Source organism: Pyrus communis, chromosome 11 (genome assembly GCF_963583255.1).
Source record: "Pyrus communis chromosome 11, drPyrComm1.1, whole genome shotgun sequence".
In the NCBI taxonomy this organism is placed as follows: domain Eukaryota; kingdom Viridiplantae; phylum Streptophyta; class Magnoliopsida; order Rosales; family Rosaceae; genus Pyrus; species Pyrus communis.
The window spans coordinates 10,741,727-10,885,905 of record NC_084813.1 but is presented as its reverse complement, the minus strand read 5'-3'; the positions used below and the strand labels follow the sequence as shown (position 1 = coordinate 10,885,905).

General features: G+C 37.6%; 8 protein-coding genes and 1 pseudogene across 9 annotated transcripts; 5 read left to right on the top strand and 4 right to left on the bottom strand.

The window, feature by feature from the left end:
* Positions 1-296: 296 nt before the first annotated feature.
* On the bottom strand, positions 297-3,382 carry LOC137709416 (UDP-arabinopyranose mutase 1-like). Its single transcript, XM_068448507.1, has 4 exons — positions 2,996-3,382; positions 2,563-2,709; positions 1,749-1,900; positions 297-959 (listed from the first exon to the last, which is right to left on the bottom strand). The coding sequence occupies exons 2-4, from the start codon at positions 2,633-2,635 to the stop codon at positions 936-938; spliced, it is 249 nt and encodes an 82-aa protein (XP_068304608.1). The 5' UTR covers positions 2,636-2,709; positions 2,996-3,382; the 3' UTR covers positions 297-935.
* A 24,563-nt stretch (positions 3,383-27,945) lies between these two features.
* LOC137708302 (serine/threonine protein phosphatase 2A 55 kDa regulatory subunit B beta isoform-like) lies at positions 27,946-35,342 on the top strand. Of its 2 annotated transcripts, none has more exons than XM_068447349.1 (14): positions 27,946-28,298; positions 29,834-29,937; positions 30,045-30,143; positions 30,383-30,502; positions 31,056-31,262; positions 31,619-31,710; positions 32,088-32,206; positions 32,576-32,699; positions 32,998-33,121; positions 33,917-33,985; positions 34,078-34,169; positions 34,256-34,333; positions 34,428-34,498; positions 34,631-35,342. In XM_068447349.1, the coding sequence occupies exons 1-14, from the start codon at positions 28,184-28,186 to the stop codon at positions 34,765-34,767; spliced, it is 1,551 nt and encodes a 516-aa protein (XP_068303450.1). In that variant the 5' UTR covers positions 27,946-28,183; the 3' UTR covers positions 34,768-35,342. The 2 variants fall into 2 exon arrangements, with proteins under 2 accessions (XP_068303450.1, XP_068303449.1); XM_068447348.1 differs by having other exon boundaries at positions 31,056-31,265.
* Positions 35,343-58,066: 22,724 nt separating this feature from the next.
* On the top strand, positions 58,067-60,239 carry LOC137707998 (dof zinc finger protein DOF3.1-like). The gene has a single exon (XM_068446958.1). The coding sequence runs from the start codon at positions 58,956-58,958 to the stop codon at positions 59,631-59,633; it is 678 nt and encodes a 225-aa protein (XP_068303059.1). The 5' UTR covers positions 58,067-58,955; the 3' UTR covers positions 59,634-60,239.
* Positions 60,240-86,549: 26,310 nt separating this feature from the next.
* LOC137749335 (senescence-specific cysteine protease SAG39-like) lies at positions 86,550-87,688 on the top strand. Its single transcript, XM_068489433.1, has 2 exons — positions 86,550-86,991; positions 87,096-87,688. The coding sequence occupies exons 1-2, from the start codon at positions 86,550-86,552 to the stop codon at positions 87,686-87,688; spliced, it is 1,035 nt and encodes a 344-aa protein (XP_068345534.1).
* Positions 87,689-99,618: 11,930 nt separating this feature from the next.
* Positions 99,619-100,508, bottom strand: LOC137708999 (uncharacterized). Its single transcript, XM_068448146.1, has 2 exons — positions 100,013-100,508; positions 99,619-99,863 (listed from the first exon to the last, which is right to left on the bottom strand). The coding sequence occupies exons 1-2, from the start codon at positions 100,506-100,508 to the stop codon at positions 99,619-99,621; spliced, it is 741 nt and encodes a 246-aa protein (XP_068304247.1).
* A 2,625-nt stretch (positions 100,509-103,133) lies between these two features.
* Positions 103,134-109,929, top strand: LOC137708998 ((-)-alpha-pinene synthase-like; annotated as a pseudogene).
* Positions 109,930-120,921: 10,992 nt separating this feature from the next.
* On the bottom strand, positions 120,922-127,097 carry LOC137749517 (ubiquitin carboxyl-terminal hydrolase 6-like). Its single transcript, XM_068489620.1, has 18 exons — positions 126,944-127,097; positions 125,726-125,871; positions 125,582-125,617; positions 125,324-125,431; positions 124,602-124,702; positions 124,383-124,509; positions 124,123-124,182; positions 123,959-124,026; positions 123,727-123,777; positions 123,298-123,406; positions 123,094-123,182; positions 122,429-122,498; positions 122,133-122,213; positions 121,929-122,024; positions 121,785-121,833; positions 121,588-121,686; positions 121,428-121,502; positions 120,922-121,185 (listed from the first exon to the last, which is right to left on the bottom strand). Exons 1-18 carry the CDS (start codon positions 127,074-127,076, stop codon positions 121,130-121,132), a joined length of 1,554 nt encoding a protein of 517 aa, XP_068345721.1. The 5' UTR covers positions 127,077-127,097; the 3' UTR covers positions 120,922-121,129.
* Positions 127,098-131,741: 4,644 nt separating this feature from the next.
* LOC137708997 (uncharacterized) lies at positions 131,742-134,456 on the top strand. The gene is made up of 6 exons (XM_068448145.1): positions 131,742-131,773; positions 131,892-132,068; positions 132,149-132,358; positions 132,807-132,881; positions 134,040-134,073; positions 134,156-134,456. Exons 1-6 carry the CDS (start codon positions 131,742-131,744, stop codon positions 134,255-134,257), a joined length of 630 nt encoding a protein of 209 aa, XP_068304246.1. The 3' UTR covers positions 134,258-134,456.
* Positions 134,457-141,532: 7,076 nt separating this feature from the next.
* Positions 141,533-142,114, bottom strand: LOC137708996 (uncharacterized). The gene has a single exon (XM_068448144.1). The coding sequence runs from the start codon at positions 142,112-142,114 to the stop codon at positions 141,533-141,535; it is 582 nt and encodes a 193-aa protein (XP_068304245.1).
* Positions 142,115-144,179: the final 2,065 nt, after the last annotated feature.

Below are 144,179 nucleotides of genomic sequence, written 5' to 3'. Positions count from 1 at the left end.
GGTTGTGCTCTTGTAGCAACTTGTGGTTGGAGGTGGCATCTGTGGAGGAGTCGTTACTGGACGGAGGAGGGGAATCGAGCGATTGACCTATTTCAGAGGGTGGAGAAGGCTGTGGAAGTTTTTGGCGGAAGCTTTGTAGTTTATGGGTTTTTCTGTTGTTGGGCCTTTTTTTTTGTTTACCTTTAGTTTTAGGCCATTTTTTGTTGTATTTAAAGTGTGTGTTAAAACTGCCAAACCACTTCCAAAGCTACAAATAAAAATAAATAAAAAAATAATTCTTTGGTGGACCAGTCGTTTATTCCAACCAAATCACACCAAACTTCGGGCGATTGCCTCTGAAATTATTGAAACAATCTAATGATGAAGGCGAATGAATTGAGACTTAAGATTAAACGCAAGCAATTCAACCGAAACCAACTTTGACCTCTCTCGACGAAAAACTCCCTCTCTTTTTTCACAGGCTGAGTTAATGAATTACTAGAGGATTTTTCAGACGACAACGGACTTCAAAAGCTAACGAACCAAAATTGAAAACATGAAAAAGTAATCCAGGTCAACATATTGACAACAAGAGATTCAACAATTAGAAAAATCAAATCCAAAATTATAGTAATAATTCTCTTCCAGATTGAGAGGAATCACTTTGAATTAAAAAAGAGAGAAGACGGAGATGGTTGCAGTGGCTTACAAGAACTCTGATTGTGCTCCAGAATCTGCTTACAAGACTTCCGATTGTGATCCAAAATCTCTGATTAAACTCCAAATCTTCGATTTAATCTCTGATTAGGGCGTGCAGAGCTCCGAATTTCTTTATTCAGTCGAAAGAATTCAACATGGAAACATTTGAGGGAGAAAACTGAGTGCGTGCTGGGGAAAAATTGACACGCTCTGGAACCCCAGAAAGTCTTCAGAGAGTAGGGTTGAGAGATAGTCACTCATTCTTCAGTGATTTTAGATATCTGGATTGAAAAGGTATCATCTTATGAAGAAGGCAATACACTCCACACTTCCAGCGGACAATATTATCAAGATCTGTCGAGACTAATTGTTACATCGTCTTTTTGGCTTTGCTACTAGTGTATTAATTTCAAACTACTTGTTTGCTTCTTTTTCAAATGTCTCACTACAGCTATCCAATGTGTGCTAAATCATCACTTTACTATTTGACCTATAGGGAAAGAACACTAATCCTCAATTATATTAACAACACTAATTTCCAAAGGGCAATAATTTCCCACTAACCTTGGTGAAAAGTGAGGACATATAAGGTAGCTAGCATCCAGGGCTCGAAATTGAAATCAGAATCCATAGGAAGCCTACCCTAGGACATTGTCTCACATCAATCTAAATCCAAACATATGCAACCAACCTTCAACACTTCTTCAGAGATGAAGGTGACATCGAAAATAATGTGATGTTTATAAGCACATTGAAGACAATAAATTCAACCCAGTGTACATCTAGAAAGCTTGGAGGTAATGATCACAAGCTAGAAATCTCTTAAGTCCGTAAGTTATTCAAAGGACGTTTGGCTTTCATACCAAGTTATCTTAATTCATTCCTGACAACATACAAACTCCACCGTCAATCATTTTCTTAATAATCCAAACCACAAGTTAGTTTAATCTTATGAACAGTAATCCAATCAATATTACAGTTGAAGTGCTAAATCCACCTTAAAAAATCTAAAAGTGCGAAAAAAAAAAGGTGAATGATTGATAGATAACTAAAGAAACAATTGAAATTACCTTCATGCACCAGCCAACCCACATATCATCACATCTTCCAATTGGCTGACCATCACCCATGAGTCCAAAGTACATTGCTGGTCCAATCAGTTCACGGCATAATGCCAAGTTCACGCACATAGGAAATAGAGTCCCCTTAGGTATTGTCAGAACTGCATTAACAAACCTGAAAACATTTTACTAAGAAAAAAAGGGCTTTCCAATAATAATTAGGCCAATTTTTGTGTTATTTAAGATCATTCACTGTACCTAATAATCCTTTCTAAAGGCTTGGCAAGAAGAAATTTAGGAACATCAGTTCAATCAATTCAAGTCACAGAAACACTAATAAACAGCAATTGATCTCTGAATAGAGTGAAGGGATAATAAGACAGTATATAGATAGAGAGAGTACTTACATCAGTGGTGCTCCAAAATACATATGGTAATTTACATACAAAGAAACATAATACAGAAGCTGCTCTAAATCATCACATTCAAACCATTATAATAGTTTTAGCATTGGGATAATTGCTAATTAAAATGCAGTTTAAATCATGAAAACCGAATACATGAACTTAATTGAAGGAAATCGGAATTACTAGCAAACTAGTCCAACATAGACCAAGGATTGCATATCAAGGAACCCTTGAACAAGAACATCTTGTGGCAGCTGAGTTAAACCCGAAACTACAGGGAGAGGAGGCAAACCAATTAACAAGGACATTATTCGATTAACATATTAAAGCAAGCAACTTCATGATCTCCAACTGATAAGCTTCAAAAACATCGAACATATTCAGATATTAGCAAACACAAAGTAAAATCATGTTACCCTTTTCTTCTTGGCGTGCTTTAGTGCGCCTCTTATGAGCAACCATTGCATTCTTGTATTTTGCGACAGCCATATTCTTCTTTTGCTTCGGCCTCAAGGCTCTATAGGAGGAGATGGCCTACCAAAATAGCATTGCGAATCTGCATTCTTGCTTCCCAGAAGAGCAAACGACTTAACACAATGTAACCAAAATTTGAGAATAAATAAATTCTAAAATTAACAAAATTTTTAGCTCAATCCCAAATTACCCTCATTAATAATTTGCATTACAAAAGAAGAATAACAAACAAAATCTCAAATTTTCATGCCAAATTGTTGTGAAGTTTCAATTTTGGATACAATTATATCTCAAAATTCGAAGAACAGAGACAAATATCACAAGAAGAACAAACAGATATTACAATTTTGAGAAATGGAAAGGAAAATAACTTACTCAAGAAGGAGGCAAAAGGTCGTGAAAGTGTCTTGGAAGACAAGAGATAGGAATTTCTTGTAAGCGCACCTGAGGATTAAGCTGAGCTCTTTGCGGGCAAATGGGTACCTGTGGATTTTGGGCAATGATTCTTTGAGGACGAGTTTGTGGTATCTCTCTAATGGCTTTGACATGCTTCTCTGAGATTCTATGGAGAAAAAGGGAGGAGGAGGTGAAGAGGGGAAACAGTTAATACGGATTGCATTATATGGGTCTTTAGCACCCGTTCTACTGATAAGCTCGACTTGCTCACGGTTGTTTGATTTCAGTCTGCACCGATGGTCCGGTTGTAGGATAGACACGCCCATAACATCAAAACACAAAAATACATCCAACCCTAAGTGGAGCTTTTACATGATGAACCCAAATAGATGTTTGTGGTGTGATCCTTGTAGAAATAGACTTTAGTTTCTACTTCTCTTGTGACATGAGGGCAAAAAAAAAAAAACTTGTTCTTGATATACTTAGGTCTGGTTTGATACTGAGGTGATTCTGAAAAAAAGTTGGTATCAAAATATGCTGGGAGCTGTTTTTGTGTTTGGTAAACATTCAGCTTCAGCTTTTTTTCACAGTTTTGGGTGAAAAAAAGCCAAAAACAAGAAGCTGCAAAACTCAGCTTTGAAAAACCGGCTTTTTTTTCATATCTGTTTTACATAAAAGTTTACCAAACACTATAATACTGCTTTTTTTTTTTCAAAAGCACTTTTACAAAAAAATTTACCAAACACTCTGCTGCTTTATTTCACAGTTGCTTATTCTCACAGCACAGCATAAGCAACTTTTTTTCAAAGCACAGCAATACCAAACCAACCCTTAGGCTATCTCCAACCAAAATGGGTAAATATAGTCCTGTCCAGAATTATAGTCTTGCGAAAAATTATTTTTAAATGAACAGTATTAGGCTATGTGAAGGAAATTTTTTGGATAACTGTGACAGCTCGTCCCGGATTTTTCGTACCGTAGGGGTAAAGTGACGGTTTTGCCCCTAGTGGTTTTGTTTCGTTGTATGGTTATTTTGGGGTTTTGGTTGGTTGCTTTTAGACCACACACACACATCCACACTCATTCTCATCATTTCCCTATCCCATATCCCTGTCTCTCTCTCCCTTTCCTTCCTTCCTTGTAAGGACAAGGTCAAACCTTTCGAAAACGTGGTAGATCGTGGTGGAGACTTATACCTTTGTGTTCGTGAGCTTCGTATGAGTTCAACCACACCCATTTCAGGCTTGTAAGAAGCTTGGTGAGGTCCTTAGGAAGCTTGGTGTGGTTCGTTTGAAGGTTTTGGACGTCGGGATCATGAGTTGCAGGTTTGGCCGGATTTGGTGGAGTTTTTCCGACGAGATTCCGTTGGTTTTAGTGCTTGAAAGTGGTGAGACCTATTCCGAGGACGAGCGCAGTCACTCGAGGCAAGGGGTTTACAACCCTTCTACATACCAGTGAGTGGGCTTTTGGTTTTCCGTATATACCTATATACTTGTGATTTTTCCGAGAAAATGAAATTAAGCGTTTATATGTTTTAAATGTCATGCTTTGCGTTTGCCTATTTAATTATGCATTAGTAGTTGCATATATATATATATATATATATATATATATATATATGTTTGGTGCTGCAAACGCACAAGTAAGTGCCAGGTAAGTTATAATTTATGTTTGTGTTTAGTAGTGAATTGAGATGCATAAAGAGCTCATAACCTGCACCCCCGGTGTTAGTGCTCCCGCCCAAAGTAGGGCACAGTCCTTCACGTGATGTTCACCTCCCGCACCACACGTTCATCTTGGATCCAAGTTAGGTGCACAGCCCTGTCGTACAGACCAATATAGGTGGTTCCGACTCGTAGGTGACCCACGATTATTCGCCCAGTCTTCACGTGATCGTAGCACTTGAGCGTATTTATTTACACCCAGTCCTGTCGTACAAACCACTTTAGGTGGTTCCGACTCGTGTGCAGGTATAGTTAGTGAATTGTGGATTTGAGCTCTAGATTCAGTCATATAGGTCACGTTAGGTGACTCCGGCTGACAGATTACATGGCATTGATTGACATTACCTAAGTACTTGCATTTTATTTAGAGGCATTCGACATGGCATATTTCTGAGCATGTTTTATATATATGTGCATATTCTATTTCCTGGGAAACTATACAGGTTTTACGGCGAGGGGTTAGAACTTTTGTTATTGAAATGATTTTGAAAAGCTTTGTTTTTGCCCACTTACGCTTTCTGTTTTGCGCCCCTCCAGGTTCTAGTTTGGATAGCTTTTTTGGTGGCTCTCGAGGGATTCACGACATATCTGACAGATTATCACCAGTGTAGGACCACCTCTGGGTGTGTTTATTTAGTGTTTATTTTTCCCGGACTGCACTAGGTCTTCCGTGCTCTGAATATTGTTTTTCACACTCACGATTGCACTTGTATGTTATCTACGTAGTGTATAGCTCGGTTTTTATTTATTCGTACTTTTATTATTATTCTTAGCTTCCGCACTGTGCACATGGTTACATCACCTTCACGTGACGGTCAGCATGCCCTGATCTCGATCGGGGTGTGTCAATAACTAAGTTCATTAAATAACATTATGCATGCATTTAACAATTAACTGGCGGAAGCATGCTTGTATGTACTTTAAAACAAAACTTAAACCATGAAATTCAAAGCCTAATAGTTATGGTGAACCAAGACATAACTCAAATCTTAAATAAAGGAGTTGATATTTCTTTATACCTTCAAATTCCTCTTGGCATGAGTAAAGGCTAATCACCCATGAGACAGGCTTCATTTATCTCCTTAAGTTGAACTTCATGGCCTCCATCTTCATCTTGTAGCCTCCTTGGATTCTTAGATTTGGATGCTTGAATGATTCTCTAAAAGCCTCCAAAGTTGGAGACCTCTAAGCTTCGACACCAAGGATGGTAAAGGAAGAAGATGAGTGACCATGGATAAAGAAAATGCTAGCATTCTTCACCCATAGTGGTTGGCCTCCAAAAGAAAGAGAGCAAAATGTTCTCTCATATTTCCTCAAAGAAACTCTACTAAGGGATGGAGCTATAAAGTTACTTTTATGTCATTCCAAATGAGTGGCAAACTTGTAATAAGTCCACCAACACCATCCATTTCTCTATGCCTAGCCTTGGGTGTTTAGTTAGGGTAATTTGCCCTTTTTTTTAGTTGTTACACAACTTAAACCTTATGTGCCTTGTGGACCAAAACCAATTTAGGTCTCGAAATCTGAAACTAACTTAGGGCCTAAAGCGAACTTTTTGTCTTTGGTTAATTAACTTTAAATTAATCTTTTCCATATACAATTAAACTATTTAATTGTCCTTACTCATCTTCATTATTTTCTTCAATCCTTACCTTACATGGTGTGCGATCCATTAGTTTCTTTTAGCGAGGCAGTGGGCAATTAAAAACTCTTTCTAATCGATTGTGAATTGAAACTCTTTCAATTCTCCCTTTAGTGATTATACATCTTCAAGGCTTCCACAAAACATGAGTGACACCTAGCAGTATGTCATGGCTACCCAAGCTAATCAGAAAAGGTTGGAGAACCGATTCAATTTGGGATACAAATGCAATACGATATTTCTCTAGTACAATACTTTTGATCACATTGTTTGGTTTGATAGTTTGTTCATGTCCACCATCCAATGTGATTCTCTTACTTATATGATTACATTAAATGTGATTTGGAACAACTTCCTAAATCTCATACATACTCTGGCCAGAGATTCTTAATCATATCATATAATATTCTCCCTCAACAGTTTGAAGGTCAGAGATCTCTTGTTGCGCATTCACCTTTCTCCATGGCTAAGTGGTTTAACCCAATGCCATGGACACCCTATGATGGAGTGCATTTGATGTAGTCAAAGATCAAGGACCTAATCATAAGACAACTATGATGTCTTAGGTCAAAGGACTACTTTGAATTATCTTAACCATGAGTTTTCATGTGACATGAGTATGAGAACTCCTTGTTGATCGCGTTCAGTGGACTCACCCTCTATTGAGCACATACGTACTTGTCTTAGGATCAATCATAAGGACTCGAGACCAGTCACTCTCCCAGAAAGAAGACAGAGCATGTACTGATCTTAACGGATTGTCAATGCCCAATTGGCAATCCTATGATCAGGAACGTTTGTGATATGTGTAAGAAAGAGAATGATCTCATGAATCTAACTTCTTTTTTTTTTATCACATTCTCCAAATTACATATTTCTTGGGCTTATTGTTTAAGTGTATAACATTCATATGAGACGACTTAAACAACAATTTTGCCCTTATATTAAACTAGCTTAATTTAACATGTGAAATGTTCGTAAAGTATCATCATATGAGTGGGTTTAGAGCACATTTCCAACACCATGCTCATATACTGTCTCCAACTGAATGGGCTAAACATAGCCCCCTGATGCGAGAATTATACGCGCATAAATTAAACCCTCGTTTGACAATTGTAGTAGAATGGATAAGTGAGGGATCGTTCTAGACCGGGGATTAGGAGGGCTTGCTAAAACCTTCTAAATTGACTTAAAAACATAAAAACTAAATTAAAATACTCTTAACAAGACTACTATGACTCAGAAAGGCTTTGAAAAACTCAAATTGTCTAAAACAATCAAATTGACTCAAATAGAAGCTAGAACTTGATTTAGACGAATTTGCAATTGTTTATGACTCCAAAAGCTTAAAGATACAAAAATAAAACAAATACGAATGATTAAGACTTAACAAAATAGGGGGGGGAATTGTGGTTGGACGATATTAAATTAAAAAGACAGAATATAATTAAAGGCAAAATGTAAATATGAATGTGATAAAAATATGGATGATGGAATAGCCAAGGGGTTCTTCTCCACACATGTTACACTTGCAAAACAAAATTGATTCTCAGTTGGTCTTTCGATAAGTTGTGAAACTCAATGCTCCAAGTTAATTAGATCCGCTTAGATTAACTTTCAGATTTCCCTAAATTCGTTGGATTGAATGGAATACGCATTACAACCAAATTATTCTTAATCAAAGTCCCTAACTATGGAATACGCATGATAGAGACATTCAACAAAGATCATTAAGTTCAACGGAAATCATAAACATCGACGAGGCAATCGTTACTATGGAATACGCATGAAACTTATGCCAAGAATTCGTTTAACGCGATTGTTTATAAGCAACCTCCACTACTTGTGAATATAAGTTCATAGCGATTAGGTGAAATTCACTTATATTTTAGCGTCATATTTATGCATGAAAATTAAGCTTGCAATCTCAATGAACATACATAAATAAGTTATCAATCAAACAGTTAAACGAATTGAATCCACAACTTATGAAATTCCAACCAAACGTAATCAATTCAAATTGCAAATATAAACATAGTTTCGAATCACCCCCTAGCTAAAGGGGGTTTAGTTCCTCATAACTTTGAAATCAAAGAAACACCTAAACATTCCAACAACTCAAACGTGAATTGTATGAACGTTTAGGCACTCTTCTCTTCCCTTCTCATACGTACAAAACAAAGAGAATTAAATTTAAACTTTGAAATCAAAGAAACACCTAAACATTCCAACAACTCAAACTTGAATTGTATGAACGTTTAAGCACTCTTTTCTTCCTCGTTGTTGTAGCACAAGGTCTAAGGTGAGCTTAAGGGCTTTAGGTGTATGTGGAATGGAGTAGGGAGTGGTTGGAGATGGAAGAATGAAGAGAAAATATGCAGAAAATGAAGTGGGACTCACGGCAATGCAATGGGTTTGTTGCTTGGTGTTTGTAACTGAAAATGTGTATGGAAGAGTAAGTGAATTTTGAGGAGTGTTGGATGCTTATTTATAGGTGAAATGGGGGAACAAAAGAGGGAATATTGCAGCTAGGAGGGGATGAATGATTATGGGTGCATGTGTTTGGAATAATGAAGGGGTAATGTATGTAATAAAACAACTAGGAAAAGTTATGAAAAGCTGGAAATGGGAGTGGGAACTCACGGCAAAGTGTTTTGGGGATGGTTCTTTGTGGTTGTGATGCATGTGATTACATGTGTTGATTGCTAAGGTGTGTGATGATGAGTGTAAGTGGAATAAAGAATGAATGAAGGCATGTGAATTAGGTGGGAAAGAGGTGGAAATGGAATGTTATGCAATGATAATGTCTTGTAAAGATACTAATAAATAATGCATGTAGGGTTAGGAAATAAAATCATAACTTAAAGGGGGAAGATTAAAGGGTGTTGAAAGGTTTTGCATGGCTTTGAAGTGATTGTGGATTGGGCTAGAGTTTAAATACATGAAATGGACCCAAATTGCTCCCCCTTGCATGGCAAGGAATGGTGTTTGTGTTAAGCCCAAGGCAAGGGGAATGTAATTGGGTTAGGGCCATTGTTTTGTGTCTTCAAGTGCATACAAGGCCTTCAAATTCGTCCATCCTCTTGGCTCCATGGATAAGCTATCCAATCCATGCCCAAAAATGCTCCAAATGGCCTCAAAATGCACTTTCTTGCTCCCTAGGCCCTTAGAACCTAAAAACACACAAAAGAAGCATAAATGACTAAAATAACGAGAGAAACATAACGTAAATGCACGAGAACAAGCCATTTAAGTCGCATGAATATGCTCCTATCAAATACCCCCACACTTAGCTTTTGCTAGTCCTCGAGCAAAACAGAATAAAAACAAATAAACAAAACGACACTAAACACGTAAAACACAACCTAAACCTTCCAACAACCGTCTTAGGGATTTCCAATGCACATGACAAGTTAAAAATCATCATTCTCACAGATTTTAGTCATCTTCACACTTAAGTACATTCTTAATCATAGTCACCATATACTAGTTCACAATTAAGCATTTAAAACCATGTTTTGAATGTAGTAACATGCCTTAGAGAATTTGCTCAATTCCTTACAAGATATGAACTCGATTCTCACTCAGATTTTCTGACTACACACCCTAAACTAGTTATATGTGAGAAGATTGATGTAAACATAAAAACGAACACTCACATATATGTATTTCAAAGGAAGCAATTTCTGGAGTTAATAAGCATGTTTAGATATGATCTCATGAATGGAATGCTACTACTTAGATGCGAGAACCAGTGACACCATAAGCTCATACCAAGTTCAAACTCCACAAATTGAAATACACAACACTCAAGATAGAAGTCAAGGGTTGTAACGGGGCTTGGGGTATGTGGATAACAAAGAAGGGATATGGAAAACAAAGATTCTTAAAGAAATAGTGAGCAAAGCATTTGAATCAACTTAGAATTCACTTTTGAATGAAAACTCAACTTTTGAACAAAAAAAGGGAGAATTTAGACAATTTACGCCCAGAATTGGTGTTTTGGAACCTTTCTTCAATCACTTATTCTTTTTCTTTTTTTTTTTTTTTTTTTTTTCTTTTTTTTTTTTTCTTTTTTTTTTTTTTTTGAATCTCAAAACATAAACACTTAAACATTCTCTCCCCCACACTTATTTTCTTTCATAATGTAACTCAAAAGGAATTCAATTAAGTCATGCTCACTATCTTTTAAGAACAAGGATGGGGATTGTCCTAAACTAGGCTAGGTGAGGAAAAAGTGGGTTAACAAAGAACATGGGCTAACACGGCTCAACGGGGGTACAACTTACAACATATACGAAATATGGGAAGTGAGGCTATTTGGCTATGGTGGCAACTACACAACTTCATCTTGAATATGTGTTATGCAAATCAATAACATGCTTTGAATGAAATGGGCATGAGTTCTAGCATTTGGAACTATATGATGAAACGCCTTCTAAGTAGTAACCAAGCAAAGAATAATGAGATCATGCAACGACTTTAGAAAACAAGAAATCACAGATTATACTCTCCAAAGAACGTTATAGGCTCAAGTCTCTCAGGGTTGTAGCATTTGTTTGAGTTCTTTCCTTCAGGCATGTTACAAAAACTAAATTTTCTTTTATGATTGCATGTGAAGTCATACATTATAACCATAACCAAGCATATACCAAGAGTAAATCAAACTTTTCTCTATGTTAATAACTCTTTTTAACAGTCATGCAATTACAAACCAAATCCTTATTATTGTGTTGGAAGGTATCCTAAGACACAAACACACACACAAAAACAACTTTAAAACAACTCTTTTTGGGTTTTTCAAAACAATTTTTCAAATTTTTATGGGATTTTCGAATTTTTAAGACAAAACACACTAAAACAGTTTTAAAACAGTGAGAAACAACATGTGAAGTGATAGGTGAATAAATCCCACGAATTTGCATCAAATATACTTAGTTACCCCCCCCCCCCCCCCCCACACTTAAATCAAACATTGTCTTCAATGTTTTAAGCATAGATTCACACAAAGCATAAGTAAATACACAAAAAGCACTTAAACATACTAAACATGGCATAATGTAATTAACAAAGAGAAGAGTTTAGAGACGCAAATCTGGTTATAGAGTGTAAATTCCATCTTTTCCTTGGTAATTGCATTGAGGCTTTTGATCTTTGTGATTCCACAGGCTTACTCTTGAACTGGTTTCTGCCCATCGTTGATTTTCCTTTGTGCTACTTCTTGAACTGGGCAGCAGGATGGTTCTTTTGGTCTCCCCCGAAGGTCTGAGCTTACCCCTTTGGTCTGTTTCTTTGTTCAATCTTTCCAATTCGTATTGAAAAGGGTTGGAGGATAACTCAGCCTATGTTTGTCTCCACATGCTTCAATGTATCATTTTCACTTGCCTTACTCGCTCCCCTTTGCAGAAGTGGTCCCTTCTCCGGAAGTGTATCAACCGTTGAAGATGACTACTCGAGAGCAACGCTAGGTAAGCAATCAGGAATAGATTCCAGGCAGTTGGCTCCAGATCGGAAGACTGACTCCAAGTGCCGGCTGATTGCTTCGTTTACTTTGCCATGCGAGTAAGAACAAGGACAAAGAAAAAGACAGGGAAAGAGCATGATATGAGATACTTTTGCTTTTGACCTTGATGATATGAGATACCTTTGCTTTTGAAGAAGCGGTGAATGAATCAGCACATGTTTCAATCCGCCGTTTCCTCCTGGGTCATATGTACTCCAGGCATCTGGTATCATCTTTGGGGAAGAAGAAAGAATTGAGTATTTCAAAAGGCTTTGCTGGGAGTGCGCCCTCAGAGGTGAGGGAGAGTTGGGCATTTTCTTCAGGTTTGCCCTGCCATAAAAGACGAAGGTCGACATATATAGAGATAATATCAAGTGGTGGTATTTTTTTACCTTTGTCGACAAACGTTTTGATCCCGCAAATCCGGCTTTTTGAAATAATGGCGCCTCTTCGATCTCTGAACACGCCTCTTCGATTTCTGAGCAGGCGCCCCTTCGATTTCTGAACGACGCCCCTTCGCTTTCTGAACGACACGTGGTAGTGCAGATGCGGCTCCTTTTGACAAAGCTGCACGCGTCTTCTGAAAAGCCGAGAAAGCGTCGCCGAACTTTGCGCTTGTCGGCTAAAGATGTGTAGTTGTGATGATGGTCTCCACGTGTTGTCTGAAAAGAAGAAATCTTTTGACAAAGTTGACGCGTCTTCTGAAAAGTCGAGAACGCGTCGCCTAAATTACGCCGGAAAATCTGGCTTTTTGAATTGGTGGACGCGTCGCCTTGGCTTTTTTATTGAGCTATCGATCACCACAACAAACACACTCTGAAGATTTCCCATTCTTGAAAATCGACTCCGGCCCTTTGAAATTTAACTCCATCCCTTCTCTTTGAACACTTTTGAAAAATGGCAAACTCATCGAACCTTAGCTTGGAATTGAGCCTTAGCAGTGATGCGGCCGCGCCGCGTCAAGGTAACGTATGGCGCCCTTCTTTCTTTTCTTCTAACGGTCCTCTCACAGGTGAAGACTCCGTGATGCAGGACGCCACAACAGCTACAATAGTAGCTAGGAACCTCCTCACTCCGAAAGATAGTAGGCTGCTGTCAGGACGGTCCGATGAGTTGGCCGTTCAAGAGTCCCTCGCACTTAGTGTTCAGTGTGCGAGTTCTGTGTCCAACATGGGCCAACGCCTGCTTGCCCGCTCCCGTCAGGTGGAATCATTGATGGCAGAGGTGGAAAGTCTCAAGCAGGAGATCCAGCAGCTGAAGTATGAGAATAGAAGTTTGCATGTGCTTGCAAACAACTATTCGACGGGCATGAAGAGGAAGCTTGATGAGCTGCAAGAGTCTGAAGGTCGGATTCACAGTGACCGTCAAAGGTTTTCGTCTTTCCTCCAGAGGCACCTTTTTCCTGGCTCATCCAGCGCTTGGCCAAGTATTGAGGCCTGGAATGCTCTATCTTCGATGCCTCCCGCTCCGATGCCTTCTGTTCCTACGCCTTCTGCTCCGATGCCTTCTGTTCCTACGCCTTCCGCTCCTACGCCTTCCGCTCCAAGAGTAAAGCCACGTAGTGGGGCCTCAAGCAAACAACCTTTATGAAGCACCATCTTTCTTTGTTTAACAGTGCCTATCAATAAATCAAACATTTTCTCAATGTTACAATCATAGACTCACACAATTAATAAACAAACAAACAATAACAACTAAACAACCTAATCAAGGCAGAAACGAAATAGCAACAAAGAAAAGAAATTTTTTTTTTTTTTTTTTTTTTTTTATCAAATTTTCGGAGTTTTATACCAAGACACTATAAAACACACTAAAACACTCTAAAAACGCTTAAAACATCAAGAAACAACATTCTAAGTGATAGGTGAATAAATCCCACGAAATTCATGCAAATACAAATTGTTTACCCCCCCCACACTTAAATCAAACTTTGTCCTCAATGTTTTAAGCAAAAAAGTCACAACAGAGCAAGCAAATAAACAAATACGAGAAAGAAAGCAAAGTAAAGGCAGTAAAGAAAAAGAAAGGAATAAAAATAAGTCTCTTAAAGGGTTTTCCAAGTTCTTCTCTATTCGGATGCATGGGTTGCCTCCCACGAAGCACTTTCTTTTACGTCTTGCAGCCGGACGGTACCTCCGTTTAAGCTTGACTAGGTTCCACGGCATGGAGGGGTACCTCCTCCACGACATGCTCCTCAAACATCTCGTAATAGGGCTTCAATCGATGCCCATTCACTTTGAATTCTTGCTGCGTCCTTGAACTTTTGATTTGCACTGCACCATGAGGGAAAACATTAGTAACAACAAACGGGCCAATCCATTTAGAACGCAACTTACCAGGAAACAAACGTAGGCGAGAGTTAAAAAGTAACACTTTCTGCCCAACTGTGAAGGTCTTGGTTCGAATCATTTTATCATGGAATGCTTTGGTCTTGGCTTTGTACATCCGGGCATTCTCATAGGCTTCATTCCGAATCTCCTCAAGTTCATTCAATTGGAGCTTCCTATGAACTCCCGCTGCATCTATGTCCATGTTGAAAATCTTCACGGCCCAATGTGCCTTGTGCTCTAACTCTACGGGCAAATGACATGGCTTACCATAGACAAGCCGAAAAGGTGACATCCCAATGGGTGTTTTGTATGCCGTACGATATGCCCACAGTGCATCATCTAAACGTAAGCTCCAATCCCTCCTTGTTGGTCCAACGGTCTTCTCCAAAATTTGTTTGATTTCTCGGTTAGACACCTCGGCTTGGCCATTTGTTTGAGGATGGTAAGGTGTGGAGACCTTATGGTTGACATGGTACTTTCTTAGCAACGCCTCAATGGTCCGATTGCAAAAGTGAGACCCTCCATCACTTATGATTACTCTCGGCATTCCAAACCTAGCAAAAATGTTAGTTTTCACGAAATCTGCAACCACCTTAGAATCGTTAGTACGGGTGGCTTTTGCTTCCACCCATTTAGAAACATAATCAACGGCTAGCAAGATATAAGTGAAACCATAAGATGGAGGGAAAGGGCCCATAAAATCAATGCCCCAAACATCAAAAATTTCAACATTAAAGACAGGGATTTGCGGCATTTGGTCCTTGGTACCTATGTTACCCATTCGTTGGCAACGATCACAAGACATACAAAAGGTTCTAGCATCCCTAAATATAGTCGGCCAATAAAAACCACACTCTAGAACCTTGAGGGCAGTGCGTTGTGTGCCAAAATGACCACCACATGCATATGTGTGACAAAAGCTTAGAATTGAGTGAAATTCAGAATCATGCACACATCTACGTACAATTTGATCTGAGCAATACTTCCACAAATAAGGGTCATCCCAAACATAGAAACGTGCATCATTTTTAAGCTTATCACGTTGGTGCTTGTTTAGTTCATTTGGAATTTGTTTAGCCACCAAGTAATTCACTAAATCTGCATACCATGGTTCACTTACCTCAATGGATAGCAGCTGCTCATCGGGAAAAGTTTCAAGGATAGGTACGGCATGTTCATGCTCCTCGTGGATCATTCGGCTTAAATGGTCAGCCACTACATTCTCGCTTCCTTTCTTATCCCGGATTTCAATATCAAATTCTTGAAGAAGAAGAATCCAACGGATAAGCCTCGGCTTTGCTTCCTTTTTCGTGAGCAAGTACCTCAAAGCTGCATGATCAGAATAAACGATTACTTTAGTACCAATTAAATATGAACGGAATTTATCTAAAGCAAAAACCACAGCTAGAAGTTCTTTTTCCGTCGTGGAGTAGTTCAATTGGGCATCATTGAGAGTCCGAGAGGCATAGTATATGACATGCGGCCGCTTGTCTCTTCTTTGTCCTAGAACAGCTCCTAATGCATAGTCGGATGCATCGCACATGAGCTCGAACGGAAGGCTCCAATCTGGAGGTACAATAATGGGGGCCGAGACTAGCTTCTCCTTGAGTTGGTTAAATGCCGAATTACACTCTTCATCAAACTTGAATGGCACATCTTTTTGAAGCAATCGGCAAAGAGGGTTGGACATCTTGGAGAAGTCCTTGATAAAACGCCTATAGAACCCTGCATGGCCAAGAAACGAACGTACCTCTCTAACCGAAGTAGGAGAGGGTAAGTGACGTACAAGGTCTATTTTCGATTTATCTACTGCAATTCCTTTTTCTGAAACAATATGTCCTAAAACTATACCTTGTTTCACCATAAAGTGACATTTCTCCCAATTCAAGACAAGGTTAGTTTCAACACATCGTTTCAAAATTAAGGTCAGATTATCCAAGCAATTATCAAATGAACTCCCAAATACACTGAAATCATCCATGAAAACCTCAATGATCTTTTCAACAAAATCGGAAAATATATTTACCATACACCTTTGGAAAGTGGCCGGTGCGTTGCATAAGCCAAATGGCATGCGACGATAAGCAAATGTTCCAAAGGGACATGTGAATGTGGTCTTCTCTTGATCATCCGGGGCTATCACAATTTGGTTATATCCAGAGTATCCATCAAGAAAACAGTAAAAAGCATGACCGGCTAACCTTTCGAGCATCTGGTCGATGAATGGCAAAGGAAAGTGATCTTTCCTAGTCATGGCATTTAGCTTCCGGTAATCGATACATACTCGCCATCCAGTCTGAATGCGTGTAGGCACGAGCTCATTCTCATCATTCTTGATAACAGTTACTCCGGACTTCTTGGGAACGACTTGAACTGGAGAGACCCAACGGCTATCGGAGATAGGGTAGATCACTCCGCAATCCAAAAGCTTGATTATTTCTTTCTTCACCACTTCCATCATCGGAGGGTTGAGACGGCGTTGAGCCTCTCGAGTTGGTTTAGCCCCCTCCTCAAGAAGTATACGGTGCATGCATGTGGTAGGGCTAATTCCTTTAATGTCGGCCAAAGTCCACCCTATGGCCGTTTTGTGCTCTCGCAGCACCCTCACAAGCTTCTCCTCCTCCATTGCCGTGAGACTTGATGAAATGATGACGGGCAATGTTTCGCTTTCTCCCAAAAACACATACTTCAAATGGTCCGGCAACGGCTTAAGTTCAAGCGATGGTGCCTGAACAACAGAAGGTAGCATCTTAGTGGAAACTGAATTGGAAAGTGAGAGTGGAACCTTACCATATTGTTGTGGCAATGACTCAAGGGCTGCCACAACCTCAATTATTTCTTCACTAGAACCCATTGCAAAGAATTCCTCCTCCTTGCCGTGGCCTTGCATTGGCCCAAATCCTTCATTTTTGCGCTCTATGGCCTTAGTGATGGTTGTTTCCAGGGCGTCCTCGTTCAATTCTTCAAGGTATACCTGCGCCAAAGAATCGATAACATCAATGGAAAAACAAGAATGGTCATCAACGGGATATCTCATAGTTTCAGAAATATTAAAATCAATCACTTCCCCATCGAATTCCATTGTCAAGGTGCCTTTGTATACATCAATCTTTGTTCGGGCCGTCTTCATGAATGGCCTACCAAGGAGAATCGGCAAAGATGTAGAATGGGCTGAATCCTCCATGTCTAGGACGTAGAAATCAGCTGGAAAAATTAAATGGTTCACCTGCACAAGCACATCTTCCAAAACTCCTTTTGGATACGCGTTAAAACGATCGGCCAATTGTATAATTACACCATCTTGTTTTAATTCACCCAAATTCATAGATGCATAAATAGAATAAGGCATGACATTTATGGATGCACCTAAATCAAGCATGGCATGTTCAAAACGATTATGTCCAATCACACAAGGAATCGTGAAACTACCGGGGTCTTTGCACTTGGTAGGCAGTTTACGTTGCAAAACAGCGGACACATTCTCGCTTACCTTCACTACCTCTTTGTTTGTCCTCCTTCTCTTTGTATTGCATAGGTCCTTGAGGAATTTAGCATACTTTGGAACCTGTTTGATTGCATCGAGAAGCGGTATGTTCACTTGCACCTTCCGGAACGTTTCAAGAATGTCCTTCTCGCTTTCTTCCTTTTTTTCTTGCATGAACCTGCGAGGAAAAGGTACATTGGGCAGATTAGGACGTGAAGTACATGAATTTGAACTTAAATTACCTGATTTGGCCGAGTTAGGGTGATCTGCCTCAGGTTGTGTCTTCTCTTCATCTACTTTCTGGGCAGATTTGGGATTGTTTGGCTCGGTCCCAACTTCTTTTCCACCACTTAGGGTGATGGCCTTGGCGGATTCGAATCCTCCCTTTGGATTGACTGTGGTTGAGCTAGGAAGCTTTCCTTGCTCTCTAATCTGTCCAAGGAACTCAGAAATCTGCCCTATTTGTTTCTTCATATCCATCATCTCCTTCTCGTTATTTTCTATCCGGTTGTTTTGATTTTGCAACCCCTGCGAAATAGAGGTTAGTAATTGCATAGCTTGATTACTTTCCAAAGACGTACCTGAATGAGATGATGCCGAAGGTTGTTGGGATTGTTGGGGTGCATACGGCTTGGAATAAAAACCAGGGGGGTTTGGCCTAAATCCTCCTTGTTGGGCAGCTTGTTGTGGCTCCCTCCATTTGAAGTTTGGATGGTCCCTCCATCCGGCATTGTAAGTGTTCGAGTATGGGTTGTTTTGATTTTGTCCTTGGAAACCAATTGCATTGGCAGATTCCCAACCACCATTCTCGATTAGGTGAGGGCACTTGTCGGATGGATGCCCTTGAATTGAGCACACGCCACAAACTTGGTGTTCTTGTGCTTTTGGACCAATCACAACCTGAGAAACAAGAGAATTAAGATTAGCAAGTTGTGATTGAATTTCAGAAATAGCACTCACCTCATTTATACTTTGTTGCCGTGGGGCTTCCCTTTGGCCCACTCCTTCATATTGTTGAGCGTTGAGCGCTCGGTTGGCTATGAGAATCTTGGCATCCCTTGGTGTTTTGTCCACCAATGCTCCTCCCGCTGATGCATCAAGCATTTGACGTTCGATAGGAAGGAGGCCCTCATAGAAATATTGAAGGAGAAGTTCCTCCTTCATTTGATGTTGAGGACATGAAGCTACAAGGCCCTTGAAGCGCTCATAATAAGCCGGGAATGTCTCACCATGATTCTGTTGAATACCACTAATTTTCTTCCGTAGGAGAATCACTCTCGAAGTAGGGAAGAATTTCTCCAAGAAAGCACGCTTCATACTCTCCCACGAAGTCACAGTTCCCGGGGCTAGTTCGTAGAGCCAATCTTTGGCCTTGTCCATAAGTGAAAATGGAAAGGCCTTCATCTTCAATATACTCCCATCCACATTGACGGGGGTCATGCTCGAACAAACCACCTCGAACTCCTTCAAGTGTTTGTTGGGGTCTTCCATAGACAAGCCATGGAACTTCGGAATATGGTGTAACAAACTGGATTTGAGTTCAAATTCCTCAGTCTTCCCCTCTGCAGCCGTGGGGTATTGGATACAAAGAGGCAATGCATTATCCAAACCCGAGGCCGAAAGCTCCTTGATGGTTCTATTATCTGCTGCCATGGCTTGTTCTTCTTCAAAAATCTGATCCGTGGGCTTTTCTTCTACACCTACTTCGTCTTCTTCAAGCCCAGGTTGTGGTGGAGGTTGTGGTGGAGGTTGTGGTGGCTCTTGTTGACTCCTCGTTCTCCTCAAAGTGCGTTCAAAATCACCGTCAAAGTCGGAGATGTTCTCTATAATAGGCCGAGAGCTACGAGTCATACACAGTACCTAAAAAAACAAGGAAACAAACAAACTAAGAATCTGAAATAAGAATGCACGAAAAACAAAATATAAAAATAAAGACAAAGGATTAGCAAAGTTGCTAATCCCCGGCAACGGCGCCAAAATTTGATGCGAGAATTATACGCGCATAAATTAAACCCTCGTTTGACAATTGTAGTAGAATGGATAAGTGAGGGATCGTTCTAGACCGGGGATTAGGAGGGCTTGCTAAAACCTTCTAAATTGACTTAAAAACATAAAAACTAAATTAAAATACTCTTAACAAGACTACTATGACTCAGAAAGGCTTTGAAAAACTCAAATTGTCTAAAACAATCAAATTGACTCAAATAGAAGCTAGAACTTGATTTAGACGAATTTGCAATTGTTTATGACTCCAAAAGCTTAAAGATACAAAAATAAAACAAATACGAATGATTAAGACTTAACAAAATAGGGGGGGAATTGTGGTTGGACGATATTAAATTAAAAAGACAGAATATAATTAAAGGCAAAATGTAAATATGAATGTGATAAAAATATGGATGATGGAATAGCCAAGGGGTTCTTCTCCACACATGTTACACTTGCAAAACAAAATTGATTCTCAGTTGGTCTTTCGATAAGTTGTGAAACTCAATGCTCCAAGTTAATTAGATCCGCTTAGATTAACTTTCAGATTTCCCTAAATTCGTTGGATTGAATGGAATACGCATTACAACCAAATTATTCTTAATCAAAGTCCCTAACTATGGAATACGCATGATAGAGACATTCAACAAAGATCATTAAGTTCAACGGAAATCATAAACATCGACGAGGCAATCGTTACTATGGAATACGCATGAAACTTATGCCAAGAATTCGTTTAACGCGATTGTTTATAAGCAACCTCCACTACTTGTGAATATAAGTTCATAGCGATTAGGTGAAATTCACTTATATTTTAGCGTCATATTTATGCATGAAAATTAAGCTTGCAATCTCAATGAACATACATAAATAAGTTATCAATCAAACAGTTAAACGAATTGAATCCACAACTTATGAAATTCCAACCAAACGTAATCAATTCAAATTGCAAATATAAACATAGTTTCGAATCACCCCCTAGCTAAAGGGGGTTTAGTTCCTCATAACTTTGAAATCAAAGAAACACCTAAACATTCCAACAACTCAAACGTGAATTGTATGAACGTTTAGGCACTCTTCTCTTCCCTTCTCATACGTACAAAACAAAGAGAATTAAATTTAAACTTTGAAATCAAAGAAACACCTAAACATTCCAACAACTCAAACTTGAATTGTATGAACGTTTAAGCACTCTTTTCTTCCTCGTTGTTGTAGCACAAGGTCTAAGGTGAGCTTAAGGGCTTTAGGTGTATGTGGAATGGAGTAGGGAGTGGTTGGAGATGGAAGAATGAAGAGAAAATATGCAGAAAATGAAGTGGGACTCACGGCAATGCAATGGGTTTGTTGCTTGGTGTTTGTAACTGAAAATGTGTATGGAAGAGTAAGTGAATTTTGAGGAGTGTTGGATGCTTATTTATAGGTGAAATGGGGGAACAAAAGAGGGAATATTACAGCTAGGAGGGGATGAATGATTATGGGTGCATGTGTTTGGAATAATGAAGGGGGAATGTATGTAATAAAACAACTAGGAAAAGTTATGAAAAGCTGGAAATGGGAGTGGGAACTCACGGCAAAGTGTTTTGGGGATGGTTCTTTGTGGTTGTGATGCATGTGATTACATGTGTTGATTGCTAAGGTGTGTGATGATGAGTGTAAGTGGAATAAAGAATGAATGAAGACATGTGAATTAGGTGGGAAAGAGGTGGAAATGGAATGTTATGCAATGATAATGTCTTGTAAAGATACTAATAAATAATGCATGTAGGGTTAGGAAATAAAATCATAACTTAAAGGGGGAAGATTAAAGGGTGTTGAAAGGTTTTGCATGGCTTTGAAGTGATTGTGGATTGGGCTAGAGTTTAAATACATGAAATGGACCCAAATTGCTCCCCCTTGCATGGCAAGGAATGGTGTTTGTGTTAAGCCCAAGGCAAGGGGAATGTAATTGGGTTAGGGCCATTGTTTTGTGTCTTCAAGTGCATACAAGGCCTTCAAATTCGTCCATCCTCTTGGCTCCATGGATAAGCTATCCAATCCATGCCCAAAAATGCTCCAAATGGCCTCAAAATGCACTTTCTTGCTCCCTAGGCCCTTAGAACCTAAAAACACACAAAAGAAGCATAAAGGACTAAAATAACGAGAGAAACATAACGTAAATGCACGAGAACAAGCCATTTAAGTCGCATGAATATGCTCCTATCACCCCCTCAATAATTTATTAGTTTTAAGTCTATATTTTAAATTTATTGGTTAATTTAATTAAACTACTGTTGGATGTTTTCAAATCTAACCATTGAATTTGAATTAGTTATTGCAATTAAGGAGCTATGCCCCAAAAAAAAGTGGCTAAGATAGGGATTGCATTTGGCCAGCCTAATGCCCATTTGGGCAAAAAACGTCATGTTGGGCTCCATAAAATTATAGCCTAGCAATCGGTTAAAGATGAGTTTTTAGGCAAATCAGGCGATTTTTTGGCTTTCAGATTTTTAGTCATCTTCATTGGAGATGGCCTTACAGCATCTCCAACAGGCTAGAAATTAAGTTCAATTGTCATCTGCTCTACATGTTGCTCCACCGGTAAGAAAAATGGGAGGCAATTGGGTTGAACGCAGTTGGTCCTTCAATAATTGCAAGGGCTTGTGCCCCAAGTGAAAGCCCAACAAACAAGGGGTGGGACACTCCCCACCCCTGGCAAAGCCCAATAGACCTTTTTTTAGAGCAATTCAATGCCTATGATTAATCCAACTCTAAAAAAATAAAAAAAATAAAAAAACTTACAAACTTCACACTTTAAAAATCTTACAAAGTTCAACACACTTACAAATTTAAACTTAAGATTACTCAAAAATCTACGTGATAATGATATGTGACATAAAGATGAAGACAATATTAAAAAAAATAAAAATTGTATTTGTGAATAGTAATTGCCCTTATCATTCCTCTTTCCAAACAGGTGGACCTGCACAAAGGTAGTTATTGTATAGAGTTAGGGCTAGTTTGGTATTGCTGTGCTTTTTAAAAAAAAAAAAAAAAAAATTGTTTCTGTTGTGCTGTGAGAATAGACAATAGTAAAATAAAGTTATTGAGCGTTTGGTAAACTTTTTTTGTAAAGTGATTTTAACAAAAAAAAAAAAAACGGTAAATATCAATTTACTACCATCAAGTTTCGTGGTTTTCAACATTTAGTACATCAAGTTTTTTTCGTCACAGAGTTATACCTAAAGTGTTAATTTTGGGACAGTCTCATGCATCCGTTAGTCAAACTGTTAAGTTTACCGTTAACTGATGACGTGGCGCCCATGTGGACAATGAATGGGCGCCACGTGTCATTAAAAAAATTAAAAAACTAATTAAATAAAAGTACTTAAAAAAAACGTAAAAAAACCAGAACCCCTTTTTTCCTTCCCCATTTGTCTTCCTTACTGGAAAAGGGGTTGAATTCCTCGCCCTCGATTGGTGCGATGGTAAGCCCCTTGCCTCCCTCACCCATGCCAGCTTCCATCTCCATTGTTAAACCCCACCCCCATTTTATTTAAAAATGGTTTTTTAGTTCTTAATTGGTGAGCCCAAGGGGCCCACCCCTTTATTTGTGTCCCCCACCTCGTGACCCTCTTCTTTCTCTCCTTCCTTCTTTCTTCTCTTAACTCTCTATGCACTGTCTCCTTCTACCCGAGCACCATACACACGTATGCAAACCACCCACCCTTTTGTAGCCTCGATGAACCCATCACCCTCGAGACTCCCTCGTCAGGATCTTCAACACGTCTAAGTCTCTCTTTTCCTTCTGCCACGGTAAGCACCGAAAGGGTGCAATGGTGCACTCCGTCGAACTCCACCATTTGCGAGTAGGTGAGGCTCAGAATCATCTTACCTTATCTTAATTTGGATGTTGGTACGAATTTCTGAGTATGTATGCCTGTTTTGGTGAAGGTTGGACTTGAAATCAGTTCGGGTGTGTTAAACCAAGATTCTGGCAGGTACCCATGGCTTCCATGCCATTTTTCAGCCAATTCCGACCACGATGACGGGAACCAAGGTATATTTCAATTCTTTACCTTCGGGGCTTCAATTTGGTATATTGAATGACATGTTTTGGTTGAGTTTTGAGCTCTATCGGAGCTTGGGAATTCTCGGCTGAAATCCGACGACCCACCAAACCCAAGGCCTTTGGGCCTTTCCAATCCAAGTCCCATAACCCTATTCAAATTTGTCTAACCCATTCATTTAAGTTAAGCCCAATAACCTTTTGAAAACCTAACCTATACTCTGGGTCCTATTAAACTTGGGCCCGAGCCCTTTTATTTTTAGTTAGGCCTGCGGGCCGAGTGTGTGTGTGTGTGTGTGTGTATGTATGTATGTCTGTGTGAGTGTGTGCACGTGTGTGTGTGTTGTGTCATGTGTGTGTATGTTTGTGTGGGTTTGGGTTTATGCCCAAACCACCACTTTTCACCCTAACCCTTTTTAACCAAAAACCTTAGGACCCGAAAACCCAAAATCTCTCCAAGGCCAATTTCGATGTTCCGAATCCATTTTTGGCGTCCATTTCCTGGAATTCTATCATTTAGGCATAGTTTGATAAATTGTACATTTTTGTGCTTAGGTGAACTTGTTAGTGGGCATTTCCTTAATCCTTTTCTGCACAACTCTGTTGCTACGGAGTATCTGTGAGTGGATCCCTTCTAAAATTACATGATTTCATAGTTTAATTACATAAATGAATAACATGCCTTATGAGTTTATGAATTGATTTTATGTTAAGCATGTTTATCGTCTCGTTATTTTGTAAGGAATTAATTGTTGGCCTATATTGAGCTATATTTTAATATATCATATTTTCTATAAAAACCATGAACTGGTAGACTATCTGATGGATGACGATAGGATGCTAGAACATGTTTTAGAAACCTCTCTTTATAGTATAGACGATGGATGACTTTATACTATGAAGTGGTTATTTATGAAAGGCGTAACTTTTTGTGCGTACCTAGTGTACACTATGCTGCCTAGGGCGAGGATCTGGTGTTGGCAGATAGGCCGAGAAAAATAATCCCTAGCTACGGGCTGAGGGACACGGAGCAGGCATTGGGCTGGGAATTGGTAATCTCTGGCTACGGGCACAGAGACCACGGTGTTGGCATAAGGCCGGGAGTTATATTTATTCAGTGATCATAGCAGCACACCGCGCTTACGAGATGATCTGTGAGACGATTGATATTTTGATTTTCACGATATGTTTTTTTAGATGTTTTTGGCAGGCTAGGGTTTTCAGTAAACCTATCACTTATTATGCTAGTAGTTTTCTTTATATAAACTGTGGGGGTTAGTATCTTGATAATTGTTTTATTATTATTGTATATATGAACCTGGTCCACTCATCTTTGTTTTGCGCCCCCATTCAGGTCTTAGAATCGAGGCACTTCAACATCGACATCTTCGAGCCCTCTCGGTGTAGGACCCACTCCTTTATTCATTCAATTTTATATTATTTCTTTTAGTGTTCTAATTAGCTGTATGCTCTAAGCACGTTCCTATGTTGTTAATTCATTGTATTTCAATTCATAACCCTTATTTATTTCTCATTCTTAGCTTTTGTATCAATTAATGGCTTTCGTCACCCTCGGGTGTCGGCCATCACATATCTATCCTGGTATTCGAGTAATATCAGGGTCGGGGCATATCATCCACCGCTTGCTCCCCTCTCTCCTCTCTCTTCTCTTCTTTCCTCTTTCCTCTCTCTATCTCATAAGTTTCTCTCTCTCTCGCTCTCTCTCTCTCTTTCTCTCTCTCAGGTTTCTCTTTCCTCTTTCTCTCAGAGTCATAGATGGCGATTGCGAGGTCAAATAAGGAGGTCGTCACGACGTGGTAGGCCTGCTGGTCCCACAACACCGAGCAGTACAACGACGTTGAGGGATTCTGCATTGGCTCCAACGAAATCATGCAGATGAACACTGAAGGAATCTCAATGGACTTTACACCCAGTGCTCCCCTTCCCTCTTCGACTCTGCACATCCACCCTCTTCCTCCTCCTTCATCCACACCCAGTGCTTCCCTTCCCTCTTTGACTCCTACACTTCCACTCTCTTATCACCATCACAAAACTATAAAATAAAAATAAAATAAAAAAAAACCACAACCCAAACCATAAAAAATTAGAAACCCATGAAATTGAACATCATCAAATTCAAAAATTGAAAACCGATGGTGAAAAATCCGGTGCGGGTCAACCCAGATCTAGGTTTGGTGTTGGATCACAATGGGTTCACTCCCCTGCATCTGGGTGTGATCAAGGAATGAGCTGCGGCTGGCGACTCGGATTTTGACTTAGGGATGTGAGGGTGGGTTGCACTTATGTGTGAAACATCACAGGCTGAAGGTGTTGAAGGTTTTGGTGGAATTTACAGGTAAAGGGAATTGAAGGTAGGTGTGCAGAATGGATGTGTAGAGGAGAGAAAGGGATGAAGGGGATCGGGGGTTGAGGTAGGAGTGGTGCGAGAGAATGAGTGTTAGGGTGGGAGAAGGGGTGGGTGATGGAAGGGTGGGCACGTGTAGAATTTGGGGAAGACGAGGGGGTGGGTGATGGAAGGGTGGGCACGGGTGGGATTTAGGGAAGAAAGGGTTTTATTTTATTTTATTTTAATTAATTATTTAATTAATTTTATTTTATAAATAATTTTATTTTAATTATTTTAATCAGTTAACGGTAGACTTAACAGTTTGACAAACTGAGACTATTCCAAAATTAACATTTTAGGTATGACTCTGGGACAAAAAAAAAAAAAAACTTAATGTACTAAATCTTGAAAACCACAAAACTTGAGGGTAGTAGACTGAGATTTACCCAAAAAAAAAAAAATTATCTGAGTGTTTGGTAAACTTTTATATAAATTACTGTGAATATGTTAAACGACTACAAGGATAGGGAATTGTTATTAGTACTCCAAAAGTCTCATTTGGTACTCCAAACTTTCTATAATTAGAAAGAAAAATACACTTGTGAGGAGTGTAGAATGAGATTTTTGGAGTACTAATAACAGCTCCCAACGAATATAATATTTAATGTGACATAATAATTGTCAAAGACAATAATGTAGAGACGATGATTGTAATTTTATAAACCATTACATGGTGAATTCATACCCCCATCTTCTCATTTTGCTCATTTCCTAACTATCATGGAGCTATGCTCTGGCTCTTCATAGAACAAACAACATATAAATTTTGGTGTTTTGGCAAATAAAATTCATAACAACGAATGACATAAACATAAATTTGATTTAGATTTACATTCTAGTTTTAATTGAGCTAGAGCAAGGTCCTTCATATGAAATGATTTCCTTCAAGTGGACATATAGGCAGAACTTGCAAAAGTATGTAGAAACAAAGTCCTTAGATTGGATGGTCAAAATCAATCTATCACTCACTGTGGGAAGATTAAGATCATGTTAACGGGACTTTATACATCTAGATGCATATTTGCATAATGTTTTCCCTGTAGCGTCTCGTAAGCACCTTCGTGCTGAGCCCCTTTCTACATTCCATAATAAAGATCTCATGCATTCAATGACAAATCTCCACCAAATAACCGAAAAAATATTTGTTTTTGTTAGAAAATTATGACATGAAAATAACAATAACATAAAATTCCAAATGATGAGAAGGTCCTTGCACGTCATTTGAGGAAATCTCATCTTTTTCTCTTCCCACAATCACCTTTTCTCCCTTTTCCCCCAAAGCCCTTATTTACTTTTAAACTCACCTGCTTACAACACTGCACCTCGTCACCAACCAATTAAATCACACCACTCTCACTACCCTTTTGCTCCCAAGGTCCCACAACCCAACCAAAGTCTCTCAGCCGTCCATCTGTCACTTCACAAGGTGATCTTATCACAAGCCTCCCAAAACAAGAAAAAATGAAAAAGAAAAAGGAAACTAGAGAAGGCCATAATCGAGAGAACCTACGCACAGAGAGAAGTGTGTTTTTTGGTCTCAGAAGCCAAAAGAAGGATTTGCTCTGTCGTTTTAAATATCTTCCAAATAAATTAAAGGAAATTAATGAAAAAAATTTGAAACTTTGAGTTTTAAAGATAAAGATAAAATCAAAAATAAAATGAATAGTCTTAGGATTGATTTTTTAATGTAAAAATGTGATTTTTTGTTAAAATAAACAGTACCGTAATTTTTTTCGTTCCAACTCTCGTAAATTAATCTGAAAATCCCAATTTTCTCCTTCTAGAGAGAGAGAGAGAGAGAGAGAGAGAGAGAGGAGAGAGAAAGAGCGAGGCCTTTTGTTGTTTTTGTATTGAAATGGTTGAATTGGAAAATACCCAGAAACCATCGTGATTGTTTATTTCGTTTTTCGGATATGGGTTTTCCACTACTGTATCTGATCTTGTAAACCCAGAAAGCGATCTTCGATAAGCTGATTGGATTGGTGGAAAATTTGGTGTTTGGGTAATCTGGGCCGTTGTTAATTCGATTCTGCTTGTGTCCGAGAAATGAACGGGGGTGATGAGGTCGTCGCAGCAGCTCCGGGGGTTCCTCCACCGCCTCTGGAATGGAAATTCTCTCAGGTCTTCGGCGAGCGTACGGCCGGTGAAGAAGTTCAGGAAGGTATTTGTTCAAAACTTTCACGACCCTTTTGGATCCAATCGATATTTTTGTTCAAGTGTTGCATTTATGGTTAGTTTTTTAGCTTTCGATCTGTTATGGATCATGGTCGTTGAGTAATTAGTGTTTCGGCATCTAGGTCGTGGAGTGATTAGTGTTTGATTGTGGGGGTTTTGTTCTGATTTGGGGACAGTAGCGGACTTGAAGTCTGAAATTGGTGGAGAGATGTGCATATGAGTATAGGTTGCATTTTTTATGTTTTGGATTTATGAACAAACAGTGTGGAACTGAGCTTGCTTGAGTGAGAGGTGGTTTCTGTTTGCGATTTTAGTTAATGTTTCACTTGTTTGGTCGTATAAATGGTTCTTTTAAGTTGTTAACACGCCTATTTTTGCGATATAGTTTTGTATCATTATTGTTTCCTTTCCTTGTTTTGATATTGGACTGTTCTGTGCCTGCTGGAAGTAGTAGGACTTCAATCAAAATGCCACTGTTTAGCTGTCTTTCCTCTATCGGTTAAATAGTTGTATATATCTGTCATGAATCTATATGTTACTAAGGAGAAAAATGTAACTACATTATAGTAATTTGTGTGTTTACTGATTAGCACTTTAGATTTTCGCGTAGTTACTTACACATTGGTTACTTATGTCATAAGAAAGTCAGTTACTTAGGTTGGGTTGCCACTAATTGGCCGGGATAGGTATTGGAAGAATTTGATTAGTGATGCAGTTGGAAATGAACAATTTGGGAGTATTTTCAGAACCAACAGTAATTCTCATTTGATCATTAGAAGAATTTTGCATAGGCATTGGTTTATTGGCATGTTATAATAGTATTGCCATGTCCCCACTCTAATTGTTGCAGTCAATACATTTTCCCCGCACAATTTACGTTGCTAAAGATGAGCCAATCAAATTCTGGATCGTTGTATGTTAGAACCGTGGAAAAACTTAATATGTTTACTAACTATGAACTAGAGTTTGAAGAAGGGTTCTGCTATGACATATGAGACTCTCAGTGCTTGTAAATGAGGATAGTTTTTCAACAGATGAATAGATGCATCATGAATATTGTAGCTGCAGTGGGATGAAAATAAAAAATGGAAAACAGACCCTAAGGGTTTATTTTTAATTGAGCTGAAGGATCAATGACAAAAGAGTTAGATGGGAAGACTAATACGGACGGTTAACAAGTAATGAATTTGTACGCAGGCAATACAAAACAGATGGTAAGGGTAAGTTTAGATTCATATAGCAGAGCCTAGCTAGTTGAGGTTCATGGCTGGCACACAGCATTGACATGGTAGGAATGAATTCTTGTGTCTATTTAGAAGGATAATTAGCCTGTAAAAGTTTATAGGTGGGAGGAATTATGATAAGTGAAATTCTAGTGTTTGACGTGTTCCCAGTTACATATTTTTTAGTGTAGCATTTTAGACAAATCTGGTAAGTTTATCTTATTAATTTCTTCTTTCTAATAATATGAGGACAACATTAAGATTTCTCACTTATCATCTGATTTTTATTGTTTTGCAGTTGACATTATTTCTGCTATTGAATTTGATAAAACTGGCGACCATCTTGCTACTGGTGACCGTGGGGGCCGGGTTGTTCTCTTTGAGAGAACAGATTTGAAAGATGTGTGTTTTTCTTCACTTGCAAGCCTTTTCTGTTATTTCAAGGTTTATATGCCATATTTTTTTGTTTTCTGCAATTTTAACTTGTATTTGAATGCTGTAATGTATAGCATGGTGGCTCCAGAAGGGATTTTGAGAGGATGGATTATTCAGTTAGTAGGCATCCCGAGTTCCGTTACAAAACAGAGTTTCAGAGCCATGAACCTGAGGTATTCTTTTCTTTGCGGTTACTAATGCATTACCACACCATCATATCTAATTGGGTGGTGCTATCCACTCACCCTTTTTTACCTTCAACACAACCCTTGTTAATTTCTATCCTTTGATCCGATGGCCGGAAATTGAGCTGTGTGTAGAAGGTCAAAAGGGGTGGGTGGATAGCACCTCCCTATTTATTTACCGTTGGTCTATGTATTGAAATTGGTCACTGTGCATATTCTTTTGTCAGTTTGACTATCTGAAGAGTTTGGAAATAGAGGAGAAAATCAACAAAATCAGATGGTGCCAAACAGCTAATGGTGCCCTGTTTCTCCTATCTACTAATGATAAAACAATTAAGTTTTGGAAGGTATGAAAGCAACACTCCTGTAGCAGTTTAAATTTTTTTAGAATTGTGGGCGACAGCATGAGAGAAACGGTGCCCAATTTTTTTGAACTGCCTAGCCTGCGTGTCTGCTTACATGTTTATGGTATAATATGTCATAATCAGTAAGAGAATATGCAGCTCTTTTACTTGGGGTCTGTTTTGAGGACCTTGAATATTTGGATTACCAGCTTATAGCTCTATGTATTGTAGATGCAATTGTCTGAACTTTGAATAGATGCGGTGCTAGATAGCTGTATGCACTATAGGTGTAGGTTTCTAACTCTTTGACTTCCTGAGGAAGATTGAAACATTCGATTACTGAACAGCCTGTGCTTGTAAGAGGAGGTCGTATTCACCTTGGCTGTAGAGATAGTCACTATGTGATGTAATGCAGTATACATAAATTTATTGATGTACTTCATTTAACTGTTTGGTACGTTTATATTCTTTTTTCCGGAGATTAAAAATAAATGATGACAAATAAGACATTTTAGCGACAAATCTTTTCTACATTATTTGATTGAGTGTTGAACAGGTCCAAGAAAAGAAGGTCAAGAAAATTTCTGAAATGAATGTGGATCCTTCAAAAGCTGTAGGAAATGGCAGTCTTGCTAGTTCAAGTAATTTGAGTAGCCCTAAAACGTATCTTGCAAATGGAGGAGGCCCAGACAAATCATTCAGTTGTATGAGTAATGACAATTCATTTCCACCAGGAGGCATTCCCTCGTTACGATTGCCGCAGGTGGTAGTACTCAACCCAATTTTCATTTTCTCGTTGTGTCTTATGTTAGCAATTTAGCACATTGTGTTATGCTGTTTCATCATTTGGTGTTACTGTCTGATATATAACCATACATATGTGTGTGCGTATGGGTGAGTGTTGATTTATCAAATGAGGTTATTTTAGAAGACTCAAATTATTCACATTAGGCTTATTATCCTTATACTCAGCTAGTTGGGATCCTTAAAACCTTCTCCTTGTGGTACTTCAATGCCTGATGTGTCTTTTTACCCCTTTCTCCCCTTCTTTGGATTCTTTAACATGTGGTAGTTTTCTGAATTTCATTGTGAACTAACTTTCAAAACTTGATTTTGTAGGTAACTAGCCATGAGACTAGCCTAGCTGCTAGATGTCGAAGAGTGTATGCCCATGCTCATGATTATCATATCAATTCAATTTCAAACAACAGGTGGCTCTATTTTTTACTGAAATTGTGTTTTCAGTTTTCGTCTGGGACATCATTAGTAGTACATATAGCTTTATATTTGACTTTGGGGTTTGTCCAACATCCTTATGACTCTATTAAACATTATAATCCTTATGCTTCTTTTAATCTTGCTAAAATGTATAACCAATTCCTATTTTTCAATTAACCATGCACAACATCATTCAATTTCGGCAGCTGCATTTCTTGTTTGTAATGGTTAATAGTTGTTCATTGAACTGTATAACTGGATAAGAACCATAATCATTGGCTTTTCGCATATCTTAATTATGATACTTTGTTTGCCTACTTTTGGCATCCTGCTACGAATGTTTGCCAATTCTCTTTTACATTTTTCCTAGTGATGGTGAAACTTTTATATCGGCTGATGATCTGCGAATAAATCTTTGGAACTTGGAAATTAGCAATCAAAGTTTCAATATTGTTGATGTGAAGCCTGCAAACATGGAAGATTTAACCGGTAAGCTTCATTAATATATTCATATTCCCAGTTCTGTTTTACATTTTAAGTTATTAAAAGTTTCAGTGGAACTTGTTTAAAAAGTACTTTAATGGTGCTTGGAGTTGGGTTGAAGTCCATAGTTTTCAAAATGTGTGCGGGGACACATCCGCGCATCTTCGTGCATCTAGCTGAGGGCTCTTTGAGATTCAAAATTTCAAGTAGCCAGGAATAATTGCAATTTGGACTCTGTTTAAAAAGATCAAAATATAAAAGTTTTAATTTCTTCTGGTACTACATCTTCCGGTGCTACTGTTGCGGCCCTGAAGATTGGCTAGATGTTCAAAAATACTAGCATGCCTGTTGAATTCCCATTTTGTATTATTGCAGAGGTGATAACATCAGCAGAGTTCCACCCTACCCATTGCAATACGTTAGCCTACAGCAGTTCCAAAGGCTCCATTCGACTCATTGATTTGCGGCAGTCCGCTTTGTGTGATTCTCATGCTAAATTGTAAGCATTTGTCTTTCTGTTTAATTGTTGTCATCTTGTAGTCCACCTACCACAACAACTAAAGGGGGGACAAGAGAGTAAGGGTGTTTAGTGCAAACTGGAGAGATGAATGACATGTTTTGATTACCTTTTTCTTGCCGTTTATTAAACGGGGGGAAAAGAGATGGAAATGCTATTCTCTTCAATAATTAGTTGGTTGTCAACATGTTGGTTAAAATAGCATCAGTTATGATACATAATGTTTTGTTGTTTCTCTTTGTAGACTACATGATTTGTTATTAAATTATCTTGTGTGCAGATTTGAGGAACCGGAGGCGCCTGGTGCTAGATCATTTTTCACAGAGATTATTGCTTCAATCTCGGATATTAAGTTCGGAAAGGAAGGAAGATATATACTTAGCCGAGATTACATGACTCTTAAGGTTTGTTTATTTTTTTTATTGGTTTTCACTTGCTTTATCTTATCATAAAAACTGTGTAATGCTATTATGTTCGGACATTATACGTCCTGAATACGACATATAGTGTGGCAAAATGATGTTATTATATATATACATAAGTGTCTGGAAAGCTACATATATGGTCTAAGCCTTCAAACCATTTCCTTCACAAGTGTACGGAAATCTGAATGAATTATTTCCCTGTAGATGCTATTGGGTGTTGAAATAATGGTAGCAGAGGCACATGCATACGTGCCCTGCAGATACACACACAATGATTAGCTCTTTTTCTGAGTTCTACTTAGTTTTGAGTCTATTGTATGTTTCTGGGTGTACTTGTGCTAGTGCAATAACACTCATGAACCCAGACCATTTCAAAGGACCATTGAGGATTATTAATGTGATTAACTAGTAACTACAACCTCACCCAAGACTGCACCCTTCCTAACATTTCCATTACCCATAAAACTGAAATCTTGGCCATGATGGTGTGGCAAATTTTTTTATTTGTTTTCCCACTTTCTCTCCCCAAAACAAATGATTTTAAAGGGAAATTAGACGTCCAAAGCATGTCCTAAATTGGGGTTCCTTAATTATTTGAGGAGTGCCTTTAGATAGTTTTAATAACTACTTCAGCATGATATCTGATGGCATAGTGTGATTTTTCTGTCAAATTGTAGCTGTTTAAATTATAAAGTCTTGCTCTCCCATAATGTGATGTGTGTGGGATCTTTATCTCCCTGCTATCTTATCTGAACTGGTTCACATGGTTGTCAGTTATGGGACATCAACATGGATTCAGGTCCAGTCCAAACCTTCCAGGTTCATGAATATTTAAGACCTAAGGTGAGATTCTTGTCATCAAACGAACGGTGAACATGTAATTTGTGCCTACTATAATGGGCTTAAGCCTGATTATCTTGTTTAAATGTATCCAGCTGTGTGATTTATATGAGAATGACTCTATCTTCGATAAATTTGAGTGTTGTCTGAGTGGTGATGGGTCGCGAGTGGCAACAGGCTCGTACAGGTGTGTTTTGGTGCCTTGTATCTGTTTCCTATCATTTTGATAAAAGTCATTTGGGGTTGTGTTAATATGTATTAATGTGATCTCAGCAATCTATTCCGTGTATTTGGTTCTGCCACTGGTAGTACTGAGGCAACAACCTTAGAAGCCAGCAAAAATCCAATGAGGTAAGTTTAACTCAAAAAACATCAGGAAGCTTGACTGGGAGTTTAGTTTATGGATAATTTTGACGATTATATAATGTATTCTCTGCTGTTTTAGGCGACAAGTTCAGACTCCTTCTCGGCCTTCTAGGTCCCTAAGCAGTAGCATAACACGAGTTGTCAGACGTGGTAAGTGCTTTCTCTTTTCCATTTACCATTGACTTGATAACACTGAACGTTCTTTGGTTTGTTGGCCTTTCTCTTTTGGGTATATTTACTTAAAAGAATATTATTTGTCTACCCCGGCAAAATCGATCACAGGAGCAGAAAGCCCCGGGGTTGATGCAAACGGAAATTGTTATGATTTCACAACAAAGTTGCTGCACTTGGCATGGCATCCTACCGAGAACTCAATAGCCTGTGCTGCTGCTAACAGCTTGTACATGTACTACGCATAAAGACAGTCCAACAAGAAACGTGTTTTCTTGGTTAGCTTTTTAGGTTGCTGCTGGAGAAGGTTTCTATTGCTTTCCCACCAACCAGTCAATTGGAGGCCACATTAGTTCTGACATTTCAAGACACCCCCTTGAACCTGTTGCATACGGTTTCATTCTCAAGGGCCAGAAGTGGCTGTCACAGAATTCACAAGGAAGAAGCAACTTCATTTTGTCCTTCCAGTGGGTAGCGTCGCCATTTTCTTCCCCCTCCCAACCCCGTTTCCATTTTTCTTTCGTTATCTTTTTCGCCTGCACCTTCATCTTCTTTAAAAGAGAAGATGTTTGGGGTGTTGTCTTGCAATTTGTGTTGGGTTGAAGTGGAGAAGAAAATGTGATTGTAGCTCTCCTACAACAAATACTAAATTGGATGTTCAATATTTGCCATTAGGTTTTAAGTTAAAATCTAGTTTTTTCTTTTCTTTTCCTTACTGAAAAAATCCTGGTGGGATTAGAGCTGTTGAAACTTGCAGTTCATTTTTTTATTGATTCTTTGTCATGCTTGAAATTTCATTAAGGATGTTTATTATTTATTGTAGCTTCGACATTCTGTACACTAAAGCAAAGCAAATATTTGCTTTAGGCTTCTCTTTGAAAATACATCGGTTTTCTGTCGGACTCCGGTTCTGATGTTGAAATTCACGAGCCTCGTTTCCCTTTTTCCGTTGGCGTTATTCAGCTCTGAACTTTTGCTCCGTTAGATTTAGCTGGAAGTTATTCTTTCGGACGCATCCCTTTAATTCGATCAGAGACAAGGCCTCAAATTCTTCAGTTTTCAGTTTCGGAGATGATGAAATCGGCGGAAGGAGGCGTGGAGAGATGGTGCGAGAGAAGAGAAGCCCGACTGACATTGTAACCCACCTCGCGAGAGGCTATGAATGCCATCGTGTTTCGGATTCACATCCTGGACCCAGAGCCAGTCCATCTTGCATGAATTAGGTTACATTAGCCCAAACTCTCTTCATTCTGCAACGTGTTCATTAGCCCAAACTCCCAATGGTAAAGAAAATAATATCGAATTACATTTACAGTATAAATTTCGAAATAGTAGCCAAGTGATCAGCTTCTTCATCGGGCGTTTAGGGTTCTGTTTCCACGTTGAGTGTTGAATGAGTTGGGAATAATGCGGGTTGTGTTGTTTTGTTCTTGTGTAAAAGTCTGGGCTCAGCTCAGTTGTTGTGCTTTAGCAGTATACATATATATATATATATATTAAGCATAGGATCGTTTTTTAATTTCAGCTGAGCTCTGAGCCTCTGACTGCTGAACTGGGGTTTTACTCACTCTTCTTATGGCGTTATTCACTAATTTTCTTATATTGGATTATGTTCAAATCAGCAATGCTGGTGATCATTCAATCATGTACCGTTTTCCTTTAAAATTTTAACAAATAAAATAACCATAATCATCGATCCTACAATTTGATTTTAAACTTGGAGTTCAAGGTTGAGTACTTGTACAAAAGTCGCAAGTTTTTCTTGAAGAAGATTGTCTGATTGATTCAGAAACTGTCCAGAGTTTATTTCGTTCTGTTACAATGGATTGCGCGCATTGTCCTCAACGATTTGATGGTCACAGGCATGAACACCACAAGTATTTGATTGTCGTTGTTCAAGTATTTTTATTCGGCGTGGGAGATCATGATCAAAGGATTTGGATATTGTTGGGAGTACAATATTGATCGAAATTTCTCCTTTTGTCTTGCATCGCCACGATGTTGTTGAGTATACTTGCAGTTGTTTGATTTAATGCGCCATTTTTACTTTTAGGTTCGTATCCATGGCATCAAAGTTTCCACCGAAGTTGGTTCAGGCGTCAAACATTTTATTCAAGGATGGAAGTACATATTACAAGCAGATGGTAGAGCAGAACAAGCACCATGTCCAGGAGCCCCCCACCATTGAGAAATGTCCAGCATTTGCTCCTTTTCTTTATTTATGAACCTCTTGCAACTACTTAATCAGTGCAAATTTCTTGTTCCGACAATTCAGCTGTCGGCAGTACTAGTACCACCTTCTTTGTGATCTTGGATAGGATTCAGGAACGCACGCTGAATTGAATCTTGCACCAACTTTTCTAAGATTTGCACGTTATGATTTGAGTCTTCATTAACTTTTGTTAAGAATGAGTCCCACATTGATGGGAGAAGGGACCTTGCATGGGCTTATAAGAGGTTGAGCTACTTCCTATATTGCCAGTTGGTTTTATGGTGGAACCTTAACTTTCTTCAACTTTTACTACTACAAACTACGAAGGTTGTACCATTATGTACAAAATGTGGCTAGCTAAGAAACATTTGGCTAAAACAGGCATCCTCGAACTGATAAACGATTAACTGTAGGATAATGACTGTGTGTTTGTTACGAAGCATTCGGGAAGGAAGTTGGCCATTTCAAGAATGCAATAAAAAGCAAGGAGGAGCTGAATGTGGAGAATGCTGGCGTTGAATGCTTCGCCTGGTTCTGCGGTGGAGAGATCATAGAAAGGGGATTTACATTTACCGGCTACTACGTTTGAGCGATGCCACTTCAGGAGTAAATCTTTTAGTTATTTTTTGGAGATTACATGCAAGTGCCCCTGAGTCGCGATTTTTACTCTGCATGGTAAGTTTTGCTTTCTGAGATGTATAAGTTATAAGCTGGAAAGCCAGCAAAAATACATATCTTACAAAACAATGCAATATATGGAATCAGATCTATATTTTGATATCTGGTTGTGGATTTTCCTTCAAATCATTCAGTGTACAAAATCGGTTTAGATTTTGTTTTGCTAATGCATTATAATCTGTCATTGACCAAGTTGGATGAACTCAAGGAATCGATCGAATCGAGACGATGCATACTTGAGAATATATACTTGGAGAGGAAAAAGAACCTCCAACGGACGGCGTTTGGTGGTCCATTTTGTCCCACTCCAAATTCGATTCTTCGATACTTACTAATTAGTCCACATCCCACAGATTAATCCTTAACTTAAGAAAAGGGAGAGGGACCTGGTCAAGTTGACAGACTGCCCTTACTGCTCAAATCTTAATACAACTTTGTGTCTCAAATATAATAAACAAAACTACGCCAACCCAAATTTGTTTACAATTTCACAAAAGACTTGTAGAGAAATAATTTTTGCGCTTTTTTTTTTTTTTTTTTTTTTTTTTCCTTCTGGACACTTATATTTATTTATGATTATTTAATTGAATAAATTACAAACAATTTAGGTATAAAAATAAACATAAGTATATACATAAAGAAAAAAATCTGCAAACCTCAACTACTTTTTATAAGAACATATGATCGTTAAACAGGCAAATAAAATATCTTTAGTCATTGATGGACGTGGAAAGATGACCGATGGTGGCACATTTCTTTTTCAATAATTAAGAGCCTTGCATGAATAGTACATATATAATTTACCATTATATTTGACAAGAGATAGTGAGGTCTGGTTTCATAAACAAGCCACAGAATCAAATTAAATCAATACAGCACTAAAATATGGATGATTTTTTTTTCTTTCTTTTTTTTTCAAAAAAGAGAACTGACACACCCCAATCCGAAATGTCAATTAGGACTTCGAATCGAGCTGTGTTGGCCGACACCTAGAAGGTGACGAAGCCATAAAGTGTAGTGATGTGGAAAATGTGAATAAATTTAAACCTCGAAGTGTCTAAATATAAGAATGCGTTGTGAGCAGGAATGAATCCATTTCACACGTAATGTAAGAGTATAAGTACCTTACAGTAAAATCAGGTGAGAATTATACCCTCGAAGGTAATCGTCTACACTAAGATTTGTCAAGAATCCTTGTTGACACGTAAGCTCAGCAATAAAACCTGGAGGGGCGAAAAATAAGGGTGAGGGGGCCTGAAAATAAAGTTTTATAAAAACCTTTCTGAAAACATTGTAATCCCTCACCGTAAAACAAGTATAGTTTCTAGAAAATCATACTACGTATAAGTATGAAATCAAATGTAAAACAACAATAAATCCAAAAATACGCCAAATCACAATATCACAACAGTAGCATAATAAAATCAGGTGCTCATCGATCTATGCTAGCACATAAGTCGGAGTCGCCTAATGCAACATGTACGACTGGACTAATGCTCATCAATCCATGCTAACACACAAGTTAGAGTTGCCTAATGCAACGTGTACGACAGGATTGTGTGTAATCATAAAATACGTTCTAGTTCTACAATCACATGAAGACTGGCGATATTCACGGTCACATACGAGACAAAGTTGCCTATTGCAACCTGTACGACATGACTGGCACCTACTTGGATCCAAGGCAAGTATGCGATGCAGATATGAACATACACATGAAAGACTGGCCTTGGCCCTGGGCGAGCACTAACACTGGGTGCAGCATTGATGAGCAAATAACATCAATATAGTCATACCACAACCATTCATCAATTCTAATCAATCATACTATTCATGACCATAAATATAATCAAGGCATCTCCTTATAGTAAGCTTACATGTGCATCCCGTAAGATTGTTTCATCATTTCCCAACAATAAGGTATTTTTATAAACATTAATTTAATCATGGCAATCACATAAAGAATTTATTAATGCTTGTATAAATGGAAACTAACCTATATATATATATATATATAAAGAAAAGACCCACTCACCTGAAGTTCGCGCTACAACTCTCTAGCACAATATCGAGGCGTCACGAACGATCGTCGTCTAGAACATATATCAAATCACGTCTCAGAATTCTTATTGATAGAACATGTAACTTACATAAAACACATCCCCAAGGACATTCTAGAATGATTTGAAACCCATTGACCAAAAGTCAACCATCAGTCAAAGGTCGATGGTAGGGTCCATAACCCTACGTAACTTGATCTGGAAGATCGACACCTTGGATTTTTGATCCATAACTTCCAAAGATCCACATTATTCTTCTAAAACAACATACTAAAATCTTATCGAGATCCAATGGTCGGATCTGTGCCAATCATGAAATCAAGTGGTGGCTGACGTTTAGATTTGCAAACTTAGAAAACCCATCTGGAAAGATCCGCACGTCGGATTGTCGATCCGTTAGCTCCTAATATCCAAAAATATTATGTACTATCATATATTAAGGTTTGGTGCCGATTCAACGATCAAATCATCCATTTATATAATAACCAAGTGGCATCCCACTAGGCGACCCATTACAAAACTATATTAAAATATCAGGATTTCACTAAACGGATGTCAATTATGGAATCGGGGCTTAAAATTACTATAGGATGGTCAGGTGGGGTCTCGACCCACACACTGCTGCACGCGGCGGCCGGGAGCCCCAAATCGTCGGAAAATTCAATTATTTCCAAAAATTCTCAAATTTTACAGAAATGAAGATCTCAATGAGTAGAGCAAGTTTTATACCTGTGACCAAGTCCAATTTGGCCGGGAAACGCCTCAAGTCACCCTCAATACCACCGGAACCTTAGAAATGGGTGTCCTTTGATTCGTCCTCAATTTGAACTCCAATGCCCCCAATCTTGCTTGGGCCTTGTTCCTGAGGTTGAGAGAAGTTGAATAAGGGTGGTGGTTGTCGGTGTTGCTTGCCGGAACGGCGAATCGCCACCTTGCACTCACAAAGCCACGACTTCAATTTTTCACGACACAATAACCAAAATGGCTCGATTTCATAAGGAATTGGAAGGTGGGACGATGATGAGTCATTTCCAGGTGAGATTTCGACGTGATTAACCAAGAAAACTGATCGAGAGGCTGTCAAAAAATATGGAAGGTAACCAAGTTGGGTCATGCGGGTTAAAGGGGGTTTGGGTTAGCAGGGGTTCTCCCCCCTCATTTCCCTCATTTTTCATCCCTGATCGGCCCCTCCTCCTCCTCTTTCCTTTCCCAATTTGCCCATCTCCCTCCTTTTCTCTCATGTTCCCTCTTCTTCCTCCCTTTTTTTTTTAAAATTTTTTTTTTCCATTCCGCCACCTCCTCTCTTCCGTCCATTATTCTCTCATTTCCTTCCTTTTTCTCATCTTCTTTCCATCTCCGCCACACTCGTGGCACAAGATGATGCTCCAACAAAAATCAATGCCTTTGCCTCAAGGGCATTTTTGTAAATTCACTCAATTAAAATCAATAAATATCATAAAATTAGGGACGGGTTGTCACAATCTACCCATCTTAAAAAATTTTCGTCCCCGAAATTTGAAATCATTTGCTATACATAATATACTCCAAAAGATAGGAAGAAAGTATATATAAGGAAATCAAGCTAGAGTGGTTGCATAAAAGAGAATGTCATTCCGTCGCGATCGGATTGCATTGATCCCTTTTTCATGCCTTCAAACTTAAACTTTCATTCTCCTTCAATACAATACTATAGTATAAAATCCTTTAAAATAGATATATAGCAACATATAGTCAAAATACATATATAATATAACTTACAATTTAAAATAGTTGTATTGAAATCAAAACTGAACATAGAAAAATTGCACCTATGCACCTGTTGCATCACGTACTCCGACAATAAATAAATAACTAAACGTATAAATACATAAAAATACTAATATAGACGGACCTAAATGTCCACTTGCTTAATGAGTTCAACAATTAAGTTCTCAATATTACGGTCTGCGGCCTGCAATACCAACAACTCACTGTTGTTAAGATAAGCAAGCAAATAATTCTCGAGGGTGCAATTTTACCATCATGCCCCTCATTGGGAAATACACATAAATCATCCAATTAGCACCTCAATCGCGCTGACGTACTGCCCTCTCGGGCGACAACGCAAATAGCACACAATTTGCTACATTGTAATCTCGATCATTCAACTACCTGTTCACAATACTCTTCTGTCAATCATGTGCTATGCATAAAATTTCCATACTACGTCTCAATAGTGCTATACCCAAAACCAAAAATTGTTACCATAGTTACTAGCAACTAAAATAAAGATAACTATGTGTTATAACCATGCTAATTGTAGAATGGACAAAATGCAACATGTCCACTAAGGTTTGAGTAGCCCGTTTCAGACTAATCATTAGTCTGAGGGTGAAATATGGTACGTGACAAAGCTTAATACACATGGCCTTCAAGAAGGCTTCCCAAGACTTGGAAATGAAACATGTGTCACGATGAGATATAGTAGTGACACACACACACCATATAACCAAACAATGCAGTTTATAATGCCATAGTGAGCAAGTTCATATTAACTTAATGCATGACATCTCGCTACAATGGTAGCTTCTGGAACATTCAATCACCAACGGTAAGGATTCACTTATCAGAGTATTTGTTGGGTGATTGAGGAATTAATAGTCACAACTAAAATCTAAATGTTCGGATGATTCACCTAAACGATCTGTTTGCTTCAAAATTAGTACGAAATGCAATAGGTGACTGGAATGCCTTCTTGTTTGATGCATGACATCTCGCTACAAGGGTGACTGGAATGCCTTCCAGCACAAAAGGTGAAAATGAAATCACAATCAAAGTAGATGTTGATCTAAACGCCAGAAAAATCTGATAATTTCAAGACTGAGTAATTTTACCAAGTGGTCTAAAAAGTAGTCCCTCTGGACCAACGGAAAGTAAGCTAACTTGTCAAGTTGGTCGATAATCACCGAAACATCATCATAATATCCACACATACAAGATACCTCGTACCAAGAGCTTATGGTGATATTTTCCATCTTCATTTAGATACACAAAGTGAGTACAACCACTCGAACAATTTCTTGATAATTTGTAAACGTTAACCCAATGCTCGTGAGTTCTAACTAAAATGAAATAAGATAGGCCGAAAGCATTTCGGGAGTAGATAATGTCTTTTGTTGCGGTAAACAGTATTTACGTTTACACAACAGGGATGATACACTATTGTGTAATCGTAGATGTTGATTTGGTTCCTCTATCGCCATTTTCAGAAATCTAATTCTTTTCAAATGGATATGTACTTGCAAGGTCTAAGATTGATAGAGATTTTGGACACGTTTCTCTACAGAGAAGTGTCATCCGATTTTCAAGTAAAGATGGTAACTGTTGACTCTAAGTCATGAATGAGATGGTTTATTCCGAATGGCTCTAACCGTTGGAAAATATACGCAATACTCTGTCATGCCATTTACACAACTAAATCATCCAGAGAAAACGACATCAAGGATTTTGAAATGATTAATGTCATCGAAAGGTGTAAAGCAAAAGTGAGGTAAGACAATAGTTTGGTTGTCAAAAACTTTACTCATATCCAACATCCCAAACCAAACTAACTTTCCTCGGTCAATAAGTGAGGAAAAACACTATAACTGAAAAATTGCTAACCAATTGTCGATAAAATCGACAAGACCAAAAATATCTCGAATTTCACAACACTTTGTGAGATTTTCAACTTTCTTCCGCTACAACCTTTTGGGAAAAAGAAAAGAATGTCGTTCGCTGAGAGCACGACTCCCAAGAAACGTACATGTTCTAAACAAGTTTAACATTCGAAGAATTTGATACAAAGTTGACTATTGATGTATAGAGAATTTAATCTTGTTGCTGGGATAGGTAGGAAAGTCATCAGTAAGACCACTACAAATTCGTTAGGTTATGGAAGAAAACTCAGGTTACAAAAGTTGGTCAGGTAGACCATCAATTCAAAGTATGGGTTAACGGTTTTAATCGTCACCCAATTGAGTCGCTAAAATCTAGGTACAATCCTAAGTTTCGGCCTTTCACCTTTGCAGGTAGGTTTGAGACTTCTAGATAAGGTGTTTGGTTGGATAAATTCCTAATTGGTAAGTTTTGCAACTAAGTTTCCTCAGTGTCGAAGGAGTTGTTCGAAAATGCACAAGGAAAAACTGGTGTAGTACGAGAAAGTGGATCGATGATGTACTTCACTTCACCATTTGGTGATATCCGAGGTAAAATTTGAAGAATGACGCCAAAGATATATGTCCTCGAAACGTACCATACTATTTCCTTTCAATACACCACGAATAAAAGGTCTTCATAGCTTTCTTGATACTTGATTTGCTCATACAATGGGAAAATAACTCGTACTTTGATTCTACTGTCTACCTATGGAAGTGATCGAAAGGTGGCTAGTTGAAGAGGTTTTGTTTACCTAGATGGGTGATAAGGTTAAACAACTATGACTTTACTATTCTCTAACAAGACTTGCTCCTAAGTTTCCCATGATTTAGTTTATTCGGCTCAAGTAGTCACTGTTAAGCAGTCTACCAGTCACGTCGCTAATTAATGCATTTAAAATATTTTGATATTGTTCGCTACCCTAAAACTGTGAACCGGCTTTCTGGTATAAAGGTATTACTCCCAGATACTAGCACTCATGTCTAGTGTCAAAAATCATACCGCCTAAATACCAGTCGACAACTTCTAGATATCGGACAGTATCGTCAATTAGTAGCGCCATCATAGGCAGATTACAGGTTAGATCTCACTCGGGTAGATGGTTTTAGATGAAAGGTTATGAATTGGTCCTATAAGGTGGTTTTCATTAATTCTAGGGAAAATACTTACTACTTCGGGGATTTCTACTGACGGTAGGTATAACACCTCGTGCTCTCATGCCTATACTCATTGAAATGACGAGTACATTACCAAAATAAATTTGGGAACTAGTATTGTTTGGAATGTTCTAAAGTCGGAAAAAGGAATTTGCGGGGACCAAAAATGGTTGTCCCCCAGATGTTCTTATGTCAAGTGCTACCCTTTTAGCACCATATCGTCATTCGGGACATTTTTGAAAATTTCGATGAAAACTAAAACTTCGTCGGAATTCTAATCAATGGTGTGCTATCGAATGTTGACAAGGAATCAAAACTAATTGTGGTTTCCTATCTCGCAAGATTTGGTAATGATGGCGGGAGAGTAATGATGGGATTAACTTGTAAATCTCTGGTGATGCGTGACTCCCAATACATTAGCCCTACGTTAGGGCAATCAACTTAATCCAAAACAAGATTTTTCCTTGGCAGCGAGGTTCTTTGTTAAAATTTTGAGACGTCCGCCAAAACGACGTTCTAAAATGACGATAAGTGGTCTAATCCACCCAAAACTTAGAAAAACCTAACACATTCTTCGTAGTCGACGAGGTGGCAAAATTCGACATTTAGGCTCAAGAATCGAGAATGCTTACATCGCCCGTGTGATGAATGTAATATTGCCCAAACTTATGCTCTGATACCAAACTGACACATCCCGACTTGAAATGTCCATTAAGACTCCGAATCGAGTTGTGCTAGCCGACACCTGGAAGGTGACGAAGCCATAAAGTGTAGTGATGTGGAAAATGTGAACAAATTTAAACCTAAAAGTGCCTAAGTATAAGAGTGCGCTGTGAGCGAGCCCATTTCATAAGTGATGTCATATCATAAGTACAGTACAGTAAAATCACGTGAAAATTATACCCTCGAAGGTAATCGTCTACACTAAAATTTGCCAAGAATCCTTGTCGACACGTAAGCTGAGCAATAAAACCTGGAAGAGCGAAAAACAAAGGTGAGTGGGCCTGAAAATAAAGTTTTATAAAAACCTTTCTGAAAACATTGTAACCCCTGGCCGTAAAACAAGTATAGTTTTCAGAAAATAATACTACGTATAAGTATGAAATCAAATGTAAAACAACAATAAATCCATAAATACGCCAAATCACAATATCACAACAGTAGCATAATAAAATCAGGTGCTCATTGATTTATGCTAGCACACAAGTCGGAGTCGCCTAATGCAACTTGTACGACTGGACTGATGCTCACCAATATATGCTAACACACAAGTCGGAGTTGCCTAATGCGACCTATACGATAGGACTGGGTGTAATCATAATATATGCTCTAGTGCTACAATCATGTGAAAACTGGCACTATTCGCGATCACATACGAGTTGGAGTTGCCTATTAGAACCTGTACGACATGATTGGCACCTACTAGGATCTAAGGCGAGCATGCGGTGCGGATGTGAACATACATGTGAAATACTGGCCCTGGCCCTGGGCGAACACTAACACCGGGTGTAGCAATGATGAGCAGATAAAATTAATATAGTCATACCACAGCCATTCAACAATTCTAATCAACATCGTACTATTCATGACCATAAATATAATCAAGGCATCTCTTTATAGTAAGTTTACCTGTGCATCCCATAGGATTGTTTCATCATTTCTCAACAATAAGGTATTTCATATAAACATTAATTTAATCATGGCAATCGCATAAAGAATTTATTAATGCTTGTATGTATCGAGGCGTCACAAACGATCGTCGCCTAGAACAAATATAAAATCACGTCTCATAATTCTTATTGATAGAACATGTAACTTACATAAAACACATCCCCAAGGACGTTCTAGAATGATTTGAAACCCATTGGCCAAAAGTCAACTGTCGGTCAAAGGTCGACGGTAGGGTCTACAACCCTACGTAACTCGATCTGAAAGATCCGCACCTCGGAATTCTGATCCGTAACCTCCAAAGATCCACATTATGCTTCTAAAACAACATAATAAAATCTCATTGAGATCCAACGATCGGATCTCCGACAATCATGAAATTAAGTGGCGGCCGACGTTTAGATTTACAAACTTAGAAAACCCATCTGGGAAAATCCATACGTCAGATTCCCGTCAGAAAATTCAACTATTTCCAAAAATTCTCAAATTTTACAGGAATGAAGATCTCAACGAGTAGAGCAAGTTTTATACCTATGGCCAAGTCCAATTTGGTCGGGAAACGCCTCAAATCACCCTCAATATCACCAGAAACCTAGAAATGGGCGTCCCTTGATTCATCCTCAATTTGAACTCCAACGCCCCCAATCTTGCTTGGGCCTTGTTCATGAGATTGAGAGAAGTTGAATGACGATGGTGGTTGTCGGTGTCGCTTGTCGGAACGACGAATCATCGCCTTACACTCATGAAGCCACGACTTTGATTTTTCATAACACAAGAACCAAAATGGCTCGATTTCGTAAGGAATTGGAAGGTGGGACGATGATGAGTTGTTTCCAGGTGAGATTTCGACGTGATTAACCACAAAAATCGATCGAGAGGCTGTCGGAAAATATGGAAGGTAACCGGGTCGGGTCACACGGGTTAAAAGGGGTTCGGGTTAGCCGGGGTTCTCCCCCCTTATTTCCCTCCTTTTTCATCCCTGATTGGCCCCTCCTCCTCCTTTCTTCTCTCCCAATTCGCCCATCTCCCTCCTTTTCTCTCATGTTCTCTCTTCTTCTTCCTTTTCTTTTTTAATCCATTCCACCACCTCCTTTCTTCCATCCATTATTCTCTCATTTCCCTCCTTTTTCTCATCTTTTTTCCATCTCGGCCACACACGTGGCACAAAATGATGCTCCAACAAAAATCAACACCTTTGCCTCAAGGGCATTTTCATAATTTCACTCAATTAAAATCAATAAATATCGTAGAATTAGGGACGGGTTGTCACAAGAATAGTTGGTGGCTTCTCCATGGCAGTCCACACTTTCGGGAGTCGAGAAGACTTATAGAGGCATTTGAATCTTCCTCTAGCCACCATCGTGCAACTTGGATGGGTTTTGTTTAGGTTAAGTAACAAGTAACTATTTTATAGTGAATCTCTCAACTGTTTTAACAATGCTACAACTCACTTAGTGGTTCAAAATTTTTGTAAGATCTAATCGTTGTAAGATTCATTAAATCTCCTTATGCAATATCTAGCCATTGATTTTTTGGAACTTCTGAAAGAAAATTTGCTCAATTTGAGAGATTTATGAACAGTGAATAGGGGGCTGAATAATGAGTAGAGTAGGGTTTACATTGGTGGATTCATGATTCAAGGGTTTAAGGGAGGCAGAGACTAAAGGTGAACGCCATCCCAGCCGTGTCCCGCTCTGGAAGGGCAAAGAAAGGATATGTCCACGGATGTCACTCTCCCACCACCATCGCCACTTCCCCCACCATCAAATCCCATCAATACTTTTTGGCTTCAATCGCTTGCTTGTTGTTTGCAGCTGCAAGTCCCTACCGACCTCACTCATCACTCGTGCATGGTTTTCTTCTGCGGGACCCACGCTCTACCATTTCCCTCCATTCATCGCAACCCCATTGAAGAGAATAGATAGCCCATCATGCACTCCCGTGCTCTTGCTTTTGTGCACTAATTAGTAACCCTTGATATATCATTATTATTATTTTTTTTTTAACAAATGATATTATTTATACTAATGTGGTTTAAATTTTATTTTGACGATAATTGAATTTAAGATTTCTTACTTATAAGTGAAGAGAAGTAGTACATTGACTGTAACCCTTGATATATTATATATTGCATTTTTCTCTGTGTTTGTTTCTCTTGCTACATTTGACCTTAAGCTAGAGGTCATGAGGTTTTACGCACAAACTTAAGGAATGAGCGAACTAGAGCTAATTTTAAAGTGTATATGTGTGCATTTGACAAATTAATAATAGTGATACTATATTATTTGTATCATCTTAGCTGACATTTAAGGATGTAATCCTTCTTGATTCTATTTATATAAAAAGGATGATACACTACACGGTTATTAGTTAAGTTACGTACCCACATGGGCAGATACATGATATGGCAATGCTGGTGGCGCGGGGCTGCGATAGGCAACATCGGCATACTCGAATGCAAGGAAAAAGAAGGAAAATCCATATTTCACTCAAATTTGATTGGAGATTAGGGATTAATAGTTGGTGATGAGATTTGATTGTGCTCCCAGAGTTTTTGTGATGTTATTACTGTAGTCGATAAGCGTCCATTAAATTCTCTTGTTTTGGCTTGATTATAGAGATTTGCTTGTAAGAACTTGACAATGTGAATGTGAGCTATGACATGTCTAAAAATTAAAAAAAAAAAAAAAAAAATCTAGCGGATAGTTTGGCAAGTTATAGTATTTCTTTATATCTACGCATACCATTTTTATTTTAGTAGCATGTTATGAAGAATTTGAACTAAACCACAAAATAAACTCACCATGATAATTTTATATCAAACTCGTTATTTATGTGAGTTGAATTTAAAATATTTTACCAACAAATGAAAATGAATACCACTTAGTTATAACATTAATGAATATCACTTATCCAAAGTGGTAAATTGGCTATCCACTTGAAGACCTTCCCTTAATTTAGGGACCCAATTAACTGAATCTGGATCCTCTTCAAATCCTTTTTGTGAGGATCCTGGGGATTTGTGAATCGTATATGTTTATCATACATCGTATGATCAGAATCATTTTAATTTTTTTTATTTAAAATTAAACACAAACAGTATCTGACGAAAACTGACTGCACGATGTACGATAAACAGACACGATTTACAGATCCTTGAGATCCTCACAAAGAAGATCTGAAGAGGATCCTATTGGCAATTAACCATGCTACCCTAACAAGAACGAAATGAGCATTGCCCATGTGTGATGCAGGACATGAAATAAGATCATCGGAAGATTCAATACATTTGGCTTTTGAAATTCAACCAATATACATGGAATACAAGGGTTCTAAAGTAATGAATTTTATGTAATAATTCAATCTTTATTTAATGTAATAAATATATGTTAGTGGGGTAGATTAAGTGGGGTTAATATTAATGAGTTCATTAACTCTAGTAATGATGCATGAACTATGATGCAAGTATCAGTAATTATTAAGAGGGGGTTTAAGCATCTATAAATTCATGTATTTGTAAAGAAAAGGAGAGAAGTTGTTTGAATTATCATATTGATATTTGAGTTGTAAACTCGTTTTTATGTGTCTTTCTCTTTGTAAGAGTCTGTTGCTTTGTTCTTTCTAGTGTCTACGTTGTAGACTGGTACTAGAATCAAAGTTAATAGGGTTTTCAGGTCTCTTCTCGCACTAGGAGATAGTGGACCCTACCTATCCATTCTATCTGTAATTTTAATTCGTTTCTATCCACTGCGCCCTGCATCAATGTGTCCACGATCTAATCATATCCCTCAATAGTAATTGATGCTTAGACAAACGGATTGAATAGGGAATTTGGTGTTGAACTTGGTTGACAACGAGTAATTTACGGTCATAACATTTCGCAATGTTTTCATTTCACTTATAATATAACTTATATATTTACTTATTTATATATCAATATTTTCGTTTACTTAATATAACATCTGTATTTTATCAAGATCACGGAATTGTGTGGCGGCAACCTTATTCAAAAGCTTTTGGTAGACAACAAGCAACAAATGGCAAATGCGGGCTTCAGACCAATGATCGGCCATAATGTCATTCCACTTTCACAGTCAAACTATGAGAGCCGTCGCTTTCTAGTTGCGCTTGTGGGACCAGATACTTAAACGACCCACAATGGTCGGCCAAAACGCGCAGCAAAGCCACAATTGAATTCGACATATACAAGTTGTTTTGTGTACCGTTTTCCTTGGTGAGCGGAAGCTTTCACAACTTCAACTTGTCTACTTACTATGTGGGATTTGAATTGGAGGAACTCTGATCAAATCCGAATGTAATCTAAATTTTTGAGATAATTATGAGTTTAAGCAAATACAGATATACTTTCTTAATATGAATTAAACGTTAAGCAATGCTAGATGGAAGTGAAGTTGTTATATATGCAATGCAAAAGGGATTTGTCATGGAATGTTGATAGATTTGGCTCATGTCATTTTAACTAACAAGGACTAGTCAACTGTAACTCGACTTGTTTTATTAATCCCGCAAATTACTTGTCATTGTCGGAATCGTTGATTACCTTTTCTGATCCACATATGAGCTATAAACAAAATCTTGATTAGGATCTCATTTAAAATTCAACATATTAGTGTTGACTCTAAAAATTACAAAGATCTACGTGGCACACATGTCAAGTAATTACAAGTTAATTATGTCCTTTTTGTGAATGCGAGTGTGCTAACTTGGAACCGAGCTCGGTCGGTCGAGTAGAATAGATTTGGTGGGGGTGTCAAATGCATTGCTGACTTCTGCACTTGATCGACTACAACTTAGGAAGGACCATCTCTTGCCTTAGAGTTCTAGAACCTAAAGACAAGACTGCCTAATTCATTGCGAAGTTCAGGATTTCCCTCACTAGATTTGGCTTCCTCGACTATATTCATGAGAATATAAGTGCACTGCATCGGTATCAGGCGGTAAGGGTAGGTGCTCAAAGGAGATGAGCGTTTTTATGGAGAACGTGATTCGTCCGTCTGAATGTCGAACTGCAAACTGTACCTGAGAGTAACCAATCATAGAACACTTCACTTCCCTGGGAAACTAATGAATTGACCTCTTTGGATGAAAGAATTAAAAATTCTTCGCCGGCCGAGACTTGGATAGATAACCAACCAACTAGAAGCAATGTTGTTAATCCAAACTAAAAATGTTTCTAAATTGCTTGGTTCTATGGCTCCAGTGATGTTAATCAAACTGAAGATGTCACAAATTGTCAACAAAGTGTTGTTAATCCAAACTGAACGTGTGTTGACGAGGGGGTTATGATAGTATTTTTCTCAGGTAAGAAGGGTTTTACATACAACGAGGATTTTCGCATAAGTTTGAGTTGTTTGTTGAGTTAAATAGGGCTTTTCATGTCGCATAACCTCTTTGATTTATAGCGATAGCCTTCATGATAAACAAGTCTATCAAGATAGAATCCTGATGAGACTATGTTTTCTCGACATTTACTTGAATATGTCATTTATAGCCAAAACTTCATATTCATCTATTCTCGGCTTCTTTGATTCTTTTGAAATCCTCAGCCATGAACACTTGGCTTGAGAGTTTTGAAGAAATGAATATGCTTCAAAATCGCCCATTATCTTGCATTTAATGCCTCGATTCCAATTTACACGTCTGCCTCAACTGACACACTCCTTCTTTCTCCTGGATTTGGATCCTCTCCTGAGCTAATGGAGAGAATCCTCATGACCAATCATCGTGGGCCGTTGGATTTTTCTCCAACGGCTACAAACAGAGGGGTCCCTTTAAAGTTATAATAATTGTAGTCGTTGGATAAAAATCCAATGACCCATAATGATTGGTCAAAAGGATCCTCTCCATTAGCTCAGGAGAGGATCCAAATCCCTTGCTCCTATCACATGTTGTACTCTCAGGTATCGTTTGGTATACAGACGGGACGGGACGGAACGGAATGGGACGAGACAGGACGTAACGGAACAGAGCGGGAGCAAATATGCCCCCGGATGGAAACAAGGAGGAAGAAGAAGGAGACGGAGAGGTTATAATTTTGTGTTCCACGAATGTGGAACGAGTCGTTCCAGGGGGGTGAGGTGGAACGAAAATTCACCCAAAACTCGTCCTGTGGAACAGCTCGTTCCACCCGTTTTAGGTGTACCAAATGTGGGACGGAATGCCTTATCCCACTCTGTTCCGTCCCGTCCCACGTACCAAATGGTACCTCATGGAACCTTTCCATAATCAATCATCTCATGCACCACACTCCCCCAGAAAATTGAGCCATTGAAGATTCCCGTCTTGAAGCACTTACTCCAGAACCAACCGTCAACTTTCAAATGGGATTGAAAATTGTAAAAATTGGCCCTGCTCACTCCATCAAGGATATTTTCATAATACTAAGCTCATATTCTATGTGGCACGCTCTAATTGAATGTGGTTACTTTATGTCCACAAACACGTTTTTAAATATTATAATTTTTTTATACATATTACTGACATTTCCTTAATTGGGTATTATTCGTGTTAAGATTAGGAGTGGGCGCGATTCGGTTTGGTGCGGTTTTGAGTAAAACCAAAACCAAAACCGCAAGTTTTTGTGGTTTGGTTCGGTGCGGTTTTGAGGTTAAAACCGAAATGAAACCAAACCATTTGATTCGGTTCGGTTTGGTTTTAAACAGTTTTGGTTTGGTTTCATTGTTTGAAAAAGCTATTATGGTTACCTACTTATATATCATTTCATCCAAGTCAATAAAAATGTTTTGGTGTTTGAAAAAACTATTATGGTTACTTAATGCCTTATGACATTACGAAAAATAAATTGTTCATCCAATTCAATAAAAAAAAGTTTCGATGGTTCAACTTACTTTGCGACTTATAAAAAATACTGGCACCAAAAATACTAAGTGAAAGTAATTGTAATTTACCACTAACCTCATTGTCCGGTTGAAAAGCAGCTCGCTGATGAACTGGTAGACCGATCCAAATTGAAGTATAGTCATGAGATTTATGATATCAAAGAATTGAATCCACAGGCTTTGAACCTTCCAATTTTAAAACTATGAAAATTTTGGAACTGGAGGTCCGAATAAAACTCAGGGATTTAATTTGTTACAGATGATTGGAAAGCAAATAAAAAAGGAACACAATCAATTTACACAATGCAACAGAAAACTACTGCTAAAAATGGGAAGGGCAGAAGTCTTACTTTTTGGTTACTCGTAACGAAGCTCCTTGCTTGAAGTATGAGGAAGATGGATGCTGGTCTTACACTGTAACCAATGCCCTGGATTTTATTCAGATGATGCCATGAACTAAACTCAATGAAATAACAAATTAGAATTTAACATTTAATAAAGTTATGCGGTTTCGGTTTCAGTGCGGTTTTCAAAAGCTAAAACCGAAACCAAACCGTTTTCTACGTTGCGGTTCGGTTTCAAAACTGAAACTGTTTCAAAACCGCAAAACCAAACCGTTTGGTGTGTTTTGATTTGGTTCATATTTCGGTTTCAGTTTTAAGTTCCAAGTGCCCACCCCTAGTTAAGATTAACATAAACTTCTATAACTTTAAATGTAACTAGCATTTGCCTACACATTTTGTGTGTATGAACACATTTTTTTTTTTTTAGAAAAATGGGAAGGAGAGAAGGAGAGAGAATGTTGGGGGGGGGGGGGGGGAGTGGGAGGTTTTTGTTTTTGGTTTTTGAGAGAGAATGTTGGGGGGGGGGGGGGGAAGTGGGAGGTTTTTGTTTTTGGTTTTTGGTTTTTGGTTTTTATTTTTTAATTTTTTTAATTTTTTTAATTTTAAGAGTTAATCTCAGTTTACTACCCTCAAGTTTCGTGGTTTTCAACATTTAGTTAATGAAGTTTTTTTTGTCCTAGAGTCATACCTAAAGTGTTAATTTTGGGACAGTCTTATACATCTGTTAGTCTGATTGTTAAGTCTCCCGTTAACTGGTAATGTGACACCCACGTGGACATTGACTGGGCACCACGTGTCAATATGGGTCCCATGTGCATATTAAAAATTAAAAAAATTAAACATTAAACAATTAAAAACAACAATAAATTAAAAAAGAAAACAAAAAATGTGGGCGTCTTCTTCCTCAAGGCCCCCAACCCTCCCTCCCTTATCTCCTCTGCACCTATCTAACCCCCATCTTTTCTTCGACTTCCCGCACCGGTTCACGAGTAACGGACACCACCGCCGCTGGTGACAGTGTCAGAATCTTTCAAAGAGGGGAAAAGCTCATCCTGGCAGAGGAGAGGATTTAGGAGGCTAAGTATGGACTGTGACAGCTCATAAACCTCTTGCATGGCTCGGATCTGGGTAAGTTCGAGCTCAATAGGCTCGAGAATGAAGTCGTAGATGCGAATGCGGCTTAATCCGTTGCTTTTCTCCAGATTTGCAGTCAGTTTTCTCGAGATTTGCTGTCAAATCTGGTAAGTGGGGCACGCTCCTTCGAGCTCAAGGGGTCGTCGAAGAGGATGAGGGTTGGGTGGGTAGAGTCGAAGAGGGAGGGGGAAAGATGGATGTGCAGAGGTTGGGTGGGTGCAGAAGAGAAAAGGGAGGGAGAAGGGTGGGAGGGTCGGGGGCTTTGACGAAGAAGACGCCCACCTTTTTCTTTTATTATTATTATTATTATTTTTTTTTTATTAATTTATTAATATTTTTAATTTTTTAAAGTTTATTTATAAAAATAATGTCTACGTGGACCTTTTAATGATACGTGACGCCCAGTCATTGTCCACATGAGTGCCACATCATCAGTTAACTAGAGACTTAACAACCAGACTAACAGATGTATGAGACTGTCCCAAAATTAACATTTTAGGTATGATTATGGGACAAAAAGAAAAACTTCATATACTAAATGTTGAAAACCATGAAACTTGGTGGTAGTAAACTAAGATTTACCCTAATTTTAAATATTGGAGATATTTTAACATCACATATAGATGAGACTTCAATAAAAAACAGTAAAATTTGGACCTATTAAATTACATAATTACGTATCTTTTTTTTTTTTTTTATGTAATAAAAGACTAAATAGTCTTTTCACCTTATTTTTATTGACAAAAAATATTTTATTAATATGATTTGAGATACGTGATTAACTTGAAATTTTACCATAATATCATTTCACTTCATATGTAAGTATGTTCTTTACCTCTACTATTTTTACGGTTCATATATTCTAATTTCTAAGTTTCTAATTATTTGATTTTTATATCTGAGTTTTAATTAAAGGGGTGTGATATCAACACATCTTATTTTACTTCTTATACATTCTTCTAATTTCGGCTGTTGGATCAGATGAATTGAAGATGATCAATAGACATAAATATCAAGAAATGTGTGAGAAGTAAAATAAGATGTGTGGATATCAGACACCTAATTAAATTTCTTTCCTAAAAACGGGAGCGAGTCGCCTACTCTAGGGCTAGGGCAAAGATATCTCACTAGGATTTGATCCCATCGACAGTCAACACATGGACCGTCACGATGCTGCCACTACAAGAATTGGCGGCAAAGATTTGATGATAAACTGGCAATGATCCCCTCTCACCACTGCTTCCTCGCTTTGTTTGCACGCAAGCTTTTTTCAAGGCTTGGCGGCTTAGCCTCATCAACTCGGCTTGGCCTAATGCTCTAATTACAAGCATAACTATATAACTAATCTCTTGTTCTCAAGCTATGTTGGCAATGGCATGGTTATTCGTTCTGGATTGTGTTATCCACACACTATTTTTTACCTCTCATACAGTTCTTTTAGTTTTCGATTGTCAGATCGAATGAGTTGAAAAAAAATAATGAACAAAAATTAACGGACAAAAATTAATAAGAGTTTGTGGGAGGTGGAATGAACGTGTGGATAACACCACCCATTTGTTCTACATTTTACACTAGTGATATTATTGAACAAAATTTTTTTAAAGCTAATGCTAAAAAGATCAAATTTCTAATCAAATTTTGTAAACTAAATATTGTGGATGTTAATAATTGGATTATTACTTAAGTTTTGATTAACGTACTTATTTTCTATTTGTGACATATCATTTGATTTAAAAATTTAACCTCCCTAGCATTTTCCAAAAATTAAACTGCAAACACTTTCAATTATGACATTATCTCACATAAATAAGTAATTATTTGAATTATGACATGAATTTAATCACGAGAATAGTAAGGAGACTTTCAAAGTGGGACTCTCCACTATCTTATGTTTTTTACACAATTTTATATAATGTTGGCATCAGATTTGTGGAAAAAAACATAAAATGGTGAAGAATCCGTGAACAGTCTTATTTTTAAGAAAGCTTCCTTAACATTTACCTTTTAGGCTTTTTAGTTAAAATGGTCCATGAGATTTGCATAATACATAACTTTGGTCGCTGAGATTTAAAATCAATAGAAGTGGTCCCTAAGATTGTCTATCATCCATTATTTTGGTCATTTCGTTAAAAAAACACCGTTAAGTTGAGAGTATAACACATAACTTTGGTCCCTAAAATTTACATAACACTTAACTTTGGTCCTTAAGATTGTCCACCATCCATCATTTTGGTACTTCCATTAAAAAGCTCAGGGAGCACTTAACGGATTTTTTTAATAGAATGACCAAAATAATGAATGATGGACAATCTCAAGGACCATTATGGCCAAAAAAACCTACCTTTTATCATACGTGACAAACACAAACATCGTGGTCCTCACATGCCACAAATATAATAGGTTTATACAATTGATCAAGATATTAATTTACAATAACATAAAGTCTATGGCATATGATATGTTGTCAAACTCTATTCCACAAAACAACAAGACCCTTAAACTACATATTGGGATTTAATAACTTAATAAGGTATTAAATTAAATTTTTTACTAGATCATCCGTACATATTTTTGTGCTCTTAGGCAGTTGAACTTGTCCTATCCCCATACTCCCATGGACGATAATAATAACAATTAGAAAATAAAAGAAAGTGAATTTTTTGAAATGTCACATGAATTTATATATCTATTCTAATTTGTCATATGAATTAGATTTTTAAGCAATTTGTCATACTAACTTTTCGAAATCATTAATTGTCATCATACCCTAATTTTGTTAAGTTTTTTTAGCTAAAATAAATTGCACATGACTTGTGTTCATGTGTGACATCCCACATCACCCAGGGGAGTGATCCTTATATGTATATTCCCATCCCTACCTAACACGAGGCCTTTTGGGAGTTCACTGGCTTCGGGTTCCGTAGGAACTCCGAAGTTAACGAGAAGGGGGCTAGAGCAATCCCATAATGGGTGACCCACTGGGAAGTTGCTGGTGAGTTCCCAAAAACAAAACCGTGAGGGAATGGTAAACCCAAAGCGGACAATATCGTGGCTACGGTGGTGAAGCGGGCCCGGGAAGTGATCTGCCCCAGGCCGGGATGTGACATCATGGTTATTTCAATCATTTCAACACTTTACTCCTCTAATAAGTTGTCTTCGACAAAAATTCTAGGGATCCTCAATCAATACAAATGGAATGGTTGATCTGGTATACGATGATCTAATGGTTTGCCTTTCAGAAAAAGGAAACGACCTGCACTTACTTCCTTGTTTTCGAAGTGAAGATGAATCAAAATATAGTTGTTGGGAACTCTCTAGTTTATGGTAAAATAATATGATATTCTTTATGTTTTTGCAAGCGACATAACTTATTTTTTGGATGGAAACTTAAACAGAGCTAGGCTGGGATGATAAATTAATAATTTCAAAAAATTAGTATGACAAATCGTTTAACTTTGTTTTCATATGACAAATTGAAAAATGAGTATAAGTTCGTAAGACGTTTCAAAATTTCTGTCGTTAGAGAATATTAAGACTTTTGGGAATTTCATTTCAACTATAAATTTTTCTTTTTTCTTTTGAAACCTAAATATTATTTTTTATGGTTAATCATTCCAGCTGATTAATATATTCACATGTTTAAGGTTAATGAGAGCATTTTAATCATGGAGGTTGACTTTGGTTAACAAATATTTGCAATAAAGTATCTCCCTAAAATCATTGACAAAACAGAGTGTTGGGCTTATGCTCCCAAAGAATGAGAATAATTATTGACACCCTTATTCTATTAGAAAAATAATTACTTTTTAATTAACTAAGTGATTGGTGGAAGATGTGGGGCTGTCCAGAAGGAAGAAGATTAGCTAAATCCAATCCAGTCTATGCCCACTGTGTGTGAGAGGAGAGAGGGAGCAGTGTCTCTGTCTCTCCTATTTGAGCTGCTCGTCACTCCAACGCGGACACACAGACAGATAATCTCCATAAAAATATAAACAAAATGACCCAAAATTTCTCTCCCCTTCCTCCTTCTACTCCTCCATCTTTCACTCTTTGATTCAGACCCCATGAAAACATTTCCCAGCTGAAAGTTTTGAGCTTTTTCTGGATTCTGTGTAACAATTTCAAACATCCAATCTTGTAATTTAGTTTTTCTGGGTTTTCTGCTTTGGCTTTTGGGATGGTTTTTCTCACTCTCTTCTCTACATAGCATGAAAGTTCAAAGTTTTAGTAATTTTTGGATGATTTGAATGGAAGCTCATATCTAAGTCTAAAAACAATTCCACCTTTTTGTCTTCTTTTCAGATTTTTGCAGATTTCTCTGCCTTTTATTTTTCCTCTCTTAAAACGCCATTTCAGATCCTCAATAACCTTTTGGTTTTTCAGTTCCCACGATCCAATTTGGACTCAAAATCTCAACAAAACCCTCCAAATTCCACAAACTTTGGTTTTATATTTCGCCTCTTCTATTTCACACTTTCATCACAGAAAAGTGTTAAAATTTCAGTCTCTTTTGGTCTCAAATCAGACTTCACGAATCTATTTCTGACCCAAGAACTCTGAATTCGTTTCTGAAAAACAAAACCCAGATCACCAAATCTTCCATATTTCCCGAACTTTGGTCAAAAATAGAAACTTGGGGTCTCACAAAATGCAGGACCCTGCAACTTTCCAACCCATGAAGCCCCAGTTTCCAGAGCAAGAGCAGCTGAAATGTCCGCGCTGCGAGTCCTCCAACACCAAGTTTTGCTACTACAACAACTACAACCTCTCGCAGCCGCGCCACTTCTGCAAGAACTGCAAGCGGTACTGGACCAAAGGCGGCGCTTTGAGAAATATCCCCGTCGGCGGCGGAAGCAGGAAAAACACGAAGAAGTCGTCGTCGTCAGCTTCGAAACGTTCCTCATCGACTTCCTCATCGTCACTGTCGAGCTCTTCAGCAGCAGCAGCTCAGAACCCGGATCCGCAGCCCGACCGGACCCGGGCCTACGGCTCAAAAGTCGATCAAGACCGCGGAGTGATGGACTTCTCAGGGAGCTTCAGCTCCCTCCTGACTTCAAATGGGCAATTCGGGTCCCTTCTGGAGGGTCTGAATCCAAATGGGTCGGGTCTGAAACTGATGCAAATGGGTGATTTTGGGGAGAATTTGGATGCTGCAGGTAATATGATGAATTCGGATCCGGGTCCGGGTTTGGAGGGCCAGAGCCATGGGAATCCAGAGAGCTATATGGGGTTGCAAAATGGTGATTCTTCAACGTCAAGCTGTTGGAATGGGGCCAATGGGTGGCCTGACCTTGCCATTTATACACCAGGTTCAAGTTTTCAGTAGATATATTAAATAGATGGTTATGCTTTTAATCTACTTTTCTTAATCATAAATTTGGTAATTGTGATGAAAAATGGAGCTGAATTATGACTCTAAACAAGCTTATTCGATAAGCTAAAAGCAGCTTCCAAAAGCTTATTATTTTCTGATGTTATAGAGGGTTTGAGAAAAAACACCACAGGGCCATCATGCCTTCAGCATTCTAATATGTAATGGTTTCTATTTTCTCTCTTTTTGTGTGTGTTTTCTGTCTGTATGTGGTCTTATAGCCTCTAAAATTATTGATTTTGTGGATTTTTCCGCTAGAGAGATCCTAGGAGGCTCCTCTTATTAAAGGATGCATGACTTTCTTTTTAACTGTTACTCTCATAATATTATGGTTGTATTTTTACAAAATCATACCATGTGCTAGTTGTAATGATTGTTCTTATAGTTTGGTGCCTTCTTTGATCCGGTATGCATGTTCTGTGATGGTGTGACATTTATGTACTGTGTTTCTAAGTATGTGTGGCTTTTTCTAGATTGTGTTGAATGTTGGATTTAGACATTTTTGTTGCTTATGGATGTATAAGATAATTTGATATATCCACAAGGGATTTTGTTTGGATATATACATAGCAATATTTTCTTATACAAGCGACTTGGGGGAAGCAAGACATTAGGATTACTCGTTAATGATCAAGTTTGATGGATTTGTCCTCTGAAACAAGAAATTTTGTTCTTGGAAGGATAATATCAACCACTTGATGTCCATCCGATGTATCCATTAGGGTTATTTCGTAACCCCCACCTTCTTTCCTGTCGTATTATTTTACATACTATGATCATTATCAAAGAATGATTCTGGTTATCAAATGAATGAACAACTAGGAAGCTTAACACAAGATCTCTTGTATTCTCAACCACTTGAGCTAGAAGTTTGTTGTTGCACGCAAATTTTCATTGTATCACAAATGGATCATGAAAAATACCTTTTTTGGTGAACATTTATTTGAAGCAAAATTAAAAGCATGATGACTTTTGGAGTTGGAGAATATATGGGGAACCATAACTTCATTATGTAAATTGTATAATTTGTAATTTGTCTTTCATGGACTAGACAAAGTTCAACCTCCAACCTAGTGGGATATTATTTCAACCTCCGAAGTCTCTGTCTCAGTCTCATTTCTTCACCACTTGGCAAGGACCACTTGTATTTATTTGTTTTCTTCTTATCCACAATTAAATTGAGCATATATTTGCCATTCAGTACTATGGTTTAATAGTTTTTATTTTTACTTGTAAATGAAAGGTCATAGGTTTGAATTTTGTGCATGACGAATTAGATACCAAATTAGATTATTCATTGTGTGCCTTAACCGAAGTTCCTTTCATTTTAATAAGAAATATATCATTGTCCTAAAAAAAAAATAGAGCATATATTTATGAATTATTAGGTTCTAATTAGGTCAACACTATTAACTCCCACCATTTGGGCACTTTTCCTTTTTATTTAGTTAATCCATCAAGAGAGTATTTTTATAGAGAATTGTTATTAGCATTCCAAAAATCTTATTCTACATTCCAACCTTTCTATATTGAGAAAGAAAAATACACTTGTGAGGAATGAAAAATGGGATTTTTGGAGTGCCAATAACACTTTCCTTTTTATATTTTCCAAACCAATTACTACATATTCCATAACTACAAAACACTTTAGTGGTAGAGTGATGAAACAAAATGAAGTATTAATAAGAAACATGTTACATGTGATCCAACTTTAGGTGTTGAACGAATCTCAACAATAATTAGTTCAATACTAATTTATTTCCTCGTCTTTTAGTGTAAATATATCGTCGTTGTAAAAACAAGATATGTGATATTATTGTCGTTGGCACTTAAATGACATTGGTGCAAATCAATCATTCCAACTAGGTTCAATTTTCATCAGTTCTCCTTCCTCTAATAACCTTGCACTAATAATTAATTATTTAATTTAATAAAGCTATTGCTCAATTAGAAAAAATAATATTATTAAGAGGAGTGGCTTGTCAGCCTCTTTTTATGAGAGTACCATTTATTTCCCCATTTTCATTTGTTACTTTATAGTAAAACAAAATATACAAATAAAAGATTACGAACGGAGAGTCAAATGGAAATTTGAGAGTGAATAAAGTGGAGGTATAAGTTTAGGGATTACTATGAAGGGTGAAGCTATCCATACACTCATTTTTACTTCATACACATCTTTTCAAATTTCGACCGTTGAATTGATAAATGGTTTGAAGACAACCAAGATAAGAACGAGCATGGCTAAGGCACTTTTGGCTTGCCATGTCATACATTTCAGTTTAATTTTCAAACCTTATTAATGCTTGAACTCTCTTACTTACAAATAAAAATGAATATCATTGTATTGTAGTGCTAAGGTGTTTTAGGCTTGCAATGCCATGCAATGTGGATTAATTTTCAAACCTTATTAATGCTATATGCTAGATCAAATAATTCAAGCATTAAATGGCACGGTTAGCCGAATTCCATTTGAATTGGTAAGTTGTGGGATTCAATTCAATCCTTGCGTGTTTAACAATTTTCCCTTATATTACCAGACAGAGGGTCTGGTGTACCTAACTCAAATGAAGGAACGCGTTTTCTAAGGTGCGGATCGCTGTTTGCAGACCATATGTGAGAATCAAATATAAGGCGTTGGATTTCATCTGAACGGCTGACAAATTAGACAAAACGAACTTGGAGTGAAACCGTTCACAATAAAACTGAGCTCATTAGTGGAACCGGGCCCTATTTTTTCTCGCAATGGATTTGGAATTTGATTTTTCCTGCAAGAAGTAGGATTATGTCGCCTCTTGTTCCCATCCCTTTCTTTCACCGTCTCTCACACATTATTCCTTGTCTTATTGCTTCTAAAAAAATTAATATAAAAACCGGAACTGTTCAAGTAGAAGGAAAGAGAATAAGAAAGAGATTAGGAAAGAAAATCCTCCTTCCACCCCGTCAAATTTTCTTGTCAAATTCTTCGATCGTCACTTTTTCCCAGACCCAACCTGTCAAAATTTTCGTCTTTTCCCCAGCATACCCACCCCATCGAGTCTTGCATGCATCGTCGCATACGACCACCACCGTCCGCATCGGCAAGCCGGTGCAACGTCCCCCTTCATCATGCCCTCGAGATTGTCTGACACAGTGAAACTGTTGACGTGGCCCACTTATTAAACGGATGGTCAAATTTTCACCCAATAATAAAGTTTTAATGTTCAAAACCCAACCCAACCGGGCTCACTAAAATGCCCAACCCAAAGATTGAGGGAGGCGGATTGTCTGCCTTTATGTTTGGATGCCTTTCTCATTTCTTTTTTATTTGTGCGGTTACGGTTAAATCACGTCAATATTTTATATTCTTATTGTTTTTTGTCTTATTATCTCTATAAAAAATTAATATTAAATGTTAACGTGATTTAATTGTGACCGCACAAAATAAGAAGAAACGAAAAGAGCACCAAACAGGAAGGCAAACAATCTGCCTCCAATAAGTCTACATTTTACGATTTCTTTGCCGAGTGCCAACGAACGAAGGTGGGAATAAAAGTAGGAAACGAAGACTTTGCTTCCTTTTCCTTTGAATGTAGTCAATGTCAAGGAAGTTGCATGTGCTACAATATACATACATACATACATACATACATACATACATACATACATACATATATATATATTGCATTAGCATCTATCTAATCTGTTCATTACTATTCACATACTTGTATCTTATCAGCATTTCTTAATCGTCGGTCCTCAGTTCTTCTTTCTTCCAGCCAAACAGTAAGACGTGGTCCAAACATTAAGTCCCAGGAGAGGCATTAGTGGAGCGCATGAGCGGGGGAAGAGTCTAGACATACGAGGAAGGTGAATCTTTTAAGTCTTGCATATAGTATACTTGTTTTGTGCATATCATGAGTAGATTATTTAGATCTAGTTCAATGGCCAGCACTAGCTCTAGATCCACCTTAGGAACTATACCTGACATTGTCAATGAAGAACAAAAACTGGATTTTCAAATAGACGAAAGTATTGATTTTTCCGACTGGAACATTCCAAAAGTTTCAACCCAAAATATTTACAAGAAAAAATGGTCTTTGACCTCTTTTAAATCCGAACATCACGTCAAAACAGTTGAGAAGGCTTATGCTCTTAGCAAAGAACATGAGACTTGTCAATTATTTTCTCAAGAACAAATCAAAGCGCATCGTAAAAATGGTCATAACTATCTTCATATTGGTTTAGTTCAAATCGCAGTTAAACTGTTAACACGAAAAGGTCTTAACACTTCCATCCTTTTATGTTTACGCGACGCTCGATTTACTGATTTCAACAATAGTATACTAGGAATGATCGAATCTAGTCTTTACAACGGACCTATCCATTTTGATTGCTTTCCCGATCTCACAATAAGTCTTTCAGATCCACATGTTTTAAAAGCTCTTACTCTTAATATCAAAACCTCCGGGTACCAAGTCCTGGAAGGAACACAACCTTTGGCACTTATTTTTAGAATTTATTACAAAGTCACTGGCACAAACATGAATTTTCAAGCTTTAAACAAAAGTCCTCGCGACCACACTCTTTTAATCCAAACAACCCAAGAAAGCGCAAACATAAGAGTTCCAAGAACCATTAGGTGGTCAGACATTAGTCTCCCTTCGGATTGGTGTTTAATTAATGAAAGTAAGCCGGTTTCCGTCCAAAACAGCCTCGTTAATCTCGACAACATTGAACAATATTTTGACGGCACAGTTAAAATCAATTTTGATCGTCCAGCAAGAAAATCTTGTGAATCAGTTTTGTCACACAAATCTTTTGCTCCTAGCAGACAATCTTTTTCTGGATCCACGTCAACCGATAGACTGGGTCGAGATCAAGATTTGATCAAATCGTTAGTAAACAAAAAGTTAAAAGAGCAGGAAGCTGCACAACAAGATTTAATCAATGATTTACTCAAATTAAAGTCTGTCGACACTTCTTCACAAGTTGCACATCCTGTTTATCATCCTTCAAACCAAGAAGAACCCACTTCTCCAACTCCTTCTGATTTTGAAACAACATCGGTGAATCATCAATTACTTGTTTTAAACAAACCACATAAAATACGATGGAGGAAGCTTAAAGCTGACATCGCTTCTGAGGAAAGCATCCCCAGAAGAAATATTTTTAGAAAAAAGTATTGTGATGAAGAAAAGCTAGCCATATATGCCGAATGGAAAGCTTTTGTAGAACAATACCAATTTGAAATATATTTTTTTGATTTTATTGAAAAACATTATGAAACAAAAAATAAAGTTACGGTTGTTACCAAAGAAAATTGGGTTAAGGAAGACAAAACTTTGATTTCTTCTAGTCATCCTCCCAAAGAAACTATTTTGATTTCCACCGGTAATACCAACATTCCCGCAACTCCTTTCAAAATTCCAAAAGAAGATTCTGGTTTTAAACCTGTCATTGAACAGAATAATTTTACAAACCAAAGTCTTCATACTATTGGAAAACAGTTAGACAAAATTGAAACCAAAATCGACAAATTGTCTCAACCAAAATCTTCTCAAAAAGAAAAACCTTTAGTAAATTTTACTGATACTTCTTCAAGTTCCACTGCTTTAAAATCCATGACTACTTTACAAAAAATTGATCATATGCTCACTGAGCTCAAAAAAGAGAAAGTTGTTAGTGTTTTGCAAAACAATGATGTTTTTGTCGAAAAAGAAAACACATCTGATCCAGATTCTTCTCAGGACACGGAAACTAGTTCTGCTATTCAAAATATTGAAAATGCTTTTCACAACATTGATCTTCAACCAACTCTTGATTTAAAACGTATTCGTACTCATCCGATCAACCCTACTTCTCTCACAAAAAACTGGTATCCCAGGTCAACTCCTCCTGACCTTCAATTTGAAGAACGAAATATTCAAAATCAATTTTCAGTTTCAGCCGACAAACTTTATGAGTGGAACATAGATGGCTTATCCGAACAAGAACTTTTGAACAAACTTCAATACATGTCCATGGTTGCTAATAGCTACATTTCAAATCACAATTTTACACAAACACAAATCGTTGATCTTCTCGTCACTGGTTTCACTGGAATGCTTCATTCTTGGTGGGAGAAGCACTTGACTTCTCAGTCCAGAGATGAAATACGCTTTGCGGTCAAAAAAGATGAGGAAGGATTTCCCATTTTTGACGAAACGATAGGACAGGGAATACCCGACGGAGTAAATACTTTACTTTATACGATTATAGAACACTTTATAGGAACACCCAGCAACGTTACTACGCGTATTCACGACCAACTGAGTAATTTAAGGTGTCCAACCTTAAGTGATTTCAGATGGTATAAAGATGTTTTCATATCCAGAGTTATGCTTCGGGAAGATAGTAATCAACCTTTTTGGAAAGAAAAATTTATCAATGGTTTACCAAATCTTTTTGCTCACAAAATTCGAAATGTTTTAGTAAATGAAGAAGGTGTCATACCTTATCATACCCTTACATATGGTAACATAGTTAATGTTAGTCAAAAGGAAGGATTGAAAATGTGTATCGACATGAAGATTTCAAAACAAGTTCATAAAGATAAATCTATTGCTAAATACGAACTTGGAACATTTTGTGAACAATATGGTTTACCTCCAATCGCTCCTTCGAGTAAAAAGAAAAAAGCCCAACAAACCAGCAAGTTTTCTAAACATCAATCCAGATTTTATAAAAACAAAAGATCTTCCAACAAACCTTTTCAAACAAATAAATTTTATGAAAAACCATCTTCAAACAAAAAACCTTTTCGAAAGTCTAAAAAGGATTTTCAAAATAAAAAGGGAAAGTGTTACAAGTGTGGTAAATTTGGTCATTATGCAAATGAATGCAAGGTTAAAAAAGTTATTAACCAACTAAAAATCTCTGAAGAAGAGAAAATTCAACTTATTCAGGCTTTAGAAATTAGAAATACCGACTCTAGTCAATCTGATAAAAATCCCGATTTTTCCGTCTCTGACTCTAGCAGTTCTAGCGACGTCTCCTCGCCAAACATTAAGTTTGGGTGCACGGACACTTGTTGTAATAAAATTTCAGTGCTTAATAAGCAAGAAGAACAAGAAGAGTTTTTAATGGAATTAATTAGTAAAGTCGATGACCCTGATTTAAAATCTTTTTATTTGAAAAAACTCAAAAATTTGATTTCTCCTCATGAACATGGCACTAGTCAAACTTCTTCTCAAAAGATTTCTCTCAGTACCACTTTGGAACGTTTTAATAAACCCAAAAAGGAGATCACCCTCAAAGATCTGCAAAAAGAAGTTAATCAAATCAAATCGGAAATTAAGTTTTTAAAATCCGAAAATACCGAAATTCGTTCACAACTCAATAGAGTACGTATGCAAGAACTCATCCAAGAACAAAATGATTCTTCCTCAAATTCCGATTCCGACGCTCACTCAGCTAAATCTTCTTTTTCAAAAGAACTTGTTTTAAGTCTTTTAGACAAAATAAGAATTCGAAAATGGTATTCTAAAGTTACGATAGTAATCGAAGATTTTCATTTAGAAACCATCGCTTTAATTGATTCAGGTGCAGATTTAAATTGCATTCAAGAAGGGTTAATACCTATTAAATATTTTCACAAGTCTACGAAAACACTTAGCGCTGCAAATCAATCCCCGATGAAATTAAACTATGAAATTCCCAAAGCTCACGTTTGTCAACAAAATGTTTGTTTTAAAACTCCATTTGTTTTGATCAAGAATATTTCTGATCCAGTCATTTTGGGACTCCCTTTCATTGCATTAATTTATCCTTTCAAAGTTCATCATAACTGCATTTCTACCAAGGTTTTTGGCCAAAAAATTACTTTTGAATTTTGCATGGAAACAGATCTTAAAAAGTTAAAAGAACTTCAAAAAGATAATGTTTCAAAAACCCTCAACCAGATTACTGCAAAATCCCAACAAATTGCATTTCTACAAGAAGAAATTATTCACAAAAGAATTGAAGAACAGTTGACGAACAAATCTTTGTTAAATGCTATTCACCAGTTTTCTGATAAGCTTACTAAAGAAATTTGTTCCGATCTTCCAAATGCTTTTTGGCACAGAAAACAACAGATTGTTAAACTCCCTTATATTAAAGATTTTGCTGAATCAAAAATTCCCACAAAAGCACGACCGATTCAAATGAACCAAGAAGTTTTAGAGTTTTGTAAAACAGAAATTAATCAACTTTTGGAAAAAGGAATTATCCGTAAAAGCAAGTCTCCATGGTCTTGCCCTGCTTTTTATGTCCAGAAAAATGTAGAATTAGAACGCGGCGTTCCACGATTAGTTATTAACTACAAACCCTTGAATGATGTTTTAGAATGGATCCGATATCCAATTTCTAACAAAAGAGATTTGATAAAAAGACTTTCTCAAGCAACTGTTTTTTCTAAATTTGATATGAAGTCAGGCTTTTGGCAAATCTAAATTCATGAATCTGATAAGTAAAAAACTGCTTTTGTAACTCCTTTCGGACACTATGAGTGGAATGTAATGCCTTTCGGCTTGAAAAACGCACCAAGTGAATTTCAAAATATCATGAATGAGATTTTTAATCAATACATCCATTTTTCGATTGTTTATATTGATGATGTATTAATTTTCTCAAAATCAATAGATGAGCATTGGAAGCATTTGCATGCATTTGTTAAGATCATTAGGTCTAATGGGTTAGTCGTCTCGGCATCTAAGATTAAGTTATTTCAAACCAAAGTTAGATTTTTAGGTTACCATATTTACAGGTCTACCATCCAACCAATTGATCGAGTCATCCAGTTTGCTGATAAATTTCCAGATCAAATTATTGATAAAACCCAGCTTCAAAGATTCCTTGGATCTCTCAATTATGTTTCAGAATTTTATCCTCATCTTCGTCAACAATGTAAACCTTTGTTTGATCGTCTCAAGGAGAATCCTCCATCATGGTCTCAAAATCATACTTCCATTGTTAAACAGATAAAAAATCATGTCAAGACTTTGCCCTGCCTTGGCATTTCAACTCCCGACTCTCTTAAAATAGTCGAAACCGACGCATCCGATATCGGTTATGGAGGTATCCTCAAACAGAAAACTTCTTCTGAATCTCCTGAACAAATTGTTCGTTTCCATTCAGGAATTTGGAATCCGGCTCAAAGCAACTATAGTACTATTAAAAAAGAGATTTTATCAATTGTATTATGCATTAGCAAATTCCAAGATGATTTATTAAATAAAATTTTTTTAGTTCGTGTTGATTGCAAATCTGCAAAACATGTTTTACAAAAAGATGTTCAAAACATTGCATCACAACAAATTTTTGCACGCTGGCAAGCCATATTAAGTATTTTTGATTTTGAAATTGAATACATTAAAGGCAGCCATAATTGCATACCAGATTTTCTAACCAGAGAATTTTTGCAGGGGAAGAATGGGTACTAATCCTACTCAGCATCGAAGGCTCCCAGCCACCCTTACCCAAACCCCAGCACCAGTAAAACAAGAGTCTATTCCCGACTCTTCATCGGTCCTCGCCATTACAAACAGATTTACTCCCTTAGGATCAACAGTAGGAAATATCCGACCAAATTACCAAATGGCCTTAGCCACCCCTTATGATCCCTACTCTTCAGTTCGTTCTCCAGCACCTTCACAACCTAAAACACCTAGCTATGCTAAAACATCTCCATATGTCCAAAATCCCAATTCAGAAAAGCTTTTTAGCATCCCTCTTCACATTGACAAAAACCAACCCCCAGAGCGCATTGCCAAATTACTCATTCCACCAAATTTTCATTTCTTACCAACTGAATCCTATAAAAGCCTAAAATATTACCAGGCTATCCTTTCAGAAACAGAAAGCATTGCTATTAAGCCAATTTACAGTACCACTCACCAAAACAAAATATTGTATCATTCACTCCATATTGGAAATTCCTTACCGAACTCGAATGGGGAATTCCCCTTTATCACACAAAACCCCTTCATACTCAGCATGTTCTCATCCCAAACAATCATTACAATTACTATGATTATATCCAAGCATGGACCAACATTTTTCTCCACCAGACAGAAGACTTTAGTCATTCATGGTTCATAACCTTTGATAAGAATTTCATATTGAGGTTTCCTGCATGGTTTCCAGATTGGTGGGCTTCCCATGGCCCAAGCTCTTCTATCATTCCAGATGACCTTCGTCATGTACTCACAAACAACTTCCAGCCCAGTTTTGACAGAAGTCGTTTCGACAACAGAGTTACTATTTTTTCACTGCTCATGGCCAAGTACAAGATCCCATGGATTCTCAAATAGAACTTTGAAGTGGACACCGGTGGTATTTACAGAACCCAATGGGTAAAATGGTGGGATAAATTCAACCACCAAAAAATTATTGATCTTGTAAAAGTGGAATTTCCCCAGGCATCTTCGCAGGTACTGCCAATCAAAGTTTCAACTTCGTCCTCACAAGCTTTGCCACTTCATCAGCAATTTCCTGAGTTGCTAAAAACCCATGAGCCGATTCAATCCCTATCAGACATTAGTCTGATAGGAGCATATTTATGCTACTTAGTTGTGTTGTTTCCTTACACTTAGTGAGTTAATTACTATGTATTTCAGTCTTTTAAAGTATTTTCGTGTGTTTTTAGGTCCTAATGGCAAAAGGAGCAAGAAAGTGCATTTTGAGGCTATTTGGAGCATTTTTGGGCATGGATTGGATAGCTTAACAATGGAGCAAAGAGGATGGACGAAATTGAAGACAAGAAGAGCTAGGAAAGGCTACAAATCTGGTGGAAGAAGTTCTATTCCAATAAAGATAAGGAAGAAGCAAGAAACAAGGAACCTTATCCCACCTTATCCAAACCTTATCTTATCCTATCCTAGAAACCTTATCCTATCCTATCTCTAACATTATCCTTTTCTCTCCTATCCAAATCAGATTGGGACCTAAACCTAGCTACTTAGGGAGAATCAATTACACATTTAAGCACATAATTCAGTTTCTAGAAGCCTTATCCACTAAATTGCCGCAAGAACTCCATTCCTTGTAGGTTTAGGAATTACAATCCTTTTCCTACACAAATATCATGTATCCTTGGCCCTTTAGGTTTAGGAATCTACCCTAAACCTTCCCTTCTAGAAACCTTATCTCAGCCCTATACATGTGCCGCACCAAAAACCTTCTAGAATCCCTAAATCCTAGCCGAATTCCCTATTTCCAATCCACTTTGGTTTCTGCCTTAAGATACCCCTTTTTCAATAGGATTAGGCAATCCTTTTCCTACACTAAGTGTGCCAAACTATAGCCTATATAAACAGCCTTGCCGTGCCATTTAATCATCACCATCCCTTCACACAACATTCATACATCCCTTCAGAAATCAACCCTTGCCGTGACCTTGCAACCACCCATCCATCATTCCCCTACTTCCATACATCCATCCCAACCTCCATACACCACCATAACCCCTTGCCGCACCACCATATATACCTCAAACCATCCAAAATCCAGAAAATCGTCCACAAACTCACCATAGACCTTTGTGCCGTGACCTAGCAAGGAGAAGGAGAAGGAAGACCAAGCCTTGGGCGTTTGTACATTCAAGTTGGAGTGTTGGACGTGTCTAGGTGTAATCTATCTTTTATTTTCAATGTTTAAATCTATATTGCTTTGTTTTGTCATGAACATGAGAGGCTAAACTCGTTTTAGCCTAGGGATGCTTTGAAACCATGATTACAATTATAATATGATTTGATTAATTCCAGTTGTGATTTCATAAATTGTGAATGCAATTTACTTAACCGTTTGATGGATAACTTATTCTTGTATGTTTATTAGGGAGGCCTACTTAATTTGCATGCTTGAATTTGGGGCTAGAATATAAGGGTGTTTCACATAATCGTCACAAACTTATATTCACAAGTAGTTAAGGTTGTTTTCACAATCATGTTAAGTAAATTCCTAGCATGCGTATCATGATATCATAGTTACAAGTGCTTTGTCAATACTTATGGTTTCCATTGAACGTAATGATCTTTAACCGTATCTCTATTATGATGTCATGTAGGGGACTTTTTGAAGAATGCTTTGGGTTGTCGTATGATGTCATCCAATCCACTAACTTAAGGGAAATCTGAGGGTTAATTAGTGATGTCACGGTTAATCTGGGGTGTTGAGGTTCATGGTTTATCGGAAAAGCAACTGGAAATCAATTTATGTTAGAAAGTATCATGTGTGGAGAAGTATCCCTTGGCTATCCCATCATCCATTAGTTTTTCTTATTTTCGTCCAAAATCTGTTTTAAAGTTTTAAGTCACTTGTTTTCTTTTAAATTCGTCCAAAATCAAAACCCCCTTTCTTATTTGTTCCAAATCTGTCCAAAAGAGTCTTTTTGAGTCTTTAGAGTCAAAACCAAGTGTATTTTCGTCCAAATTAAGTCATAGAGTCTAAATTGAGTCTTTTGGTAGTTTTTGGTTGTTTTGAGTCTTTAAAGTTTGTTTTGAGTCATATAAGTTAGTAAGAGTCTTGTGAGTCTATTTAAAGTGTTTTAAAACATATTTTCACATCTTTGAGTCAATTTTCATTAGATTAGCAATCCCTCCTAATCCCCGGCCTAGAACGATCCCTACTTATATCTATACTACAATTGTCGAAAAGAGGGTTTAATTTGTGTGCTTATATATTTCGCATCATAGTCCGTCATCTTCCCTCAAAGGAAAACCTTCTAAGTCCTCCAGCTCAAAGAAAAAGGAGAATTCTGATAAGTCCTCGCAGCTTCTGGACTTGGCTCAACAGCTCATGGCTGAAGCAGCAAGGCTACAAAAAAAGAAAGGTTCCGACTCGGACTCTGACGCTTTTGATGCAGGGTCTCAGCCTCCCGCCAATTGGGCTGATCAAGTGGACCTTCAAGATGCTCAAGATCCGTTTGATTATTGAACTGCATTATTTGCCTATGTGATTGTGTCAGCCCAACAACATCATCAGCAGTAGTTGCTATCATCTCTTCCGCAAAAGACAAGGCATTATTCTTCAATAGTGAAAAACAAAAAGGTCACTATTCACAATAGTGAAAAACAAAAAGGACATTATTCACAATAGTGAAAAACAAAAAGGTCACTATTCATTTAACTTTTGTAAAAGAATCAAAGCATCTTCATTATTCAACTTTTGGAAAAGAAACAACGTGATTACACAGTCACCTTTCATCATTCAGCCAGCTTTGCCAGCCTTCTTCAGAAGACAGCGAGATTCCCGGATCTATTTGGCAAGCCTCATTCAGTCTCCTCGCTCTATATAAGGAGAACTCATCTTCAGAAGAAAGATATATAAGTTTTTAACTCAAGAACTCAGTTCAACCACATCTCTCTGAGATTATTTTCCAAACACTTGTAATACATATATTATTCAGGATGCCTGCGAGCTCCACCTTGTTTACTTGTTTCATTTGCCATTAGGCAACATCAGTTTGTAATCTGCATTGCAGTAAGTTTTCAATAAAACTTATTTTCAAAATATATTTGCATCATTACATTTAATTTATTATTTTGATATGCTACTCTGTTTTTATATGTTTTATTTCTGCACTTTAAATTCTATGGACGGCTATGCCGCCTGCTGCTATTTTATGTTTTACTTCCGCACTTTATATTCTATGGCCGGCTTTGCCGCCTGTTGTTAGTTCTATATATATATATATATATGAGAGTGATGAGAGTAGACATGCACTGGACAGGTGTGTAATTTTCCCTGATGATATGGCAATACCCTAACTCTACACGCGGACCGCATTTTTATTGATTTTATTGACCAAGGACAAATACGAGTACTCGTTTACTTGAAAACTTTAAATAAATTTATGATATGTTGAATAACAATTTCGTTTTTATTTGTTAAAAATACAGAAAAATTACAAGGATATAAAATTAAAAATTAAAAAGAATTTTAGTCGTTTTCTTTCGTTGTTTCAGTTTCTTAGCTTTCTTCATTTCTCGCATCATCCTTTACCGTTTCTTTCCTCTCTCTCCGTATACATTCTTCTATATTAAGAATAAAAAGCTAAAACAAAATGGTCATCCAACGAGTCATTAATAATTTTTTTAACAAACAATGATGTTAAAAGATTAAATTATTAGTTGTTAAAAAAAAAGTTTGATAAAGATTTGAATCTAAACTAAGTTGTATAGATATAATTATTTATTATCACTGCAGTAAAATGTCGTATACAACTAATATATAAATACTCGCCCTTCTCGTAGCCCATCCAAGAAACTTACACACCCCACCCTCCAAAAAAAACAAAAAACAGCGATCGTAAATTCATGCACGTAGGTGGGTCGGAGTCCTAATCCAATCATTGGTGTACTAAATTAGCAACCTTATAACAGTACCAACTGCTAAAATTAGAATTAATGCCTTGTAATGCATAAGCTTAAACAAGAGTCCCAATTACCAGTCAAAGACCGAAGACTCGAGGTCGACGTCTATGCGTTTGTCACAAGTATAACATTACCACCGGGAAATGGGCGTCTATCCGTGTTTAGAATAGTGATACACATTCTTGTTAATTTTTTAATTTTTTATTATTGATTTTGTTTAATTCATTTGATCTGACTACAAAAATTAAGATGTGTATGAAGGTGTGTGGATAATATTATCCGGTGCATATGATACGATGATTTGTGGAATTTTTTTAATTGAAAATTGAGAGTGGAGCTTCAAGCCCGCTCTCCTCTGCAAGGCATAATATTGAAAATTGAGAATGCTTATTAACTTCGAATAAGTTCGGCAACGTATGAAAAAATATTGGTGATCTTTTCTATCTAATAAATCGGGTGTGAAATATATTGCAAAATTGACTAACTATTTATATAATCAAATATAACAAATTAAATATATAATGAAGATAACATCTGTGCAAATTAAATGAGAATAAGAGAATTAGAAATTCTGGCTTGTGAAATAAAGAGATGTGCGATGTCACTACCCTAAAGTTGTAGATGTCTTCTCTATGTGTAGGTTATGCCAGTGCCTACAACTCCAAGATACAACCCAAAACCTCACAAGATGTCTGATCCACTATGCACGTCAATTGCAGACGGGATTGCCAAGTCGTGATTGATTGCCCAAAAGTTAAAACACAAGGATTATAGGATTTGAAGAATTGGTGATAATAGCAATATGAAGAGTATAGGAAACGTAGTAGTTTAACATATTGTGTTTTTGTCTGAGGTTTCTTATATATTCAAAGAACTCCTTGTACCCCTATAAAAATGATTATGACTCTTCAAATGAAACAAAAAATATTAAGTTTTGAATATTTATAATAAAATAATTGAAATTACAAAATCCCCCACAAGATTCAAAACTCTATGGGGGATAAAATCGGCACATTTGAAGAAACGGAAGTTTGGGCAATATGTATACCATGCAATGGGTGTTGGTGCCTTTTGGACTTGAACCTACACTTAATGTTCATAGTTTTCATGGCCATGCGCTTAATCTTGATTCTCATGATTAGAAAACAACCCAATTCTCACAGTCCTATCTGCTCGACTACTCTCACTTAGGTGAATCCTCCAAAAGTACATGTGACATGTACCCTGCAGGGGATTGCCCGCATTGGAACTCATTCAGGATGATGTCTTTCTTTAACATCACATACCATCATCACAAATGTCATATGGAATTTTATTTTCAAATCTCCAATTTTAGAGTGCTGGAAAATAAGTCACGCAATATAGATTGTTTCTATCCATTGAACCTTTTTCATGAGATCCCATGAAAAAAGTTCAATGGATAGAAACAATCTATAAATCACAAAGGTTGGGTTTCCTCCCTAGGTGACTTCCTTACGGGTTTAAGCCCATTCCCCTTGACAAATCTAAGACTCCATTCCTAGATAGACCTTTGGGCAATTGATCAGCAATATTCTTTTTTCGACTTCACATCATCCAAAGATACAACTTCCTTATTTAACAAGCTTATCATAGATTTGTATCTAACATTGATATGTCTATTTAATTTCTTATATGTATGTGTTTGCCTCACTTAACTATCACGGCCTTATTATCATAATGTATTGAGATGGCAGTTATAGGCTTGCTCACCAATGGGATATCAAGCAAAAAATTCTTAATCTATTCAACATCTATGCATGGAGTATCAAGAGTTATGAGTTTAGATTCCATTATACTCCTAGAAATTATTGTTTGTTTCATAGATCCCCAAGATATAGCTGCTCCTCCTAATAGAAATACAAATCTGAAGTGGATTTCACCTCGAAGCTATCTGTGATCCAATTGGCATCATTGTAACTTTCTACTACATAGGAAATATTCTATAGCTTATAAAATAATCCAAAGTTTTAGATACTTAAACACTCGCCTTAAAGCATTCCAATGTTTTTGTACTTGGATTTTGAGTGTATCTACTTAATCTTCCAACCGCATAAGCTAATCGATCAAAGATCTAATCATTTGAGAATACTGGAGTTGAGATAGAGGTTCACCACTATTTTTAATTAAGCTCACACTCGATTCATATGGTGTTGAGGCAAGATTGTAATTAAAAAAAGTAGAACTTCTTAAGAATTTTCTCAATTGAACTAGCTTGTTTTATAATAAAACCTACTTGTGCTCTCTCTATTTTCATTCCCGAAATAATGTTGCCTTCTCCTAAATATTTTGTATCAACCCTCCTTGATAGATAAGACTTCACATCTTTCACAATTTCCAGACTTGTTCCAAATAATAATATATCATCAATGTAAAACATAAAATGACACATTGTCCATTGGATTCCTTATAGTCGATACACTTGTCATGCTCATTTTTCTTTTTTCAAAATCATATTCTAAAATGACTTTATTAAACTTCTCATGCCATTGGTTAAGAGCTTGCTTGAGTCCATATAACGATTTAACTAACTTACATACTTTATCTTCTTAGCCTTTCACTATAAATACCTTGAGTTGCTCAATGTAAATTTCTTCATCTAAGTCTCCTTTCAAAAACGTTTTTTTAACATCCATTTTATGAACTACTAAATTGTGTATAGAAGCCAATGCTATGAGGATCCTAATTGTCCTAATCTTGGACACATGAAAGTAAGTGTCAAAATAATCATTTCCTTTCTTTTTGAGTGAATCCCTTGGCTACTAGCCTAGATATGTACTTGTCTATACTTCCATCTAGCTTTAGTTTCTTCCTAAATACACATTGCAACCAATTGGTATAGTCTAGGCGGTAAATTTGTTAACTCCCAAGTGTTGTTTTGTAAAATAGACTCAACTTCATCATTTATAACTTCTTTCCAAAATGGAGCATCTACGAAGTTCATGGCTTCTCAATAGGTTGTTGGTTCACCTTCAATTAAAAAAGTATAAAAATCACCAAAATTCTTCTAAACTCGAGGTCTCTTACACCTAAGTTATGCTAAAGGGTCTTCTTCATTTGCAACTTGATGACTAGTACTTGTGGAGGCTTTGTCAGTACTAGTGCATGACTAGAAATTTCACTCATTTCAAAGTTAATGACTAGATATCTTTTGTCACTATTATTATGAGCATAACTTATGAAAACAGTATCCACAGTTTTAGGTCATATCTTCTTTCTCTTAGTTTATGGGATTGCAACTTAGCCAAACATCCTCACACTTTCAAGACTTGAAGATTCAGAGTTCTCTTATTTATTTAATTAGATTTCCTATGGAGTAGTAGTGTTGTAATTACTTTCTTCACTTGTAAGTGAAAGAACGATTCTCGCAAAGGGTAAAATTGAACCACATTATTATGGTTGCCTCATTGTGAGTCTTAGCCTACTCCCCCCATCCCTTAATGTAGATAATATGGTTTGTTAAAAAAAAAAATTGCTTCCCCCTGCAAATTCTCAGGTAATCCAAAACTTAAAACCATTGCATTCACCATGCCTAATAAGGTCCTATTATTTACGGTGAACTTGTGTTTGTTTTTCCATATTTGTTGGTGTTGTTCTCAACTAAGTTAACGTTTGGTTGCTTTTCGGTTGCTTTCTTTTGGCTTGACCTTTGTTTCTTCGATCCTAAGTGAGTTTATGACTTGAACCAAAGTAAGTTCTCCTTGTTTATGCCTTAGGGTTCTAGCAAAGTCATTCCAAGATTAAGGCAATTTATCTATAAGGCAAGAGACTTAAAAGTTCTCACCTGAATTTCATCCCTTTCTTTTCAACTCCTCTTAATCGCTCATGATACTCATGTATTTATTCCTCCATAGACTTGTAATCAACCATCTTATAGCCATTAAAGTTTAAGATCGTGAACCTATCAATCCCAGCACCTACAATTTCATATTCCGCTCTTAAAGTTTTTGTTGAGAATGAGTCCGACATTGGTGGGAAGAGGAACCTTGCATGAGCTTATAAGAGGTTAGGCTATTCCCCATATTGCCAATTGGTTTTATGGTGGAACCCCAACTTCTTCATGGTATCAAAGCAGGTTGTCCCACGTGTGAAGCCAAACGGCCACATGCGCTCCACGTCACCATGTTGTGTTGTCCACATGTTAGGCTAGAAAATTCGCCATACGTGAGGGGGCGTGTTGAGAATGAGTTCCACATTGATGGGAGGAGAGACCTTGCATAGGCTTATAAGAGGTTCGGCTACTCCTCATATTGCCTATTAGTTTTATGGTGAAACCCAACTTCTTCACTCTTCCAAAGTTCTTTGGTGGTGGATGTGGTAGCATGATACACATCATAGAGGTGATCAGAAAAGGCACTTAAAATTCTGTTGTTATAATTTTTTACTACTACTTAAAGGGTTAGTTTAGAAGATGACTCTTCGTTGGAAGAAGAATCTTTGTCTGATTGAGTTACCTCAAGGGGCTGATATAAGTCCTCAGACGGTTAGCCAATATTTCACTTGTTTTTGCCTCATACGGAATTTATAGCCATTAAATTTTTGGCTTAACACTATTGACTTTCTCTAGACTTGCCATTTGTTATGTAATACTAACTAATAACAAGTAAGAGAGAGATAAAATTACAATAATACTGTTGAAATTAAAATAAATTGTCACTCAAAAGTGATCAACAAGTACGGATAAAGGGTCATGTTAGAGAGGCCAAATTCCTAAATTAAATTTTGTAAACCAAATAATGTGGATATTGATGATTAGATTATTACTTAAGTATTGATGAACATGCTTATTTCTTATTGGTGACACATCTTTAAAGCACCAAAGAGCAATTAATATGCAATATACACTCACTAAATAGTAAATAGTTATTAATATATCATTATGCAATCATTAAATACGTAAACAGTTAACTACTTAAAAACCCAATTAATATATTATTATACAAACTGATATGGTTTTGTAATTAAAATGATGACGGTTTGATATTTAAGACCATCTCCAAAGGAGATGTTAAAAATGTCACATAGACAGATAACAGTAACAAAGGACGTACCATTTATTCCGACCGAGATGTCAAAGCTGACATGGAAAAGAAGGTTGTGCTTCAGGTGTCAAAATTGATGCCATGAAGCAATGGAATCAAATAAGCTTTTTGATATTTCCAAAGGCATTCAACTTTTTTTTTTTTTTTTTAATTTCAGTTTTTTTAGAAAATCTCGACAATATGAGGGGAATTTTATTGATAATGAAAAAAGGAGCATTCAATTTACCTCACTTTAAATGGCTAGTTGTTGTAAGGCCTATTTACTGGAGAACTATAAATAGATTGAGAGAGAGGGTGTGGTAGGCATGGATAGAACTGGGTGAATTTTGAGGTGTGTTTTCTCACCCTATTGTGCATTTATTTATAGTAGTAGGGAAGGAAAATTCCTCACCTTAATAGGACCACAACTTAAAGAGGACACTATCTAAATATAAGATATAGTAGAATCTCATAAGGATTTCCTAGGATTTACACAATCACATTCTTAACTTAATTAGGATGCAACACTCTCCTTTGAGTGTGTAAATACTCAAGTAAATGATGCATCATGTATTCAACGATGAAGTAAGTATAGTTGATGAAGTCATCGGCACAATGAGCGAATGCGAGTTTCAAATCAATGGACGAATGCATAAAAAGGTAAAACTTCCAAAATCTCGCTATGGTAAAATCCAAGGTGGGATAAAAACCCATTGACTAAAGAGAAACGTGAGAAGTAAGTCAAAACTATATGTCTTTTAGACACAAGGAGCAAGCTCACAAGAGTATGACTAACCCAGAATGGGTGCCTCGTTAAAACCTAGTTAGGTAGCAAAAATCCAATGGAAAAAATTCTCCTAATCATAGGGAAAAAAAGTACATTAAGATCAAGTGAGTATACTTCTGGATACTTCCCCTGTGTTTGACAAAACTTCCAAATGAGAACTACATCATTGCATATGAATAGTTACGCATATCAATTCCTTGGACAAGCTTATGGAAAGTTGACTTCGATAGTGATATTGTGAAGAGGTCGGCAAGGTTGTCTAAGATTAGATTGCTTAACTTCAATTTCCTGATGCTTTACTGATATGATGTAGACACAATATGTCTCAGTGTTGATTTTGTTGGTGTATCATATATTGGTCTGGTCGACACATGCGACATAGTCTTCATGGTTTGTCATTGGGACTCAACGATGGATGAAAACAACAAGTACCTTGAATAGGCTCAATAATAGCTCTCAATCATGTCTCACATGTGGCATAGTGAAGTGCGGAGAGTCTTGGAACGATTCCAATATTTCACAACTAAGGACTATATCGTGGACTTGGAGGATGCTATGATATCTTTAACAGTAATGACATAATCATTCGGGGATGTGCCTTGTGCGAGTTTGATAAGTAACCTGCATCAGCATAACAAACAAGGCAACCATCATTCCGAGGATCAAGGGGCTCAGATCCGTCCATGATGCGTTGGGATAAGCCCACACCCATAATACCAATTTAGTGGATGCGTGTAGGCGCACTGTTGCATCTTTACCAATAGATCAACAACGAAGGAGATGTCCTATCTAAAGAAATGAGTTAAGTACAACAAAGTGGAAAATTAACTTAGATATGGAATTTCGGATTTCAAAACCTCTTCATGTTAAGGCATAAATGAGTTTTCTTAAGATCATTCATCTTAAATTCCGTCTTCAAGTGTAAGAAAGTTTTCTCAAGCTCTTCTAGAGTCTCAGTGAGATTTATGTTAATGACATAAATTGCAACTCTAGCATTCAGTATGAGACTTCTTAATTTAACACGTAAGGGCATAATTTCATATCCTTGACTGATCAAATAATCATTTAGACATGTATACCACATCTGTCGGATTGCTCAATCCGTAAAGTGAACACCTCAAATGAGTTGAGAGAGTTTCGTGATCTGGAACTATTTGATCCAGTCCATGTAATTTTGTGGGAACTTAGATGTAAATCTCTGTATCAACATCCCCATGGAGAAACTTTAATCACATTCATAATGATGCAATCGGTCACATGACGTTTGAGAGAAACCTTATGCTATAAGGCGTGCATTACATTGCACTGTTTCATTCATCTCATTACGCTTCATTTCTCACTTGTAACGCAACAGGGTTACCTTTGGCAGTGTTGGAATGAAAGGTCCAAACACACTTTGGTAAGGAATTTAAACATGTATTGTAATTTTGTTTGTCCAATTAGTTCTACGTTGCACTAATCAATGGATTAGGGTTCGATATCATCGCTTTTTGTTTATGTCGGTAGCTACCATATAAGTGAAAACATCATCGATGATAATATCATTCCAATTCCATATCTCATCCAAACTAGTATACGACACCAATAACTTCAAGCCTTAGGAGTAATCTGAATTAATCTCATCAAATGAAAATGATTGAGACAAAGATCTAGTATGGATTCATGTTGTGCCGTGACCTTCCTCTTCTAGGGAAGTGAATCCTACGAACCAAGTAACTGTAATGCTTTGGTCCAAGACAAATTGATTGGCTATCTGCCGGTGTAAATATAAGGTGGGTTGGGAGATAAGACATCGGGGTAGGCTTAGTAGCACTCAATTTTTTTTTAAAAAAAAAAAAAATACCACACCTATATTATATATTTTGAATCAAACAACATTCCTCTAACTTGTAGGTAAATTATTTTCCATGTATTGTTATATATGTTAGACACGTTTTATTGTTTTATAAACATGAGTGTAACATAATATTGTTAAAATTATGCATCAAATTGCATTTCTTTTGTTATAGGTAAATTATTTTTTATGTACTAGTACATATGTTAGGCACATTTTGTTGTTGGTATACACAATATTTTGTATCGTTGTAAAAAAAAAAAAAGATATTACATTACACCCATGGTATAATTGTTGCAGGAAAAATTATTGGAAATTAATTTGTCAGTAGGTAATGAATATTTTGCATCATTGGAAATGAACGTTTCAAATAGTAGGTAGGTAAATTAATTTGTTCTAATTATATATAAAAAAAAGATTATACTACACCCTTTATATTTAATTTGTTCCAATTATTAAAAAAAGTTATACTACACCCAATCAAATAACATTTCTCTAACTTGTAGGTAAATTATTTTCCGTGTATTATGAGATATGTTAGGCATGTTTTATTGTTGTATACATGGATGTAACATAATATTTTTAACATTATGCATCAAACTACATTTATTCTTAATATAAATAAATTATTTTTCATGTATTAGTACATATGTTAGGCACGTTTTGTCTTGTTTGTTTGTTTGTTTGTTTGTTTGTTTGTTTGTTTGTTTTTTTTTTTTATTTTTTTTTTTCAAACGATAGATTTTGTTAGATTAGATGTTAGATTAGAGCCACCGACGGGGTTCGAACCCACGTCGTCATGCAAAGGCCCAACACCTTTCCACCACTGTAGTAAATAACCACTTGCAGACACGTTTTGTTGTTAGTATATACAAGGCTTTTTAGCCAAAATGGTCCCTGAGATTTGCATAACACATAACTTTGGTCTCTGAGATTGAAAATCAATAGAAATGGTCCCTGAGATTGTCCACCATCCATCATTTTGGTCATTCCTTTAAATACTCTTTGGGCAATTTTCAAAGCTTCATAACTCAATCGTTTCTTAACCAAATTCGACCCATAATACATCAAAATGATGATAGGAAAGTGTACAACAAGATTATACCTATTTGGAAGCCCAATGGTTGCTAGAGATGGCTGAAAAATAACCTGAAAGGTGACTGGTCTGCGGTAAAACTGGTTGGAAACTGGGTAAACTTTAAACGTTCATAACTTCTTCAATACTCAACGAAATCGAGTGACTAAAAAAAAAAATCATACTTCTTGACGGGAAGAAGAGAATGGTACCTTTCTTGACGGCTATCTAGCCGTGGTTTGGCCGTAAAACGGCTCGAAAGTGGTTGTCTTGGTCTCGAGTTAGCCACTTTCGAGCCGTTTTTCGGCCAAAAGACTGCGAATTAACCGTCTAAAAGGTATCATTCTCTTTGTCTCGTCAAAAAGTATAATTTTTCGTTTTTGAATCACTTGATTTTGTTGAGTATTGAAGAAGTTATGAACGTTTGAAGTTTACCCAGTTTTTTGTGAGTTTTCTAGTTTTTCAGCGGACCAGTCACCTTTCAGACTATTTTCTGGCCATCTCTGGCAACCATTGGTCTTCCAAATAGGTATAATCTTGTTCTACACTTTCCTATCTTCATTTTGATATATTTGGTTAAGAAACAATTGAGTTACGAATTTGGTTATGCAAATCTCAGGGACCATTTTGGTTAAAAAGCCTATATACAATATTTTGCATCATTGTAACAAAGAGAGATTATATTACATCCATCGTATACTTGTTATAGGTAATTAATGTGCATGTAAATAATGACATGCAGTGTTCTAATATATTAATAAATAAAGGTAAAGACAAAAGTACTCAAGAGTAAGGGAAAAAAACCAAAGGAATTGTAGTTTTATGACAATTCAAAGCTTTTTTAAAATTAATATGCAATGAATTTTTAACATTAATATGACAGCCCGTCCCGGATTTTTCATACTGTAGGGGTGAAATGATGGTTTTGCCCCTAATGATTTTGTTTCGTTGTGTGGTCGTTTTGGGGATTTGGTTGGCTGCATTTAGACCACACACACACCCCCACACTTTCAGTCTCATTTTCTACCTGTCCCGAGTCTCTCTCTCTCTTTCCCTTCTTCTTCTTATGTACGGACAAGAACCCAATCACACGAAAACGTGGTAGATTGAGGAAGAAACCTTTACATTTGTGCTCGTGAGGTTCTTAGGAGTTCAACCATACCCATTTTAGGTAATGGAACCTTCGTTTTCACGTCGAACCCGAGAGGTTCATTTCGGAGTACTGTTTATGCACAGGTAAATTCTTGTGTTTTTGGGAATTTCAGGCTTGTAGGAAGCTTGGTGAGGTCCTTAGGAAGCTTGGGGTGGTTCGTTTGAAGGTTTTGGACGTTGGGATTGTGAGTTGCAAGTTTGGCCCGATTTGGTGGAGTTTTTCCGACGAGATTCCGTTGGTTTTAGTACTTGAAAGTGGTAAGGATTTGTTCCTCTAGTTGTAACTTCATTTTGGTACCAATTTCGTGAAATTTGGGTGAAAAAGGAGTAAGATATGAAGTTTGGAAAATTTCCTAGTTTTCCGGCGACGGCGATGGCGCCAGAGGTTGGCCAGAGAAGACAACGGAATATTCCGTCAGTTTGGAAAAATTATTCCTAACGGCGTTAGGTTAACTTTAACGGAATCTGTCAGATTTAATGGAATATTCCTGACGGCGTTAACTGACGCCGTCAGTGTGCTAGGCACGTGCCTGCGCGTGAGCGGTGTGTGTGGCCGTGCCTTGGCCGGCACGTGGGGGCGCGTGCGGTGTTGAAAAATTATTTTAAAAATATGGGGATGTTCGTGAGGTTGAGTAGATTACATTGGTGTATTCACACACCCCATTTGAGCATTGTATGAGAAGTTTTTACCTAGTTTGGGTTATGTGCTTTAAATTAACGTTTTTATAGTTGTTTCGCATATAGGTGAGACCTATCCCGAGGACGAGCACAGTCACTCGAGGCAAGGGGGTTACGACCCTTCTACATACCAGTGCGTGGGCTTTTGGTTTTCCGTATATACCTATATACTTGTGATTTTCCCAGAAAATGAAATTAAACGTTTATATGTTTTAAATGCCATGCTTTGCGTTTGCATATTTAATTATGCATTAGTAGTTGCATATATATATATATATATATATATATATATATATATATATGTTTAGTGCTACGGATGCACAGGTAAGTGTTAGGTAAGTTAGGGTTTATGTTTGTGTTTAGTAATGATTTGAGATGCATAGAGAGCCCATAAGCTGCACCCCCGGTGTTAGTGCTCCGTCCAGAGTAGGGCACAGTCCTTCACGTGATGTTCACCTTCCTCACCATACGCTCATCTTGGATCCAAGTTAGGTGCACAGTCCTGTCGTAAAGACCACTATAGGTGGTTCCGACTTGTAGGTGACCCACGATTATTCGCCCAGTCTTCACGTGATCGTAGCACTTGAGCGTATTTATTTTACACCCAGTCCTGTCGTACAGACTACTTTAGGTGGTTCCAACTCGTATGCAGTTATAGTTAGTGAGTTGGGGATTTAAGCTCTAGATTCAGCCGTACAGGTTACGTTAGGTGACTCCGGCTGACAGATTACATGGCATTGATTGACATTACCTGAGTACTTACATTTTATTTAGAGGCATTGGACATGGCATATTTCTGAGCATGATTTATATATATGGGTATATTCTATTTTCTGGGAAACTATACAGGTTTTACGGCGAGGGGTTCTAACTTTTGTTATTGAAATGATTTTGAAAAGCTTTGTTTTTGCCCACTCACGCTTTCCGTTTTGCGCCCCTCCAGGTTCTAGTTTGGTAGCTTTTTTGGTGGCTTTCGAGGGATTCGGCATATCTGACAGATTATCACCAGTGTAGGACCACCTCTGGGTGTGTTTATTTAGCGTTTGTTTCCCCCGGACTGCACTAGGTCTTCCGTGCTCTGAATATTGTTTTATCACACTTACGCTTGTACATGTATGTTATCTACTTAGTGTATAGCTTGGTTTTTATTTATGCGTACTTTTATTATTATTCTTAGCTTCCGCACTATGCACATGGTTATGTCACCTTCACGTGACAGCCAGCATGCCCTGATCTCGGTCGGGGTGTGTCATTAATGTCTTTTTTTTTTCTTGTTGCATAATCATTAACTCTCTCCTTACAATTAATTGTGTACATCAAATATGTAATAGGGGTATTTTACAAGTGTGAAAAATTTAAAAGGTTTAAAGTAATATGAAATTAATGATTTCACTTATGTAGATCCTACTCCTAGTCACTGGATTTCTTTTGAGTAAAAAAAATTATGTCGGATTTTATATGAAGAAAATTGAGTTTGAGAGGCTAAAGTCATATTTTCAGCAAAATAATCTAAGTTAGGGTTTTCCATACATCAGAAATTTCGAACTTCGATGATTACAAAACTGTAATCAACGCCTTCTGAATTATAAGCCATAATTAAGTGTATTAGTATTATCCCTCATTGTTTAATTAAGGACCCATTACCGCACAAAAAGATAAAGGTTTAGCATCAAAACCAAATATATTAAAGATTAACATATTAATCTTACAGGTCCATATCAACATAAATTCCAGGGCACGTACATGTATTGCAGATCAATTTTTGGGGCACGGCGAGAGCTCGAGAGGCCATTATGTAGTACCTGGATGGACAAGTATATAAATTCCCTGGCAGTCTACCATTTCAGTATTACTTGCTCATATCTTTTACTTCATCAAAAGTTCAAAACTTATTAGCTGCTTCATTCCAGAACACTAGCTAGCCAGCTAACATGGAGTTCATTAATCTGCAGCCGTGGAAATATATGTGCTTGAGCTTGATCCTCATGCTGGGGACCTGGTCATCCGGAGCCACTTCTCGCACTCTACAAGATGCACCGATGTACGGGAGATATGAGCAATGGTTGACTCGTTATGGTCGCGTATATAACGAGGTTAATGAGAAGGAGACTCGTTTCAAGATATTCAAGGAAAATGTGGCGTTTATCGAATCTTCTAATAAGTATGCAAACAAACCTTACAAATTAAGTGTCAATCAATTTGCAGACCTTACAAATGAAGAGTTCAAGGCCTCAAAAAATGGATTCAAGGGACACGAGTGCTCCACGAAAAAAACTTCTTTCAAATATGAAAATGTGACTGCATCATTACCAGCAACAATGGATTGGAGAAAGAAAGGAGCAGTAACCCCCATCAAGGACCAAGGCCAATGCGGTAGCTAGTTATACAAACGTCTAGCTTATTTTTTATTTATTTATATTAACTGGTTTGATTTGATACTTATTCTAACTACTTTTAATCCCAATATCAAAATACAGGATGTTGTTGGGCTTTTTCAGCAGTGGCCGCCACGGAAGGAATTACACAGCTTTCAACTGGGAAATTGATCTCTTTGTCTGAGCAAGAGCTCGTCGATTGTGACACTGCTGGTGAAGACCAAGGATGTGAGGGCGGCTTGATGGACGATGCCTTCCAGTTCATCCAACAAAATCACGGGATTAGCACAGAGGCTAATTACCCCTACGAAGGCGTTGATGGTACATGTAACACCAAGAAGGAAACCAGCCATGCAGCCAAGATAACTGGCTTTGAAGATGTCCCTGCAAACAGTGAAAAGGCACTTCTTGCCGCAGTAGCTCATCAACCTGTTTCTGTTGCCATTGATGCTAGTGGTTCCGACTTCCAGTTCTACTCAAGTGGTGTCTTTACCGGAACCTGTGGGACGAGCCTTGACCATGGTGTTACCGCTGTTGGTTATGGTGTGAGTGAGGATGGCACTAAGTATTGGCTAGTGAAGAACTCATGGGGTGCAGAATGGGGTGAAGCTGGGTACATAAGAATGCAAAGAGATGTTGCTGCAGCGGAAGGACTTTGTGGCATTGCTATGGCTGCCTCTTACCCCACAGCTTAGTTAATTTTACCATCAACAATTAAATAAATGTCTACTATATATATATATATATATATATATATATATATATATATATATATATATATACCTTGTAGGTACTATGAGATCTAAGAAACTCCTGTGCAAAATACTTGTACGATCTATATATGTTGGCTGTAAGAACTCGCCACTTTATTGAACTTTTTATCGTAAAAGCGTAGGTTTTCCTATCAAAATGGTAAACATCTTTCCATGCTTTAATAAACTGTTAACAACTAACTAATTCATTCAGGTAAGACCAGTGTGACGTTTATTCTTATCATTTAAAGAATCCCAGCAATCGCAATATTCTAGACGGATTTTGAGCAACCGTCCACTAGGAAATTCAAGTTCATCTAAATTACAAGGAGGGACGGAGATCTAGAGTCGAAAGTTGGAAAGAAGATGAAGACCAATCCACAAGAGAAATCCACTCATTTTTGTGAAGTAACAAATTTTGGTCTCCACATTTGTAGAGTCTACTGTAGATGCTCTAATCATATCATTTTCATTTGTTCGAGTAATATCGTGCTCGTGCTTGTTCTTAGACCCTGTGTTTGTCTTCTCTGATCTTGCCAAGTTTATGTCAATATTATGTATTCTGATAACCTAAGCAGCACTTACGTAACTGCCAATTTGTTGATTCAAATATGCCCGCACTAAACATATTAAGTTTGATAATCATTTTGTTTGTGAGTGGATCCAATTGGGTTCTAATCAAGTTCATTACATACCATCTGCCGATTACCCAGCTAACACTCTCACCAAGGGACTATACAAGTATCACTTGTTCGTATTCCATCGAAAATTGTCTATTCCCGGCCGTTGTTGGGGAGAATACCCTCTTAGTTAGGATTCCTTGTAACGCAAGTATTTGTAAACTAATTTTATTACGCTTCTTTCTCTTCAAGGAACTTATTTCTTGATACCCCAAGAGCTTTTGGTGTGTATATGTATGTGTGTGTGTGTGTATATATATATCATGTACCTTAATTGTCAGTTAGATAACCATGTGAGTGTTTAGTTTTTTAAAGTTTGTCTAGTAAATACTTCTATTTTTTTTTTTATATAAAATAGAAACTAAACAAAACCAATAAACAAAAACTTGTTATAGGTATTATCTTAAAGTGTGATTGGGTAATTCATAGATTAGATTTGATACTAGTTATTTTTCCCTATTAGGATTGTATTCCTTGGAGGAGAATGATTCTTCCTTCCCTTATTACTATAAATAAAGGCTTTGCGTAGGAGGAATAACACACATCCCTCACACACATCTCTCTATGTCTTTTTACTCTGCTTCACACCTCTCTCTCTCCCTTGTCATATTAAATAAGCTACAACACGTTATCAGCACGCTCCTCTATTGCGCTAAGGAATCTGATGTGGAAATTATTCGTCTTCAATCAGGGGAGTATTATGTTTCAATTACTCTTAGTTGATTAAATTTTGATTTTATTAAATTATATACTTTTATTGATTTAATTTATTTTTCTTGTCATGAACTGATACAAGCTTTGAAGATGGAAAAGCCAAAATTGAAGAAAGAAATATTTCTACAAACCTACTGACAATATTCATCAAGCAATCTAGGTTCTTCTAAAACATCGGTGTTTATCTCGATATTTTTTTTCAGCCTTGATTGCATGAACCTGCACCATAATGCATGACCCAACTTTATTTTTTATGAATTTTAAATTCTACATAAATTGTGTATGCAGTATATTCATAATGTTGAATTATGTGAATTGAATATGTGTGAATAAGCAAGAAAAAGAAAGAAAGAAAAACCCTAGAACTCGAGTTGGGCCTAGAAACATGACAAATCTGTTTTTGTTTGGCTTGACCTAAAAGCCCATTACTTGAGTACCCAACTTGTGCTGGAACCGCATTGAGCCATCGTCCTAAGTAGTCGAACTGCTAAGCTGTCAACTGTTCCAAACCCTAATCTGTAAAACTGATGCTCTCCTTAAGATTGGGTAGTAGTTTAGGTGGCCTGTAGCCTACCTCACCATTATCTTTCACTAGAACACGGTGAAATCGGTTTTCTTTGACAACCTGCGGTCGTCCTATGAATCATTCTGACGATTGGAAATCGTCCTTAAGCCCACATCGTTATTCTCGAAGAGAGCCCTTCGAGTTTTCCTTCGAAATCTCCACAGAGTTCGAAATTTCTCACTCCTCAGATGTTCGGAATCCTTCCTTATCGAAACCCCGTTCGATTTTGCTCGAAACTCGCTGTCGGCTACAGTGCCGTGCCTGGTTTCATCAATGGCCGTACACCTAGCCTTCGTTGGGGAGTCCTTAACCCAATCCGAGGCTTACTGGGCCTTCTCTTATGCTCGGCTCCACTCAATCCTAGCCTATGTTCAGGCTGTTTTTCTTTGGGCCCCAGTTTTGGGCTTGTTTTTTCTTTTTCTCTTGTGCAGCCTATTAAGGGTTTTCTAGGCCTCCTAGTGTACTTTGGGGTTTGGACTCATTGTAGGCTAGAAGCCTAGCAAACAGAAGAGACAAAAAAAACCACAGAACCCTAGTATGGCTTCCTATGCTGCTTTTGGGCTTGCAACCCACTTATTTTTCTCCATTGGACTTGTAGTCCAATCCGAGTGTTGGGGAAAAATGATTTTTTTTCTTTTCTTTTGGGCCTATTTACTTTAGCCCATGAAAAACTACCCCATTTTTATGGGAGTTGTTCACTTTTTCCTTCTTTTTGATAACTCGAGCAAGGGAGATCATGACTGGGCCAAGGAGACTTTGGAGATAAGTAGAGAATAAGAGTCTGATTCTTCCCCCGAGCTGTGTGTACCAACGAGCTTCATATCTGGTAAGCAGGCTGCTTAATCTTCTCGGCTGCTTTGCTTTAGTGACAAGCTACTCCTTAATTTTCTGATTGTCTTATGCTGTTTTTGTAGATTCGGAATTCGGCTCCATTCCTAAGGCTTCTCCAAACATGAGAAAAGTGCATGTTGCTATGGGTATCCCTTCCGAGGGAAAAAGATGGGTTGCCTCCGAGAGAGGAGATAAAGCGAATCAAAGCTAAGGCGTTAACTCGTCCTATCACTATGGTGGAGCCTGCTACAAATGAAAGTGGAAAAAAGAGACCTTCCCCACCTACTTAGGAGACGCCTGCTGAGAAGAAAATAAAGACCTCTTCCACTGCTCCTGAAGGTCTACCGACTGCTCCTAAACTTGTGATTAACTTGACTTCCTCTAAGGGCGAGAAAGAAAGAACTGCTAGATTTGTACTGATAACGCCTATTGCTCTGAAGGCTGCTAGCTCGATTGTTGAAAGGATTGCCCAGCGCAGAAGTTCCTTCATGCTTCCGGTGTCGAGGTTTGTGCCAAAGCGTTTGTTTGGAGCTAAGTCTGGCTCACCTTTGGAGAGGCTTACTACTATGAAGAGTGACAAGGTGCCCTTACCTGCTAAAGTGGAGCCAAAACCTTCTTCCTCCGATGTTGCGACCAACTCGTCTGCTGAGAAGAAAGAAACTGCTCGTGCAGGTAGGCTTGAAAAATCCACCGAGACTGTTTCTGGGGAAGTTGCTAAGATCTCCACACTTTTGAAGCCATATCTACTTGAAGACATGGATATATGTGCCAAGTTTGTTGATAGCGTCAAGGAGATTGTTGGTCCGAGTCTTTTCGGTAAGCACACATCCAAGTATAGAAAACTACTCTGCTAGCCATGATGTAGAAAACAATGATTCTGGCAGCCGAGTCTATGTTTCTTGACCAAGAGGATACCAAGGCTGTTAAAGAGATGGCAAGAACCATGGCTGCCGAAGCTTACTCCTCCGTCGAAAAAATCAAGAAATTGGAATCTAAGCTTGCTGCTTTAAAGGGATCTAACGTTTCTGCCCCTACTTATCTGCAGCTTGAGACCTCTCTCTAAGAGATCATGGATTTGAAGACTAGGCTTACTGCGATCCAAGTAAAGTATGAAAGTGCAGAGAAGGAAATCGAGTATTACATACCTCAGATTCAAGATCTTGAGGGTTCCATCTTTGAATTCCATTCTGCTGCTTATGCAAAGGATGAAGAACTGATCGCTACTTACAACCAAGTGATCTACTTCAAAAAGGTTGTTGATAGGCTTGAGTCTTAAGTGTTGGAGCTTCAAAATGCTTTGAAGATCAACGACAATCTGAAGAAGGAAGTTAAGGAGTTGCAGCGGGTTCGTGCTTGCCTGCTTGAGGAAAATGAGCAGTTGAAGGGTGAGAAGGCTGGGTTCGAGGCTTCACTTACTCAGAGTCAAGCTGATTTCTACAAGCTGGGTTATGTAGATCATCTCTATAGGCGATTGTCTGACTTTGAGTTTTCCACTAAAGACTTCGAGACCTTCTCTATTTCTCCAGAAGACTTGCTCGCCTTTACTTTTGAGTCTTCTATCGGTGAAGTAGTTGGAGAAGTTAGTGCCCAAGCTGAGGTAGCCGAGGGTAAAACGCCGGATGATGCTGCTGCTGAGAACATCAAGGTTACTCAAGGTGTGGCGACCAAGTAGTCGTGAGATGTCCAAGCTATTGAAGAGTAGTCTTCTAGGTAGCCTTTAGGATTTTCTTTGTTTTCCTTTGTTGCTTTTTCTTGAACTCCTTTGGTCCTTACTAGTTGTTTATCAATTTTGCTAGAAAATTTAATAAACTTGTTTCCTTCGCTCTTCTCCATCTTCCCTTCTTTGGTTCACGCCATAACCTCTAGACTTTATAGACCAGTTGCAAGCGCGCTACCTTTTTATAAGCAGATAGGCTCGCGTAGCCTACGTAGCCGTTGTTGTTGGTGTAAAACTTTTTGCAAAGTTGTTAGCCATAGGGTTGGTAGCCAAATGTTTTACTTACAGAAGTAGACAAGTCCATATAACCACTAAGTTGTTAACCTTAGCTTCCTCTAATTCCGTAGGTTGCATAACAAGTATCACAAGACTTTAGGACTTGGTGCCGATTGTTCCGCGCTTGGCAGAGGTGAAGTTTATCGACTCCATAGCATGTCGGCAGTGGATAAAACTTCGTATATGCACGCTAGCTTGTTTAACCTTTCACAAGGATGCGTAGTTGTACAAGTCTAACGTGGCTTCACTGCTTGAAGGGCAAGCCATAGGTAGTCTTCCGAAAATCCGTAGGCTACCTGATAGGAGCATATTCATGCGACTTAATTAGCTTGTTCTCGTGCATTTATGTTGTGTTTATTTAGTTATTTTCGTGTTTAAGGCCACTTTTGTGTATTTTCAGATTATAAGGCCAAAGTGTGCAAGAATATGCAAATTGGAGTCTTTTGGAGCGAAAGAGGAATGAATGAGTTGAAGACTTGAAGAAACGACGAATTCCTACTCCAATGATGAATTCTTACCAAAACGAGGAATCCTACTCAAACAAGGTTTCCTATTTGAAGTAGGAAAGTTAACCCTAAGTTTCCCGTTTTGGTAACCTTTCCTAATCTAAACGTTCGTATTTTCTAGCCACTTTGTAGGCCTTGTATGCACTTTAGGACACAAAACCAAGGCCCTAGCCCAATTACATAGCCTTAGCCGTGACTTTTTCCTTCTCCCTTTCCCTTGCCGTGCAAGGGGGGGCATTTTTGTCTAATGTTATGTAATTAAACCCTAAGCCTTCTAGTTCTAATCTCAGCCGTTCCTTTTAATTTTCTCCCTAGCCGTCACTCCTCACATTCTCCCATTTTTCCACCATAAGCCGTAGCACCCATTCAGCCATTCTCCCATAATTTCCCCTAAGCCATGGCATTCCATAATCATTCACCCTAATATTCACCCAAAAAAAATCCCATAAGCCGAATCTATCCCATTCTTCTAAGCCGTGGCCCCCCCCATCAATTTTTGACCCTAATTTCAACCTAGCCGCTGAGATGGCATTGACTTTTCATTCTTGAAATGATCAGCCATGCAGCCACCATCCCATTTTATTTTTACCTAAGCCGTGCCCCCCCCCCCCCATTTGATGATTAACCCTAATAAACAATTAACCACACAGCCGCAGCCACTTTTCCATATTTTTCCCTGCAATCCGCAACCAACACATCAATTCATTTACATTCAACCCTAAGCCGTGACTTCTCCCATTGATGGGCCAGCCATATTCTCTCCATTCTTTCCCTTTAGCCGCAAGTCTTCACTCATAATTCACCCTAAGCCGTGGCATATTGACCCTAATTCATTCCATTCATATATATATTTTTTTCACGCAACCACCATCATCGATTCGATCCCATATTCTTTCAAGCCGTGCCTTTTCCCATCCATTCCAGCAACCTCACTTCTCTGCCGCAGCCTCTCCACCACTCCCCACTCTATTCCACACCATTCCACACCTTCCACAACCATTGTCGCACCACCAAACCTCCATAAACCCATTCCCAAACCAGAAAAACATTCAAAAACTCACCTAGACTATCACTGCCGCAGCAAGGAGAAGAAGAATGAGGGCTTAGACGCGCAGAAATTCAAGTGGATTCGTTGGGTGTTCTAGGTGTAATCCATCCTTTGTTCTTTATGTTTAAATTCAATTTTATTTCTCTTTCTGTGAACATGAAAGGCTAAACCCCTATTTAGCTAGGGGGTGATTCGAAACCATGTTTATGCTTGCAATATAAATTGATTACTTTTGGTTGGAATTTCATGAATGGTGAATTCAATTTGTTTAACTGCTTGATCGATAACTTATTTGTGTATGTTTATTGAGAGTGCACGCTTAATTTTCATGCATGAATATGACGCTAGAATATAAGTGAATTTCACCTAATAGTTATGAACTTATATTCACAAGTAGTGGAGGTTGCTTATAAACAATCGCGTTAAATGAATTCTTGGCACTAGTTTTATGCTCATCATAGTAACGAATGCCTCGTCAACACTTATAGTTTTCATGATGCTTAATGATCTTTGATTGTATCTTTATTGTGCTTTTCACGTAAAGGACTTTTGGAGAATGTTTTGAATTGCGTTGCGCTAACCCATCCAATTCATTAACTTAAGGAAAACTTGACGGTTAATTTAAGCGGACCTAATTAACCTGGGGTGTTGAGTTTCATAATTCATCGAAAGACCAACTGAAAATCAAATTGTATGCAAGTGTGACATGTGTGGAGAAGAACCTTCTAGCTAGCATTCATCCATATTTTCATCACATTCATATTTACATTCTGCCTTTAAATTACAATCTGTGCATTTAGTTTAATTTCGTCAAAACCTCAATCCCCCTTTACTTTAGTGTCTAATTTAGTTAGAAAGTGTCTTAGTTTGTGTTTATAAGTGTTTTGTATTCTTTTAGTCTTTTGATTTGTTTTAGTGTTTTATTGTTTAGTTTTGCATTCTTTGAGTCTAGTTTAGTGTTTTTTTTCGTTTGTTTTACGTTTTTGAGTCAGTTTCCAAGTGATTTAGTAATCCCTCCTAATCCTCGGTCTAGAACGATCCCTACTTGCATCTTTACTACAATTGTCAAAAGAGGGTTTTAATTTGTGTGCTTAATTAGTTCGCATCACTACCTTAGTGCACTCGGTAGCAGCTTTAGGTTTCCAGGGCAACGGCCCGTAGGGTGTAATGCGTAATGTGCTCCCTCCGTATCTAGGGCCCAGTTCACCGCAGATTAAGCCAAGAGACCAAAAATCCTTCAGTTAGCTAAGCTTTGGAAAAGATCATTGTGGCTACTTCTAGGAATCCCGGCACAAGCCATCGTACATCTAGTTATACTAGGGCAGCTAAGCTCATCCACGTCTAGATATTCGGAGTGTTAAGTTTATCCTCCCATTTTGGAGAGCATGGTTAGTCCCTCAGGGGGGGTGCAATTCCTGCGGTGAGTCCCAAAAAAAGGTGTGATTTTCTTTTGAAGTGCATGAGAGATAATTTGTTGTAGACATGTAGTCAAGCCAAGTTGTAAATTACTTTTGAATTCTTCATTGAAAAATGAATGAAATGAACGAATAACTTAGCTGTAAAAGGCTGCATGACAACTGGATAGTCCTCCGCTTACAAGGTGGTGTCCGTTGAGCTTATTGAGTATTTGGGTCTTGACATAGTGAGAAGTCACACATGGTATTTCCTTAAATTGTAGGCGTTCCATTGTTTCTCGATCTCTTTGTCATTCATGGTGGCGAAGGTATAGTTACCCTTACCGCCTACTCTGCTGATCTTGTATGGACCTTCTCAGATGAGATCCATCTTTTTCGAGCCTTCTCTACGGGCAGTGATGAAGGCTTTGATTAGGACTAGATCTCTGGGTTAGAACTACCGGATATTGGCCCTTTTATTGTAGCTGGAGAGGAGCTGCTGCTGGTAGGCTTTGATACGGGTGATGGTTTGCTCGTGCATCTCTTTTGCCAGATCTAAGTTTATGGCCATCTCTTTGCTGTTCTGTTTAATCCTTGGCAGTAGAATGCTGATGCTTGGCACGATGATGTTGGGATGAATGAATGCTTCCGAACCAAATGCCAAAGAGAAAAGAGTTTCACCGGTTACTCGTCTTTTAGTGGTGCGATATGCCCATAAACATCCGGGGAGTTCATCTGGCCATTTTCCCTTTTTGTCGGTGAGGGATTTTTTGAGGCAGTCTAGGATCGTCTTGTTGGATGCTTCGGCCTGCCCATTGCCTTGAGGATATCTTGGTGTGGACATGTGTTGCTTAATGCCATACTTTTGGAAAAACTTCGCCAAATCTTTTCCCACAAATTGTGGGCCGTTGTTGGTGACGATGGACTGAGGGATGCCAAATAGGCAAATGATGTTCCTCCATATCAAGCACTCTATATCTGTCTGAGTCATGGTCGTCATGGGCTCTGCTTTTACCTATTTGGTGAAGTAGTCGATTGCCACGATCATCATGCATCTGCCCCCAGTAGCAGGCGGTATAGGCCCTACCAGGTCGATTGCCCACTGCATGAATGGCCAAGGACTCATCTACGGGTGTAGTTCGCTGGCAGGTAGTGCTAGTCCCGATTTGTAGATTTGGCAACAGTTGTACTTTTTTACTAACTTCTTAACATCTTGGTGCATTGTAGGCCAGTAGTAACCTGCATTAAGAGCCTTATCTGCTAAAGATCAGCCTTTGGAGTGATTCCCGTAAACGCCTTCGTGGATTGAGCTTAGAACCTTCAAGTCATCGGGAGGTGCTCGGTAGCGGAGATGAGGTCTGGTGTAGGATCTTCAGACGAGAATGCCATTCCACATATAGTAGCATGCCTTAATTTGGAGCTTCTTTGACTCCAATCTTTTGGTGGGTAATGTGCCGTTAACCAAGTAGTCTATAATAGAACTTTGCCAGTTGGGAGTTACATTAACCTGTGACACTTCGGCTGTTGGCTCCATCTCTATGCTTGGCTTGTCTGGATAATCCACCAGAATGAAGTGTTTAAATTGGTGGTTGAGAGCGGAGCCTAAACCAGCTAGTGTATCTACATGGGTGTTGTCTGCTAATAGAGCTTGAGTAAGAGTGTAAGTCTAAAATGCCTCAAGCTATTGGCGTACTTTCCCTAGGTATTGCGCCATCCTTGGATGTTTTGCCGTGTATTCCTCGGTAGCTTGGCTGGTAATTAGTTGGGAATTAGAATGAATTGCGAGCTTTTTCACCGCCAAGTTTTTTGCCATTCGGAGGCCTGCTAGTAGGGCATCGTACTCTGCTTTGTTATTGGATGCTTTGAAGTATAAAGTGATCGCCTGTTCAAGTATTGAGTTGTCTTGGGTAAAAAGGACCACGCCTGCCCTCGAGCCTTTGTAGTTGGATGCGCCGTCAACATGTAAATGCCAAAAATCTTCGTTTGGGGGTGCAAGCATGGCTAAGGTAAGGTGTGTTTAGCTGTTTCTGAAGTATTGCTAGGCTGCTCTATTGCATCGCCTAGGCTAGGTGCGAATTCTGCTATGAAGTCCATTAAGGCTTGGGCCTTTATCGCTGTGTGAGGTCAGAAAACGAAACCATATTAGCCAAGTTCCAATGCCTATTTCATCACTTGTTGAGAAGTGTCCGGACAATGTAAGATTGATCGTAGAGGATACTGAGTCATGATAATGACTGTATAAGCTTGAAAGTATGGTCTAAGCTTCCAAGCCGTAACACCTAATGCCAAAATTAATTTTTCGATCTTCGGATATTTTGTTTCTGCATTGAGAAAAGTTTTAGAAGTGTAGAATACCGGCAGTTGGGCCCCCAGCTCTTCTCGTATGAAGGCAAAGCTCACGGCTACTTCGGAGACTACCAGGTAAATGTATAAATCCTCTGCTGCTTCTGGCTTGGATAGTAAGGGAGGTGATGTGAGATACTTCTTCAAGTCTTGGAAAGCTTTTTCGCACTCTTCATCCCATTTGTCTCATTGTGCCCATTTGATAGCTTTGAAAAAAAGGCTTGCAGCGATCGGGGTACCGTGAAAGGAAGTGGTTGAGGGCAGCTGCTTGTCCGGTTAAGCTTTGGATCTCCTTCAAGGTAGTTGGAGACTTCATCTCTAGGATTGCTTGAATTTGCTTGGGATATGCTTCAATTCTTCGTTGAGTTACTAAGTACCCTAGGAATTGGCCTGAAGATATTCCAAACGTGCATTTGGTAGGGTTAAGCTTCATCTTGTACTGTCTAAGGATGTTGAAAGTTTTTGCCAAGTTGTAAATGTGGTCTGACCGCTGCTTGCCCTTTACCATGATATTGTCGACATAAACCTCCATGGTTACCCCAATTTGCTTCTTGAACATCATATTTACTAGCCTTTAGTAAGTGGCTCCCACATTCTTAAGGCCAAAGGGCATGACCTTGTAGCAGTAGGTGCCCCGCTCTATCACGAACGCGGTTTTCTCCTTGTCGGGCTCGTACATGGCTATTTGGTTGTAGCCGGATTATGCGTCTAAAAAGCTGAGCAGCTGGTTCCCAGAAGTTGAATCTACTAATAGATCGATCCTGGGGATAAAATAAGGGTCTTTTGGGCATGCTTTGTTGAGGTCGGTGTAGTCTATGCAAACCCTCCATTTGCCTTTCTCTTTTTTCGTGACTAGTACAACATTAGCAAGCCATGTTGAGTGTGCTACCTTTTTTATGAATCTAGCATCCAATAGCTTGTCAATTTCTGCCTCGATGATCGCTACTTGCTCAGGTGTGAAATGTCTTCTCTTTTAGATCACCGGTTTGGCAACGGGGTCGATGTGTAGCTTGTGGCAGGCCATCTCAAGGTCAATGCCGGGCATGTCGAATGGTGACTATGCGAAGACGTCTAGGTTTTCTCTAAGGAAAGTCGTGAGTTATTCCTTCTCGGCTGGGCTTAGACATGAGCCAATTCTAGCCGTATTTTCCGGCTGCTGGGGATCAAGAATGATGTCTTCGGCGTCCTCTTCAGGTTTCCATCCTATCTTGTTTGCTTGGGTGCCATCTTCTCGATCCACCTATTGTAATTGCTATTTAGTAGCCTTTATGGGGGGGGGGGGTAAAGGTCATCTTCTTTGATTCTTTTAACATTTGCACAGTGCATCGTCGGGATAAGGCCTGGTTAGACTTGATATCTCCGACTCTTCCTCTCAGGATGTAGAATCAGATTTTTTGATACTTGACGGAACTGACGGCATCCAGCTTGATCAACCAAGGTCTTCTAAGAATCTCATTGTAGGGAGATGGATCGCTTACGATCGCAAATGTTTGTTTTGAGACGACTAGCAGTGTTTTCACGTCAAGTGTGATATGGCCGATGGCAGTTGAGGTGTGTCTGTTGAATCCAGTAAGTACCTCTGTTCGGCGTATGAATGTGCTTTCCAGGCCCATCTTTTGAATGACTGAGAGTTCAAGTAGGTTGACTGCACTTTCATTGTCAACCATCATCCTGTCAACTATAGCATGGGCTAGTTAGACAGATACTATTAGTGCATCGTCGTGTGGGAAATCGACGCCTTCTACATCCTATTCAGTGAAGCCAATAATGGGTACATGTTGGGTATCAACTGCTTGGACTTATGAGATTAGTAAAGCCTGCTGGATCTTCCTCTTTTTGGAGTTATTAGTGGCCCCCAAGTGCTCGGATTTGACGAAAATGCCATTAATTCGAATCATCTTGGTTGGCGGCTCCTTATCATCATTTGCATTCCTTCTTGGCTGCGTAGTTGGCGTGTCCAAGTATCTATCGACTTTGCCTTCTTTCACGAGCTTCTCTAGGTAGTTCTTCCAAGTGTAGCAATCGTCGGTTGTGTGACCAGGACCTTGGTGGAATGCGCAATACTTGGTATGGTCCAACTTGGAAGTATCTCCTTTTGATTGTTTCGGTAGCTTGAACCACGGCTCGTTCATGATTCACAAAGGATTTGTTGGATCAGAATTGAGAATTTAGAATAGTTTTTAGTTATCGTGCCTTCTTTAGGCGGCTTCCCGTCTTCCTTTCTTTGAGCAGCTATCGACTCTTTTTTAGGTTTCTTGGACGCCTTTTCTACTCGTCGAGCCTCGTCCCAAAGTGCATGCTTCTCTGCCAGCGCAAAGGAATCTGCTAGAGTTAGGTCTTCTTTCATGATTATTTCTCCGAACAGTGGGTAGTTTGCTGGGAGCCCTTTTTGGAAGGCTACACTTGTTATCAAGTCATCGCATCTGACGATCTTCGCCTTCTCTACTTTGAACCTCTTCACGTAGTTGCGAAGTGACTCCTTTGGGTTTTTCTTTATGTTGAACAAGTGATCAGACTTTTTCTTGATCGAGCGGTAAGATGAGTATTCTTTGGTGAAAACCAAGGAAAGATCATCAAAATTCTGGATGGATAGTGGCGGCAAGGTGTGAAACCAATCTTGTCCCTCGCCTTGTAGAATGATGGCGAATATTTTGCACATAAGGGCGTCATTGTTCCGATAAAGGACCATCGCGCTTCGGTAGTACTTCAAGTACCTCTCTAGATCTCCATCTCATTTGAAAGATGTGAAGTGCAACATGTTAAACTTGTGTGGACGCTTTACCTGCCAAATCTCGTATGTGAAAGGTGACCTACTTATGTTGGTCATATCTCGCCTTAGTGTTTCATCAACCATTTCGTTGCACCAGAAATCACGCAACCGTTCATTGAAAAGTCTTTCTACCTCTTCTTGGATTTACCTTTGTTGGGGGTAGTGGAGCTCTCGGCTGCCCTTAGTCTTGACCTACTAGTCCAGGCTGCCCTTCTACACACTCGGCTCTTTTATGTCGTGGCTGCGGTATATGAGATAGATTCCTAGCAGGTGAGGGGTTTCTTCGCAAACTGCTGGTTGAACTTGAACCAGATCGAGTGATTGCTTCTCTTCGTTTGTCATGCTACCTGCTCCGATATGATGTGGATAATGTTCCTTGAGGACCTAACCGCGAATGAATGCTTTGCCTAGAAGGCTGCTCATGTTGATTATTGAAGTGTGGCCTCAACCGTGAATGTATACTTGTCCATAGGCCTAGTCGAAAGTGCACGCTCCTCCGCCCACTAAGACGAGAGTGTACGCTATCTCGAGGGCCTAATCGGGAGTGTACACTACCCGAATGCTCGATCTGTGGTTGGTTAAGTGGCTGCTTGCCAGGACACTGCTTGAGAGGTTCCTCGTCTGCCCTTGTCCTACTTTCGGAAGCTTCATATGAGGCACATTAGATCTTGGTATGTTGCAAAAGTTGATTTACCAAGGCCGTCTGTTGTGCAAGGGCGTTCGTCGATTCTATGACTTGTCAGGACAAGTTTTGTTCACCATTCGGATCAGAAGAGCTTGGATGGAATGTGCCTTCTTGAGCAGTGGAAGGATGGTAGGCCCCGAGCACGAGATTTGAGTTGGGAAATGTCAAATCCGTGGAGAAATGTGATGAAAATGCCCCTGGCTCGATGATTGGTCGAGATGGTCTCGGGTTGACTTGGACTGCTTGGGAGACCATAGGAGCAGGTTGCTTGACGGGAGCAGGCTGGGCTGTAGGAGTAGGCTAGGCCATGAGAATGGGCTGCTCGGTACGTGATGCATGCGAGGGTGAGGCATGGGCGGTGGCCTTAGTGCCGTAAGCCACCTTGGATGGCACGGCTCGGGCCGTGGTGAAGGCACCATGGACCTCGCCACAGGTGGCTACCAAGGTAGCTACTGTGGTGGTTCCCGTGGTGGAAACTCGTGGTGGTGGTGCTGCTCCACTTATTGTCACATTTAGCCTCGCGGATCGTCATGGTCCCATTCCTTGGATATTGGAATTTTCACTCGTGGAATTTTCTAAATTTCTAGCCATTGTATTATTCTTTTACGTTTTATCAAAGAATCTTCGCAAATAAAAAAATTCTAATAATAAGAACGTACAAAAAAATACAAGTGGACTAGAAAATAAAGAAAAATCTTTTTCATGCGAGAATCTTCTACGAGTGTGGATTTCTTCTCTCAATGAAAGCACCAATTTGTGGATGCAAATTTCTTCCTCCTTCTTCTTGGACAAAATTGCACCTACAAAACAATTAACACCTCAGACCAACTCACCCAATCCAACCCAAGGGGAAAATTTGGGCTAAGTGCTATACGCTAAACCAAAGCCAAATTCCCCCCAAAATTTAGCCCAAAAATCAGAGTGGACTCCACCCAATACTTATCGGAATTTAAATTTTTTTAGATTAAAATGTTCATAAAATTAATTTACGATAGTCTACATACTTATTTTAAAAAAAAAATAATAATTTAACAAAAAAAAAAAAGCCTAAGTTCATTCTTTAATAATCCCAGGCTAAAATTTTAGGTTAGAACGGTTGGAGCAGAAATACTGTTTCTGGGCTAAAAGCTAAATTTTCCGAGCTAAAATATTTGGCTTTTAGCCCAACCATTGGAAATGGTCTTAGGGTCAAGGCCAAGAGCCTCATGCACCCACGATGAATGGGGGGGGGGGGACTTTGGCAGAAGAACCTCCGATGTCAAAGTTAGAATTTAGAGAGAAAAGCATTTAGAGAGTTTTTGGAATTTTGCAAGAGTATGAACCTAGGTTTTTAGGGAAAAGTGGGTAATATTTGTAGGGCATGGCCGGTCCTCTTTGGAGAAAGAGTAGCCGGCCCTTTATGTGTATTTTGTGTGTTATTTGGTGATTTAATTAGCAATTAATATATTGATTAGGAATAAATATATTAATTGGCTAATTAACATAATAAAAGGAATGTTTTTGGGAAGGTTATGTAATTTATGTGGAATATTTTGTAAGTTATGGAATGATAGCTTAGCTAAAAAAGGGAAAAATAGGTGAAAAATATATGGAATGAGGTAGGTTTTGGGAACTACCTTGTAAGAGGGATTTGATGAGATGGATTTTGAATCGTTACCTTTCTTGGGCATTTTTGACTTGGTTGAATGATGATTGCTCGCTGCTCGCGCGTAGGAAACCCGTTGTACCTCAAGGGTATTTTTGTCCTCTCCTGTCCAGAAATCCATATGTTGCCTTGTGATTATTTTTGGCTCCACAATATATACATCATCATCCACGCATTGTTCTTCAGACCGACTAAAATTTTCTAACAGGATAGCATGGAAGACATGTTGTTATTCCAAGGTTCAGCAGAAGCTCAATCACAAAATGCTAAGCCTGAAGTTTTTCGGTGGACGGCAAATTTTCACCCGAGCGTTTAGGGAGATCAGTTCATAAATTATGATGATTCCCAAGACATTGTAATACATATCATGCATGCTTGCACATATCTTCAACAATAACACAGCAGTTTTTAAATATTATGAGTTATAACATAGTGTATGGCTATTTCTGAATACATAAAATTGACACTCTAATAGATGCGGATTTTACCATTTGCAGACTACTCAAGCTCACAGCCAACGACAAGTTGATGAACTCAAAGAAATTGTGAGGGACGTATTCACAACCAGGGAAACTGATTTTTCACTTCAACTAAAGTTGATTGATGCAATTCAGTGCGTTGGCGTGGCATACCATTTTGAAAGAGAAATCGAAGAAGCACTTGAATGTATGCATGCTACGTTTGATGATGACCATGGCAATGAAGATGTTGATCTATACACCGTTGCTTTTGGTTTCCGGCTGCTAAGACAACATGGATATAATGTGTCATGTGGTAGGTGTAAACAAATTAATTGATTTGAGTTACTATTACAACTTTCTTAATTCTTTTGTCCCTATTTTCTGAAAACCATGTAGCCATATTCAACAATTTCAAAGATGAAAGTAGTAGCTTTAAGGAAAGCTTGATTGATGACACGTCTGGTATGCTAAGCTTTTATGAAGCAACACATCTGAAGGTGTATGGAGAAGACATATTGGAAGAGGCTCTTGTATTCACCACTGCTCACCTTGAGTCCACAGCTATCCATGTAAGCAGTCCACTGGCTACACAAATAACTCAAGCCCTAGAGAGACCTCTGCGAAAAAGTTTAGAAAGATTATTTGCGCGGCGTTACATTTCAATCTACCAAGATGAAGTTTCACATAATGAAGCTTTACTGAAACTTGCAAAGTTATACTTCAATCTTGTTCAGCCTTTGCACAAAAAGGAGTTCCAAGAGATTACTAGGTAATTAAGCTGATCTTATTACTTTGCAAGATGACCAAATGTATACACATTTTTCGAATTCAAAGTAATTAATATTTAAGTAATGGTCGAGAGCACTAGACTTTGAAGGGAAGCTGCCATTTGCAATAAGTAGGATGGTAGAGTTGTACTTTTGGATTGTTGGAGTGTATTTTGAACCCCTGTACTCCGTTGGGAGAAAAATTATGACAAAAGTGAGTGTCTTGCTGACAATAATGGATGATATCTACGATGCATTTGGTACATTTGAAGAGCTCGTAGTCTTTACTAAAGCAATTGATAAGTTTGAGATGTATTTAAATAATAACTATTTGTTGAAAATAATTAAGCTGCTTCTTTATTCCAATGATTACGATGATGATTATGCTAGCGCTTCAGGTGGGATGTCAATTGTGTTGATGAACTCCCAGAATATATGCAAACATTTTATCATGCACTTTTAAATCTCTACAATGAAATTGAGGAAGAGATGGTGAAGGAAGGAAGATCATACCGAGTTCTGTATGCAATACAAGCTGTAAACATGTGCAGAACTTTTCTTTTAAACTTTCTTTATTCCTGGTAAATTAACGTACCCTTGGCTTGTCAGATGAAAGATCAAGCTCGATCCTACTTTAATGAGGCCCGATGCTTGCATGAGGGAAAAGTTCCCAGCATGGAGGATTACGTGCGTGTTGCAACAGTTTCAATTAGTTACACCTTTCTTATAACCATATCTTTTCTTGGCATGGGACATTTTGTGACAAAGGAAGCATTTGAGCGGTTGGTCAATGACCCCAAAATTGTTAGAGCTGCAAATACCATTTTTAGGCTCATGGATGACATTGTTTCCACAGACGTACGTATAATTTTATTAATTTGAGTGGTTGTTCACTGACCCCAAAATTGTTAGAGCTGCAAATACCATTTTTAGGCTCATGGATGACACTGTTTCTACAGACGTACGTATAAAATGACCATTGTATTTCTTTTTTATTTTGGACAAAAGATCAATTCATAAAACCTAAAACAGGCACAACACGAACAAGGAAGGCCAATAAAAGCCCGAACAAAAAGCATAAACTACAATGGACAGTGATGCCAATACAAATTAGGAAGCATGAAAGTCTAACTAGAAACAGACAAAAGCTCTTAGCACTCTAAATGGTAACCAAAAGAAGGGGAGGCTGATAGAAGTTAGCTATATGAAAATAATTACTCAATATTAGAATAATTAGGCTTGGCATGAGTGACACGTCCCGATCCCGATGTCCAGAGGACAGCGAGATGGCCACGTGCTGACCGACACCTGAGGGTGACACAAGCCATTTAATGAATGCATATGCTGATAACATGTGAAACATTCATATTACATTATGAGTAGTTCGAGCGAAATTTATATGCATTCATTAAATGGCTTGCGTCACCCTCAGGTGTCGGCCACCACTTGACCATCCCGTTGTCCTCCAAACATTGAGATCGGGGCGTGTCAATGAGAACTTGAGGTGTAGGGAGTTAACGACCCACAATTTTAGCAAATGAGAGTGAATGATTTCGTTTTAGAAGAAATGTTTGAAGGCACATTTGGTGGTAGTGATTAAGGTTTCAAGAATGAGAATGTGGAGAAAAGGGTGAGGTTATTGGATTGCTGGAAGCTTTTACAGTGGTTGGGAGGAAAAGACACAAGGGAGTGGGAGGACTAGCGTTTAGGGGCTTAGGCGAGATCCTATGCGTATTTTTTATTTTAATTTAATTTGTTATATATTATATTTCCAATAGCAATTCTTGAGAAAAAAAATATATTGAGCTTTTAAAGATTACTTTTATATTCTTAATATTAAATATTTAAATTTCTTATCTTTTTATATATACTTATAAAAAAAACATTTAGAACTATAGAAAAACATTCATCTCTTAAAGCAGGAGTTCGTCGTCTAAGATTTTCGGCGATGGACATCCGTTGGACAAAGATCGTCGCGTAAAACCTATTGCTGGACATGTTACTCGACGAAATTAATTTTCATCGTGCAACAACAGCTTTCCCGATGAATGTTCGTTGAGCAAGCCGGTGTTGACCGAAGAGACTTGATAGAAAATGGTTGCTTGACAAAATATTTTCCTCGGCCAAAATTTTAATTTTTTTAAAACAACAAACCTTAATTTTTTTTCTACCGACCAATTCGTAGGGTGTGTTTTATTAACAAAACTAAATTAAAAAAAATTAAACCCTTAACCCAACGAATTCACCTTATTAATTTATAATTATGAGACAAGTACATACCTTCCTTTAATTTACTTCCAATCCAATCACAAACCTACAACAATAAAAAATAATTAATCACACATTCAAATAAAAATTTATTCAACAAGTAAAAACAAACTAAGCTTAAATTAATTGGGAGAAAAGAGAGATGGAGGAGAGAGTATGAGTGAGAGAGAGAGAGAGACTTGGGCCAATGAACTGGGCCATCGGGCAATGTTAATCTAGCTGACAAACCTCAGTTTCGTCAGGCAAACCTTAGGATATTGAATTAGTGTTATTTTAGACGCGGGAGAATTAAAAGAAGGAAGCACCATTTAATTAAGAAAAGTGATTGGAGAATTGGTAATGCGGTGATTAAAAGATTATTTGTTGCTGCCATATCTCGAAAGTGGATGTTTAGACTTTTCAGACTATTCGGATGAACGCTACTTAAACTTTTGATGCAGTCGCAGAAGCAGTGTTTCTTTCTCCCACAAAAGTCGCTTAAGCCATCCCTTGCAGAAATCCATTACAAAAGAAATATCAAGATATTGTGAATGCGATATCATTAGTAGAAGTATGCAAGCAAAGATTACAATAGTTGAGAGATAATAACTTTGGGGACTTGTTTCATGATGTACAAAATTTTTGTGAGGAGCATGACATTATCGTTCCTAACATGAAGGATTTGCATTTTGTACCTAGAAAATCAAGGCATAAAGCTACATGACTCACGAACTTTCATTATTATCATGTGGACCTCTATTTTCAAGTCTTTATGTGCACATTTCTAACAAAGACATTCCTACCGGAAATACCCATTTTCAATTACGACAAAATTAGCGACGACTGAACATGGTCAATAATATATATTTGCAATGAAGCTTCACCATCAGAAACATATATTACCATTGAAACTTCAACGTCGCAAATATATATTCTTGATGAAGCTTCACCGTTGTAAATATATATTCTTGACAGTGCTTCATTGTCGAAAATATATATATTCGTGACGAAGCTTGCCATTGCAAATATGTATTATTGACAAAACTTCACCATCAAAAGTACATAATTTTTACGATGCTTGCTCATCGCAAATATATTTTTGTGCCTATTTCTATCAAGACGTTATGTATTTTCGATGACTACACTCTTGTAAATAAAAATTATTTTGTTGGAAAAAGATTTTGTGACACAATTGTTTGGTCGGAAAAAAGTCATCACAAAAAAACACATATTGTTGTTTGGAAAGTAATTTTGACAACTATATAAGTATTTGCAATCACATTGCTATGTCGAAAATAAAACAAGTTCACCATTTTGAAAATTTATTTTCGACATAAATATAACTATTAACGACGATGGCTGGTTGGAACAAAGGTATTTTTCGAAAAACATAACTATTAACGACGACGCCCAGCGAGGGCATTTTCTTTCGAAAATAAGTATTTGTGACGACAAGATGCCTTATTTATTTATTTATTTATTTTTACAGCATTAACCCCCTCCAATGACACTTTGTTTTGTAGTACAAATTGTAAAAAACTCCATTAACTTTAACAATTTTGTTTGTTTTGTAGCTTCAAATTGAGAAGGCTCTTCCATTCACACCTAAAAATAATTGACAATATAATAGAAGAAATTCATAAAATCGTGAAGACTCTTAATGTTTTTATGTACATTGGATCATGGGAAAACCTAAATTGAAGTTTATCCACTCTTGTGAGCATAAAGAAGACAATTATATTGTTAATTCTTCAGATCCATGGTGATAATTCTCCATAGTATTGGCCAACGTTAGAAACATTAAACTCGAATTGAGACAACGTGCCAAATGTTTAATTAAAGAAATTTGTCTGTCCCCTCCCACGTTGAACATTATTTATTCTAAAGTTGAGCAGGGGTGGCTTCGGTTTGTTTCCTTTTGGGCCCGATGTGGGCTGTCACGTGGGTTGGGGATGGGATCATTAAAATTACTCTTTTGCTTGTTTTCAATCGAGATCGAACAGACCGGGCTATAGAACTTGGGGGTAATTTTCTAATTGTGCATCTAAAGGGATGTGATTGGTGTTTTGACATCGAGGTTGATGGGACGTGTTGCAATTAGAGGGAGGAAGTAGGCGTAGGTATTCTAGAGAGAAAAAGAGACAGGGTTCAGTGGTGATGATGAAATTGCTCCACCTAGGATTGTTCGCGTAAGATTTCGACAGCGTTGTCCCTCTTCTGAAGTCCTCCCCAACAAAGCCATCAATTGCCTCCTCGCTCAAGGTCCTCCCCATATCTATCTCTGTCCTTACTTTCTCTCTAAAATTTAAACCCTTTGGTTTTAGGTTTGATCGGATGGCGTTTGTAGTGTTTATACTGAACCGTCGACTCCTTATTTAATTATGATTTTCCTTATTAATTTGACCATGAAAATTGTCAATTATTTTCTAAATATTGGATGCTTTAATTCATAAGTTGAGCAGTTTGTGTTACCCCTGTTAGTTATTTTCATGTTCATTATTTAATTGCGGACATTACGCTAAACTTGTTCAATCGGTTTCATAATTTCTGATAAGTTCATGCCCATTAAATGCATCAACTTATTATATATATACACTAGCATTTGCCTACACACTTTGTGCGTATGAACATATTTTTTTAGAAAATGAGAAGGATAGAGGGAGAGAGGGAGAACGTGGGGGAGTGGGAGGTTTTTGTTTTTCGTATTTTTTTTTATTTTTAATATTAGAGGTATTTTAATATCACTTGTAAATAAGGCTTCCATAAAAAACAGTAAAATTTGGGCTTGTGAAATTACACTATTGCCCATATTATTTATTTATTTTTTTTGTGTGATAGAAGATTATGTAATCTTTTCACCCTCTTTTAGTTAACAAAAAATGTTTCATTAATTCGTAGATTTATATGGGATAGGATCAAGGGACAAATATTTTTACACTCTTTTTAAGCCTTTTGATTACATGACATCCAATGGTTCTTATTTATTTATTAAATGACATGGATGCTTATGTGGATTTTAACTAATATTAAAGATAAAATATAACTAAAAAAAAAAACATAAAATCTGAAAAAATTAAACATATAATTAAAAGGGGAAGAAACCTTAGATTGATACGAAATGAACTTTTGCAAATAGAAATAAGGTATGGTATGAATTAATACCAATAGCAATCGATTAAGGACATACTAATGTTGAGATATTCACTTCATTACTAGATACTCAACATTCCTCAAATATATTGCATTGGAACAATGTTCTGGGACGACAAATATGGAGCCGAGGGATTATCTGCAGACGTGAGTGTAACTAATTATGCATCATTGTTTGCTAACTTGAGTTGTCATGAGAGCGCATATATGCTAGAGCTAAAGCAGAGTTATATAGATGTGTAAACTGTATCTCATTTTTTTCTCCATCTGGGGATTTGTTTTGTTGCATCAGGTTATTGGACAAATGAGAGTTCTGATGGCGGATGATTCAATCAATATGAACATGCCCAATAATTCCTTCATGCTTGACGTTGATTCCAGATAATATAATATTAGTCATTAACGTCTTAAAGATTTGACGTATGGAATTCAACATCTACTTACATACAATCTCCAACACTACCAAACCCGAGTTACGTACTAAAAATGGCTGGCATAATTGATTTGCAGCATACCTTTTTTGATGGAAAAAATGTGCGCATCCTTCATTGATATCAGCCTATCTGAAGTGGATCCATGGGCCATCATCCACCAAAGATCTGACTTCCACGTCCTGTTGCAACAAATTGATTGAGGTTACTTGGACTAATCAGTGCATAAGTGTTCAGATAAATATGTATTGAATTCTTCCCTTCAATATTCACACCATCAACAATTGGAATTTGGGAATGACATTGCTACTTTCGATTTTCCTAGAGTGCCCAAGTTCATTACAACAAAAATGGTTGCAAATAACATATATCCTCCATTGTCTAAATTGCACCTGCACCGTTGTTTTTGCTAGTGTCGTCCTCTGATCAGCAACCATTGGAATTTCGTATCAATCTAGGGTTTCTTCCCCTTTTAATTATAATTTTTAATTTTCCAGATTTTAAGTTTTTTCAGTTTTATTTTATCTTTAATATGTTAGTTAAAATCCACATAAGCATCCATGTCATTTAATGAATAAATAAGAACCATTGAATGTCATGCAATCAAAAGGCTTAAAAAGAGTGTATAAGTATTTGTAAAAATATTTGTCCCTTGATCCTATATATATATATATATATATATATATGTGTGTGTGTGTGATATATGTGACTGCTTGAATCAGGACTTAACGAATGAAGGCAACAGCAAGGAAATTTGAGCCTTGGCCTATAAAGATACGATTTTTGCAAGGAAGCTAGGTACATTCTAAACTTATTGTATGTGAAGATTTGTATGATCAAATTTGTGATTAATGTAATTCGGTTTTATTAAATTTTTCATGATTTTAAAGAATTTTTCGTTTAAATTTGTGTGGGTTTTTTCATTTATATTGTGGGTTTTGGAGAATTGTTAGTCAAATTTATGGGTTCTTTTAATGCGATTTTATGTGAGATTAATCAACTGCAATGTCGGATATGATAATGGGTGGGCACATATTCATATGTTTTCCAAAATCTGAATGATTTTATTTGTTTGTCTTTTTCTGGGTTTGTCTGCTATGGCTATTATGAGTTTTTGGCTTTCTTCATGTTTCAGGCAGTTGTTGTTGGAAAATTTAATACATTAAATTATTAATTCAATGAAAATTAGAAGTGGAGTCTTTTGATAAAAAGATATGTCTACTTAAATGAAGTGTTGCAACTTTTTACTCTTCATTAATAGTCACATACTTTCCAAAGAGGTATCTCATATTGTATAAATAGAGAAGCCCCCTATAATCACAAAATAACTTTTCGTCATACATAATGCATTAAATATTAGAGAGTCCCATTGAGTTCATATGAGAAAGTTTTCAACACAATCATGGTTCATGTAGCCTTGTGATTTGGAGTGCTACTATTATAAGGATGTGATCGTTGTATCTTGGGAGACATGCACCGATCAACCATAAGCACTGTAGTGGGGCATAAACTTGTCTTAAAGACAAAGTGTCCAACACTTACCTCGACCGTATTTTCTAGATTTTTCTAATCTATTATATCATGTTTATTTAACATTAATTACTCATGTGCATGCATTACTTTGACATATAAGTGCATCAATTATTTTTTGATTTTTCATGTGATTTAATATAGCAAGAAAGGGTTTACGTTTTGATTGAAAAGTTTTGGTTTGGTGCTATAATTTTGTCATCACTTCCGAATTGGCATTAATTACATAAGTGGTTGTTGACAACATGTTCTCTATTCATACATGTATTGTTTCCGAGAAGATACCAACTATATATATATATATGTGTGTGTGTGTGTGTGTGTGTGTGTGTGTGTGTTAATTTTGTGGTTTTACATATGCTTAATGTCATATATATGAAGTGATTCATGATTTCATATACTGTTAGTGAATTTAATTAAGATTTGATTGGATTCAAAATAAGAAATAGTGGAGCATGCATGACACTTCTTTTGTCTTGTATACAAGTGACAATGATGTATATAATCTTGTGCTAGTTGAAAAACGGTTATTTCCTTAAGAGTACTCACAAGGAAAAGTTATTTGGTGCAGCCATTATTGTAATAAGATATCTTCTCTACTTATATTGGTTCAAAAGTTTAATAATTCTCGTGAATGCATACGAGATGTGATTTTCTTTTTGTTATAAAGAATTAGTAGTTTGTCTGAGAAAGTTGTTAAATTTTCTGCAAACCTCCATGAAGAGTTGCGACCCTTCATGAAAAGGTGATATGGCGCAAACAAGAAGAAACGGTTTCAATTTTGAAAAGTAACGATTATCGCCTGAGAACAAAACTAAGACGAAGCAAATCTTTCTATAAGGAAAGTAACATTCCCTGCCTGGAAAAACCAAGCCCTACACAATGATTAGTCTTCTGCATGCAAATACATATGCTTTCATTTTATGAAAGCAAATGGCAGAGTCATGGTAGGTTTGGTTGGAGAATGGAAACACTCGGTTTGTTTAGCATCTATTGGTGAAAGGTGCCTTGATATGTATATTTGCTTGATGAGTATATTAACGTTGCAAATATATGCGAAGGCAAAAGAAGTATTCCCACAAAGGGAAGAAACTTCAAATCATGTTGGGTTTGATAATTAGAAGCCTAATTGAGGAGACAAGTGCATCTCCTTAGAAAGGACTTGTGAGGCTTGAAAGCCTAATAGTAAAGATGGATAATGAAACAGTACCTTCATTGGCACCTACTTCTTAAGTATGATGAATGAGTAATTGATAGCAGTAAAAAGCAACCACAATGTGAGGGAATTGTGGGGCTAGCTTAGCTATTTTTAAGAAATGGAATAAACTTATAAGGAATGTAAAAGTAATTTGTTTCTAGAAAGAGATAACGATTATCTCTTATAACTAAAGTTTTAAGGTATTGAAAGGTTAGAGATCTTCTAGCAAATACCTTAAATGTGGGGGAATTTACCCAAGTGTTAGTAAATTACTTATCAAATCTGAACACATGTTTGGAGGAATTACGTTGGGAAACAACTACTCTCGAATGAAATATAATTTCATAAATGGAAGTGCGCACCATAAGTGATAGTCATCAACCTAGTGGATCCAATTAATTAAAGGTTTGACCAGAGAATAAGTTGTGTCATCGAGGGGAATGGGTTAAAAGCCTACATCTTTAAGAATCGCCATAATGGCAACCTAACCTAGCTGATTGGAGATCCCAAGATGTAGGTTCAAAGGGACAGTCGAATTATGGATGATTCAATAGGAGCACTGTGGAGATAATCTCCTACCCATGTCCTATGATGAAACAGTGTTATTTGCAGCGTATTTAGGTAAACTTTGCTTTTAATGATTCCTATACTTGGAAATACCAAGTGGGGTATTGCAGGATACTCTTAATGGGAAGTCACCTATCTTGAGTGAGGAATGGGGCTATTCTTGTGAGAATTTTTTGAAGGGCTTAGTTCTCTAAAAGCACTCATGAGAAACCAAGAATTGTTCAGGGCCAAAATGAACATAACCGAGCAACCACAGGGTGTTTGGAAGGGTATTGTGTGATTACTATTATCTTGGTTTACACAAATAGCTGAGCAGTTCAAGACATCGCGTTCACTGATTAGCCAAGTGATAACTCATATATTTCATACATTTATACCATCCATTCCTAGTCCCTTTGTGATATTTTTGAGTTAAACTAGTTACATTTTACCCTTTTTTGTGTTAGTGTGCAGCTAATCGAATTTTGGAGCTCAGTTGAGGACAAATAAGGTAAAATGGTGCTTAAAGTGGAGAATTAAATAAGGATGCTGATGTAGACAAAGAATTAAAAGTGGAAACTGAATATGGTGATGAATATGACTCTTTATAAGACCAATAACAACAAAAAAATGTGGGAATTAAATGCCCAATTACTGGAATGTATTGGCAATCTGTAACAGCTCTTTAACACCATAAAACCTAGCCTTTTAGCCACTTTTACATACACCTTTCATTCTAAGTGAATTTCACAACTCCAGTCACTATTTTTCTCTCTTTTCATCCACACTCAAATCTCCACTCATTCTATACTCTCCAACATCATCGAAGACTCATCCCGACAGGCTGTTCTTGGAGAAGTTCAACATTAGAATTGCTTCAAGGGTTTCCTCTCTCTTTGATTTATTTTCACTCATGTTGTGTATTTCTAATTTCATCTCTGTGAACATGATGTGTAACTAAATTCATAGCTAGGGATTTCGATGTAGCCTTGCACAATTGATCCATGTTTTTATGTTAAAATATTCAATTCATCAATCTGTCTCTTGTTTCATTCACTGAATCTTTTGTTAAATTTGTTTGTTAATTTTAATGATTGATCACCATTAGGATTTCTTACAGATCATTTGATCAAGATTATAGTAAACATCATGGTTAATCTTGGTAGACATGTGAATGAATGAAGAGAATGCTATGCAAACATCCTGCCATGTATTTTCTTTGGTTCTTTAACGTTTTCTTGCATGCTAAAGACTCTTAATTTGGAACCGAAGTTGAACATCCCAATTAGGTTGTAGATTAGGAGAATTTGATCAAAGCCACACATCATATGGCTGATCATATATATGTAAAACAGACTCTGGAAATAGGTTGGTAATTGAATACGATTTAACTTCATAAACATGGAATTGGTTTTGTAATGGTGAACTCGAAATCCCTGGACCCATCCTCATCGTTTCTTAATCAATATATCATTCATTGTTACATTTTTCTTGCATTTTTAGTTATTCTCATTAACAGCACACAATCTACATTTAATTTGTTATTTTCATTGTTTAGTTAGGGTTCTTTCAAGGCTAGTAATTTATAGAGGTTTAATCAGTCCCTGTGGTTCAACACCCTTACTTGTGCCATTATACTAACCATATATTGCACTCGGAAGGAACACAACAAAATTATGGCGCCGTTGTTGGGGATTGATTTCAACCCCCTATAATTGCTTGTTCTTCAAACCCTATTTATTTTCATTTTCAGTTTAGATTTCTAAATTTCATTTGTGTTCTTTCTATTTCTCAGGTAGTATATGTCCGACAAACTTGCTGAGATAGGCCAAACACTTGAACGTATAAAGAGCAACACTTTTGAGAACTTTCTATCAACTAGTGCTCAAATTAACCTTGAAGAAGAGGACGATCAATCTTCTAGATCAGCAAGTATAGGTGCTTATTGATGTGATATATAATAGCACTCAAATTAAACCCTCTTATTGATAATTGTAGTAAAGATGTAAGTAGGGATCGTTCTAGGATGGGGATTAGGAGGGACTGCTAATCTATTCTAAACTAACATAAAAACACAAAACTAGGCTTAAAAACACTTAACTAGACTCAAAGAACTCAAAACAAACTAAAAAGACTCAAAACAGCACAAAACAATCAAATAGACTCAAAACAGACTCTAGGACTTACTTTGGACGAAAATTGAATTGGTTTTGACTCAAAACACTTAAAAACACAAATTAGGATAGATTCTAACTAGTTTGACACAACAAAGTAAAGGGGATTGGGTTTTTGACGAATTTGAAGTAAAAACAAGTAAATTGCAAAAACTAAGTAAAGGAATACGAATTTGCGTGAATTGATGGGTGATTAGCTAGCTAGAGGGTCTTTCTCCACACATGACACACTTGCATACAAATTGATTTCTAGTTGCTTTTTCAATAAACCATGAACCTCAATACCCCAGATTAACCGTGACATCACTAATTAACCTTCAGATTTTCCTTAAGTCATTGAATTGGATGGAATACGCATTGGCAACCAAATTATTCTTCAACGGTTCCCTACATGAACAACATAATAGAGATACAATCAAAGATCATTAAGCTTTGTGAAAATTATAATCAATGACAAGGCATTCGTAACTATGACATCATGATACTCATGCCAGAAATTCAACTTAACACGATCGTGACCTTCACTACTTGTGAATATAAGTTCATAACGATTATGTGAAACTCCCTTATATTCTAGCATCAAATTCATGCATGCAAACTAAGTGTGCACCCTTAATCAACATACAAGAATAAGTTCTTAATCCAACAGTTAAGCAAATTGCATTCACGATTTATGAAATCACAACTGGAGTTAATCAATTCATATTGCAAATATAATCATGGTTTCAAAGTATCCTCTAGCTAAAACGAGTTTAGCCTCTCATGCTCACAGCAAAACAAAGAAAATATAAATTAAACATTGAAAACAAAGATTCAATACACCTAGAAACGCTCCAACAATCCAACAATCTTGAATGGCAAGCACGGCTCCAAGGGGTCTTCTCTCCTTCTTCTTTGCTGCGGCACAAGGGTGAATGGGTGTGAAATTGGGTTGTGGTGGATGTATGGTAGGTGGTGCGGATGTGGAAGGGAAGAATGATGGCTGAATGGGTGATCCCCCTGGGATGTGCATCAAAGGGTTATATTTAAAGGGAAATGAAAAAAAACAACCTTAATTAATTTTGGTAAACAAGTTTTTATCCCTAAATCTACAAGGAAAAGGAGAATTAAAGTCAGAATCAAAGGGGAAAAGGGAAAGGGATATGCGGCAGAAAGGGGACAAAAGGGAATGTGCTTTGTGGCAAAGAAAATAGGAAAGGGAATGTGCTCCCTTGCATGGCAAGGAAGGATCCCTTGCAGATTTGGTGCGGCACCTTCTTTGATTAGGATTAAGGCTTCTTTCTATCTTCCATTGAAGTTGCTGGAATTTTCAGAGTTCTTTCTATCTTTGTTTTAAGTTTCAATGTTTATTTTAGATTGTTTTTTAGTTATGATGAACATGTGTAACTAAGTTTCTTTTTAGTTAAAGGTGAATTCGAAGCCATGATCATATGTTTTATATAAATTGATTACATTCAGTTATTGTTTCATAAAACATGAATGCGATTTACTTATCTGCTTTATAGAAAACTTATTCTTGTATGTTTATTAAGGATGCATACTTAGTTTGCATGTAGGGATTTGATGCTAGAATATAAGGGAATTTCACCTAATCGTTATGAACTTATATTTGCAAGTAGTAAAAGTCACTAGTCATGATTGAGTTAAGTAAATTCTTGGTAGGAGTATCATGCTTTTCATAGTTACGAATGCTTTGTCAATGCTTATGATTTTCACAAAACTTAATGATCTTTGAGATGTATCTCTATCATGCTTTTCATAGTTAGGGAACTTGAGAAGAATAATTTGGTTGCGTGAATGAATTTAATTCAATGCACTTAGGAAAATCTGAGAGTTAATTACTGTTGTTTACAATTAATTTGGGGCATTGCCATTCATAGTTTATAGGAAGAATAACTAGAAATCAATTTGTATGCATATGTTCCATGTGTGGAGAAGAATCCTTTAGCTATCCTTTCATCCATATTTCATTCATAACATAATTTACTTGCTGCACTTTACTTTTGTTTTAATCAAATTCATCCAAAATCCCCCTAGTCATTGTTTTGTTTTTAGTTTAACTTAGTTTTCAAGTTTATAAGTTTAATTTGTGTTGATTAGCATCCCTTCTAATCCCCGGAATAGAACGATCCCTACTTACTTGTACTACGATTGCATAATTTATAGGGTTTAATTTGTGTGTTAGTTTCTACCACATCAAGCTCCAAACACAAATTTAAAAGAATCTGAAGTGCGAGCTCTAGATGAAGAACCTCAACAGCTTGTAGATGTCATAGTGCACCCTAAAGGTATTGAGGGAGAAGAATTGTTATTAGAATCTAATATGGAGGATGAGTTGCCTGTTGGTCTTCTTGTTGACGAGAAGGTTGATGACTTACAAGTAGTCCTCTTCGAAGGTCAAAATATGTCTGCTCAAACAGAAGAAGTTGACATCATTGTGAGGGACAAAATAAATTTTATGGAGCCAATTTCAAATCAAATGGACCAATATCATATGGTAGCTCAAGAAAGCGAGTTCCAAAGCCATGAAATTTCAACCAAGTTAGAAAATGGGTACCAAGATGCTAATGTCAAACTTATTTATGGAGTTGCATTCAAGATCATACCGCCAAAATGCAAGCATAATTGGTTCCATGACACAAAGGTACAAGATTTGATTTTCATGGGTGATCTATTTCTGTTCACAGAGAATTCAAGGTCAAGTTATTTTCTTTCTAGCTATGGTAAAGTTTATGCCCATAGCACACAAGATAAAATGTTTGTTCAAGATGAACTTCTATTCGAAGAGAACTCAAAGTCAAGGATGGAGTTGGTGTTATTTTAGACTCAGGAGAAATAAAAGAAGAAAGCATCATTTAACTAAGAAAAGTGATTGGAGTGGTTAAAATATTATTTGTTGCTGCCATATCTCGAAAGTGGATGTTTTGTACTTTTCAAGTTGTAAAAGAGGTGTTCCTTTCTCCCACAAAAGTGGCTTGAGCCATCTTTTGCAAAAATCCATCAAAACTGCAGCCTACTAATAATGGGGTTCTTTAGTGTTTGTCTTTTGGGGTTTCAAGGGTTTTATGTTCTTTATTATTTGTCTTTTGAGGTTTCAAGGGTTTTATTGCTTATCTTTTAGTTCTCTTGAGCAATCTTTTATAATATGTTCATAGGCCTTGTATTGAGCATCTTTCATTCAATAAAATTTTTTGAAAATGAGAGTTTCTCTCACAACCTTTGGTATTCCAGACTTCCATCCAAAGGTGACAGTTCGTGATCTCTTTTTGTTATAACTTTCGCTATGTCAAGTTCACCATCATGCAGAGTGAGACAACGACCACTAATGGCAGTAGTAGAAATAGGTTTAGATTCCAACATAGTTGTGCGCTTTAGAAGATCCATAATGTACTTTATCTGAGTAAAATGAAGGCCGATGGCAGTACAAATAATTTAATGGCCCAAGATCCTTCGTTAAAAATATGGGAAAATTAGAATCCCCTACAGTTTTTCTATATCATTTAAATTAAAACATCTGTGCCTTTTTAAAATTTGATTAAAGTGTTTTGACCAATAGTCACCTCTATTTTTTAAAATTAAAATAATTTTTGAATTTATCTTTTTATCTTTTAACTCTCATGATGCACTTTTATCTGCAGATTTTTCTTTTTCTTTTTCCTTCTTTTTCTTGGCAGCAGAATACACCAGGCTCTGATGCCAAATAGAATTTTACGGCTTAATTTTCATGTATTGCATAATTTGGTAAGTATATACAATTCTTGTTCTCCAAGGAAACAAAAAAGGACACAAAAAGATATCCTTCCTAATAAATAATTCTAATATTTACACAATATTTACATTCGTATTTTCCAAAGACTCACGGCAATACAGATAACACGTCGAGATGATTGAAACAATACCCGAGTGACCAAACCGTTGACAAACTTGGCATTCAAAACGCCCAGAAGAAGAAAACCATTAGAAAAGCCTTGAGTTGGGCCAGGAGCAGGGCCGAGTAAGCCTGTGAAATTAGCTGAAGAATTACCACGCGAGCTTCCTGAGGAAGGAAAGGTAGCAACCCCTCCAGAAGCAGAATCTGAGAAATTGGAGCCTCGTGAGGAACCACCATGACGACCTATGGAACCACCAAAAGCAAATGTGTCGACATCAGAAGGAAGAGAGAACGCATTATGACGCTGCTCAGCACTCAACAATAGCACTTCCAAGGCGTTGTAGGTGATTAGGGTGTCACGTGCTTTGGCAGAAGCAACAGCGTTCTCATATTGAGGACTGACTTTGCTCATAACAACTGCGACTAATCAGATTCAGAGACGGGAGCTCCAGAAGGAGCAAGGTTGTCATCAAGAACGTTGATTTTGTCTAGGTAATCAGCAATAGAAAGGTCACCACGAGCAGTATTCATTAATTCAGTATGCATCTAGATAATTCGATTTTGAGAGGTAGAGGCATATCGTTCTTTTAAACAAGACCATGTAGAAGCAGGATCCGTTTTGTTGACGATGGTAGAAAGAACTTTAGGGGTAGCGAACTAGTGATCCTGGAGAGAACCATCTGATTAGTTTGTATCCATTCAACGTATAAGGGATTCATTCGCCTTATCGTTTTGTTGCCCTTGTCATCAAGAAGGAAGGAACCATGGCACTTATTGTCATGTTGAAAACAAACAAAAAGAAAAGAAACAGAAGGCTCGAAGAAGAAGACGAGAAGAAATTTTTTTGAACCTTTGTCGTCGGAGTAGAGTTTTCACATATTGTTTTTTGTCTTACTGTCTCTATAAAAAAAAAAATTAATATAAGATGTTGACGTGGCTTAACTGTAACCGTTCACATAGGAGGGAAAAGAAGGGAAGAGAGATTAGAAGGGGAGAGAATCTTCCTCCTTTGTCGTCTGGATATCATGAAGGGTAATAGAACAAAGTTCATGATCTCAGCTCAATGTTGTACAAAGCTGATAGTAAATTGTGTAGGTTAAAGCTAATAGTAAGTCGTAGAAGACAACACAGAAGACACTGGTTGTTTGTTACGAACAAGGATAAAAATAGCGTGCGAAAAAAATCTCTCTTTAGTTAACAGATGCAAGTGCCAACAAACATTCAATCCCAAACGATTTGTTGGCAGAAATACTTTCTCGGCTTCCGAGCAGTAGATTCGTTTTTCAATGCAAGTGTGTGCACGCAGTGGCATACTCTCATCTCGGATCCTTATCTAAGTGTCCAATCATACGCGCTCTGATAAGCTTGGGATTCGTCTGCGATAAGGAAAGAAAACATGTCGTGCAGCTTAATGCTCAGTATACGTGCAAGGTTGTTAGAATTCTTCCTCCTGGTGTCAAGGATGTGGAAAGTTACACCAAGTTTATAGTGGAGATTTTCCCCTTCAACTTCACTCAAGTCCTCGACTCGACTGTCATCAGCACGCTAACTGTTAGCGTAAATCAAGCATTACGGCGAATATGTAATACTCTGCAAATTAAAGACACATCTAAATGGCAACAGAGTCTTCGTTCTAGCACACAATTAGGACAAACTTCAATGTAAACCAAAAAATTTGCTTACATAATTAAAACGCATCTAAAATATCAGAATTTTTCGTTCTAACGCACATTTGGGACAAATTTCAATTGCACACGATACAGTTGGTGCAGAATCTAATCCTGAGAAATATAAACTCGAAGGATATTTCAATTTCAATTGAGGTAAAGGAAATATCACATGCGGATGGTACGGGCCTTGTACATGCAGATATAGGCCATATGCCAATCACCTGCAAACAAGCAAAAACTATTAGAGTGACGGACAATTTTAAGGTGACCAAGATAAATGCCAAAGCGGGACACGAGCGCTGCCCAAAACATGGGTAAGTAGGTTTAGGCATTGTTAATTGACAAGTTAATGAGTGAGCCGCTCTGCTGTTATATATGCGCCAGAGAACCATAGAGCAGTCCTTAGTGAAATTCATGCTACTATACAGGAGGTTAGCAAGAAAAGAAATTCCAGCAATCTTACCTCCTCCGGAGAGTTTGGTGATGTCTTCCTCCACCTGTGGGTAGGGATTGTCATCGTCATATTGGATCCATTTCCCTTGAACCAACAAAAGAATTCCATGAGCTGAAAGGTTTGTATTAATCACATGCAACCAAACTAGCAGTTATTCCAGAAAACTGACCGCTTTCTTGCTTGACCCAGGCAACATAATGGCCAGAGTCTGCACTACGACCCTTGTGTGTCAGCACAGCAACCAAATCATAAATTCCAGTCATAGCACCTGCAGCAATGGGACAGCGAAATAAGTGCAAACTAAGGACTCGAAGAACCACAGTGAAACACAGAAGAAGAAAAATCACAAGGTTGATTGACATTAACCTTCATCTGGTGTAGGATTAGATGATTCTCCACTTCCATTTAAAGATCCCTGCATGCAGAAAAGAGGGTGATGCTTTATAAGTAATCAAATAGGCAGTTCATGAGGTTTCTGTGTGAAAGTGTATAGCTAGGTTGTCTAATCACCTCCGCATCAGACATCTTGATATCTTTGTCTTTTGAATCAGAGCTCTTTTCACTGGGTTTCAAACCAAGTTTTTTACCTTCCTCATCCCTCAGTCTCTGAAAGTTGAGGTTGGAAATAAATTGGACCAGTACAAAAAAAAAAAAAGTCAATATTCTTTACCAAATGTTAACATAAGTTCGTCAAAATCAAATAGAAGTATATACCTGACGAGGAGCTTCCAACGTTTTGCGAAGATCATCTGAACACAGATCAAAAATATCCAATTGCAAAGGGTAATCGACTTTCTGAGATAAGTGAAAACAGTTTAAATTTAATAGGCAGTGTTTCTATTAACACTTTCACAATAAGATATCAGTGCACTAAAGTTGCAAAAAAAACTGTCAAGCATACTCAACACATACACAGAAATTCTCTTAGGAATACTTTCTTTTTCCACCTAAAACGATATGGAAAGAGACAAATGATAATTTGTATATCAGAAGAAGAAAATAGGCATTACCCGCAAAATCTTGGCCTTCTGATTTGATTCCCTTTTCCAGAAAAAGCGTACAAACTGAATGGTCAAGTACCTTGAGGGAAAAAAATTTCTGTTAAGATTCCACTTTTGTAAAATTTTTTTGGGTTAAAGTCAAAAGGGCAGACCACACACAATTTAGCCACCCATCCACAAACTTGGGGCCATTTGATAACCATTTCAGTTTTAGTTTATGTTTTAAGTTTTTGTGCTAGAATAGAGGGAAAGTATATGGGAGAAGTGAGGAACGGAGAGGGATGAACGGAGGTGGTGGGAAGGAGGATAGAGAAATGAAGAAAATTATATGCAAATAAAAATATGAAAGTGAAAACAATATTGTTTCCAGTTTTGTTTTTTAGTTTTCATTTTGTCTGTCACTCCATACACATTCCTTTTGCATTTTTTCCACCATCCTTCCTTTACCTCTCTCTATTTCACCTTTCTCCTACATACTTTTCCTCTCTCCGTAGCACAAAAAATAAATGAAAACTCAAAATTAAAAAGAAAATGATTCATTAATGAGACCCTTAAATAAGGGCACAAGATACTAAACTGACTACGTGATAGTGTAACTTATTACATGTTGGTGACTAAAAGGTTACAATCAAGAATAATGCATTAAGAATAGTATACATATAGTCATTTTGTACCTCGGAAGGCCATTGATAAGAGACTCCTTGACGTAGATTGCACTACGCCCTAAGGAAGGTGAGTTTTTTTCCAATTCTGATTTTAAACCCTGCGTGAAGCAGTGTAATATATGAGGACCCTGTAATTACTATCGAGTATCTTGATTATATCACCACATATTCTAGCACGCACACACAAAATGAAATGAAGAAGATTATACTTACATGTTTTAACCCTTCATGCAAATGGTTCACCTCATGTGATATGTGGCACTTCAGAGAATAAACTGACTCTGTTTCTGAGCTTTCTTCCCCACTTTCAACGCAGTGCACCCTAGCATTCCACCACATCAATAAATACAAGAAATGGTAGAAACATTGCAGCGTCATTTAATAACTCTTTAACTTATAACTCATAAATGAATATAAACTTCAACAAGCCAGTCATATATCGTGCCAGCAAGAGGAAACTGAACAAATTATTCAAACGTCAGCTGTTAAATTTTCTTTAAACCAATCATCCAGAAAACTAAAGTATATATGTCAATTTCATAATCACAACAAAGAAAACTGTTACGTAATCTCAGACTGCTATTGAGTGTTAGTCAATATCTAATTAGTATACAGTAAGTTGATAAGTTGCAGATGTCGAACCTGCTAACAAGTTCAATGCCGAAAAGGGCTTTAACAGAGTCTGGACTTTCACTGCAAGAGGACATTATTCAGTATAATTTCCAATATATATGGCAGAAAGCAGACTGGAAACCAGAACACAAAAATTGCTACTGAACCTAAAAGAAAGTTACCATAGATCATTAGTTTAAGGTCATTAAACCACTTTCAGTTCCTACACACATCTAAACCCAGAAAAAATAAAATAACCCACCTAGAACCTGTCGATCTTAGAGATTGAGAAAGGGTGTATAAAAGCTGTGACCAACATTCTTCAGCATCCTGTCACACATTAAGAACAAAAAATTCAATAAACTACCAAAGTAACTAGACTGAAAAAATGCAGCATTACAATAGGATAAAAACCAAATTGAAAACCTGCTGCATGAAAGTACTATTATGCTGCTGACCAAATTGAGGATACTTTTTGCGTAATACCTGCAGATATAACAACAAACCAACTTGTTTATCTTTCCGCCTGTACTAGTAAGAAACTACCTATGCACAGGCTCCATGACAAAGCTTCTATGCAAAAGTAGAATGCAAGAATTAAGAATATACTGTACAAGTTTCGTAAGCTCCATTGAAAGATGAAACGTGTTCAAGAAATTAATTAAAACAGTGAATAAAGAACAAACCATCCAAAATTGCATGGGTGCCACAGCCTTGACACTTTTATCCAATTCACTAAATAAATCACGAGTTGCAATAGTCAACATATGAGAAGTCTGATCCACATCATTGCTTCTTCCAGAATGTGAATACCTGAAGAAATAATATACTGTCAGCACTAGTCTGACAGGAACAAATTTTTAAGTAAATTGAAATACATTCTTCAACTGAAGAAGCTAACTTACTTGATCAAAGCTGATTTCAACTCTGGAACAGAATGCAGACACTGTACGGTGGAGTTCATATAACAGGTGTTTCCCAGGTTAAATAGACCAGCACCATAACCCTGTAAATAAAAGTAACATAGGTTGAAATAATTTATACACAACGCAAAAAGAAAAGGAAAAAATATTGAAACCCAAAACAAAATCATGGAATTTAGAAACGCATAAAAGTCTAATAAGTTAAAATTACTCCAAAAAAAAACAAAAGAAAAAGACGCAAAAGTTCATTTTATGACTGAACCTTCAAATATGTAAAGGTGGCATAATTGAGAATGCTCTGAAGCCATTATTTCTGATAATGATTCACATGCAAATGAGAATAAAATAATGTATTGGTACTACTAGTCAACAAGGAACGTGCCAGAACAGTACAGCACAAAATCCTAACTAATATCATATTTACAGAAAAAGTAAGAAAAACTCAAAATGTTACAGAGCCACTAGCATATCATCATAATAACATCACGAGGTCGAATTTATATAAGAGAAGTTTGCAAAACTGTAAATGAAAGAGATGGGAGAAGTTTGCGGATAAATATAACAAGTGCGTCATAATAACAGCACGAGGTCCACTAAGAAGACATAACAGCTTTTAAAATCTGCAGAACAAGTACTTAGTACTTAACACGTTAAGAGCTTGTTCAGCTATTTAAATCTGCAGAACACAAGTACAAAGTACTTACCAAGTTAAGCGCTTGTTCTTCTTCTGGGAGATCTTCTGCAAATACAATAGCCTTCTCTGGAGCCTTGACAACCTCATCTGCTGTCCCCATCATCATCAATTTTTGACCCTACAAAACGTATATATTATCGATCATTTCGTTTTCTTGTAGGAAAGGTTATAGATTTGTGATTAAAGCAACAATAAATAAGAAGCAGATAAATATAATACTAATTGTGATTCGCTTCAAAAAAAAAAAAAAAAAAAAAAAAATCCCCACCTCTTTTACTCCTAGAGTCGACCAGTCTGCATCATCCTACATTTAAAAACATACAAACATAAAAGAAGGATTTACTTGACAATTAAACAAGACATATATAATGTATATATGAACACTTTCACTATGCCTGAGCAATCTATTTACCTTCAATAAACCACCTTTAACCATTATCTTCTGTCTTTCAGGAGGTACCCCTGTTAAGTCGTACAGTTGGCATTTGAATACATAAGGTGGCTGAGTAGTATCAATTTCCACAGCTTTCAACAGCTCCTTTTGCCATTTTACACTCACTACAAATGAGTAATAAATCACTATTGTCAATAATGTAATCTACAAACCAAGTTAAAAGTTACAAATCTACAGAACAACATATGAACTTATGAAGAACCCATTTATACTGTCCTCAGATTAAGGTAATAATAGCGTCTGGAAAGAGAGAAAATTTGTTACCGAGCTAAAACTAATGCAATCGAATCCAACAAGTGTCTGGAGTCTTGTAAAACTGAGTTTTCAGCAACACCTTAGATTGTTCGATAGTATGCTATGAAACATTGTTGCATAAGATGAATACAGCAAAAAGAAAACCTAAATTGACTAAGAACTTTATACGTGCAACAGAACCGCTCCACTTTAAATATGAAAACCCACATTAGAAATCCCAAATTCGGCTAAAAGTAAAACCAGTTCATTCATTTAATAAGAGTCTGGAGTCTTGTAAAACTGAGTTTTCAGCAACACCTTAGATTATTCGATATTACACTATGCAAAATTGTTGCATAAGATGAATACAGCAAAAATAAACTAAATTGACTGAGAAATTACATGTGCAACTTAATACGAAAAACCCACATCAAAAATCCGAAATTCCTCTGAAAGTAAACTTAGTTAATTCATTTCTAATAAAAGTCTGAAGTCCTGTAAAACTGAGATTTCAGTAACACCTTAGATTCTTCGTTAGCATGCTATGCAACATTGTTGCATAAGATGAATACAGCAAAAAGAAACCAAAATGATACGTAACCGAACCACTCCGCTTAAATACGAAAACCCACATCAGAAATCCCGAAATTGCAAAGACCCAGATCCTAATTTCGAATTACAACCCACAAATCCAGCTCAAATTACTCTTAAAAAAAAAAAAAAAACGGACGAACAAACTGCTTAGTCGCGTCAAATACCACAAACTCCGGTAACCCAGATTGAAAAACTGAAAGAAAACCCCTAAATGCGCCAAGTGAAATATTAAGCGCCAGAAATGCTCGAAATTAGAAAGAATTTACTACGAACAACAATTTGGAATACAAATAAAATCAATAAACAGTATAACTTGGATGAGAAATTAAACTCGAGAGGCGCTCTTACCGTTAAGCATCGCGGAAATGGTTTGGAGCTTCGAAGATCGGTGAGCTACGGAGGCTGGGGTTTTATCAGAGTCTAGCTTGTACAACAGGCAAAGACAAATGTGCTTCAATGTTCTACGCTTTCTGGCTTTCATTTTATAGAGAGCGAGTCCGAACCCGAGTTTTCGCGTGGTGTATTTAATTGGAATTTTGAGAAAATTTAATTATTTTAATGAATTTAGGGATATTCAATCAGGATTTGCAGTGGTTCTTTAAAATTTAAGGTGTATTTAATTAGAATTTTAAAAAAATTTATTAAAATCCTTAGAAATCCAAGTGTATTCAATTAGGATTTTAAAGAAGTTTATAACATTCCAAGTGTATTCAATTAGAAATTGATTTTAAAGAATTTGAGAAAATTGAGGAATTAGAGGGAATTGGAGAAATTTCGTATTGTATTTTAAGCATCCACAAATCTCACCTCTTCCCATGAGATTTTGAGGGAATTGAATCAAAATTTAATATAAAATCTCTACAAATCAATTAAACTCCATAAAAATCCATGAATTTATAAATCCATTAAAGTCTCTCAAATTCTCAATTGAATACACCTCTTTCGTGTTCGTATCCGTAAAAACAGCAAAGATCATTGGAGATGTCATAAAAATAGGTAAATGTAAATTTAAAAGCTTATGTGGTAATCTCGAATTTTCATTCTGCTCAAACTCATATGTTTTTTTTATTTAATAAATATTTATGAAGCCCACTGTTTAAAATAAATAAATAAAGATTAATTCTTATGATCTATGATTGGTGCATTAAGATTCATACAACAAAATATATAAAAATAATTTGACGTCAGATTTTTTTCATATGTCAAAATTGGCATCACACAATAGATATGTCAATCCACATAGAATTGGCATATCAGTTGGAGTTTCAATCTAACTTAGAATTATATCTTCAATCATCATAATATATAAAGCCAACAACCTATTTTGGAGTCACAAGTTTCACCAAAAACTTTTGGACAAAAATGCCCCCAAAACAAAAAAAATTCAAAAGAATCCAAAATAATGCACCAAATAATGTAGGGTATTTTCGTCATTTTAAGAGTGTTTTTTAATAATTAATTCTTTTTATACAGTTTTTTTTAATTAGTATCCCATAATAGGCTAGCAATAATATGATTTAATCAGTTGTTCATTAAATATTATTTTCTCTATTTTTAAACACGTTCAAAACATCTTAAGAGGCGTGACACACCCCGACCGAGATCGGAGTGTGCTGGCCGTCACTCAAAGGTGACGTAGCCATGTGCACGTGCGGAAGCTAGTAAAGTAGTAATATAAAAGTACGAATGATTCAAAACTAGCATACAAGGTACTAATGTAAGTGCTAGTAAGTGATACAAAATCAGAGCAGGTCTAGAGCAGTCCAAACAAAAACGATAACAGTAGTACGCCCGAAGGCGACCCTACAATGTGGGGTGTCTGTCAGAACGCCGAAAAGCTCTCAAGGGAAACCACCGCAACGGCTAAGCAACTAGAACCTGGAGGGGCGCAAAACAAAAGCGTGAGTGGGCAAAAACAAAGCTTTCGAAAACCATTTATAAAATACTTTCTAACCCCTCACCGTAAAACCTGTATACTTCCCAGAAAATAAACATATATACGTATGTATAAATATGCCAAACATGCTCAAGGGTGTGCCAATCATGCTCAAGATATACCATGCCAAAGCCTCATAATGAGTGTAAGTGCCCAGGTATAAATCATATCAACATCATAACATCTGGCAGCCGGAGTCACCTAACGTGACCTGTACGGCTGCATCTAGAGCTCAAATCTCAACTCAATAACTGAACCTGCCCACGAGTCGGAACCACTCAAAGTGGTCTGTACGACAGGCCTGGGTGCAACATATATATATACGCTCTAGTGCTACGATCACGTGAAGGCTGTGCGAATAATCGCGGGTCACCTACGAGTCGGAACCACCTAATGTGGTCTGTACGACAGGCCTATGCACCTAACTTGGATCCAAGCTGAGCGTGTGGTGCAGGAGGTGAACATCACGTGAAGGACTGTGCCCTACTCTGGGCGGGAGCACTAACACCGGGGGTGCAGGTTATGAGCTCTCTAATCATCTCTAACCACTATTTAATGCAATCGTTAAATAACGTTTACCCGGCACTTACCTATGCCTCCACAGCACCAACATATAAATATATAACATATGCAATGTTTGAATATGTAATTAAACGTATATGCCACCACTCATGCATAACCACCAATTATATAAAAGAAAAGGCATATAACGAAGCATTTATACTAATTTCTGGGAATTAATATGTATATAGGTATATACGGAAAACAAAAGCCCACTCACTGATATGTAGAAGGGTCGTAGCCCCCCTGTCTCGCGTGTGCACGCTCGTCCTCTGGGTACGTGTCACCTAAATGCGAAACAACTTGTCCAAAAACTCCAAGTTCGGCCAACTTCGAACCAGGCCTTCCCGACGTCCAAATTCGTCCAACGAGCTACTCCGACGCTCCTTAGGACTTCACCAACACACCTACAAGCTTCAAATGTCCAAAAACTAAGTAAATTAATGTTGCATGAACAGTGCTCAAAACGGACATCGCGATATCGACGTGAAAACGTCGAAGTTCTTACCTGAAAATGGTATATTCGTGCTCCCCTCGACCTCACGATCACAACTGCACCCTTGGTTTCCTCGATCTGTTAGTGTTTAGGGTGGTTGTGGGTTTGTCCGTACGTTTTCGAAGAGGAGGAAAGGGAATGGGGCTCGGGGAACTCACAGAGAGAGAGACAGAGGGAGACAGTGAGACAGTGTGTGTGTGTGTGGCCCTCAGCTTGCCAACACCACACAAAACAACCAAAACCAAATAACGAAACGAACTAGGGGCTAAAATGTCATTTCACTAGTACGTTTTTAAAATCCCGGGACGGGATGTCACAGGCGTGTAATGCCGGTTATAAAAATAAAAAAAATAAAAAAATAAAAAATAAAAAAAAATAAAAAAAGGTTTTTTGCACGCGTATAATAATGTGATTAAATTAGTTGTTAAATGATTTTTTGTTTTTTGAACAAACGATTATCTACACTAAGGGAGAGGAGGTGGGCTTAGCCTCACAATGAGCTAGTAATAATATAATTCAATTAGTTGTTTATTATGTTACATCCCAATCTCAACTCCGCCGAAGTACGATATTGTCCCCTTTGGGCTCTGATCACGCCCTCATAGTTTTGTTTCTATGAACTCATACGAGAACTTCCTAGTGGGTCATCCATCTTGGGAATGTTCTAGTTCGAACTCGCTTAACTTCGGAGTTTCGATGGAACTCGAAGCTAGTGAGCTCCCAAAAGGCCTCGTGTTATAGGAGGTGAGCATGTACATATAAGGCACATCACCCCCTCTCTGTTGGTCGATGTGGGATGTTACATATTAAATATTATTTTCTCTATTCTTAATGTAAATTCAATAGATTGTAGATGGAAATTGAAAAACCAATTTTATTATGTGAATTCAATTGCTTTGGTTGATTTGTAAGGGCTTTTTTCTAGTATGATCTAAGATTATTCATTTACTTCAAATATTTGACTTTCCCCTTGTCAATTCATGCATATAAATATATTAAAACGTGTAAGTCATGAGTAGCACGCCGTGATTCAAAAAATGTCTTTTGCACAAGCGTGAGCGCATGCATGAAGGCTAGTGTATATAAAGCCAGAAGGCTATATAGGTGAAGCATTTCAAAATGTCAAGAAAACCCCTTAATTTCCTTCACAATTAAAATTCAAAAAAATAAAAAAATGAGGACAAATTGGTAAAAAATCATACTACAAAAAATTGTATTAAAAAATTAAAAAAAAAATCTTACTAAGAAGTAGATACATTCTGTTTCTGTAGTGAAAAATCAATTAAAAAGGTAAAAAACAATAATAATAAAAAAAGAGGTTACATGTTCAACCTTCAAAGAAAAAGCACGACGAGTTAGGGCTAGTTTGGTATTGCTGTGCTTTAAAAAAATAAAAAATAAATAAAAAACAACTTCTGTTGTGCTTGGAGAATAAACAACTATAAATTAAAGTTGTTAAGTGTTTGATAAATCTGTTTCTTTGTAAAAGTGCTTTTAATAAATTAAAAAAAAAAAAAAAACCAATGTCTAAAAGAATATAGTATTTAATGTGATATAACATTTTAAATGACTAGTTAGGGCTAGTTTGGTAAACTTCTATATAAATTGCTTTGAATATGTTAAATGACTAAAAAAAATATAGTATTTAATGTGATATAATACTTGTTAAAGACAATAATATAGAGGCAAAGATTGTAATTTTGTAAAACATGTGGAGGTACACTTACCATTTCAAAAGTTCATTAAATGAGCATTGATTACTATGCTTTGAAATTATAAATAAATAAATAAAATAAAAAAAACACTTTTCTTTTTTGTTTTACCAAACACATTTTTAATAAGTTGTTTTTTTTTAAGCACCACAATCTCAAACCAACCATTAGCAGTTTTCTCTCAAGGATTCCCACGATATGATCTCACTTTAGCGGGAGATTGAGATTCAATAGTAGCTACCGATGTACCCCCAATATTTAGAGATGAATAATAGGAAGGCAACTTTTTTTCGTTTTCAGCAGTTTATTGTAGGGCTGGAAAAAAAATCCCAAAAATCCCAAACCAAACCGAAAAAATCCCGATCCCAAACCAAAAAAATCCCAAACCAAAATTCCCGAAATTTTCGGTATGTCATCCCGAACCAAACCGAAATTTTCGGTATGGGATTCGGTATTGCATCTCCTTTTTTTCGGTATTCCCATACCGAATTGAAATAAATATTATATATATATATTATTTTTTCATTATAAGAGAATTATTTCAACCGTTCATTGTTTTAGATTTAATCTGTGCCGTTCATTTGTTTTTAGGTTAGATCCCCATTTCAATTTTCACTTCCGTTCGATTTCCTTACTTCCAGCAGCCTTCCTTCACGGCTTCACCAGAATCACCCATTTCAATTTGTCTGTGAGCTTGAAGTTGAGTAATCTCAAGCGGTTCTTGCAGTCGATCTCTCCGTCCGTCCCCGCCCAGTACCTCTCCAAGGTGTTTGCTTGAATCTAATTTGTGTAATTTTTTGGGGCTTTTTTTTTTTGTTAATCTTGTAAATAATTGTTTGGTTGCAGAGGACGATTAGAGGATTGAGTACATGCGACGTGGAATATCAGCCGTACTTTGTTCTAGGGGATTTATGGGAGTCCTTCAAGGAGTGGAGTGCTTATGGTTCAGGAGTGCCTCTGATTTTGAATGACAGTGACTCTGTGGTTCAGTACTACGTCCCTTACCTGTCCGGCATTCAAATATACGGCCGCTCTGCGAAATTGGCAACTAAGACAAGGTATACATTTTACTCCATACTTTTGGCTTAATTCGATTTATCATTTGTTTTGTAGTTTAGAAGAATTTCGATATAGTTCTAGTTGGTTATAGTCAAATGCATGCATTGTTTGTATTTTCTTTCATGATAGTGAATCAGTGATAAGTGTACCGTTATCTCTCTGCAAAATGATTTTTGTCCTGCATTTACTCAGAGGTAAATCCAAAACTGAATTTGAGAATTTGTTGTTGTTCTTGATTGTATGGTGCGTGCACTTATGGTAAACGGGTTTCATGGATTACTATGTTTGTTTACTCCTTGCATCAGAATATATACTTTTAACGGAATCAGTGTATACTGACTATTGCCCGTTGCTTACTTTAGTTTACATATTTGCTTTTTGTCAAAACATGAATGGTTTATTTCATTCATTTATGTTATTCAAAGACTGGTGGTCGTTTATTGATAGGCAACCAGATGAGGACAGTGATAGTGACTTCAGGGATTCTAGCAGTGATGGTAGCTGTGATTACGAAACTGATAGGTAGGAGAGATGGTAGCTGTGATTTCCCCATAATTTGTTTTCCAGAGAAAAAGTTTTAATTTTTGCTATAAAGACGATTCCTTTTGTTTTTGGTTTCTATATTGTTCAAAATTCGAATAACTGGGGAGCCAAAATCTCTCCCTTTTTTTGACTTTTTTGTTTCTGAAGATGCATATTTGCTACCTGTCGTTGAATTATTCAAAAATAGTCAAGAAATTAATTGGGTCAATGCGTTTTTCCTTTTTTTTTTGTTGAGAATTTGAATTGCTTGTTTAGTTTGACTACTTGTTGCCTAATCTTTGCAATGTATTTTGATGTTTGCAGTTGCCCATGCTATAGATTTGGGAAGAACATGAGACGAGCTGGTTTCGGTCCTTGTTCGTTACAGGTTTGTAATTCTATCCCTTTTGTGATTGCTTTTTTTATGTTATCTGTGGAAAGGAGAATTTGAGGATGTTTTAGATTGAAAACTATTGAACAACCCATGTACTTTCAGCTCGTTTTGATTCGAAGATTTGGATTTTTTGGGTAAATAAGGTTGTTTTAGGTAGATTCTGAGTATCAGTATATTGTTTCGCAGGGAGCTCTTCATTTGATCCTTGTTGTTCTTGTCCTTCTCAACTGCATTGCCTTCATTGTCACCAAGAAGCACTGCTTTCTATATTTGGCGGTTGCTTTCACCATTTCACTAGGAACGTATTTGGGGTACTTCCGAACACAAATAAAGAAGAAATTTAACATCAGGGTAAGCCCTCTCTCTTTGTCTATCGTTGTGTCTGGTTTCTTACCAACCGGTAATATATGTTGTTACCTGAACTGGTGTTTCTCTTATCTTTCTAATATTAGTATTTGCCCGATTGCTATCTCTTGCTAATTCCAATTAACAATGTTAAGGTCTTATAACGCAAATGGTTATTCAAGGAAGAAAACTACATTAGGTGTAGAAAAATACAGAAAATGTAGGTTTGGTACGGTAGACGGTTTGCTATTCCCTTCTCGTGGAGATGGTGCTGTTACTGCTACGTGATCCATCATTTCAATTTTAATGAGTTGTTTCATGAATCTATGGTTTTTCTAATTCATGCCTTATATTCGTTTTCTTTCATGGTTCTACATGAATTACGCTAACATTGTTGCGGGCAATGCTGTTATTTTCAGGGTAGTGATATTCATGCCTTATATCTGTTGCATGGTACTATAGTATAGATCACTGTTTTCGTTTACTCGTTGTACACTGTCGTGTGACTAATTGGTTTTGGTATGACCTTTTCAAGTATCCAATTTATAGGATTCCAACAGGACCAACTCTAAAGGATCTTGATGCGTGCTTTCTAACATACCATTCACTTTTTACACCCGTGAGAGGTACTTTTTAACTCTTTTAGTTTTGCTTAGGATGAAAGTTTGTTCCCTGACATTTGGTCTGCATAATTGATACTCTTGAGATGACATGTTATTTCATTTTGATGTTTTGGTCTGATTTTATAAATTGTAATCATACATCATAAATGAGATACCACGTTGTTTCGTTTGGTGCTTTGGTCTGATAATATATCTTTTATTCATATAGCTTAATGAAATAACAAACCATAAACCATATATTAGTTTAACTGCTTATGTAGTTAGATAGTTTTGTACGCTTATTTGAAGACCAAATATAGACCAAATATAGATAATATTAGTTTAACTACTTATGTAGTTTACCATTTATTTTATTTATTGATTAGAATTTGGATATATGCTAAACTGTGGTTGTGATATATTAATGTGCATTGTTATTTTATTTGTTAGGATGGACGGGTCTAGTAGCCAATCTAGTACACCTATGGTCTCGGTATTAGGAAAACGAAAACAAACCCAACCTAGTGGTACCCTTCAACTAGGCACTCCCTCACCTCAAGATTATTTGCATAATGATTATTATGAAGATTTGTTGGGATGATGATCCGGATATGGAGAAGGATATTGCATTAGAACAAATAGAAGAAGATGAGGAAGAGGTGGAAGAGGGGGAAGAGGAAGTAGAAGAAGAAGAAGAAGTAGTGAGACAATGGGAGGGTCCTCCTCGGAAAAAGGGCAATAGGAGAAAGGGTCCAAGTCCGGCGGGGAATGATGCTAAGAGGGTAACGATCACCGATAATAATGGGGAGAAATCTTTCATGGCCGAATGCAAGCATTGCAAACTCTTAGTACCGGCACACCCTATAATTCATGGGACGACGGGAATTCTTAAGCATTTGAGGAAATGCCCGGGTTCTAGTCTCTTTGAGAATGTGGATCCGAAGCAACCTACATTGACACAAGCGAGGATGGGAGGTCCGGTTGTCACTCACACTTTCAATCAAAAAAGACTTGATAGAAGATGTGTGAGGTGGATTATAATAGCGGAGATGCCTTTTAGGGTGGTTGATCAAGAAGACTTTCGAGATTTTATTCGTGATTTGAATCCAAAATACAAACTTCCTAATAGGCATAAGGTGGCGGCGGCGGTTTTGGAGTTGTATGTTGAAGAGAAGGCTAAAATAAAAAGTGTGATTGAGGGGTTGAGAGTGAGTATTACAACCGACACTTGGACCTCAATTCAAATGATAAACTACATGGTCATCACGGCCCATTTTTTGGACACTAATTGGGGGTTGCATAAGAGGATCCTAAACTTTGTCCAAGTTACTTCTCATAAGGGTGATGATATTGGAAGATGTCTAGAGGCTTGCTTGAATGATTGGGGCATTGACAAGGTGTTTAGCATTACCGTTGACAATGCTAGTGCAAATGACACCGCCATTGCATACATGAAAAGAAGACTCAAGTCAAATGGTACTCTTTTACTTGACGGGGCTCACTTGCACATGAGGTGCGCTTGTCACATCCTCAATTTGATAGTTAAGGATGGAATGACGGAGCTTAGTTGTGAAATTGATGCCATAAGAAATTGTGTGAAGTTTATACACTCATCCCCGGCAAGGTTGGAGTCTTTTAGGGAATATTGTGTCTTGTTGAGATTTGATAGGATGTCAAGTATCCCTTTTGATGTTGTCACAAGGTGGAATGCCACATATGAGATGCTTAATAGTGCTTTCAAGTTTAAAGAAGTGTTCTCTAAGATGGCCTTTGAGTGTGACTCTTTTATTGCTTACTTTAAAGAGGAGGTCTCGAAAGAGGTTGATGGGGTGACAACAAAGACCAAGCGGGTGGGTCCTCCGGAGGTGGATGATTGGGAAAGATCGATGAGTTTTGCTCACTTTCTTAAAAAGTTTTATGATGCCACCTTGACATTAAGTGCAACCCTTACTCCAACGTCACACTTAATACTTAGCACAGTGATTGCCTTGCAAGTGGAGATACAAGAACAAATTTTAAACGCCTCTAATGCCACTTTGCAAAGTGTGGCTACCTCAATGAAGCTCAAGTTTGACAAATATTGGGGTCACATTGAAAAGGTGAATTCTATTCTCTTTGTAGCCCAAGTACTCGACCCTAGGTACAAATTTGATATGTTGGAGACAAATCTAGAAGAGCTCGACTATGGATGGGACAAAATAAGGGAGGAGAAAGTAAGGGTTAAAGGCTATGTAACCGAGTTGTATAATGCATACAAGGAGGGAGTGGTCCTTAGTAGTAGTAGTACTAGTAGTACTAGTAGTAGTGCTACCTCAAATGTGAGCAAAGATCAAGTGTTGTACTAGATGATGTGGGGGGTGTGATTGTAGATATTGATGTTGCTTCAAGGATGACAAAGAAGATCTAACGAAAGAGAGCGGAGGCACAACAAAATGAGATAGCCAATGAAGTGGATATGTACTTCAATGATCCACATCAAAGCCTAACATATGAGGGTTTCAATCTTTTGGATTGGTGGAAAGGAAATTGTGCTCAATATCCAACTCTTAGTAAAGTTGCTAAGGATGTTTTGGCCCTTCCTAGTAGCACTGTTGCTAGTGAGAATGTCTTTAGTCTTGGTGGGAGAGTTGTTGATCCTTTTAGAACTTCCTTAACACCTAAAACGGTTGAGGCTTTAGTGTGTACTAGTGATTGGCTTAGAGGAAAAGAATTTTGTTTCTACAAGGAGCCTACACTTGACGAATTCCATTTCTACAAGGAGCTTGAACGCTTAGAAAGAAGTAAACAATTTAATTTCCTCTTTTAATTTCTTAGTATTTATTATCTATTAGACTATAATTCAATGTAAATGATTTGTGGTTTATTGTTTTAGGCACGGCTAATTTGGGAGGTGAGGAGAATACAACACAAGAAAATGAAATGCCACCTCCACCTCCTCGACCACTCTAAGTTGAAGTTCAACAACGTCAAAATCAATCACTACCTCCACGACCACCCATTGCAAGGGGAAGGGCTCAACCATCAACATCAAGGGGAAGAGTACAATTACCAACAAGAAGGGAGCAACCACAAGCATCAACAAGATCAAGGGGACGAAGGGGCCGAAGAGGCCAACAATATTTATAGACTTTAAGCTTTGCTTTTTAGCTTTTGGTTTGTAACTTAATTATTGAAACTTTGGCTCATAACTAATTTTTTTGATTTTGGGTTTGTTACTTTATTTATTTTAAAACCTTGGCTTGTAACTACTATTTTTGCTTTTGAGTTTGTTACTTTATTTATTTTAAAACCTTGGCTTGTAACTATTATTTTTGCTTTTGGGTTTGGTACCTAATTTATTTTTATTGCATGCATGATGCATGTGTAGTGGGCAGATTGAAACTTTGTTATTATTGAAACTTTGTGCACAAATGGGTAGTGGGTAGATTGAAACTTAATTTATGAAATTATATCAAATTTGTGCAGTGGGCAGTGGGCAAATTAGTATAAAATTAAATAACAAATTGGCAGTTTGGGCCTAAAAGCATAATATGTCAAATTTTAGCCCAAAAACATAATATGTCAAATTTTAGTCCAAAAGCCCAAAAGCATTTCGGGATTCCCGATTTGTCCCGAAATCCCAAAATTATTTCGGGATTCCCGAAAATTTGGTTTGGGATTGGTATTGAATTTGGGATTCCCAAAAATTTCGGTTTGGGAATCGGGACAAGGGTTTTGGTATGGGATCCCATACCGAACCACCCCTAGTTTATTGTGTGGTTTCCATTCAATCCAAACAGAAAGGGATCGACAAAATCAGTGACATATCCCTTTTTTGGTTGTTGATGTTCTGGGTTATGTGCTATGCAGGCAAGGGGGGCTTTTCAAAATCAAGGATAGCACTTTCTGAAATATGTGTCATTGATTTCAATGAATTTTGATCCCACAACAATTACTTTGTAAATTTATTTTTTCTTCGCTTAGTATGACGAATTCAAGTAACAATTAATTTGTAAATTAATCTTTTCTTTGCCCATTATGAGTGTTAATGCAATTTTCAGCCATCTCTAGCTTTAACGAAAATGCACCTGGAAAACAATCAACACCTTTGATCAAAGACCTAAGTTTCACGCACCCATGAGGGAGGTAAAGATTGAGGTATTTATAGGAGGGGGGCCGGCCATGGTGTTAGAGTCTTACCCTACACATGGCGACATCCTATTGGTCAAGGTTTATGAAGAGAATTTCTCAAACTATTAAATAAGAAATAATATCTTGAGATAATGTTGTAAATATCCTTAATTGATTTAAATAAGGATTACTTACTAGAATGGAGTCAATTCTTCAATTGGGAATGCATTAAGATAGAATTTGGATAATTAATCTTTATTTTTAATGATTTGACTTTTCCATGCCATAAGCATGTGAGCTGTGAGCAGTCTTATTCAGCTGCTTGGACCTTTAAAGGCGATGAGCTGCACGTGGGAGTATTTGAGAAGCATGCCCATTTAATGAGAGCAATCTTGTTTTTCTTGAGCAAAAGTTCACCTATCGGCTCTAGGATTTTTGGGATTATTTTAGGCTCAACAATAAGGAATTCAACAATTGTTGGAAATGTGCCCTAAAACCAATCATTTGATGATACTTTACAGACATTTCACATGTTAAACTAATCTAGTGTAATATAAAGGGCAAATATTATCGTTTTAAGTCGTCTCATATAAATGTTATATGTGTGGATGCAAATTTCTTCCTCCTTCTTCTTGGACAAAATTGCACCTACAAAACAATTAACACCTTAGGGTCAAGGCCAAGAACCTCACGCGCCCACGACGAATGGGTGAGGCTTTGGCCGAAGAACCTTCGATGCCAAAGTTAGAATTTAGAGAGAAAAGTGTTTAGAGAGTTTTTGGAATTTTGCAAGAGTGTGAACTTTTGTTTCTAGAGAAAAGTGGGTCATATTTATAAGGCATGGCCGGTCTTCTTTGGAGAAAGAGTGGCCGGACCTTTATGTATATTTTGGGTGTTATTTGGTGATTTAATTAGCAATTAATATATTGATTAGGAATAAATATATTAACTGGCTAACTAACATAATAAAAGGAATGTTTTTGGGAGGTTATGTAATGATAGCTTAATTGATTAGCTAAAAGAGGGAAAAAGAGGTAAAAAATATATGGAATGAGATAGGTTTTGGGAATTACCTTGTAAAAGGGATTTGATGAGATGGATTTTGAATTGTATACCCAAATCCACAAGGATTAAGGCCTAACAAATTAGAATCCAAAAGGAAAAAGGTTTAGCAAATTCGTCCAAATTGGGCCTTCTAGAAACTAGGTGTTTTGTGGTTGATTTTGGGTTTTCTAGAAGAGATAAAAGGGGGAAGGGTGTGGCACCCTTTTAGGGTTAGATAAGGCTTCTAGAAATCATGTTTTTAGGTCCACTTGCAGCTAGGATTAAGGTGGAACAAGATTAGGTTAGGATAAGATAGGATAAGGTTTGGATAAGATAAGGTTGGATAAGGTTTTGAATAATGTTTCCTCTTTTGAGCTGATTCCTTATCCTCTTTGTCTTTAATTTAATTTCTTCATCTTCTTATCAGATTCCTAGCCTTTTGAACTCCAAATTTGTCCATCCATGTTGGCCCATATACAAGCTATCCACTTAGTGCCCAAAACTGCTCCAAAATGCACCAAAATGCACTTTCTTGGTACTTTAACCCTTTGGACCTACAAACACACGAAAATGAGTTGAAATACTACATTAACTAAGAAATAATAACACAAATTCACAAGAATAAGCTAGCTAAGTCGCCTAAATATGCTCTTATCAGTTGTCGGTGATGATGAACTAAGGGATGCCAAATCGGCATATGATGTTCCTTCATATGAAGTGTTCTATGTCCGTTTGAGTCGGGGTCGTCTTGGGCTCTACTTCTACCCATATTCTGAAGTAGTCGGTTACCACGATCATCATGCCTCTGCCCCTAGTAGCAGTCGACATAAGTCCTACCAGGTCGATTGCCCACTGCATGAACGGCCAAAGACTCATATGCGGATGTAGTTCGCTGGCAACAGTACTGGTATCGGCATGTAGCGTTGGCAGTGGTCACACTTTTGTACTAATTCCTTACTATCTTCGTGCATGGTAGGCCAATAGTAGCTTGCGTTAAGAGCCTTCTGTGCTAAGGATCGACCTCCAGAGTGATTTCCACAAACACCTTGGTGAATTGAGCTTAAAACCTTCAAGTCATCGGGGAACGCTAGATAGTGGAGATGTGATCCGGTGTAGGATGTTCACGCTACCTTGATTTGAAGCTTCCTAGACTTCAATCTATCTGTGGGGAAGGTGCCATTGATCATGTAGTTTACAATGGAATCTTGCCAATTTGGGGTTGTACTAACTTGTGACACCTCGACTACTGGCTTCACCTCTATGCTTGTCTTGTCTAGATATTCCTCTAGGATAAAGTGTTTGAGTTAGTGGTCGAGGGCAAAGTCTAGGCTGGCTAGTGTATCCATGTGAGCGTTGTCTACTGTCAAGTCTTTTGCCATTCGAAGGCCTGCTAGTAGGGTATCGTACTCTATTTCGTTGTTGGGTACTTTGAAGCTTAGAGTGATCGCTTGTTCGGGTATCGAATCGTTTGGGGTGACAAGGACTACACCTATTCTCGAACCTTTGTAGTTAAATGAGCAGTCGACATGCAAATGCCAGATGTCTCCATTGGGTAGAGCAGGCGCGACTAAGGCATACTCGGCTACCTTTGGGGCGTCCTTGGGCCACTCTATTGCGTTGTGAATGCATGGTAGGGAGTCGTGGAGCTGGGGCCATGTTACACGTAGTAGGAGATGCTCAACTGCTGGTATTGGACCATTCTAGAGCTAAATTATGAAGCAAGGGTCGGCTAGGGCCGTGTGACGCGTAGCAAGAGGTAGTGCTCAAATGCTGGTATATATTGCTCATATGTAGAATCTTTTGGGGTGACGAGGATAAAACTTACTTCCGAGTGTGTCCTTCTAGTGTTCATCTGCCATTGGCGTGTCTTTTGGGCCGAGTTGTTGCCTTCGTCAGAAAACTTTGCATCTGCCAAGGTTTACGCCTTTATTGTCACGCGTCTGGATTGGGCGGAATAATGCGTCATGAAGATGACTGCATGTGTCATGAAGATGAATTGTGAAATACAGGTAGTCAGGCCCCCAGCTCTTCTCGCATGATGGTAGAGCTTATTGCTGCTTCAGATACCGTCAAACATATGAATGAATCATCCTCTACTTCCGGTTTGGATAGTATGGAGGTGATGTTGGGTACTTCTTCAAGTCCTTGAATGTGCATTAGTGAGCCTCGTCCCAAAGTGCATGCTTTTCTACTAGAGCGAAAGAGTCTGCTAGAGTTAGATCTTCTTTCATGATCAATTTTCTGAATAGCGGGTGGTCTGCTAAAAGTCCTTTTTGGAAGGCTGCTCTAGCTATCGAGTCATTGCATTCGACTATCTTTACCTTCTTTGCCTTGAACCTCTTCAGATAGTCGCGAAATGACTCATTTGGGTTCTTCTTGACGTTGAACAAGTGGTCGGACTTCTTCTTGATCAAGCAATAGGATGAATATTCTTTGGTGAAAACCAAAGAAAGTTCGTCAAAATTTAGGATAGATTGTGGAGGCAGGGTGTAGAACCAATTTTGCACCTCGCCTTGTAGAGTGGTGGCGAATATCTGACACATGAGATCGTCGTTGTTTCGATAGAGGATCATTGCGCTTTGGTAGCGCTTTAGGTGTCTCTCTGGGTCTTCATCCCTTTTGAAAGATATGAAATGTAGCATGCTGAACTCGTGTGGAGGCTTTGCCTGCTTAATCTCGTCCGTGAAGGGTGACCTGCTTATGTTGGTCATGTCCCGTCGTAGAGCTTCGTCGGCCATTTCATTGCGTTGGAAATCACGTGATTGCTTGTTTAAGAGTCTCTCTACTTCTTCCTGAATTTGCCTTTGTTGGTGTAGCAAAGCCATCGGCTGTACCCAATCTTGACTTACTAGTCTAGGCTGCTTTTCTACGTGTTCGGCTCGTCTATGCCGCAGCGGCGGTGCATATGGTGGATTCCTAGCAGGCGAGGGATTTTGCAGGCTGCTGGTTGAACTTGAGCTAGATTGAGTGACTGCTTCTCTCTGCCCGTCGTGCTGCTTACTCCGATGTGATGTGGAGGATGCTCCTTGCGGGCCAAGTCGCGAATGAACACTTCACTTGGAAGGCTGCTCATGTTGATTATCGGAGTGTGGCCCCAACCGTGAGTGTATGCTCGTCTGTCGGCCTAGTCGAGAATACACACTCCTCCACATGCTAAGATGGGAGTATACGTTATCTCGGGGGCCCAATCGGGAGTGTACTCTGCCCAAACACTCAGTTCGTGGCTAGTCGAGTGGCTGCTTGTTGGGAAGCTACTGGAGAGGTTCTTTGTCTGCCCTTGTCGTTCTTCGGGACACCTCGTTTGGAACACATTGCATCTTGGTGAGCTGCAAGAGTTGGTTCACCAAGGTCGTCTGATGTGCTAGGGTGCTCGTCAACTCTATGACTTGTCAAGGCAAGTGTTGTTCGCCATTTAGATTGGAAGAGCTTCTAAGGAATGTTTCTCCTTGAGCAGTGGAAGTGTGGTAGACTCCGGGTGCGAGATTTAAGCTAGAAAATGTCAAATCCGCAGAAAAATATGGTGAAAATGCTCCCAGATTGATCATCGGTCCGAAAATTTGGAGCCGGGACGGTTGAACTGGTCTTGGACTGATTTGGGCTGATTGGAAGGCCACGAGAGCAGACTAGGCTGCGGGAGCAGGCTGGGCCACGAGAGCAGATTGCTCGGCGGAAGCAAGCTGGACCACGAGAGTAGGCTGCTTGGCGGGAGCATGCTGGGCCACGAGAGCAGACTACTCGGCGGGATCAGGTTGGGCCACGGGAGTAGGCTGCTCAGTGTGTATTTCTCTTTTTTTTTTTTTTATCAAAGAATCTTTGCAAATAAAAAATTCTAAAATAAGAACGTACGAAAAATACAAGCAGACTAGAAAATAGAGAAAAAACCTTTTTGTGCAAGAGTCTTCTACGAGCGTGAATTTCAATTCTCAATAAAAGCACCTATTTGTGGATGCAAATTTCTTCCTCTTTCTTCTTGGACAAAATTGCACCTACCTAAGAGCCTCACGCGCCCACGATGAGGGGGGCTTTGGGCGAAGAACCTCCGATGCCAAAGTTAGAATTTAGAGAGAAAAGTGTTTAGAGAGTTTTTGGAATTTTGCAAGTGTGAACTTTTGTTTTTAGAGAAAAGTGGGTCATATTTGTAGGGCATGGCCGGTCTTCTTTGGAGAAAGAGTGGCCGGCCCTTTATGTATATTTTGGGTGTTATTTGGTGATTTAATTAGCAATTAATATATTGATTAGGAATAAACATATTAATTGGCTAATTAACATAATAAAAGGAATGCTTTTGGGAGGTTATGTAATGATAGCTTAATTGATTAGCTAAAAGAGGGAAAAAGAGGTAAAAAAATATATGGAATGAGATAGGTTTTGGGAATTACCTTGTAAAAAGGATTTGATGAGATGAATTTTGAATTGTTACCTTTTTTGGGCATTTTTGACTTGGTTGAAGGATGATTGCCCGTTGCTCGCGCGTAGGAATCCCGTTGTTCCTCAAGGGTATTTTTGTCCTCTCTTATCCAAAAATCCACGTGTCGCCTTGTGATTATTTTTGGCTCCACAATATGCTTAAACGATAAGTCCAAGGAATATGTAATTGGGAGAATGTGATCTAAAGAAGTTAGATTCATGAGACCATTCTCTTTTGTATACATATCCTAAACGTTCCTAATCATAGGATTGCTAATTGGGTATTGACAGTCTGTTAAGATCAGTACGTGCTATGTCTTCTCTTAGGGAGAGTGACTGGTCTCGAGTCATTGGTGTGACTGACACCAAGACAAACATGTAGGTGCTTCATAGAGA

Excerpts from the sequence above, each read along its gene's own strand:
- LOC137709416 (XM_068448507.1), bottom strand. The coding sequence starts at position 2,635 with ATGGCTGTCGCAAAATACAAGAATGCAATGGTTGCTCATAAGAGGCGC. Across the intron at positions 1,901-2,562 it reads AGCACGCCAAGAAGAAAAGG|TTCTGACAATACCTAAGGGG; the intron begins GTAACATGATTT and ends TTGTTAATGCAG. Across the intron at positions 960-1,748 it reads GGGTTGGCTGGTGCATGAAG|ATATCTAAAATCACTGAAGA; the intron begins GTAATTTCAATT and ends TTTTCAATCCAG.
- LOC137708302 (XM_068447348.1), top strand. The coding sequence starts at position 28,184 with ATGAACGGGGGTGATGAGGTCGTCGCAGCAGCTCCGGGGGTTCCTCCA. Across the intron at positions 31,711-32,087 it reads AATTCAATTTCAAACAACAG|TGATGGTGAAACTTTTATAT; the intron begins GTGGCTCTATTT and ends CATTTTTCCTAG. Across the intron at positions 32,700-32,997 it reads TGTGATTCTCATGCTAAATT|ATTTGAGGAACCGGAGGCGC; the intron begins GTAAGCATTTGT and ends TCTTGTGTGCAG.
- LOC137707998 (XM_068446958.1), top strand. The coding sequence starts at position 58,956 with ATGCAGGACCCTGCAACTTTCCAACCCATGAAGCCCCAGTTTCCAGAG.
- LOC137749335 (XM_068489433.1), top strand. The coding sequence starts at position 86,550 with ATGGAGTTCATTAATCTGCAGCCGTGGAAATATATGTGCTTGAGCTTG. Across the intron at positions 86,992-87,095 it reads CAAGGACCAAGGCCAATGCG|GATGTTGTTGGGCTTTTTCA; the intron begins GTAGCTAGTTAT and ends ATCAAAATACAG.
- LOC137708999 (XM_068448146.1), bottom strand. The coding sequence starts at position 100,508 with ATGGTCCTTTATCGGAACAATGACGCCCTTATGTGCAAAATATTCGCC. Across the intron at positions 99,864-100,012 it reads CGGGAAGCCGCCTAAAGAAG|GTCCTGGTCACACAACCGAC; the intron begins GCACGATAACTA and ends CATTCCACCAAG.
- LOC137749517 (XM_068489620.1), bottom strand. The coding sequence starts at position 127,076 with ATGAAAGCCAGAAAGCGTAGAACATTGAAGCACATTTGTCTTTGCCTG. Across the intron at positions 124,703-125,323 it reads AAGAACAAGCGCTTAACTTG|GGTTATGGTGCTGGTCTATT; the intron begins GTAAGTACTTTG and ends TTTTATTTACAG. Across the intron at positions 123,183-123,297 it reads TGCATGAAGGGTTAAAACAT|GGTTTAAAATCAGAATTGGA; the intron begins GTAAGTATAATC and ends TGCTTCACGCAG.
- LOC137708997 (XM_068448145.1), top strand. The coding sequence starts at position 131,742 with ATGGGATTCGGTATTGCATCTCCTTTTTTTCG. Across the intron at positions 132,069-132,148 it reads GCCCAGTACCTCTCCAAGGT|GACGATTAGAGGATTGAGTA; the intron begins GTTTGCTTGAAT and ends TTGGTTGCAGAG. Across the intron at positions 132,882-134,039 it reads TGTGATTACGAAACTGATAG|GGTAGTGATATTCATGCCTT; the intron begins GTAGGAGAGATG and ends TGTTATTTTCAG.
- LOC137708996 (XM_068448144.1), bottom strand. The coding sequence starts at position 142,114 with ATGGCCGACGAAGCTCTACGACGGGACATGACCAACATAAGCAGGTCA.